Raw genomic sequence first — 109,874 nt, 5'->3', positions numbered from 1 at the left:
GACATGACCATATCTTTAACAAGTAAGAGAAACAGGTATTAAACAAATGGTAACAATTAATTTAGGTAGGCATAGATATAAGAAGTCTATAACAGGTATAATCAATGTCATGAGGAATGATAGGTATAATCAATGTCATGAGGAAAAATGATAGGTATGATCAACATCATGAGGAAAAATTATGGCCTCCTTCACCTAGGAATAGTAACAATTATATGATAGGTATAACCAAAGTTGTGAGGAAAAAAAAACAACAACCAGTATCCTTCACCTAATTTAGAATTATAAACATGGATTATAAGCCTACCCCAGTAAGACTGGTGCATCTAACCACATGAACCAGGTCTAATCACATGGTTCCTCTAACCACGTGGACCACACCCTTGTCTAACTTAATGAAACTATAGACCGTGCCAAGTAGGATCACCCAAGATGGACGAGTCATGGTGAAGAGGTCTGACAGAATGTGGTCCACTGGAGAAGAGAATGGCAAACCACTTCAGTATTCTTGTCTTGAGAACCCCATGAACAGAATGAAAAGGCAAAAAATATGGCGCTGAAAGACGAACTCCCCATTCGGTAGGTGTCCGATATGCTACTGGAGATCAGTGGAGAAATAACTCCAGAAAGAATGAAGAGACAGAGCCAAAGCAAAAACAATAGCCAGTTGTGGATGTGACTGGTGATGAAAGAAAGGTCTGGTGCTGTAAGAGCAATATTGCATAGGAACCTGGAATGTTAGGTCCATGAATCAAGAAAAATTGGAAGTGGCCAAGCAGGAGATGGCAAGAGTGAACGTCGACATTTGAGGAATCAGCAAATTAAAATGGACTGGAATGGGTGAATGTCACTCAGATGATCATTATAACTGCTACTGTGAGCAAGGATCCCTTAGAAGAAATGTAGTAGCCATCATAGTCAACAAAAGAGTCTGAAATGCAGTACTTGGATGCAATCTCAAAAACAACAGAATGACCTCTGTTGGTTTCCAAGGCAAACCATTCAATATCACGGTAATCCAAGTCTATGCCCCAAACCGTAATGCTGAAGAAACTGAACTTGAAGAGTTTCTTCAGCAGAAGAACAGAAGAAACTTGAACGCTTCTATGAAGACCTACAAGACCTTCCAGGACTAACACCCAGAAGGATGTCCTTTTCATTATAGGGGACTGGAATGCAAAAGCAGCAAGTCAAGAAACACCTGGAATAACAGACAAACTTGGCCTTGGAGTACAGAATGAAGCAGGGCAAAGGCTAATAGAGTTCTGCCAAGAGAATGCACTGGTCATAGAAAACACCCTCTTCCAAAAACATAAGAGAAGACTTTACAAATGGACATCACCAGGTGGTCAACATTGAAATCAGACTGATTATATTCTTTGCAGCCAAAGATAGAGAAGCTCTATACAGTCAGCAAGAACAAGACCGGGAGCTGACTGTGGCTCAGATGATGAACTCCTTATTGCCAAATTCAGGCTGAAATTGAATAAAGTACAGAAAACGACTAGACCATTCAAGTATGACCTAAATCAAATCCCTAATGATTATACAGTGGAAGTGAGAAATAGATTTAACGGACTAGATCTGATAGACGAGGGCCTGTGTTTCTCCACTTCCCCCTCCAGCCTGTGACCCTGGTGCTTCTTTTCATCACAGCCCCCACTGAATGCTCAGGGCACAGCTGGTAAGTGAATAGATCAGAGGCTCCATTCCTCCACTGAGAAGCTCGGATGCTAGTAGGAGGAGGTATAGGCCAGGTCAGGGGCAGGGGAATGTGTAGGAGTGCAAGGGCCACTCTCCTCGCCCCCGCACTGGACACATGACCCCTTTGATGGGAACCTCTCATACTGCACACCCAGCAGGGAAAGCACAGCACAGACCCTACCTCTGAGAGACTTCAGGACACCAGCATTCCGTGGGCCCCAGGAGGGAATGTGAGAGGATCCACAGGAAGCAGGGGCTTTGAGAGGGACCTTGAAGAGGACCCTCAGCCTCCTCTTGTCCACTTCAGCCGGGGGGTGTCTCATTCGCTTCTCAGGACTCCTCACCACAGCCAGTGCAGATGTCCTGACCTTGATTCCATACGAGGTCCAACAAGGTGGTCTTTGCCTCAGTCCAGGAGAAATGACGCATGTTTCTGTCACCGTTGCCACCCCAAGGTCCACCCCTCCCCTGACCCCACTGCCTATGCTCCCTTCCTCTGACGTATGTCAGTGTGTACTTGTGTGCACACGCAGAGAATCTGCTCCACATTGCCAAAATATCCTGGGGTCTCAGGACCTCTAGTTCCCACGGCAAACTACGTGGCAGGGAGACAGCGCTAGCCTAGGAGATCCTAACTCTCCCTTCATCTCAAGACTCTGCCCCTGCCGAGGCTGATTAGTAGTAACACACACACACACACACACACACACACACTAAATAAAACTTCACAGGCTAAAACGTATTGACTGAAAATTTATAGAAGCAATAGATAAGTTTGGTACCTATTATCTGACTCAGTTGACCAAGTAGAAATTATTATTCTTAAATCTTACAAAGACAGAATCTATAGTCATGAAATGATGATTAGGATAAGAAAACTTGACATTTATTTTTTTAAACAACTGATATCAAGTCCAACACTCTAAGGAAATGTAAAGTCAGGATTTTCCAGCCAGGAGTCCTGGGGCTGACAAACGCCCCTCCCCGCCCCCACTGGGCCTGGAGCGAGTGCGCAGGCGCGAGAGGCTGCAGGTGCGAGTGCGCAGGCGCGAGCGGCCACAGGCGAGTGGGCGGAGGCACAGGGACGCCAGAGCTCCCGGACCGCTCCTGAGGGGAGGGAAGGTGGAGACTGGGTCGGTCCCCACTGCGAAAGGCCCCGGACCGGGGAGCAGCGCAGACACGAGTAAGTGCAGCTCTATCCGCAGCCCCTCACCGCGCGCCCCCGCCTGCCCAACGGCCAGCGGCCCCCGACTCCTCCAGCCTCGGGGAGCGCGAGCCTCGCTGGGTCCTCGGGTCCGGGGTCGCCGCCACCGGCCGCAGGGTGAGGACCCCGGGCCGGGGCCCAAGACGGTCGTGGAACTGTGGGCGCCCCGCGCGCTCGCAGCCCTCCCTAACTCGGCGCCCCTCGACCGCGGGGGGCGGCCTCTGGGTCTGTGGGCGCCGCCTGGACCCGGTCGCCGCGGGCTCGCGGGTTCGGGAAGGGGAGGTGCCTCCGAGGAGCCCGAAGTCGGGGCCGCGGGGTGCGCGTCGGGCGCGTTGGGTCCGCGGGTGTGAAGAGGTCTCTGCTCCCGGATGCGCGCCGGTGATGGGGGCGCCCAGCTCGGGATCCTGTTCGCTGGCCGCCAACAGCGGGTGTTCAGGTGGGACTCCGTGCTCTTTGCTAAAGCCTTCTGGAGGATAGGCTACAAAAGGTTATTAACGTTCACTTTCAGCGTTTTCAGGCTTTATTGACGGTCACTGACTCTAAGAGCGCGTCTTGGAGGGCAGTTTGTGACATACTAACATCTAAGCAAAGTTTGAAATAAAACTATTCCCGCCTTTGTATGTTTTGGGGTATGGTGAAGAGTTTTTCTTGATTCCGTTAGGCTTTTCAAGCCTAACGACTTTTGGCGACTTTTGGCGGAGCTGCACTGCTCTTAAATGGTGACAGTATTGTCGCTAAGTCATGTCCCAACTCTTGGGACACCGTGGACTGACTGTAGCCCTTCAGGCTCCTCTGTCCGTGGAATTCTCCAGGCAGGAATACTTGAGTGCGTTGCCATTTGCTTCTCCAGGAGATCTTCCCAACCCAGGAATCGAAGCCGAGTCTCTGGCATTGTAGGCAGATTCTTTAGCAACTGAGCTACTAGGGAAGCTCCTAAGTTAAATGAGCATTTAAAAAATACTTCTTTGAGCAGTTACCATAGACGCTCAAATATTTGAGAATTTTAGTTATAGTAATGGGCGTGGTTTCTTTGGTTTTTTGTTTGGTTTTGGGTCTTTGGTTATTTTTTGTTGTTGGTTGGCTGGTTTTGGGATTTTTGGATTTCTTTGGGTCGGGGTAGAGTTTGCATCAGGAGGAGATGGTATCCAAATCAGGAGAAATGTTTATTTCATGGTGTTCTGGTATGCAGTGTTGCAGTTTAAAGTATCTAATCCTGGTTAAATCTCAGATTGGCTCCAGCAAATGGATATTTTTATTGAGAATAGTTTGGGTTTTGTTCTGTGGGTTTTTTATGTGCTTTTCTTTTTTAGTACAATCTGCTTATTTAGCATGCTTCAAATCATAATAGATTGTAGTTAACACTGGTGGTTGATGCAAGGAACAATGCTTTGTAACACAGAGATGGGTTGTCTTTTTCTACAGAAATTTGTTCTTGAGTCAGTAAATTTCCACGTAAAACTCTCAGGAGTGACTTTTGCTATAGCACTTTGGTCTCTGTAATGAGGAATAAAGCATATCATTTCACTGTTGAAGATAATGGCATATACTATAAAGATAGGCATCGGGTACATAAAAGGAATTCGAGCCTTGAGTTTGGTGAATTAGTGTCCTCAATGAAACGGCTTGTCTCTTCGAAGAGAAGGAGCGCGATAACCACATGGTGATGACCAGGGTTCTTTCCCTACCTTGAACACCAAGAGGAACGGGAGGAGACAGAGTGATTTTCAGAAGAACTGACGTTCATTTATCAACCACGTACCCTCGTTCCTTGCTGTTTCTTAATTCCCAGAGAAATTAAAAAACGTGGTTCCTAACCAGGATATTTGAATGGGAAAGGTCCTTTCAGTTCCCAGGCAGGTAACTGAATCCGTTGTATAAGCGTTCATCTGCCTGTACCTTGGAAGTAACACTGAGAAAATCGTCTTCTCTAATGGATGAAGTGGGCAGAATAGGAGGGTGGTGGAGCTTTTTGGGGCAAGTTTTCCAAAAGTTGGAGCAAAAGTAAATCAGTCTCTTCAAAGGAACAGACTCATTAGATACCAGCATTTGGGCCTTAAGGTCTTTTGCAACATCATGTAGCTTGTTAGTAAAAATACTCCAGACCAGAGAAAAATCCACGTGGTCAAATGCTTATTGGATGAAAAGTAATGAAAGAAAAAGAACATGCTGAAGATTTTTAATATCTGGTATTTGACCCAGATCAGTTGACTGAGTACAAATAAAGGTCAGTCAAGAAATCTTCCAGAGAGAGAATTTAGTCATTCAGCTGTGATGTGGACAAGAAACCTGCTATTTATTTGTTAAAAATTAATCCCAACTAAAATACTTTGTTAATTAGCAATAAATATGGATAAACTGCAAGTAGTTTACTATGCTGTGTTTTCAAAGCAGGATCAAGGAATTAAAAGTTACTGAAGTTTTCTCTGGAAAGTACTTTCTCAACATTATTTTTCAAATATTGTAATTCTGATTGCAGTGTGTATGAATCTCAGAGTAAAATCTGTTGAGGAATTGATATTCTCTGAGGTCAAATGACTGATTCAGAAGAGCAGGGTTAAATTGGAGGGTAAAAGTGTCAATAACACAAATTGATGTCTGTCATTTTAAATGTACTAGATTGAGGGCCATTTAAGTGGATCGTATAATTAGCATAATTGTGCGTATAATGGTTTATGCTAAATTACCACACAACTCCCCAAATTTCAGCAGCACAGCACTATGGTTCCCACATCACAGCCCTGGGTGGGTATTCACTTTGGGGAGACTGCACTCCTTCAGATGGTCATTCAGGAACCCAGACTCCTCCCATCCTATACCGTCTCCCTTCCCTTAGACCTCATCCCCATCTGCATCCATCAGCAGAAGGGGTCAAGAATATGGAGAAATGCATATGGAAGTTTCTGATGAGCCAGCTCTGGAAGGATCCAGGTCAGTTTCTCTGCTGCTGTTTTGGCCACAGTCCATTTCTGTGGCCACAAGAGAGACTGGGGATTCTTCCAACTGTTCTCCCCAGGAAGGGAGAACAATTAAAGTTGTCAGCAACCGTGAGTCATTCATTTCGATTTAATTCGTTTTCAAATCTTTATTGGCTGTTTGCCATACACCAAGCGCTGTGCAGAGTGTGACCTGAGAATTGGTTGAGCAGCATCTTGATCTTGGAGGAGTTGTGAATCCTCAGGAGAGAAGACAGAGTATGAAGTGCCTGCCATCCTAGGAGAAAGGGATTAAGAGAACCTGCTTTGAAAGTTCAGGGAATGATTCTAGATTTGAAAGCTGCCTGGAAATGATTGATTTGGATTCCACTTTCAGAGATGAACAAGATATGATTGTGAAAGAAGCTGGCATCAGGAGCCGTAGAAACAGGTCCTGCGATACAGGGTATCATAAAGAATATCATGTCGTCATTGTTCAGTTGCTAAGTTGTGTCGGTCTCTTTGCGACTCCATGGAACTAAGAAGAGATATATCATTTTACAGCTAAAGCAGCTGAAGCCTAGAGTAGGAAGGTGACCATCCAGGTCAGGTAAAGGGGTTGAAGATCAGGTTTCAAGCTGAGAAAGAGTCCACGGGGACTCAGTCTGAGCAGTTCAAACACTGAAAGGAGACCACTAATGTTCTGGGAAGGCTGGCATCTGGCCTCAGTGTGGGATTTGAGACAGAGAGTGGGCCCAGGGGGAACTGAGCCTCCGCAGTGGGCAGAGGAGGCCACCCCATCTCCGAAAAGTGCCACTGACCTCAGAGTGGGTGGAATGAGCAGTGAATTCTAGTCCACCTGAGAAAGCAGTCCAATCTGAATAACTCTGAGTTTAGGTTTATCTTACATACTTCTTAAGAAAGAACTTGGACAAGGCCAAGTCAAGTGCAGCCTCTTGAATTCCACACCCAGTATTCATTGGTGGAAGTGCTTAAACCCTCCAAGTGATTCCAGTATTTTAATTTTACTCAGTATTTAATTCCAAAGTTCTCTGTGCGATACAGTGGGTTCTTATTGTTTATTTTATATATAATATGCCTTGCGCGATTCACGCTGGTCAGACTACATGATTATGTTCACTTCTGATATAATCTTTTTAGGTACAGCCTTAAAGTCTTTGATAAGATATTTTAAAATAATTTTAGCATGTGTGTGTTCTATGATTACTTAATGAGCAAATAACTGGAATCAAAAAGAGTGTGAATGTATTTAATGTGAGGACAGGTGAAGTGAAGCAGTCTGGAAGAGGGAACCAATAAAAAGGGATCTTGGTAAATAAATAAAGACATCGTTTAGAAATGGAGAGGTATTTGGAAGGAAATTAGTGCCTGACACCATACTCTGCTCTTTGCATGTTTAGGAGCTAGTTTCTGATGTTATTTTCACCACAGATCTCCCTGTGGTGAATTGTATTTGACCTCCACACTGTTTATCTCCTGGACACATTGTGAAATTTTGAGAAGAAGCAGGTATTAGAATTTGTCTTGAGAGCAGCTATAAACATTTCCTGGAACCCCTCTAGGGTAGAAGAAAAAGGAAAGGAAAATGGAAACAAGGGATAAAGACAGCTAATAATGTTGGAGATACCACTGGGATTTGTGGTCTCTTTTTGAAATGGCTTCCCTGGTGGTTGAGACAGGAAAGAATCCACCTGCAATGCAGAAGTCCTGGGTTCGATCCCTGGGTTGGAAAGATCCCCTGGAGAAGGGAACGACTACCCACTCCAATATTCTGGCCTGGAGAATTCCATGGACAGAGGAGCCTGGTGGGCTACAGTCCATGGGGTCACAAAGAGTCGGACACAACGGAGCACTTTCAATTCACTTTTTGAAACTAAATAGAAGTCAGAACGTGACTGTTTCTTGATCATGGTTTGTTTTCATTTTTGTCTTTTTTTTCTTACTCCTTCATCAGTTATTCCAGTTGATAGAACATTATGTCATCTTCAGTTTCAGTGTGAGTGCTTGTCTTGCTTCCATTTGTATTATTCATGCAAACGTTGATTGAACTGATGACCCCAAGTCATCAAGGAAACATTAAATACACTGATGAATACATTTCTTAATTTTAGAAAAAATTAATGAGTGAAGGTTAAAATACTCTTCTTAAATTTGTCATTTAAAAAATTCTCATATGCATACCTCATTGCCTAATACTGCCAGAAAAATGAGGAATTCCTATGTGTTAATGAGCCTGTATATTTTTTACAGGTATGACTATTACCGAGTGTAACAGCCCAGTTTGCTGGCCATGTCCTGTCTCCAGGAAAGTTGTAGCTGCTGTTGTTTCAGGTAGTCCCTTGGGTACCAGAGGTGAGTTTATGAAGCTATACGACCTTTTACACTTATTTAAAAAAATTGAAGTGTCGTTGATTTACAGTGTTGTATGTCAGCTGTACAGGTAAGTAATTCAGTTGTGTGTGTGTGTGTGTGTGTGTGTGTGTGTGTGTGTGTGTATTCTTTTCCATTACCGTTTATTACAAGGTATTGAGTAAGTTCTCTGTGCGATACAGTGGGTTCTTATTGTTTATTTTATATATAATATGCCTTGCGTGATTCACGCTGGTCAGACAACGTGATTATGTTCACTTCTGATATAATCTTTTTAGGTACAGCCTTAAAGTCTTTGATAAGATATTTTAAAATAATTTTAGCATGTGTGTGTTCTAATTCCAGTGGTAGTTATTAGAGATATGATTTTGCATGAAGTATTTCTCTTTTTGTTCTTGACCAATTAAAAAAATTGTTTTTTTTTTTTTCTGATTGGTTTGCTAGATATTTGTGACTACATTAAAAATGTTAACTTTTGTCTCATCTTAAAATACGATCTGAATTAGCAATGAATATTGTGCTATACATAAGGGCTGTGACATAAATCTAGTTTCTAACTTCATAAACACATTATCTAGAAGGGAACACAGACACATATGTAACAACTGCATTTGTTTACTGAGTGAAATAGTGAGATGGATAAAGTTCTAGTAAGCCTTGAACAGCCAAATCAGCTTCAGAAATAGATGTGCAGTTATTTTAAAATATTTTAAACATTTTCCAGCTACATGCAGAAAATAGTGTGAAAGAGGTATGGTTCTTACTATAAGCAATTTAGCATTTTGACATTCTGAGCATCCTCATCATGAAATTAAGTCCAGAAGGAGTTTTCCCACATCTCTTGAAATGGTCCTTGTTCGTCCACAACATTTCCCATAATAACAGAGGTGCTTCCAAGGGCAGGAAACGTCAACGTTATTAAAGTTTCACAAAGCAAAGTCACTTTTAAGAATATGATGTCCCCAAACTGACAAAGGTCTTGAAAAATAATTTCAAGGGCGTCATAAATTATTTTCTGCTTGTCAAAGGGCAGAAATATTTAGGTTGAGCTAATGAATGGTAGAGTTTTAGAGTGGAGAATATCCTTAAAATATTACATAGATTTATACTGTCAGTAGATGCTACCTACATGAGGTTATTTGTATTTAAACAAATTTTAAAATTAAAACTGCAGTTTCTCAGTTGGATTTGCCATATTTTAAAGATGTTTATTAGCTACATGTGGCTAGTGAATACTGCATTGGCTAGTACAGATACAAAACATTTTCATTATCATAAAAAATTTTATTGAGCAATACTAAATATATACCCAGATATTCATAGAGGAGGCAACCAAGTCTCAAGGAAGTAATAAAACTTCCAGAGGTCACACAGCTGTGTTTTTTAAAGAAACGCAGAATGATGCAAAGCAAGTAATAACAGAGGCATTAAAGAAACCCAGGAGGTTTCTGGAACAGATAAAGTAGAGTTTAACAGTGCAGGCTTAGTTGTTAGCAGGGTTGAAGCTCATGATCATTAGGACGACCTACCTGATTGAATTTGGACAGTTAAAATTTTATGCAGTGAATTAAAAGCAGAAAAATATTTCAATTTCAATCAAAGGCTGCCAGCTCCATATTTTTAGCCTGTGCTGTGCTTCCAGATTATGTTTATCACTTTAGTATACAGGGCACCACTCAAACCAAACCCGAAGTTTGGTTTGCCTGGCCCCAAGAAATGAAACAATCTTGAGGGGTTATGGCTATATTTGAAAAGGTTGATTTTTCAATGCATCATGCAGACTGGCCCTGTTTTAAAAGGGACTCCTGCCACCACATAGTCGAAATGAAACAATCTTGAGGGGTTATGGCTATATTTGAAAAGGTTGATTTTTCAATGCATCATGCAGACTGGCCCTGTTTTAAAAGGGACTCCTGCCACCACATAGTCGAAATGTGAACTCTTTTCTCTCTTGGCAAAAGTCAAAGATAGGCCCTGCCTTTTTATTATTTCATTAAAATCCAAATATTATTTTTCCATTTTCTACCTTGTTTTCATCACAGTGTGATCAACTGTAGTCAAGAAAGGAAAGGTTAGATTTATCAATCGAAGTGTGGTAAAGGCCCTCTAAATAATTGAACCCTCAGGAGAAACAATCCTCATGTATTCTTTTTCTGTTGCTTCAATATCTTCATAAAAAGTCATTTCAGTATGTTTGGTCCTGTAGCAGAGATTCTGTGAAGTGCTTATCTTCCTCGGAGGTCCAGAAAGCCTGTGAGTGTGTGGATAAAGGTGGGTCTTAGAGAGAGAGAGGGAGGATGGAGAGAGACTTGATGCTGAGAGAGGACAATGTTCTAAAACCTCCTTGGGTTGAAGGTAGGGGAGCAGAAATACCCATGAGTAATCTAGAGTAAAAGTTAAATAATCAAGGAGATGAATACTCTGAAGGAATATGGTAACTTCCCTCCTAGAAATAAAAGTTACCCTTATTAATTCTCTTCCTTTTGCCCCAGAAAAGCATTAGTTAGGTCTAGAGAGGGGTATTATTGCCAGAAATGGAAAAGGCAGTTTGAAGAGACTAGCCTGGAGCAGAGAGAGCAAGAAAGCTGAGCCAGTAGATGGAAAGCAGACTTCATGGAAGTCTCCAGCTCAAGTTCTGGGAACACCAAGTTCAAGTCCAAAAGGGCCCACATGGGAACTGAGGAAGACTGGCAGAGAGGGCAAAGTTACACTGAAGGTACAGTATTTATTATGGGATTGAACTCCTGAAAGGCCTTCCAGTAGCTTCCGATCTGTTCAAGAATCCTTCATGTCCTGCTGCTTCCCAGTGAGTGGCTCACAGCTTCAAGACCTCTTCTCCAGGCTAAAGAACTATTTGTAATATACCCTGCCTGTATTTTTTACTTTGGCAACCCAGACAAGGAAAGTTGAACAATTTTCAGATTCTAGAGCTTTTGCCCCAGCCCTGGAAATGCTGCAGACAGCCAATCTCAGCTAAAGGGAGCCACTTAGCCCAGGGTCACATCACCCCTTCGTACAATGCCCTTCATCCAATGACAGGTGTAAGAATATAAAAGTTAAGACATCCTCCTGAATTGGGACATCCCCCTGAAGGGGTCATCTCATTTTAAGAACTCTCCCCCAAAGGGTCACCTGAGGTTTCCTGAGGCTGCAACACAACTTTACTTCTACCTTTGCCCAATCTGATGTCCTTTTCTTCCATACGTTGTTGATGCCAAGAGTTGTCCCTAATTAATCTCTTAGACACTAATCACTGTCTCAGGGTTAGCTCTGAACATGGTGGCATTTGTTTATGATTTGGAGTGCATACCTAGACTTTAAAGTGCAGCAGTGCCCAATTGCACAAATATGTCTTTGTATTTCTCTCTCTCATCTCTGTTTTCATTTTCTCGCTGCTAGATTAGTCAGGGGACTCCCAAGTTCTTCATTGTGTCATCCTGGTACCAAGATTCTCCTGGAAATTATAAAGTTATTCACCTTCTACATCAAGTACTTCTTATTTTTTCCCTAGAAACATAAATCATCCTTAAAAGGAATTAGAGTGTCAAATCTTAAATATATTTTAGTTTCTCCACCACTTTATACATTAAATGCTTTTTCCTGGAGACTGCTTCTGACATTGGCGTTCACTGTGCTCTCAAACTGCCTAATTTGGAAGCTACTCCTGTTTCCAAATGCTGCCTTCTGCTGGTCTCCTGAAGTTCTGAAGTCTGCCCTGCCTCCACTATTAGGTATAGTTCAGTAGTTGTCTACCTCAAGGTAATAGGGTATCTTTTGGAAGCTTTATTCTTTTTCCATTTACACAACACACACACACGTATATGATTACATATATTATATAATTCTAATACTTAAGCGTCTGTGTGACCACAGCTTTATCTGCAGCCCACAGGTTTTGCTACAGTATATTTTCATTCAGTTCAGTTCAGATGCTCAGTCATATCTGACTCTTTGCGACCCCATGAACTGCAGCATGCAAGGCCTCCCTGTCCATCACCAAGTCCCAGAGTCCACCCCAACCCATATCTGTTGTGTTGGTGATGCCATCCAACTGTCTCATCCTCCATCGTCCCCTTCTCCTCCTGCCCTCAATCTTTCCCAGCATCAGGGTCTTTTCAAATGAGTCAGTTCTTCACATCAGGTGGCCAAAGTATTGGAGTTTCAGCTTCAACATCAGTCCTTCCAATGAACACCCAGGACTGGTGTCGTTTAGGATGGACTGGTTGGAGCTCCTTGCAGTCCAAGGGACTCTCAAGAGTCCTCTCCAACACCACAGTTCAAAAGCATCAATTCTTTGGTGCTCAACTTTATAGTCCAACTCTCACTTCCATACATGACCACTGGAAAAACCATAACCTTGACTAGACGGACCTTTGTGGCCAAAGTAATGTCTCTACTTTTTAATACGCTGCCTGGGTTGGCCATAACTTTCCTTCCAAGGAGTAAGTGTCTTTTAATTTCATGGCTGCAGTCACCACCTGCAGTGATTTTGGAGCCCAGAAAAAGAAAGTCAGCCACTGTTTCCACTGTTTCCCCATCTATTTGCCATGAAGTGATGGGACCAGATGCCATGATCTTCGTTTTCTGAATGTTGAGCTTTAAGCCAACTTTTTCACTCTCCTCTTTCACTTTTATCCAGAGGCTCTTTAGTTCTTCTTCACTTTCTGCCATAAGGGTGGTGTCATCTGCATATCTGAGGTTATTGATATTTCTCCAGGCCGTCTTGATTCCAGCTTGTGCTTTCTCCAGCCCAGCGTTTCTCATGATGTACACTGCATGTAAGTTAAATGAGCAGGGTGACAATAGACAACCTTGACGTACTCCTTTTCCTAATTCTGGAACCAGTCTGTTGTTCCATGTTCAATTCTAACTGTTGCTTCCTGACCTGCATACAGGTTTCTCAAGAGGCAGGTCAGGTAGTCTGGTATTCCTATCTCCTTCAGAATTTTCCACAGTTTATTGTGATCCACACAGTCAAAGGCTTTGGCATAGTCAATAAAGCAGAAATAGATGCTTTTCTGGACCTCTCTTGCTTTTTCGATGATCCAGCGGATGTTGGCAATTTGATCTCTGGCTCCTCTGCCTTTTCTCAAACCAGCTTGAGCATCTGGAAGTTCACGGATCAGGTATTGCTGAAGCCTGGTTTGGAGAACTTTGAGCATTACTTTACTAGTGTGTGAGATGAGTGCAATTGTGCGGTAGTTTGAGCATTCTTTGGGATTGGAATGAAAACTGACCTTTTCCAGTCCTGTGGCCACTACTGAGTTTTCCAAATTTGCTGACATATTGAGTGCAGCACTTTTACAGCATCATCTTTCAGGATTTGAAATAGCTCAACTTGAATTCCATCACCTCCACTAGCCTTGTTCGTAGTGATGCTTACTAAGGCCCACCTGATTTCATATTCCAGGATGTCTGGCTCTAGGTCAGTGTTTCATTATCATTCAATTAATGAAATTCTAATTCCTATTATGACTTTATCTTTGACATCCATATTTATCAGAAGTATGTTTTGGTTTTTTTTTTTTTAATTTAATTTGTTTATTCAGCTGCACCTGGTCTTAGTTGTGGCTTTCAGGATCTTCAGTCTTCATTGTAGCATGCAAGGTCGTTTAGTTGTGGCATGAAAACTCTTTGTTTGTGGGAACCAGTTCCCTGACTCGAGATGGAATTCAGGCTCCCTGCATTGGGAGTATGGAGTCTTAGTCACTGGACCACCATGGAAATCCAGAAGTGTGTTTTTAATGTCCAAATATTTGATAAAATATTGGTTATACATTTTTAAATTTCTTGATTATTCTGAGTCTTGTTTTATACCCAGCATTCAGTCAACTTAAAAATGTGCCATGTACACCTCAAAATTTGTATGTAAATGTGCATTTCATTCTTGTTAATGCAGTGTTTTATGCAAATGTAGGCCAAAGAGTTTTTCAATTAATTTATTTTAATTGGATATAGTTACATTAAGGATATTGTGATGGTTTTTGCCATAGGTCAACATGAAATGGCCACAGGTATACATGTGTCCCCCCCAATTCTGAACCTCCTCTCCCATTTCCCACCCCACTGTATTCCTCTGGGTTTTCTCAGAGCACCGACTTTAGGTGCCCTGGTTCATGCATCAAATTTGCACAGGTCATCTATTTTACATATGGTAATGTACATGTTTCAATGCTCTTCTCTCAAATCATCCCACTCTCATCTTTTCCCCCTGAGTCCAAAAGTCTGTTCTTTACATCTGTGTCATCTTTGCTGCCATGCATGTAGGATTGTTGGTACCATCTTTCTAAGTTCTCTCTATATGCATTAATATAGAGTATTTGTCTTTCTATTTCTGGCTTACTTCACTCTGTATAATAGGCTCCAGGTTCATCCACCTCATTAGAACTGACTCAGATGCATTCCTTTTTATAGCTGAGTAATATTTCATTGTGTGCATATAGCACAACTTTCCTATCCATTCATCTGCTGGTGGACATCTAGGTTGCTTCCTTGTCTAGCTTTGTAAATAGTGCTGCAGTGAATGTTGGGGTACATATGTCTCTTTCAATTCTGGTTTCCTCGGGGTGTATAGGCCAAAGACTTTAACAATGGTATTCAGATCTTCTGTAGTTTACTGATTTGTTGTTGTTCTGAATTATTGATCTAGGTAATTTAGATTTTATTTCTAGTTAGTTTTCAGAATTTCCCTTCATATATTGCCTCGAAGTTTAGTTTTATGACATGTTCCTTGTAAAGTAATGGTTGGTTTTATTATCCTGTCTTATCTCCAGTGATACTTTTTGCTTTCAAATCTCCCATTATTTTTTTTTCAGTTTTGCTTATTGTTTTTATGACATAAGTTTTGCATCCTTTAACTTGCAGTCTGACTATGGTGTCTTGTAAGGGGCATAGAATTAAGATTTTTGTTTGTTTCAAAAAATCTCTGCCCTTTAATGTGACTATTTACAGTTAACGTATCTTATTATAGACCTTTTACTCCTTGTTTTCTGCTTGTCCTTCCTTTTTATGTTCCTCTGGCTCTTCCTTTTAAATTCATCAAACTCCATTTTCCCTTTATTAGCTCACAATGCTTATATAGGTAGCAGTTACACATGCACCGTGACTTATTAGCTCCTTTACTGCTTCTCAAGCAGTGCTGAGACCTTAAATTTATTTTATTACTTTTTCCTCTTCCTCTTGTTTTAATGCATTCTAATTTTTATATATTTCATTATTACTCTTATGTGCAGTTAGATTTTATTCAGATTTATTCACTTACGCTTCCTTTCTGTTCTATTTAATTCCTTTGTCAAGTCCTTATTTTCCTCTATGATAATTTTCCTTCTGCCTGCGGGTCTCCCTTTCAGTTGGTTCTGATGAGAACATATTCTCTAAATTTTGTTTGTTTGCAGATTTCCTTATTTCATCTTCCAAACAACATTTTCTCTGCCTCTAGAATTCTCAGTGAGCAGTTATTTTCTTTAGCACTTTCCATTATTTTCTAGTATTAATCATTTTTGTTGAGAAGTAAGCAGTAATCTTAATCTCATGCGTTGTTGAAAGGTCAACTGTTGTTTTTCCTCTGGTTACTTCTAAGGTGTTCTGTTTTTCTTTGCTATTTGTAAATTGTACTCTGGTGGTGTTAGATATGGTTTCTTTATATTTACTCTTGTTGCGTTTTTTAGTGCTTGTTGAATTTATGGCTTGATATATTCTTTTTAGTTTTTGAGAACTCTCAGCTATTATTTCTAAATATTGTTCTCGCCCGAATCTCTCTCTTCTTTTCCCTTTGGACTCCAATGTAAACATATGATGAAAATGTTTACTGTGGCCCATATGTTTCAAATGCTCTTTTCTGTACTTTTTTATCCTTTTTGTTTTCCACGTTTAGTCTTCCTATTTTTACTGCTACTCTGTCTTCCAGTTCATTTATCTTTCTTCACCTGTGTTCGGCCCACTACTGAGTTTAATTTTGAATTCTGTCAGTTCAACTTTAATCAGTTTCTAGTTGTCTAGTTAAATTCTCTACCTTGTCATCTATTTTCCTGAACTTGGTAATATTTATCAAAATATATTTGAACTTTAATATCTAGGTCATCCATGATTCTGATTCTGTTTTTTATTCTAATTCTCCTTTTCTTGGGAGTCTTGGTGGTTCTTTGATGAACACCAGACTTGGGATATGACAAGTTGTAGAGAATCATAATGACATTCCAGTTGACCTTTGAACAACCTGGATTTAGATTGCACAGATCCACTTATATATGGATTTTTTCCCAACAACTGCAGCACTGCATGATCCGTGGTTGGTTGAATCCTCAGATGCAGAACCATAGATAGGAAGGGCCGCCTATCAAGTGATATGTGAATTTTTGACTGCATAGGGAGTCGGTGTCTCTAAGTCTTGTATTGTTGAACGGTCAACTGTCCTTTTTTCAAGAGAGAATTTCCTATTCCCAGGTAAGGAGCAGAAGGAAAGATCAGCTTATTGATCTTCAGTCATTGCACAAGCTTCATACTCATTTTCCTTCTTTATAGATGTTTCCATCAAGGTAGCTGTTTCATCAACCTTCCTAACACACATTCACGTGGACACAGATACATATAGAAACCTCCAGTGTCCTAATTCATATCATTAGCTTTCCACCGGGCCACTATTCTTTGGTGGGTTCTGAACCTCAGTTTTATCTCCTCAGCATTACAAGACTCCTGAGTCTTTGTTTTGACTTCAGTTAGCTTTTGTTTGACTTCTTAACATCTTGCCTTGTCTACCTACGTGGAAAATGTGATAACGTCAAGGGACCACTGTTGCTGAATTGAGCTCGAGTCTCTGAATCTTTCCCATCTCTGGGATTTTGATCCTTAAAATTCTAGCTGCCTTGTTATTTCTAAAGTCCAACCCTGCTCTCTCCTCAGTCCTCCAATATTGTCCTAAGATCTACTGGCTTTTCTGCCTCTTAGGAGCCATATTTGGCTTCTCATGCTTTTGATTTTCATCAATAGTTTCTAAATGACTGGATTAGATAAAGCATGTGCAGAATACTGTTCTTACTTCTATGAGTTTCTTTTCTATTTTATTTTTCTATGTCATGGCTACCTCATTAGCTTTATAATGCTCACAGTCAAATGTTGCTTATGATTTATCTGACCTTTCTAGTATGGTTTCCTAAGGTAAACTGATATAGTTGGAAGCAGAAGTCCTTACCTACTATTGAAAAATTCTGTTTTAGCTTTCTATGAATTCTTTGATTTATTTTATTTTGTCCCATCTTCCATCACTTTTTCCTACCAGAAATTCCGATTCTCACAGTTAATTTTAAAATTAAAAATTATAATTAAGCTACTATGTTAATAGTCAAGGGATTAATTTTGCTTTGAAGAAGAACACAGATTGATGAATGGAATATGGAGAATTTCTTAAGACCTTTGTCATTTCTAAGCATGGGAATCAGCCATCTGCACCGTGATAAATTAGTCAGATATGTAAGGAAGCACTCATTATAAAATCAGCATTACTCAGTAACAATCTCAAAAGTTGCTTCACTTTTCTACTCATGTTACCAATTCCCACATGTTCAATAGGAGCTTAGAATCATGAGATAGGCCATTTTCCATGTCCTATCTTAGTAACTATAATTATTGGGAAAACAAAACTATAAATAAGGATTTGCTATGAATATATTCAAACCTTTTGTTCCTAAACATCTTCTAGAAGAAGACTGAAAAGTTTGACATAGAAACACCTCTTGATAAGTAAGAAACAGTAAAATTTCTCATAATAGTTCTTTTCTGATCCCATTATGTGATTCTCAGGTTCACACAAAATTATTTTTATATGAACTTCACAAATCTTATTTTTACTATTAAATCAGTGGCCCCACTCTTTTGAAACATGGGGCAAAATAGTTGAAATTGGAACAATTTTCCAAAACCCAGGGCATATGACATATGTACCTATAGAACGCAATATTTCTGTCTGGTTCTGCAGTAGAATTTTTCATACCTGCCAGTCTAAGTTGACTATTGTTTTTACAGTGCGTTAGTAGAAATCAAATGGTAAATTCAGTCAAACAGTCATTTCATACATCAAAAAGAAAAATCAGTCAACACAACTGTCTGACTGAAATAAAGGAAGAAAACAATTCAAGGCAAACAGTTGTCCTAGGAGACTTGTATAATTGCAGTAGCGGTGTCATGTGCAGAATTAACCTTTCCCCACCTTTAACTGGAGAACATTCTGCCAGCCAATTCAGTCAGCTCAGATAAGCCTGAATTTTAATATTCCAGTCTCATCACTCTCAGTTGATGGTGACTGCGCTTCCTTCTCCTTCCCCTGTCACTCAGTGGAGAACGTCAGAGCAGGAGGACAGTGATATCGGCATACTGTAATGGCCTGCCCTGGACTCTACAGCTTCAAAGTTCTTAAGCTGACTCAGTGATCTTACAGAGTCTGGTGCAGAAGGAATATGTGAATTAAATTACAGACCGTTGACTGCCTTCTAGCACTAACATCCCTTATTTCTGGTTCTAATATATCACTAAATACTCAAGAAGAAATTTTTGAGTGTTTAGCAGAAATATGGCTCCAAAGCAGACACATTGAAAAGAAACATTGTCATCTATGATTGGTTTTAAAGTTGACTTGTCTTTTACTCATAAACAGATTTAGTGTGAATTCAGTTTTGCTAAACGTTAGAGAATCTTTTGGAGGGACGTGCCAACTCTTTTGAGTTTTTTTGCACTCTGACTTTTAAAGCAAGGTTATTTTTCAAAAAGTTTAAGGGTTACTTGAATACTATAAAGATTATTTGTATTTTTGAGTTGCCAGTTCTCTAGAACAAATTTGTGTGCTTGAAGTTCTTAACTGTAGTACCTAGATGGCACGTGGAAAGCAAGCAAAAGAGATGACTTTTCTGCTTTGAGAGACCTCTGCCTATCTTTGTAAGTAACAGGACTCATTCCTCATGAAACAATGTTCAGAAAGGAAGGAAAGGTAGTTTTCTTAGTTGAAGCTTATGATACTGAAGAGGACTCTAAGAATAGCTTCATAAAGAGGATCTGCGTAAAACAGAAGTAACCCTAGGAAACATGTATTTTCTGATGGACTCTTATCTTTGTGATGGTGAAAAGAGGATATGGCAAGGAAGTGACACTAATACTGGCGTGTTACATCAAGCTGTCTCCTGGGATGCAGGGGTAAGCACGTGGGACAATAAAAGCACTTGAGAAAGAGTCAGCTCTCAGCCATCCATCACCTAGTTTGTGAGCATACTTGTGCCTCTCCTCCTCCTTTCCTTTTGACCATTTTACTTTTCTCAGCATATTTAAAAGAAGGCAAGGTGAAAAGAGTGGGTTAACTGTCAGATCAGTCTCATTTTCTGTTTTATAGTACCTCTCCCAGTTTGAGAACAGATAGAGAGCTTCGGAATAATGGGAAAAAAAGAGTCTCTTGGATCAGTAATAGACTCTCATGATAGTTGGCCAATCTTGTGCTCATTTAGGACGCTAAATAGCAGTAGAATGTACCAACTTCTAATTCAGTAACTAATTAAGTGCTCCTTTAGATAATATACCTGGGTAAGGGGAAAAAAACCCTATTTTTCTTTACCTTGTCATAGCATTAATGGATGTTGGGGGGAGTCTGTGTTTATCTGTCTATCCATCTAGATATAGATACATATTTTGGATTTGCTAGATTTATTATTCCTGTACCTGTTTCCCCTCAGATGTATTCCCTCTCCCTTTCTTGCTCTGCTGACCCCTAGAAGCCACATACTGTTCACATGATTAGATTTAATGAGAATCCTTGATATGTAGTTGAGGAGCAGGAGGAAGGGAGAAACCAGAGTCTTTTTCTCTATCTTGATCTTGCTGGCATCTCTGGCAGGAATGTCTTCAACTCTTTGACTCCAGGTCCTAAAAAGCCTGTCAGCCAGGTGACCATAGATGCTGTCTTGACTCTTGGTGATATCACCTGTTTCCTTTGACCTCCAGCCTAAGAGAATAGTAGTCTTCTGTTGGTGATAATCTGTGGATTGCACACATCCCTTATTTGGTCTCATGGCTCTTCCATGACTGGTATAACCAATTCTCTGTACTTAATTCCCTTTAATCTTGCTTGTAAAATGGTTTTCTTTCCTTGGCTAGCCCCTGGGATACAATGGATAGGGCAGTTTTTCTCATGACTAACTCACTAATCAGTGAGGATCAACCAATTCCCAGTAACATTAATATCCTAATTTTACTAACTCATTAGCTGCATTTGACTAACTGTAATATCTGAGCCATCCTTAGAGTATCTTTAAGGTAGCATGATTTGGGGGTTCTTGAGAAAGGTTGTAGGACCTTTCTACCAACTTCATCAATTCTCCTTCCAATGTCACATGTATAATCATTTCTTAGTCTCACAAAATCTGAGGGATAGAGGGGGAATTATAACTCTGCAACATAGTTTCTGGAATCAGATGCAAACATTTAAAACATTAATCACACCTGTTTTTTCTAAGACAATATGAATATTTCAAATATTTGGCCTATATGAAACTTAGTAATAAATGCAATTTATAATCAGTGTCCCTATGAGATATGCCTACTGCCACATTTAATTTTTACTAACAAGGCATTTCCCCATGCAATAACAAACATGAATCATTACACAATCGTAGGGGTACAAGTAATATCAGATTTTTCATATAAATACCATTTATTTTGGATCCAGACACAAACCACCTAGTTGGGCAAATGTACAGTGTCATCTAATAGTGGGAAACCCTTCCATTATTTTGTAGACGAGATCGGAGGCTTCTTCTATACCAGAAAAAGTGAAGAGAGACTTGGTCCTCATTTGCAAAGGTCATGCCTGCCAATACTTTTTGATCAGACCAGGAATGATCCCTTTGAAGGTGGAGGGGATTCCAGAATATCATGATTTAGAATCCACTCCATAGACACAGCACGTTTAGAAATCCTTCCATACATGGGTGCCATGTTCAATTTGTAACCACTGTCCTCTGCTTCATCCTCAGTGAGCTCACAATAGCTAGGGTCAGATCATCCTTGTTAGACCTTGGCACTCACTCTGTCAGCCAAGTGATATGCCAGCTTCGTAATGGACTCACTGTGAAACTGAAGCCACAGTGTAGTGTTTGCCAATTTCTGTAGTGGGACTGCTCCCATGGTGGTCAGTTTCATGTTACCAACATGATGTCAGTGAAGGCAGAGTTGGGAACAGATTTTTTTTATTATTTCCACCATACAAATTTAAGACATGTAAATAACCTCAAGAAAGAGCACAGATTATAATAAAATGCAGTATAATAATTAGGAAGTGATGAGTTTTGAATATCCGTTAGTATTGTTGTTAATAAAATTAGTTTCACAGTAAGTTTATATCATTTAAATTTTAATGATGACTGTATTTGACAACACAAAATTCCTGAAAAAGATAAGCAAGAGAATATGAGCTCTCTGTAGTACACTACCATTTGTCTTTCTCTCCTTAGATTCTCTTGGAGCCTGCCAGGCTCCTCCCGCCATGGAATTCTCCAGGCAGTAGCACTGGAGTGGGTTGCCGTTCCCTTCTCCAGGGGGTCTTCCGGACCCAGGGATGGAGCGCAGTCTCTTGCACTGCAGGCAGATGCTTTACCCTCTGAGCTACCAGGGAAGACCTGGAGTGTCCCCAGTCTCCACACAGAAAGAGCCGTTGTAAGAACTGACAGCATCGTGGTCCATGGTCCTGGGTCTGATTTCTTTAAAGAGGTGTGAAGAGGATCCTGTCTACTATGCACCTTGTCACATGGAGAGTTAAGAACTAGAACTGTGGGGCTGACTGTGCTTCTGGAGAGAAGGGAGTTAGGGTTGGAGACTGTAGGGAAGCTCATTTTTATATGTTTTTGTGAGTACAGAGCAGTAAAACACAAAATGAAAATGGATTTATCAGTAGACTATTTCACTACGTAAAATTTTGACTCAGTCACCCTACTAGGATGTCACAGAGGGCTCCCTTAGAGTGCTCCCTGACTAATGTAGATGCCAGGCACCGTAGGGGGCTCCCCAGCTGGCACTAGTGGTAAAGAACCCGCCTGTCAGAGCAGGAGACATAAGATGGACAGGTTTGATCCCTGGGTCAGGAAGCTCCCCTAAGGAGGAAATGGCAACCCACAAGAATGATAGTATCAAGAGTTAAGGGTGTAAGGAAGTGACTTAAGAGTCAAGAGGTGAACCCTTATGAATGAGATGAGTTTTCTTATAAAAGAGGCCCCACAGAGATCCCTTGTTTTTCCTGCTATGTGAGGATGCAATAAGAAGTCTACAATCCAGAAAAAGTCAGCAGCCAACCATGTTATCACTCCGATCTTTTGATGTACAACTTTCAGAACTCTGAGAAAGTTCTGTTATTTATAAGTTGTCCAATTTATAGTATTTTGTTACAGCAGCCCAAGTGGATTAAGACACCAAGTATTTGCTAAGAGTGTTTTTGGATGAGATTAAAATTTAAATCGGCATATCGAGTAAATCAGATTGCCCCCCCCCTAATGTGCGTGGGCCTCATTTAATCATCTGAATGGCTAAATAGAACAGAAAAGCTGACCTTCCCCTGTGAAGAGGGAATTCTGCCAACTTGTGTCCTTTGAACTGGGACACTGACTTTGCTCCTGCCTTTAGACTCGAACTAAAACATTAGCTCTTCCTGATCTCAAGCCTGCTAGTTTTTAGAATGGAACATCATCATTGGCTTTCCTGATTCTCAGAATTGTGGACTTAGGCTTGAGTCTTCAGCTCTGACTTACCACCCTGCAAATACTGAGACTTCTGCATCTCTCTAATCATGGGAGCTAATTCCCTGTAATGAATGTGTTTGTGTATAAATATATACATATATTGTTATAAACACACATATATACATATTTATGCCCTATTGGTCCCATTTCTCTCGAGAACTCTAATGCATTGCCTGATATTCTTAATTTTGACTCTGTTGACCTCAGCACTCTATTATGGAACATGGTATAATTTTTATTTAGCAGTAATTACCTTATTGAATACATTTTTGAAGTAGGAGGAAAGATATTTTCTTTTTTGCAGCAATACAGATTTTTCTTTTTTGCTATAGATGTAGATCCCAATGATTATTTCAATTAGCTGATTTAGTATTGATGAAAATGATGGAGAATATTTTTAAACCAAATTCCAATTACATAATCATAAACCTTCACACTTAATTAATCATAGTTTACATGTTTGGAAAATTAAATCACTCTTAAGGAGCCTAAGTAGTTATTTATGTATACTATAGAAAATTACAGAGGCAGGAAATTTGTTGATACTCCTTTTAAGGTTCTTTTGAATTTCCAAAATATTTTATAAGGTTTAGGTTACTTTGAAGTAGGATTCGCATTTATAAAGAAGTAATCAAAGTTGAAAGAAGGAGCACAAAACTAAAAGTCAAGTCTCTTAGAAACTAACCTTGACTCTGACAATGATTAGCTTTTAACTAGTTCACAGCAGTGGATCTCACTTTCATTATGTATGAGTACTGGTAATAATCAGATAATATGTATGCTCTTAGTATTATTTCATCTATAGGCAACAGTGTGAGATAAGTTTCTTTGTTCTGACTCATCTAAACTCATCTTACTGACTTGGGTTTTTCTCATCCTACTTCTATGACCACAGAATGACTCCCTCCTCTGGCCAGACTGCACTAGGGAAAAACAAATCTGATATTCATCTGTCATGAGTTTAAATAATTTAAAAGGGATTCAAGTGTGATTGACTCTGTGTTGCTGCATTTGTTTTGCATTTTAACAAGACCGACATTTTTAGCTAAATGAATGAAACTCAAAAGTGGAATTTCAGATGACAGTATAGTTTGGGACAGAAGTTTTCTTAGCCATTTGAAGAGCTTTCAGGGTGATTGTTTATTTGGCTTACCTATAATATTGAGAGAAGAATGTACAAGTCAGGATTGGCCAAGAGATAGAGGAACTGCTGCCAACCATACTTCATTAATTTTTAATCAAGTATTATGTACTAGGCATTGTGCCGGTTCATAGGTATGTAGGGTTAGCGAAGATGGTGCATAGAACTTATTAACTACTTGTGCTTACTTGTGACCATGAAATCTACAAACTTAGAGAAATATTGAAGACCCCAGGCCCACAATGCCCTACATCGCATAACAGTCATCTATTCTTACTTGATAGAGTTTGAAACACTGTTAAAAGCTGGAGGAAAGATTAGAACTATTCTTCATATCTTACTTCAGCCCTGAAATAACCTCCACATTTTCTCCTGTATCTATCTTTCTTTCTTTTTTTTTTTTTTTGTCCTGTTTTGCTTTAAGGAAGAAAGGGCACTTAAAACAGTAAACAGGGTGATTGAGATAGAGACAAGTAAAAAAATAGTATCAATGCATTTTGATAATTGATCCCTCAAATTGTACAAATAGTATGAGATAATTGTATAATTAAATTGTAAAATTGTATAAACGTGTATGAGATTAAGTTTAATTGAAAAGAGTGTTACTGAAAATGATTAAATACCAGTTAGCAATATTTATCTGCTACTATTCAAAGTCACAAGCTGGACACTAATAGTAATGCTCAAATTTATAATCAACAGTAAGTAATAAATAGACTAGCAAAAATTCTTTTATAGGACTTCTATAGCCTCTTAAATTAATTCACCAAAACTCAAATACTGTCCTTGATAGCATTGGAGATGAAAGCTTTACTTTTTAATGGGAAATCTGCATCTCATTGTAAAAATGGAACACTTCATTCCTGGTCTATACATATTTTCAGAAACAGTAGTTTTTGGATTGCCAAATACTTCACATAAAGACAGTCTTGAAAATTCATTTCAGGCATAAGACACCTATATATATAGAAAGAGGACTATTAAAATGAAATAACCACTTCCTGGGACCAAAAGGTTATAATGATGAAAACTCTTCAAAGTGATACCTTTTGCCTTATGTTTTGCAATCCTAAGCCTGCAAGTACAAAAAAAAGATTGAAGAGTGAGAAATAGATACAGTTTATGATGATTATTGATATAATTGCAGTTCCTGGTACTACTTGGGTCAACTATCAAGGAGCAGGGAGAATTTCGGCAGTAAAACAGTCTTATCAGATTTATCAAATTTTTTCTTAAACTTGATCATTAGTGTCTCCTACATGCAACCATTATTACATTTTTCCTTTTGACATTTTCCTGCTTTGCTAAGAAAGAAAATATATATTAGACTGGTAATATAGAGCCTCAAGTTTTGGTTCCAAGTTTGTGATTTGGAATAAGTCCTGTATCTTATATAAGCCTTCTATTGTAAAAGTAAAACTTCCATTTCCAAAGTTTTAGAGAACAATATTTACAGTGGGTTTAAGTTTATGAAGATTTTTTAAAAGTCCTATATAAGAATTCCCTCTAGATTTGATTATATTGACATTTGATTATAAATTTAGAAGGTGGATCATGACCCCAGTTACCAGTGCTGGGTACTTTCTACAACACCAAGATATCTCTCACCTTGAAGATCAAAAAAGTAAAGTGTGTTCAATTCAGATTGATCTGATCTGACACCTTGGTGTTGAGACTCAGGCTAACTAACATTTGTTAATGAATGTAAGCTGTCTCTCAGAAATGTGAGTAGATCCGTTGGTATTTAGATTGAGTTTAAAGTCAACCAGTTGGAATATATATTTCACAAAGTTACATGCGTTTGTAGATCAAATGATCCTGGGATTTCTGTGACTTTGTTGTGAAATGCCTAACTGATAGAGCCTCAGAAATTACCTGTAGTTTGTGTAGGAGAACATAAGGACAATGTGGCAGATGTGGCTAATGGACTGATAATGAAAAGTCATACTTTCCTGAGCTTGTTTGCAGAGAGATGGGGCCCTGTGGCTGCTTCCCCCTAAAATGAATGTAAATGAGAGCAACACACACATCTTCAGGGCCAAAGCAGTTAAGGACAGATGCACCTTTCCTAAGGTCTCTTTTCTCCAAATACACAGTGAGAGGATCCCAAAGACTGAGCCGAGGACAGGATTTCTGAAGGCCGTTAAATGAGGAAACCCCACCTGGCCATTCAAGTGTCAGAAATAACATCTGTTGTGTGAAGGCACTAAACTGTGGAGAGTTGCTGGCCGTACTGAATTATTACCAGACCTTCCTAATACAGAATTTGATTTTTTTTCTTTTCTTTTTTTTTTTTTTTTTTTGCTAGTGATAGCACTAACTCAAAGATATTTAAGGGCTGAGGAAGAATGATACCATCAGTTTGTTTGCAGTCTCTCAGTTTATATGGTTTACGTTTATGTTTTTGTCCTGTTTATGCTGTTTGTCCCTACTGGGGAGTTGAGGGGCACAAATCCATAAAAACTTTACTGGAGAAACCGAGGGTTTAGGGGACTTCCTTAGAACACATTGCCAGTGAGTGTCACAGTGCAGTGGAGATTTGTAACTCAGGCAAATGGATCCAAAGCCCACACTTTTCCAAAGTTCTTCAGCCTGAAAAAGCCTACAAGTTAGTTAATCCAAGAGATCCATGGTGGTACAGATGCAGTCTTAAGGTCCAACTATGTCCTTCCTTTGCAAGTTTTATTGAGGTGTATTCTATGTAGAGGAAAGTACAAATATCATGAATGTTTCATTTCAAAGACTGACAAATAAAGCACAACTGTGCACCCATCATGCAGATGAAGGCGGAGCCCTCCATACCCCCTGCACTAGTTCCTTTCAGCAGCTCCTCGCCTCCTTTAACCTAGAGACTAGTTTGACTGCATTGCATTTTATATAAATTTGGTAATATAGTGTGTATTCTTTGGTGTCTGGCTCTTGTTTTTTTGTTTTTTTTTTTTGGCTGATTAGCGTATTTAAGAAAGCCTCACTGTTGGGTGAAGTGAAGATGATTCTTTTTCATTGCTTGTGTTTTCTTCTTGTTTGTGTAAATCACAATCTGTTAATCCATCCTTCTACTCACGGGCACTTGGGTAGTCTTCACTTTGGGTTTATTGGAAATAATCATACTCAGTGAGTCCCACATTTTCCCAAGGGAGCACACAAGTGACAGGACCAGAGGGCGCAGTGTCTCCTGCTTGCCGCCTCCCCTGCGTCCCAGCCCTTCACGTTTCGCTGGTCGGACTCTTAAAGGAAAGGGAACCAGAGGACCCTTGGCATCCACCTTCTATCTGATTTTACACTGTGTGTTTTGGTATTTTTACTCCTTGGATACTCTGTATAGGTTTACCTTTTTGAGTATGCTGAATGTAGGAAGTCTAATTTTAATTTATTCTTTATATACAATATTAAAACAATTAATAAACATTTCAAAGTTGAAAATATCAATTTAGTATACAGAAAAGATCATTGGACTTTGAATTCTGGAAAAGTAGATTTAATTTCTATCTCAGGGACTTTGTTTCAAAAAAACCATCTTCAAGACTAAAATTTGCAATCTGCGTGATGGAGCTATATTCCTGCTGCAGAAACTTTTAATTGTGCAGATGTTACATTTGTGAATGCCTTTGGTAATCCTAAGGGCAGTACACAAATATTGGTCATTATTAGGGATAAACTTGCAAAGAAAGTGGGTGCTAAGTCTGAGTGTTCATAATAGCTGAAACAAATCTAAGGTCGAATTTGTTGAGATTTTCTTCATTTAATTTTCTTTTCTGTGTGTGTGTGTGTGTGTGTGTGTGTGTGTATGAATGTACTTTTAGGTCTACTTTTATTTAGTTAGACAAGAGAGTGAAAGAAAAAGAGAGAAGGGAACGCTATCCAGGAAAAATGAAGCTTAAAATTCTTGCCACAAACTAGACAGGCTCCCCACAGAGTGAGGTGTTACGGTTATGGACATCCGTTGCCCCCTCTCTTGGGACTCATAAACTGGCTAGATGTCCTCCAATTTCTACCCCAGACATAAAACAGCTCGGGTGCATTGTCAGCAGTGATTACACCCTCCCCAAGGGACCTGAAGTTTCAAGCACCCACTCCTAATCTCCCTGCTACAACAGAAGTCCCCTGCAATCAGACAAATTTGTAGGTCAATGAGTTGAAAATTGGTTGTCTTTAACTTTCTGATTTTTAAATACATTTTGTACAAATTGGTTCCAAGGAAAAATACGATGGGATGGTGAAAAATAAGAGCTGCCACCTTGCATTAATATTCACAATATTGTCGTCTACTTACTTTTGGTTTCTGGATTAATGTAGCTCTGACTTGGCTCCTGTCTCTGTCAGTAATAAAAAGATAATAAAATGGGTAAATGGAAACCAGAGAATTTGCAAGCTGTATGATAAGTGTGGTTTTTCATGTTTAAAAAAAAATGTTCATCTGGGAACAAACTAACTTAAAGATTTTAAAAGCCAATTTCAGCTTAGCGGCTGGGGTTTGTTTGAAATCTTAACCACTGACTGAGGTGTGACACTTACATTTGATACAGTAAATCTTGTCGACTGTTATTTTAAAGGACTGAAATGTGCTTTTATTGCAAAATCGTCTCAGATAAAAAATACATTTTTACAATCTCACTCTGTCATAAACTTTCATGTCAGGTTTTGGCTCCGCAATGCATGCGGGGGAAGCATTATACAGAAATAAGAAGGAGACATGTATAATATTTTATTTTCCATTTTAAGAGAGGAACAGAGATGGTCTTATACCATTCTTGTTATCAAAATACTAAATATTACATACTTGATCGGAAATGATCTGTAAGCATATCTCAAGTCATAAGACTATTGCTTATTGTTGCAGAATCGTTTTCTTAGTTTGATATACTATAATGTCATATATATAAGAAGTTCTGTGAAATGTGTTTATACTTTCTCTCACTTATCATATTTCCTGAAATAATTATTAAAAACTCCAGGCCAAAATTCTACAGGAGAGGGGAGCTTGATTTATATGATTCTCACACTAACATTTCAAAAAATTGAGTTTCTCAAAAAAAGTTTTCAATGAATTGTGTTGTAATTACTTAAACTGTAGATTTCTCACTATTATAAGTCCTATGATTTCAAGTTTAAAAGTACTTGAAAAGATTCCATTTATATGAATAAAACGTCTACTCAAGTCTGTGTTTGAGAATGGAAGGATACAAATTTGAAATGACATTGATTAGCACAACCATTGGCATATTTGTCAATAGATATCAATGATAGAAAACAAACTGGCAAGCAGTTTTTGTCTCAGGGCCATTTCTTTTTAGAATATATTATTTGTTTATTGACCTTAGAAATCTGGGCACACATTAAAGCTTTTAAACATAAAATAATGATGGTGGGAAAATTAATTACAAGGCATTGCTCACATGTTTCAAAACACCAAAATGCTATAATTCTCAAAGAGAAGTCCTCTGCCCTTAGCCTTAGGATTTTAGGGCTTCAGTGTATTTATATATAGGCATACCTCAGAGATTCTGTAGGTTCAGTTCCAGACCACTGCAGTAAAGCAAATATGATAAAGTGAGTCACATGAATTTTTTTGGTCTCTTGAGTGCACAAAAAAGTTATGCTTACACTATACTGTAGTCTAGTGTGCAACAGTATTATGTCTAAAAAAGTACATACCTCAGTTGAAAATACTTTATTGCTAAAAAATGCTAACCATCATTTGACAACGCAGTCTTGCCACAAACCTTCAATATGTGAAAACCACAATGTATGTGAAGCTTGATAAACTAAGCACAGTCAAATGAGGTATGCTTGTATCTGTATATTCACAAATAAAGAGGGTTGTTCATATTGTTCCTTCCCTTACACTGGCACTAGAAAATGCTCTTAGGGTAATTCAAACAGGATAAGGAATGTTAAAGTGCTTTGCAAGCTAAGAAAAAAAAAAAAAGCTTTGACTCCTGTGCCACCCCCGTGAGTTTGGTATACTCTTCACATCTGTTGACTTTTAGAATGACTTTTGTGATTATTTTTGCTTGACATGAGAGTCTCAAGTGAGCTGTGATTTCCACTTGATATGTGGGTGTTGAGCGCTTCCTTGGTGGCCCAGCAGTGAAGAACCCACTGATAATGCAGGAGACACGGCAGGAGCTGAAGGTTCAGTCCCTGGGTCGGGAAGATCTCCTGGAGAAGGAAATGACAGCACAATCCAGTGTACTTGCCTGAAAAATCCCATGGGCAGAGGAACCTGGTGGTATCTCTAAACAGTTCAACATGACTTAGCGACTAAATAGCAACAACAGCAGCAGAGGCCAACTCGTTCATAAGATTTCTGACACCAGATGTCTGGGATTTTTCCCACGCTGAATCTCCAACACCAGCTTGATATCCTTTATTCAGTTCTGACACTAACCAGCGGTAGCATAGAGGCTGCTGGTTAAGGGTTGTGAGACTGCCCCTCCCCCAACCCCTAACTTCAGATACTAATCACTAGTAGTAGATCCTCGGGTTGCCTAAAATTTCTGACCAACTTGGCTGCAAATTGGAGGTTCCCACAGTACCCTCCCTGGATTCAGTAATTTGATCGAGCAGCTCATAGAGCTCAGGAAAACAGTTCACTGATTTTATATTTTATAAAGGTTACAAATGAAAAGCTGGATGAAGACATACGTAGGATGAGGTCTGGAAAGGTCTTGAGTGCAAGAGTCTACCTTTTATAATTGAAATGCGCTGTCCTCCACGCACGTAGGTGTGTTCACTAACGGGGAAATACTCTGAACCCAGTACTTTTAGGGTTTTTATGGAGGATTCCTAATGTTAGCATGATCACAAACTGCACTTCCAACCTTTTCCCCTCCTGGAGAATAGGAGATGGGACCAAAAGTCCCAAAGTTCTGCTCCCAGCTTGCTCTTTCTGGTGACCATCCTCCATCCAAGAGAACAGAAAGATATTCCTATCACCTAGGAAATCACAGAGGACTTAGGAGCTCTGTGTCAGATGGTCCCATCACTCAGTAAATTAACGAAAGTCTCAAGAGCTTTGTGTCAGGAACTTGGGTCAAAGAGTAATGATAGTATCTCCCTCTACAAGTCCAAGAGATCTGTGTCAGACACTGGGGCCCTGACCAATATATATGCATATATATAATGTTTGTTTCTTATTTTACAGAGGGTCTACACTGCTGAAGAATGAGACAGCTAGGCTTTTAATCTAGGCTTCCATGATAAACTCAGGGCACTGAGTTTTCTATCACATTAAAAATTCTAAGGAGATACTAGCATCATTAAAATCTTATTTAATTATACTTTTTATTAAGAAGTGTTAATGTGGTTACCGAGTGCTGCTGGATTGTTAATAAATAATCTTTCCAACAAGAATTTTATGATCATGATATACTAAATAGAAAAGCTCTTTAGATTTATCCATGTTATGATTTTGAAAAGTAGTCAAGTTAGGTATTTCTGATGTCAGAAACCCAGTAAGAGTAAGCTGCTGAATTCAAGTTAGTAAAGATATTGAGCCATTTCTTATCTGTATGAACAGCAAGAATCTGAAAGCATAATTCCAGCAAATACACTCTTTGAGAATCAGCCCATATGTCACTAGAAGTCTTAATATTTAAGGTGAACTAGAAAATAAGACCAGAAAGATTTCATTTACTTCCAATCTAATTCAACAAACACTTATTGAACTCTTATTAAAGGAAGGTTCTGTTTCAGAGACTGTGCATATATAGATGAATAAAACGAAAACAAACAGAAAAATCCGACTCTTGCCGACCTCATCCGCAGCGTTTATGGTGGTTGAGCTTGCGCTACGTAAAGCCTGTTTCCTCTGGTCTGCCTTACTTAGACCAGGACAGAGACTCTGGGTACCTGCATGTTCCCAGTGAAGATTAAGACCTCTGCAGGAAGAGTCGACAATGATTTGCGGACCTGCTCAATCATTTCCTGCTGATTGCTATTGAAATTCCTTGGAGACTGACACTGGCTTACACATAGCTATCGCTATAGTCCCTACACACTTGTTGCTCAAAGTATGGCCTGTGGGCTAACAGTGTTTGAGTCTACTTGAAAAGTATAGATGACAACTTTTCTCTGTTTGGTAGAATTCACCTGTAAAAGCTATCTAGTCTTGGCATTTTGTTTTGGGTGCAGTTTTTAAATTATCTGTTCTGTTTCATTACTGGCAATTGGCCTGTTCCTATTTTGTATTTCTTCCTGACTCAGACTTGGGAAAATGTGCTTTTCTAAGAATTAGTTCAGCACAGAGGGCCTTGAGACAACTCAAACTCTTTATTTAGTACTGAATTATGATTGGGTAAGTGTGTATGTTTCATGCTTAAGTGATTTTTATCCCACTTGTGTGTTCTTTTGGAGTTTAGATACCTAAATGTATTAATGCAGACCAGGTTATGTCCTGTACATTCTAGGTAAGCATTGTGATGTGTGTTTACTGAAAATGCCCAGTGCAGTCAGTGAGTTAGAATGCTGTCTCCTGCAGTAGCTGGTCTCTGTTAGGGTTCCATAACCAGTCCCAGCTGCAGCTTCTCTCAGAGTCACTCTGTCTGACGCTTCTGGAGACGCCGTGTGGAAACAGAGCTTCGGGCGCTGAGCTGTGTCTCCTGTGCGTCGTGGGCTCAGTTTTGTCCAGCTCTCTGTGGCCCCGTGGAGCGCTGAGTTTCACATGGTCTCAGTCCTTCCTCCTCAGATCGAGTGTGTTGTTTTATTTAAGATCGATGAAACATATCTCATTCCTGTCATCTATTATTTCCATTATGTAAGATACTTGAAATTTCACTTTTGTATTTCCTCCCGCAAGTGGTTAATTCTATATTTATGTATGCATTAACTTCTGAAAGATTTGCCTTCTTACAACTAGAATACAAGTCCCATGTATTTAGAGAACATTCGCTTTGTTAACCATTATGCACCAGTTCCAAAAACTTGACTCAACCTATAGTAGTTATTAAAACATATTTATTAAAAAAAATTTTTTTTAAACATATTTATTGAATAAATAAGTACATTCCCATACTGTCAAATACCTTTAAACCTCTTTTAGGAGTAGATTACTTATCATATTATGAATGATTTAGTTCAAAGCCCTTCTACATGTTCCTCTGTTTTTCTCTTTAAAATGCTGTCTTTATAAAATGTGGCAAATTTTACTGCTTCTCTAGGCTGATATGATCCTCTGAGTTTCATTTTTCCATTTTAGATAATTTCTACACTAATTAGAAAGCAATGAAAAACATACTATTATTTTTAGTCTCTAAAGCATGAGACTGTAGTGCATTTGTTCTTCCACTATAGTTATTTTTAAAATAAAAGGCAGTGTTTCAGTTTCATAGGTTTCTCTTAACTGCCTGGTGAATGCAGTCATTCTTTTGGGAGGTACTTTCTGACATATACTTGGAGAGTAGAGTATAAGAGCCTGTCTTTAAAAACTCACTGTCCAATAGAATATAAAAATCTTAAGGGGTGTGCCAACAGCCCCTAAAGATCAACAGAAAATCCTGAATCCAGTAAAGCTAAATTTATTTGACATATTGCAATAAGGGAAAATACACTATAGCTGTCACACTCTTGGTAACATCTCTGAAGGGGAAAACCGGGGAGGTGGGGAATAGTTGCATGGTTTTAGAATTTTAGAGAGTAATTTTCAGGTGAATCTTGCAAGAGAGGGAACCAGCTGGGACCGGGCAGAGTTTATGCTGTAACTGCTTTGGGTTGGCACGTACAGGGAAGTGAGGGTTTTGAAGTGCGGTGTGACAAGTAAGTCTCGTCTCCACAAGTCAACTGCTCTTATTTGCTCAGCCTTCTCTTCTAGGAGGGAGTATTCCCTGGAGCAAAAACCTAATTTTACTTTGCTTATTCTCAGTATTGTTTAACATAGTCAGAGGAAGTTTGCTCAGTCTCTGTATTGTTTAACACAGGAAGAGAAAATTATTTTGGCATCAGGTTTCAGTCCTTCGTTTTTGTGATTTATCAGCTTTGGCTGAAGAAGACTATTATCATCTGATCACATGATAAATTATATATGTATCACTGTTTGAGCTATCCAGCTCTTTGGGAAAGACCCTGATGCTGAGAAGGACTGAGTACCGGAGGAGTAGGAGACCAGAGAGGATGAGACAGTTGAACGGCGTCACCAGTTCAAGGAGTCTGAGCAGACTCTGGGCGATAGTGAAGAGCAGGGAAGCATTCTGCGGTCCTTCAGGGCACAAAGAGTAGGACATGATTGAACGACTAAACACCAGCAGCACTGTTTGATGTTATGGCTGCATATAAAGTTTCTGATAATAATCACTGCAGCTGTTTAAGATTTTCTTCTCTATTGGGGGGCAGGTAATTTATTATATACATATTGTTTGATGGAATTGCAGCCATGAAACAATATTTAAGACTGAAGATTAAACAATTGAGCACTACAACACAGACACATACTAATATGAATTATTATCATCAGAACTGTGGTTCACTTCTAAGCCAGAAATAGTCCTCATTCTTGAGAATAGATCAAATCCCACACCCACATTATCTCAAATTATGTATGGGTATTTCTTGTGTTTGTCCAGTTTTGGCATCAGGGTAAATTGAAATAATAGAATGAGTTGAGAAGTATTCTGTCCTCTTCTGTTTTTTAGAAGACTGTGTAAGGAATTGGTCGTGTTTTCATTAACTGTTTGACCATAAAATTCTTTGGAATTCAGCCTCAAAGCAATCTGTACACTGCATTTTTAAAAAATTGTTCATCAACTCACAAATCTACAAGTTATCTGAAAAGTTTATCTGTAAAACTCTACCTTTCCGTAGCTTCATCACATACTATGGATATTACCTTAGCACTTTATGGAGCAGTGTCACATACAAAACAAATCCCCTCTTCTTTTTCCTGAACGTAAAGTATTGTTGATTTGTTACATTGAACTCATAGTGAGCAGCACTATAAGTCATGCTTGAATGAAGCTTATCTAACACACATTTTTTCCTAAGAAGCACATCACAGCCGTCTTGTGCTTGTAGACAGCACTTCACTACACTTGAGGCCATTTAAAATAGCAAAATCACAAAAAAAAGCACGAGAACATGAAAAACTTGACACTAAGTATACGTCAGAAAAGAAACTTGTTCCGTGTGAGAGCTGAAATGACAGGGCAGTGTGTTGCCTGATTTGACCTCAGTTAGAACATGTTTTGGGTGACTCAGATGATTCATTACTTTTTATATAAGTTTGTAAATGACTGTGAACTTGCGCTGAGTGTCCGTTTGGGGGGTTACAAACACATTTTGCAAGTCGTCAAATTTGCAAATGCAGAATCCATGAAGAATGGATCCGTACGTTAGTATGCTCAATAGTGTCCTACATTTCTCCAAGGCTCTCTTCATTGTTCCTCATTCTTATTTTTTTTCTGCTCTCAGATTCTGTGATCTCTATCAGCCTGTCTTCGTGTTTACTGGTTTATTCTTCTCCTAACTCCCATTTCCTGTTGACCCCTGAAGCAGAATTTTTGTTTGGTTATTGGGCTTTTTGAACTCCAGAATTTCCTTTTGGTTCAACTTATCATTTCTATTTTTCATTGATCTTTTCTAATAGATGAGACATTATCATCATATCTTCCTTTAATTCTGTAAGTGTGACTTTCTTTAGTTCTTTGAAGGTATTTGTAATAGCTACTTTAGAGTTTCTCTCCTCAAAGTACATTTGGGCTCTCTAAAATGCAGTTTCCTTTGCCTGTTCTTTTAAATCCTGAAACTATGCTTTCTTGTTTATTTGCCTTTCTCATAGTTGGTACTTTTTTAGTTCCAAACTGGATATTTGATAATACATTGTAGCAGTTCTGATACTAACTCCCTATTTCTAGGGCTATCATTGTTAACTAGTCTACTTGTTTGTTGGCATTTATTTTCTAGTTAGTTGCTTGTTTTAGCTGAGTGAAATTAGTTTTTCCCCAAATGTGCAACCCTTAATGTTGAGCTTAGAGAGTGCAGGCTTGAGTATGACTCCTCCTACCCCACTGGGTTAAAATGGTTTTATCTCTGTCCTCTTTGATTATCTCTTTCAGTGAACTCCCTTTGAGGATACTGCTTTAGTTGCAGATGGCATATCTGCATTGGTATCAGATGCCACAGTTAGCCTATGCTAATTTCTAGCTGATTGCTCTATTGTTTTGACAACACCCTGGTAAATAAATTACTCTGAAGTCTGATCTGATTCTGCTTGAACAGAAACAATCTGATTCCAGTGCTTCTACAACTTCTGTAGGAGTTGTCTTTGAGGTCACATTTTAAGGCTTCCGCCACCCCCAGGAGGACCCTGCTACTTCTTTCCTCAGTTATTTCTACTAACCTTCTAGCTGTTCTGCCTTTTCTCGTATTGCTGTTACAGAGCTATAAGCCCCAACTAATTTACTTATCACCAAAATCACCACTGGTGATTCCAGTGTCCTTAGGCTTGAACTTCTCCACACTCCATTCAATATAAGATGAGTCCTCTTAAGGAGAAGTATGGAGTGCTCTGTGCTTTTAGGCTTCCTCTTCTTCCCGGGCAGAATGTACCTGCTACTGCTTCAGAGTTTAAGGTGAGGACAGCACCCTGTTTCTCTTGCAGAGACACCCATGTTCTATGAGCAGAGTTCTAGGCAAAGATACTGTATGGTCGTCTTGGCTTTCTCCTCCTAACATGGAACCTCAGCTATACTCGTGTACTAAGACGAGGATGCTTAAGGTCTAGTATTCTCAGCCTGTCATGGCTGCTGTGGAACTTTTGTCCTACAACAAGGCCCAGGTAGAGGAAGAGAGCCTCTACCTTCTCAGTCATTTTTGCCTGAAATAGAGCTTTAGCCACATGAAGCTGGGAGAGGAAGGGATGAGAAATAGGTGGTCTGCTCCTCTTGGCAGATACCATAACCCTAGGCTTGGACTGTCATGAAAGACTTACTCCATCTTCTTAACTTCCCAAGCCTAGATTAGACCTCCTGTCACTATACCTGGGAAAGGAAGGGGGCAAGGCATGGTTCAGATGGCACTGACTCTGTTCTTCTAAAAGTTAGCAGATTTTCTTGAATAAGTATTTCTCCATTTGTTATATGACCTTAGGATGGCTTCCAGACATATTTAAATTGTTTTCCATACTTTGATCATTTGTTTTTTATTGGGAAGAGGATCCACAGAGTTCCTCACATCACTATTCTAGAAGTGCTTCTGACTTGACTTTTCTGGGATGTGTCACTGTTTATAACATCTTTGCATGAAAAGTTCCCTTGATATCTCTAATTTTCTTGAAGAGATCTCTAGTCTTTCCCATTCTATTGTTTTCCTCTATTTATTTGCATTGATCACTGAGGAAGGTTTTCTTATCTCTCCTTGCTATTCTTTGGAATTCTGTATTCAAATGGGGATATCTTTCCTTTTCTCCTTTGTCTTTCACTTCTTTTCATAGCTGTTTGTAAGGCCTTCCTAGACAGCCATTTTGCCTTTTGCGTTTTTTTCTTGTTGATGTTCTTGATCACTGCCTTCCCTGCAATGTCACAGACCTCTATCCATAGTTCTACAGCCACTATCAGATCGAATCCCTTGAATCTATTTGTCACTTCCACTATATAATTCTAAGGGATTTTATTTAGGTCACACCTGGATGGTCTAGTGGTTTTTCCTACTTTGTCCAATTTCAGTCTGAACTTGGCAATAAGGAGTTCATGATCTGTGCCAGAGTCAGCTGCTGGTCTTGTTTTTGCTGACTGTATAGAGCTTCTCCATCTTTGGCTGTGAAGAATATAATCAGTCTGATTTTGGTATTGACCATCTGGTGAAGTCCATGGGTAGAGGGTTCTCTTGTGTTGTTTGAAGAGGGTGTTTGCTCTGACCAGTGTGTTCTCTTGGCAAAGCTCTGTTAGCCTTTGCCCTGTTTCATTCTGTACTCCAAGGCCAAATTAGCCCAGAGACTTTGAAAGATGGGGCCTGACTGTTCTCTAATTGTGATATACATCTATCATCACCGTGGTGGTTTGTGAACTTGATAACAGCTGTGAAGTTTGGCACTTCCTCACAGTTAATACCTGCCGGTATCTGAAATTTGTTTGTTCTGTTGTGGGATAGGCATTATTTAATTAAATAACTGTAATGTATGGATGTGAGAGTTGGACTGTAAAGAAAGTTGAGTGCAGAAGAACTGATGCTTTTGAACTGTGGTGTTGGAGAAGACTCTTGAGAGTCCCTTGGACTGCAAGGAGATCCAACCAGTCCATCCTAAAGGAGATCAGTCCTGGGTGTCCTTTGGAAGGACTGATGTTGAAGCTGAAACGCCAATACTTTGGCCACCTCATGCGAAGAGCTGACTCATTTGAAAAGACCCTGATGCTGGGAAAGACTGAGGGCAGGAGGAGAAGGGGACGACAGAGGATGAGATGGTTGGATGGCATCACCAACTCGATGGACATGGGTTGGGGTGGACTCTGGGAGTTGGTGATGGACAGGGAGGCCTGGCGTGCTGCAGTCCATGGGATTGCAAAGAATCGGACATGACTGAGCGACTGAACTGAACTGAACTGAACTGAAATTCATGCATGAGCAAACTGTTCAGAGTGAGAACTGCCTGTATAGCATATGTTGAGTAATGTCCCATGGTAAGAAACAAATACCTAGAGGCCTGTAGGATGAGAATTTGTATCTTGTTATGAGGAAGTCTTTCTCTAAGCGGAGTGTGAAATTGAGATATAAAGAAAAAAGAGAGTTGCTTTGACTTCAGAAAAATGAAAGAATTCTGCATAGCAAAAGGCAACCCAAATAGAGTTAAAGATAACTGGCAAACTTGGAAACATAAACATTTGATGATGTCTTTGGCCAGCAATTCCCTTTTTTCACCGTAGAATGAGGGGGAAATCTCAGTGAGCCAAACCTCATGAATCAATAGATAAGAGGTTAGACTAAATTTCTCATATGGTGTGGATTTAATTTTATGGAATGCAAAGTATCTTCCTGTAGGAAACACGGAGTATTAGCAGTCTTATCCAAATCCTTAGCAGTGCACGCAGGTAAACCTTGCGTAACTGTGTGATGGGTGAGTCTCTTTTCTGTTCTATAAGAGAGAGAGAACAATGAGCAGAATGTGTGTTTCTCCAGGGCCGAATTCTAGTATTGTCTCTGGACCACTGAGCTTTTCAAAAAATCGAAACGCACAGTCTCTCGCCAATCACTCTGAAACAATCAAGAGGGAAAGAAATGGAAAGGTTGATGAACTTGCCAGTCACCGTTGTGGTCCTGACTCCTGAAAATAGTGATGATGGGGAGGATGAGATGTCACATATCTGAAACTTACAGGGCATGAAGATTCAGATGTCCAGGGTGTAGATTCACATGGAGTAGGGAAGAATGCCTCTCATAACCTACCTCAGCTGAATTACTTATTGGGAATTGTTGATTAAGAAATGAGAGGATACAGGCAGGAGCAACTCCTGAAATAGTGCCTAAATAACTCAAATATTCCTAAGGAATCCTGCGGACAACTGTGTCAGAGAGGAACTGACAAATGGAATATAATAAGCACAGAGATCATGCCCTTGTCAGCTAGCATACGGAGAGCATTACTGATCCTCAGCAAATTGCCGGGAGCCAACACACGAGACCCTACCCCTAAAGAGGCCATAGGGGAGAAAACCTGACGGGCAAGGCGAATCAGGTTTTCAGGGGTTTTGGAAAGCTGCCCCCGGCTCTCACCTTAAAGATGATATCTGTCTTTCTGATGCCTGCCTCAATGGACTACTCCCTAATTTCTCTGACACAGGCAGGAAGGCCTTCCCCGATCTCTTCCCAAATAAGAATCAATTTAGAATTTTAATCAATAAGTTTCCCAGGTGGTGGTATTTTATGAGATTATTTAGGGTGAAAGGAGTGTTTTAATTTAAACTCCTTTGCTGGTATTTTAGTTTGTTTGGCAAATGCGTTTAGGTCCTTGGTACTAATATGCATGATTGCTTATAATATCCTAATCATAAAACAGCATAAAGAACCTGATCACCTAAAGTCTTTAGTAGGCACAGAGCCCTTCGGGGGTGAGGAAGCCCTATGAGAGAACATAAAAATATTATTCTAAAAGTGGTTATAGTTAAAGATTTAGAAAAATAAGAGTTTAAATTTGTTAATTTTAACCAGGAATGCTAAACAGGGGCTGCCTCACTGGAGCTGCAGAGTCTTTGTGTGGTAAACCTTTTAGATAAATTTAACTGATAACTTCTGCAAAAGGATTGACCTTTGTGTTCATTAAAGAATAGATTACGGAAAACAGCTTTGCATTCACCTAGGTCATAAAATGTCAATAGGCCCCAAGGCCAGAAGATAATGTACAAGACCCTCATAAACAAAGAAGTATGCAGAAAACACCCTGGTTTCGTGAAGGACAAGCTGACGTAATGTTAAACTATCTTCCCCTTAGAAATGTACAAACTTAGGGTATAAAAGCTATGGTAAAAAATAAAGCATTGCCAGACTCTTCCAGACTCTCTGCACCCGCGTCTGGTCATTCTCTCTCTCTCTCTCTCTCTCTCTCTCTCTCTCTCTCTCTCTCTCTCTCTCTCTCTCGCAGACTTGGCCCTATCAATGCTAGTCTCTCGTCTCTCTCTCTCTCTCTCTCTCTCTCTCTCTCTCTCTCTCTCGCCGACGCCGTTCATCCTGAGGGTATCCCCTGGATCCTGCCGAGGCTGGACCCCGGCAGCAAATCATTACTGATCCTCAGAAAAATGTAATGTGACTGGGCCTAAAACCTGGTTGGAATTTTCCATAGATGTGTGATATTGGAGATGTGTTTGCAGCTGCACTTGCCAAATCTCCTTTTCAAAGCACAGTAGGTCATGGCCAGAGGAGCAAGGGCAGCTCTGCTCGCTCTCAGGCAGAAAAGGATTTTAGAAATGTCAGGTTCTCTCCCACAAAGGAAGGGGTTAGCAGATTATGAATTGGTGATTAGTACAAGTGTCTGTGATCCCTCAACTAATTTCCATCTTGAAGCTGGGATATAAAGACTCAGGTGCTGGGTGGTGAGTCACAATCTCTGAATAGGTGCTTAGTCAGGACGGATGGGCTGAATCCGGGTCTCGGCATCTGGTACCCAGCTCTTTTTCCAGCAGGATGCCTTTAGACATGACCCTGACACCTTTGCATCCATAGCTTTTTGTTGTTGTTTGGTTGTTTGAGTATATAAAATGGTGATAACACTACTTGGTGGCATATTCAATTAAAAAAAAATAGCAACCTTTCATTACTCAGTGCAGATCAAACAGGAAATGCTTTCTGTTAGTAACCCTGCTTAACAATTTTCTGGACTCTTCTGCGCTGGGCCAGATTCAGAAATACACAAGTGAAAGATGAGACAGTACATCATGTTTTATTCAATTGGGTCTTGATACCTGTGTGTGACTCTTAACCAAGTAGTCTGCAGTAGTTAAGGACACAGATTGAAATTGTTTAGAGTGTGTCCTAAACTCTGACTGCCAGGATTTAAACCTCAACTCTGGAGATTGTAAAACCTGGGAAAAATTGCTCTCCTAAACTTCATTTCCTGCAACCGAGAAACATAACTGTATCTTCCTTGTTGTGTACTGAATAATACCCTTGTCCCTAAATATCCATATTCTAATGCCCAGAACCTGTGAATGTCACATTAAATGACAGAAGGGATTTTGCCAATGGGATTAAATTAAGGTTATTGATAGGAAGATTCTCCTGGGTTACCTGGATGGGCACTCAGTCATCACTGGTGTCCTCACGAGAGAGAGGTAGAGGGAGATTTGACTCCAAAGAGAAAGTGATGATGAAGCTAGGTTTGGATTGATGCAGCCAGAAACCAAGGAATGCTGACAAGAAAACAGATTCTGTCTTAGAGCCTCTAGAGGGGGCATGAATGGTCCTACCAACTCCTGATTTCAGTCCAGTGAAACTGGTTTTGGACCTCTGTCTTCCAGAACCGTAAGAAAATGTGTTTCGTTTTAAGCCACCAAGTTTGTAGTAATATTACAGCAACCGTACCGAACAAATGTGCACCTCTTAGGAACTATTACCCCAGTTAAGATGTGTGCCTGGAAGCACACTTAGTGGAATAGCGGCATGCAGCAGGTTTGCCATCATAAGCCATTCTTAAAAACCTGAATCCTTGGCTTTGCGGGATCATCAGATCCAGTACAGTGGTTGCCGTTTTTCTCCTTGTTCATCCTGGTAACATGTCTGGACAGCTAGTAGAGAGAGCTCTGTCCTTCTCCACAGGTCCTCTCACCTCTATTAATTAGAAGGAAAGTAAAAGTTGCTCGGTCATGTCCAACTCTTTGGAGACCCCATAGCCCCCCAGGCTCCTCTGTTCATGGGGAGGCTCCAGGCAAGAATACTGGAGTGGGTTGCCATACCTTGCTCCAGGGGATCTTCCCAACCAAGGGATCGAACCCAGGTCTCCTGCATTGCAGGCGGATTATTTGCCAACTGAGCCACGAGGGAAGCCCAAGAGTACTGGAGTGGGCAGTTTCCCTTCTTCAGGGGATCTTCCTGACCCGGGAATCGAACTGGGGTCTCCTGCATTGCAGGCAGACTGTTTCCCAACTGAGCTACCCAGGAAGTCCTAACGAGAGGGAAGAGGTTACTTAAGTAAGACGTTACTTAAGCCACCATCTTCTTTTCCTCTCCTTTATGACTCTTCATCCAACTGGTCTTTATAAATTTTAAAGAAAACAAAGTCATTTCTCAATGGATTCAGATACTACCCCAAATTAATATTCCCCAAAAGTTCTTATTCTTATTTCTAGACCTCATCACCAGAAATTCCTGAGCCTAAACCCTGCCTAGCTTCTAGGATCAGTCATTTTCTCATTTCTCCCTTTTCCTTTTAGTTGAGTCTTGTCATTTTTGTCCCTTCCCTAAACATAACTTGTAATAAGGTGACATAGCAAAGTGATGAAAGTATAGATGGTTTGTTTTAATCCTGGGTTTTTGCCATCTACTTACTGTGCGACATTGGACAGGCTCTTTAACCTCTCTGGGCCTCAGTTTCAAAAAAATAAGTCAGTATTATAAATAATACCTACCTAAGATTGCAATTGTGAGGATTAAATGGGCTTAAGCACTTGCTAAGCACTTAAAATAGTACTTGTTGTAGTGTAAGCACTGTAATTGTGCTTGCTAATAATCATAAGTGCAATTCCCAGCACATAACTTACTCAACTTTCTGTCATCACTTTGAGGTATGTATTTGATGAAATCAGTAAAATCATTCTGTTTCAAGGGGAACAGAAAAGTATTTTTGAGCAATTGTCCATGTGGCTATTTCACCACATTTAGTGTTTTCAGATTTCTGTACAACAGCCTGGGCTAGTCCAGCAGCAAATTAAAAATGGACAGAGCTTATGTTTTGCACCCTTTATCTCACTGTCCCCCCGCCTCCCCCACACACATCCCCATCTCTTTGGGCATAAGCTTTCATTTTTCCTCCATGTTCTGAAAACCTACTTCTAAGAAAGTGTCTCGGTTCATCCATGTCGCCACAAAGTAGCATTGGCATATAGACACTATCACGTGTGAAATAGCTACTAGTGGGAAGCTGCCGGATAACCCGGAGAGCCCAGCCTGGTACTCTGTGATGGCCTGGAGGGGAGTGAGGGGAGGGCTGAGGTAGGCTCAAGAGGAAGGGGAGATACAGATATAGATAATTATATGTTTATATTATATATAACGTATATATTATATATGTATATATAATTATGACTGATTTGCTTTGTTGTATGGCATAAACCAACACAACATTGTAAAACAAGTATCTGCCAGTTTAAAAACCAAAGGTGTGTGATCTCCAACTTAGCGTGAATTTAAGACAATAGTGCCACTTGTCTCAGAGAGAGAACTTTTCAAGCCTGGTTCTGTTTCTCAAGGTTGTTTTGTTTTTCTGTCTCTCCTAGCCTTTCCACCTTGGGCAAATACGGGAGGTCCACATTGTGGCTCCAACACTTAGCACCCGCGGCGTTCTCCAGGCCCGAGAGGAGCGTCTGAGGGCGGCACCCCTGTCCCGGGGCTGCTGAGGGACCGCGCCCGGCTCCGTCTCACGTGAGGCGTCAGCTGCTGCTCAGGCAGCCCCTCGCCTCTCGTCACCCTGGGTGACGGCAGCGCCCGGTCCAGGGAGGGCCTGGGTGGGCTCAGCATAGGCAAGGGTGTTTCTGGATCTCTGAGAAGAAAATATCGGCGACAAGAAAGACATGCATTCATGAGTCTGGGATTCTCAAATCTTCCACAAGCCGCCTGCTAATTCTTGAGAGGTATATGTGGGGAAAATGCCCTGCTTGATAATAACGAGAGTTTTAGCCTGAAGTTCCACACAAAATTTCTAATCTTAAGAAATATAAGAGGCCCTAGGTGAGATCTCACTCGTGGCCTAGACCAGTATTGGGCACAGTATGGAATAAGGACTACCTGGCTCATAATGACCTGAAGTACTGTTTGAAATCCAGATTGTTAACTCTCCCACAAGGCAAGGAAATTAGGAGTGATGGGGCCAGAATTATGCCGTTTTCATGATCAGTAACTAGTGGTTATTTCCAGTGTAACCTGAAAGCAATTTGGTCTCTTTTCTTTCAGGGTCTTATGCTTCCTTTGGTCTTAGAGCTTCAAACTGAGGAGGGGGAGGGGCAAGGGTTCTGAAAGAGGAGGGGATCCAGGCAAGGAAACAGTGTTGCCTTTGAACATTTTAAAAATAGTTTATTCTGGGGAAATGGTTCAAGAGAACAAAAGAAGGTGGGTCAGATTTTAGGAGAAGTGATGACATTTTGTGAGAAAATAGCAGTTGAAGGAAAAAGCAAACTGAAATACAGCATGAGTTTAAACAGTTGATGATAGAGACAGAAGTAGGAGCATCATGCCTACAGAGAGGGAAATACAGTTCTACCATTCTGTTGTCCCCAGGACCGAGCAGAACTTAGTTAATTTAACTTACTGGTTTTCAACCCATAGCATCAACCTGTAAATAAAACACAGGACACTTTGTTGTGTTTGCATAACAAATTATAAATATTATCATCACAGGTAAAGCAAACATGCTATTGCCCAAAGGTGAGCTGTACAAGGGGAAAGACAGAACTGGGGGCACAAGCAGTCTCAGGCATAAAGAAAATGATGAGATTAGAGTGAAAGTGAGTACTGTAGCTATGTCCTATAGCTAGTATTTCTTGAGAGCTTCCGTGTGTTGGACATTGAAGGCTGCAGATGTGTTATTATTTGCATCATCACGAGCAACTCCACGCAGTGGTGGTTATCATCCAGTTCCTCATCATACAGGTGAGGAAACAGAGGCCCAGGAAGGTTGAGTAAATTGCTCAGGATTGCAGAGCTAATAATATACTGAAGAACAAAGCTTCCAAGCCAAGTGGTCCATCTCCAGAACCAAGGCTTTTAGCCACTAGACTACTACTTCTCCCTTCAATAAAAGCCAGCAAAAATTGCATGGCATTACAGAAGAGAGGCAGCAGAAGTGATGAAATGAATATGATGTATTGGAGGGAAGAGGGATGAGAAGTAGTGGGGGTAGGAGTTTATCTTCCTGCCTCATGCTAGGGTGCTAAAATGGATCTACAATGGATACAGCAGATAAACATAATGTCTAGAATTATGGGGGCAACATTCCTGTGGCCAAAAACTGTCTCTGGAGAGGGGAACTGGGGTTAGAAAAGTTGAATTTCTGTATTTGAGATGCTATCATGTCCACATAGTATTTTCATAACAATATTTCCATTTATTTAGATGAAGCTTCAACTGTGTAAATGCATTAAAACATGAAATTCAAAATCATCTTTATATCTCATACATTTGCTAAGTGCTTGCCTTATCAGAATTGTTGTTTTCAGCTTTGAAGGATTTTTGTTTTTTAATGAAAAGCATTATAAATTTTAAAAGTTAAAAATTGTCCCTGGTGATGTTGTCCTGCATGGCCGAGAGAAGGTGTGGAACTATTAGAAGCAAACTGTATTTCAACCCTGCTTCTGGTAGGGAAGGAGAGTGTCTGAAGTCAGGCAACAGGAGCTTTGATCCTCTGGAGTCGGAAGGAACAACTTGGAGTAAATGAATCAGGCGGCAGGGTGCCGGGAGGAGGCTGTCGGCCTCTCTGTGATGGTGTTCTTTGTTTTGCAGGACTAATCTCAGAAATGTTGCATTAGGCTCAGTGCTGTGCATTTTTAGGCTGCAGTATTTTTCCATCTGTATACTTCATGAAAGCAAGCACTTTTATGCTCCCTTTAAAATGGGAATCTCCTATTTGAATTGCCTGGTGAGGACATTTGAAGTAATTCATAAAGCATACATATGCATGCTCTATCTCCATCTATGTAGCTATCAGTTATCCTTTCCCTACTCACCTGCCTGTATTAGTCTGCTCAGGCTGCTATAACAGAATAGCATAGACTAAGTGGCTTAAACAAGAGACATTTCACACTTCTGGGAAGTCTTAAGAGCAAGGCAGAAACACTTCCAGGTGAGTCCTCCATTTTTGGCTTGTAGATGGCCATCTCCTTGCTGTGTCCTCCTCACATGGTGGAGAGAGAAAGCTTTCGTGTTTTTTCTGTTTCTTATAAGAGCTAATCCTATCATGACAGCTCTACCCTCATGGCCTCTTCTAAACCTAGTTACCTCCTAAAAACTCCATCTCCTAATTCCATCACACATAAGGGGATAGGGCTTCAATATATGAATCTGTGGAGGGGGACAAAAAAATTGTCTTAACTCTCTATATCTGTCTGTCTATCTGTCTTTATGTGTAGAATAATAACAGTGGCTTATAATTCATTTCCCTGTGTTATTTTATCCTTCCAAAACTCGTGTGAGGTAAATTGGCCATAGGAAAATCACTGATTTCACTGAAACGTTTGAAGGTTGGATTAACTTTGTGATCACACAATCAATAAATGATGATGCCACAATTCAATCCACATCTTCTCCACCCTCCTTTCCTCTTCTCTTCTCCCTTCCCACTTTCTGACTTTCTTCCAGCCGCATTATTTACTAGCTTTTCCCTTAGGACATTGGTGTCCTTCTTCTGGGCCTTGCAGAGGTTATTCCCATTATCTGGAATGCTTTTTCCTCAGATATCTGACTCAGTTCCCTCCCGCTACACTGTTCAAACTCCACCTTCCCAGTAAGACTTATCCTGTTCTACTGTTTAACTGGAACACCTTGTTTCTCTGCCCATACACTGCTCAATCTCTGTTGCGTTTGTTACTAGGCTTCCCTGGAGGCTCAGTCAGTAAAGAATCCACCTGTAATGCAGGAGACCTGGCCCGATCTCTGGGTCAGGAAGACCCCCTGGAGAAGGAAATGGCAACCCACTCCAGTATCCTTGCCTGGAAAATCCTGTGGACAGAGGAGCCAACAGGTGGGCTACAGTCCCTGGGGTTGCAAAGAGTCTGACACAACTTAGCAACTAAACCACACCACCAGCTTGTCAGATAATTTACACTGATTTCTGTTCTCCCCTCTGACTACAGGATAGGCTACAGAGAGTCAGGAGTTTTGCCTTTATTGAACCTCCTGGAGGCCCAGCAAAACTCTAGGGTCTGCTAGAACTGGACACAGTTATACCTCTTATGTTTGGTATTTTAGCAGCCTATCTCAGAGCCAAGCCAGTTATTGAAGAGAATCTTTTCTGATACTTTAAGCAGTATGATCAACTTGAAGTAAACTTAAATTTTCAACAATTACAGAGCAGGCATGGACTCTTCCTTTGTTTCTCCAGACACATGAACCTGGATACAAAGTCCATCCTCTCTGGGTGAAGTGGGAACATACAGAGATGACTGGCCTAAGTTTCAATTGGATCAAAAGATGCACAAAAGAGACATTTAAACGTTTTCAAAAACGAAAACCATCAAGTGTGTTTCCTCTTCACACATCAGGGATTGTCTGGCCTCTGGTGTGGTTCGAGTGGTGCAGGGGGAGAGAGAGAGACATAGAGAAGTAAGGATGAGCTGCCCTGTCTCTGCCTCCTCTGGACCTTAGTTCTTCCTGGACTGTCACTCCTTACACTCAAAGCAGATTTCAGAAGTCAGCACACATGGTCATAATGTATGCCTAGCTCCACAACCCAGCCACTGGGACCCAGAAAATTTTGCAACCTTAAGTCTGCCTCAACACATCATGACTCATATATATCAATGGGTAAAGACACACAAACAGTAGTAGATTAACAGGAATAAGTTTTTACTTATATATAAATTACCTATATACATATTTGTCCATAAAGCTGGGAAAGATAAGTGTCCATTGAGGCAAATGGGTAGGGGGAGAGGAAGCAGCTAAAGACAGCTGTAGAACTTGCCAGTTCCAAGTGTAGGGAAAATATCCAGAAGTTTGGGTCGGCCAAGTTTACAGTCAAACCAGGGATGGCATAGTGGATGATACATGCAGATTACTTTCCATCCTCCACATGGAACTTCTCAATTCTGGTATGTAGTTCTGAACTGGGCTCAGATACTTCTCAGCCTGCACGACACACACACCCACCTTCCTCACCCATGCACATACAACACACACCTACTCGTGCATATCGCTGAGCGTGTGGTCCTTTGGCTCATTGCTGCTAAAGGCAACATCGTGCTCCTCCAAAGTCAGAGGGGTGCCCTGAGTTGGGGTCCCAGGTGTTCTGAGTGCAGACATTCCTCTCTAAATATATATGGTGCTATCCCCCATCGTACTACGTGGGTTTGGGCTGGGGAGGCCTGGGTGCTTTGTGTGAATGGGACAGCAGAAGTGTACCCAGTCACAGCGGGTGAGGTGCTGGCCCCCGTCACCCGCTCTGTGCTTTGCATATATGAGTTCCGAGCCCAGTGGCAGGTGCTGACACTGGGGCCTCCCATCCGAGATGAGATGTGGCTCCTTCCATGTGTTCACCCATGGTGTATTGGCCAGGTGGGTCCCAGTTGTACTGATGGGAAGTGTGGCTACCAGGTCCTCCATTCCTGGGAATGATGACGTTCCCTCCTATACCACCACCACTTGGATCTTGGACAGGTGGACCCCTTGTGTTTGGAAGTCAGGTGGAACTTCTAGTGGGTTTCAAGCCAGGGGTGGGTCTCACAGTTGCAAATCCAATGGATGCAGTGTTGTTCTAGTGAAAAGTTGAAATTGACTTGTCCCTTGACACAAATTTCTTCTTCATGGTGATGGGATTTGTAACTGTAGATTGTCTACACTCATGTGGGTCCTGGGTGCAGTGATGGGAAGTGGTAACACCCCGACCTCTAACCATAAGGATGGTGGTTTCCCCTGCCGTGACTCTACCACCTGGACTTGGCTGAAGGAGACCCCAGGCGTTTGGATTCAAGTTGGAACCAGATACGTGCCCGGATGCTGGGATGGGGGCTTGCTGTTCCTACTGCAGCAGCCAGCTGCAATGAGATGAGCCCAAGGTGATCTGGCCACAGTAGGAACACAGGTGGTGCTGGGTGTCCCACACAGTTCTGTGCAAAAGTGAGGTGGGCCAGATGCTTCTGAATAAGTGAGGCCTAGGGCATTCACACCAACCCAAAACTCCCACCAGCCATAGAGGCTGCAGCCCCATCAACAGTGGGCCTCATGTGGTACTAGCAAGACAACAAGCTACTGTCTCCAGGACTGGGCACTGTGGTATCCATTCCAAAACCAGAAGTAGCAGATACATCCCTGGGGAAAATACCTGAGCTGTAGACAGAGGGCGGCTGCATGTTGATGGTGGTGGTGGAAGACAGGGGATCTGGTAAACCCGAATCCATTATCCTTCCTCTGGGTGGCTGGACTGCAGAAGAGGTTAGCTTTTCATCTTGTGCTAGGGCTAATGGGTTTCCCAGTGGAATAGACTTGTTAGGCTTCTTCCTGTTGTTGGCCCCAGATGTGGGTTCAATGGTGAGTTCTGGGTTTCAAGCTTCACTTGAAACATGGGTACCTCTGTTGACCACGTCCACAGGTAAATAAGTCGAGGCTCGGGTCCAGGCATCGCTGCCACTGGGTGCTGTGTTCTCAGAACCAGGAAGAGCCATGTGGTATGAGTAGTGGTTGTCCTTGGAGTCAGAGGTAGACTAGAAAGTAAAGTCTGAGGAGGAGGTGCATCCATAGCTTTGATGTCAAAGACTGGTTTGACATCTGTAGAGATGCTGACTGCTGAAGCATAGATAACTGCCGAAGCCATAGGTGGGGGGCTGGGGGAGGCAGGAGCCGAAGCCATAGATAGGGGTTTGGGGAAAACAGGAGCTGAAGCAATAGATGGGGGGCTGGGGGAGGCAGGACCTAAAGCCATAATTTGGGGACTGAGGGAAAGAGCCAAAGCCCTAGAGAGGGGGCCAGGGAAGACAGGACCAAAAGCTGTAGATGGGGGGCTAGGGGAGAGAGTGGGCAGAACCCTAGATGGAGGGATGGGGAAGACACTGGCTGGAGTCCTACACAGTGGGGCCGGGGAAGACAGGACCCAAGGCCGTAGATGGGGTTCCAAGGGAGACATTAACCAGAGTCCCAGGTGGGGGCCCGGGGAAGGCGCCAGCCGGAGCCCCAGATGAGGGCCCGGGAAAGGTAGCAGCCTGACCCCCAGGTGGGGGCCCGGGGAAGACGAGAGCCTGACCCCCAGGTGGGGGCCCGGGAAAGGCAGCAGCCTGATACCCAGGTGGGGGCCCGGGAAAGGCGGCAGCCTGACTCCGAGTGGGGGCCCGGGGAAGGCGGCAGCCGGAGCCCCAGATGAGGGCCCGGGAAAGGCGGCAGCCTGACTCCGAGTGGGGGCCCGGGGAAGGCGCCAGCCGGAGCCCCAGATGAGGGCCCGGGGAAGGCGCCAGCCGGAGCCCCAGATGAGGGCCCGGGAAAGGCAGCAGCCTGACCCCCAGGTGGGGGCCCGGGGAAGGCGGCAGCCGGAACTCCAGATGAGGGCCTGGGAAAGGCAGCAGCCTGATACCCAGGTGGGGGCCCGGGGAAGCGGCAGCCGGAGCCCCAGGTGGGGGCCCGGGAAAGGCGGCAGCCTGACTCCGAGTGGGGGCCCGGGGAAGACGACAGCCTGACCCCCAGGTGGGGGCCCGGGGAAGGCGCCAGCCGGAGCCCCAGATGAGGGCCTGGGAAAGGCAGCAGCCTGACCCCCAGGTGGGGGCCCGGGGAAGGCGGCAGCCGGAGCCCCAGGTGGGGGCCCGGGGAAGGCGGCAGCCGGAGCCCCAGATGGGGGCCCGGGAAAGGCGGCAGCCTGACCCCCAGGTGGGGGCCCGGGAAAGGTGGCAGCCTGACCTCCGGGTGTGGGCCCGCGGAAGACGACAGCCTGACCCCCAGGTGGGGGCCCGGGGAAGATGGCAGTCGGAGCCCCAGATGAGGGCCCGGGAAAGGCGGCAGCCTGATATCCAGGTGATGGCCCGGGGAAGACGGCAGCCGGAGCCCCAGATGAGGGCCCGGGAAAGGCGGCAGCCTGATAACCATGTGGGGGCCCAGGGAAGGCGGCAGCCGGAGCCCCAGATGAGGGCTCGGGAATGGCGGCAGCCTGACCTCCGGGTGGGGGCCCGCGGAAGACGACAGCCTGACCCCCAGGTGGGGGCCCGGGGAAGACAGCAGCCGGAGCCCCAGATGGGGGCTTGGGAAAAACAGAGGCTCTCTGCTGCCCATCAGTGGCTGCAGATGTAGGGTGAGGGTTGGTTTGGGAGTGAAAGGCATAGTTAAAGATTGAAGCAGGGCAGGAGACCGTCGGCACAAATGGCGCTGGTGGTGTCTGGTCTCCCTGCAGTGCGTGTCTGCTCCACCCCAATACCTGGGGGAGACTGAAAGGTTACAGCATGAGCCGGGGGAGTAGTGTCCATGTCAGTGACGTCCTGATCTGAAGGAGACAGGAAGGTTACACTTGGAGATGCTGTGACTGTGGTGGTAAAAGGGACTCCAGTAGAAGTTGTAGCAGGGGGAGCGATGGGGCGGTCTGGAAGAGGGGTGAGTAAGTATGAGGGAGGGGGAGAATCTACACACATGGGTGTTGGGGATTCATTTTTGTCGGAGGGTGGCTGGAAGGGGAGGGTTGGGGTGCTCAGGGGTGTGGAGAGGTCAGAAATAGAAGGTGGTGTTGCTCTGACTGCACACGCAGTGCCCGCATCCTCCTTGAGGGCAGTTCCCACAGTGGGATTGGAAACTGGAGGCAGAGCATCTGCAGGACTAGCAGAATGAGAGTCCACGGGGGCTGTGTGTCTTGCCACCCGATCCACATAAGGTGTCAGGCAAGGTGGAAGGCCAGCCAGATTGGGGAATCTGGAGGACAGGTCGGCCAAGTTGGTGGTGGTAGGAGGGACCTGCAACGTGTGACTGACCGGAGGCAGGGAGCCTGTGGTCCCTGGGGCAGGCGGGGCGGCGCTGCGGCGTCGCATGGCCTGCCTTGGATCCCTCAGGATTCTGTTCCTCTGACGGTCCCTGTTTTGTTTCAGGGTGCCCCGGGTTTTGGCGCGAGTCATGGCTGGAAGCTTCGGAGGCGGGGGAAGGTCACTGCGACCCCAGAGCAGCGGCAGCGGGGGCGGCAGTGGCGGCAGCGGGGGCGGCAGTGGCAGAAAAAGCGGCGGGGGCATCGTCCTCTTGCGGGGGCGCCCACTGCCGGCGGCTCCCAGGGGAGAAGAGCTTCTCCGCGGGGTGTCTGAAGGTGGCTCACGCTGCAGCGCCTTCCCGGACATCGGTGACTCTGGGCAGCCGGGTTGGTGGTCTTCACCCAGCACCACTTCTCCTGGCCTCTCGGGCAGCAGGCTGCAGCGCGGACTTGGGGCAGAGAGCACCGTGGCCAGGGGGCCAGGCTGCGAGGGAGGCCGGCCGTCTCCAGCAGTGCCGTCTGAGCAGATGGCGGGGCTTTGGGAGGAAGGCTTCGTCCGAGACACCTGGGCTTTCTCACTGAAGTTGCCTCCTGGGTGCCCCGGAAGGAGGTTTGGAGGCTCGGGAGGGCAGTGGAGGGGCGGGAGGAGCCCGCCGGTCTCCTGGGGCCTAGGTGTCATTGTCATAGCCCCGCTGCGGTCCGGACTCATCTTTCCGTTGTCCTCTCCTTCGGCCTCTGTGTGACCTTCCTCCTCTGTCACGCCTTCCCTTTGATCTTCCTGGACCATGGCCTTACTCTCCTTTGCGCGAGGAAGTGGGCGGTGACTGGTTGGTACCGGCTTCCCAGCCTTGGCTACCTGAACAGGTAGCTCAGGGAGTGAACGCAGGAGAGTAATTTTGCGCCCCGGTGGAGGAATTCTGACGGTTCTCGAAGGTCCGAACATCATGGAATTACGAGTGGACAGGACGGGCTGCTGCTTCGGCCGCTCCCTCAAGTTCGCCAGGGGTAGCCCGCCCACACGGGAGAGTACCCAGCCTGCTGGATTGGGTACCACCTTTTCGGCATGCTGTAAAACCCGGACGATGAGGGCACTGGATCCTGGTTGAGCAGCCTGCGACCAGGTTGTAAAGCAGGAGCTGGGGCGGCGGGGTGACCCCGGCCAGATGTGGTGGCACCCCGAGGGCGCAAAACCAGCGAGCGCCGGCCCAGCGGGCGCCGGCGGCGGAGCACAGAAAGAAGTTTACACAGTAAATTGCCCGTATTGTGCGCCAAATAACCCGAGAATAGAATGTGAAACTGGGAGAGCGTCTCCCTAGCTTCTTACTCCTCTCGCGGTCAAACACGCCCTGGAGAGAGGAGGACTCAGCCTGGCAATTGTGACGCGTCCATGGTATACGTGTCACAGAGAAACTGCAAATTCCGGGGCAAAGGGCGGGCCCAGTGCACGACCCCTCCCGGGCTCTCTAGCCGCTGAGACCTCCCACTGTGGGTGGCAGGTGTTTGGCACCAGATGGGCCACCGTGCAGAGACTCTTCAGGACCGTGGGGGCCTCCTTCTCCAGAGCTCATCCCATCTAGCTCCTCATCATGCAGCCCCCTTGGTGCCTGCGTGTGTATCTGCCGGCCCTTCCCTGCCTGGGTCTCAGAGACCTGTGCAAAGCTGACTGCAGGAGCCACCCACCCTCCCGGGGGTGGTCCAGCACCTGTGGGGACCTCTCCAGCTTCTCTGCGAGGCCAGGAGCCAGGAGCAGCTTCTCCGCCGCGGCTCCTCTGCCATCATCACCAGCCGGAATGCAGAGCCCTCACCTGGCCAGGTGCTGCACCCCACCACGTCCTTTTCTGGCGGGTAAGCCTCTTTCTTCACTTCTTTTTAGAAATTTGGTACAACAGTTAAATCTTAGACTGTTCTTCAGGGTGTGCAGATGGTAATGGCTTAGCCAGGTTGTGACCCAAACCTGCTCTGGGCTGTGGTGCCTCCCCGCCATACATGCTTCACGTGTTACTGCTCTTTTCTTGTCCTCCTTATGGCACTTAGCCCTAAGTGTCATACCTATAATGAGTCTATATCCTACCCTGTAGGTTTTCTTTTGCTCAATTCATGAATTGATCACCTGCTGCGTTGGGTTCTGATCTCAGAAGAGGCAGGTTAAGGACCACCAGTTGTCAGCATAGCACCAGCGGAGGTTTTCCCTTTGGTATAGTTTGAAGGATCCAGATATGTAAAGATGATAGTATAGATAAATCATGGGCTTTCCTGAAAGAAATTTACCAGTGCATTATTCTGTATGGATTAGAAGCCTGTTTCTGTGGCCTTCCTGGAGTGTGTTCAGTAAGGCAGCTCATTCATGTTGAGAAAGCAAACACATCACTTATTGCAGCTTCATAGTGGAGCCCTGTGTCAGCTTCAGTCAGTCAGTACAGTTTGGTCACTGTGAGCATGTCAGCTGGGTCCACTCTTTACTACCATATATAATTCTAAAGATTCTTATGCCCAGGAGAGAAGTCACACTCTTGGGTGTCTAGGACAAGGGAGACATGTTATTATTCACAAGGTAGAAGCTTCAAAAGAATAGGATAGGACTGAAAACTCCTAGTCTAACATGGCTTTATCGAGTTTGAATCTTGTTTCTTTGGCTTACTTCATTGGAGTGTTTTCTTTCTCCTGGGCTGACATTGTGTGTTACACAGCAGGCATGTGACATGTAGAGGTTTCAGAACCCAGAATTGTATTGATCAGTGAAACTTTATTTATATATTTTAGTTTAAAATCTATTTAAAATAACACTGGACATAATTCATATATTATAAATTAGTTTGCCCTCTGCTCTTGAGATTCTTTTTATAGTATGTCAGAGTAAATTTGGACTTCCATCCCCAAGAAGATTTGAGATTGGAGGACACAAAAGGTTTTTCTCAGACCTAAATTATGTCTGAAAAAAGCGAGAAATATCATAAGCCCTATCTGACCTCTCTAGGAGCAGAAATGATTTACAGCTGTGGCATTTAACCATAATTCCTTGATCTCATTTGAGAAGAGTTCAGTAAGGAACAATCTCTTCATTTTTGTTTCTTCCTTATTTTCTTGTCTTGCTTACCAACAATCCATTGTAATCCATGGATTGATATGGCAGCAGGCTGAGTGGTCTCTGGAGCTCATACAATTAACTTTTTTCCCTAAAATAACTTTAATTTCCTTGTTTTTCAGCTCCTCTTCTTTCCTTGCCCTTTGCTATAACCAGAACTCACTGAAAGCTAACTGGCTTTGTGCAGACCCTCCTTAGGACAGTCTTTCCTTAGTTATTTTATTCATCACTCGGTTTCATTTTTTGCCTTCTCGAAATATGTTGAAATCTTTCTGTAGTTGATGACTTCCACAACCTCTTGGCTTTTACGGCTTATTAATTTTGGTATTTCTACACTTTTATTTAAGTATGGTTTCAGAAGGAACAGAAAGTAAATGTGTCCTAGTCTGCCATCTTGAGCTGAAAATCCCTGTCAGTTTTAGCATCCAGCATTCCCATGGGGTGGGGCGGGGACCTTGGCATTAATAGGTGTAACACTCAAGATTTCAGCTTTTCTTGGGCAGTCACTAAGGACATAGTATGTGGTAATTTCTAATGGGAAAATAATAACTATTTCATGGAATTTATTTGAGGATTACATTAGATAATGAACATACAAATGCTTTCTAAAGTTTCAAAGTCCATAAAAATGTTTCTTGTTATTGATTTGGTGCTACTTCAGTTTTACTTGACAGTGATTCATGACCTTGCTTATGTGAGAAGATGCCTTCTGAAACAATTATGATCATTTAAAATATTTGTTTATTTTAAATGTTTACTTGTGTAAGGAGCTGTGCAGAATGAACTGGGCATCCCCTGCCCCCTAGTGGCTAAAAAGCTGCACACAAAACACTTTTAACATTTCCAGAGTGACTTGGAAAGGGCTGAGAGCTGGGAGACGCCGCTCTAGGGGACTTGCATTTGTGTACTGCAGTCTGTAATTGCCTGTGCCGAAAGTTTTAGCCCCTCTTTTTTTTCTGGCATGTTATCTAAAGCTGGCTAATTAGCATTCTTAAGAGTAGATCATTTGTTACTTTGAATTAGGTGTGTTTTGTTCAAGGACAAGTTAACATATGTCAAGTCATGCTGAATGTAGATTCTCATTTTCATACAAAATAATGAATATCTAAAACACTTGGAATTTATGTCTTAAAGCGTGTCCTGTGAATTGTTGAAAATCAGTAACTTTGTTTCGAGGTTTATTTAAGGGTAAAATTATTTTTTTCATTTTATCTCTCGATCTCAAGATTTATGTAAAATCCCATATGCTGAGTCTGTTCTTTCCAGAAAGTGAACTGAAACATTTATCTAGAAAGCATCTCAGTTCTGACCTCCTGGTCTTTTGTTTTGAAGCAGGAAGACAGCTGAAATTTTTGTAGTTTTACACAGCCATGATGTTGTTCTTACTATACAGATATTGAGAAAGTTTCTATTAGCTGATCCTTAGAAATTTTATAAACACATGTGAAAAATTTTTACAGAGAGAAATGGAAAGTTCAGTTAATATTTTCATTGCCCAAAATAAATTATGAATTGTAGATGCATTTTTAAAATTTCAATTGAAAGTTATTTGGAGGAAAACACAAAACATAACAAAGATAGAAAGAACAAAAATAACAGAAGAAGGTGTTACCTGGAAAAAAAAGGAAAGCAAATTGTTCCTCATGTGTCCTGAATTATAAGCATTATTGTATTAGAGCAACAGTTATCTCAGGTAGAGAAAAAAAAAGGTTAGGCTTGTACACGTGTTTCGTTTCCGGTTGTATATTTGTTTTATAGTTTAATTATGTTTTGGGAAAGTGTGACTAAGGCCTGTTTTAACACAAGTCAATAAATTAGACTGCATGCTTTTGTTATAATAGACATGTTAACATATGCGGTTCTTCATAAAATAAGTTTTTTTTCATATATTTTGAATCATTTTTTTCCTATTTTTCAGCCTCTAAATGTGACCTGTGCTTATAACTGACCTTACCTGTAAGTACAATGCTGTTGTCCTTCCTAGTTTTTTACTACTTTATTTTTAATTTTTACCCTCTTTTAAGAATCTGTTCCAAGTGGAGAAAATCAGAGTGTGACAGGAGGTGAGGAAGAGGCAGTGGATGAATGCCAAGAGTTAAATGCAAGAGAAGAGCGGGATATTGAGATAATGATGGAAGGCTGTGAATATGCAATTTCTAGCGCCGAGGCCTTTGCAGAAAGGTTGTCCAGAGAGCTGCAGGTGTTAGATGGGGTCAGCCTTTCTTGTAACGTGTGGCTAGTGATGTGTGGTAAGCTGAGGAGACTGGTGATGTTCATATTCTGCTGCCGCTGCCTTTGAGCCTAGACGGTGGGATCGTTGCTGTCTTTCCCTAGAAGCGCATCACCAGCTGCCTCCCTCTGTCTTTCACTGTTCTTGGTCCAGAGACAGAACCATTCCTATTAGGCCAGTGAAGGCAGTTGGCTGAGGTTCTGGATTTGGGGAGGTTCTTGATATGAAGTGATGGAAGTAGAAAGTAGCCAACCTGAAACCACCCTGGGGGTTGATTCCCCCAGCCTCTGGAACACTTCAGAATAGTTCAAGGCAAGAGAATAACATTTTTGTGGTTTGGGGGGAAAAAAATAGGTACAAGTTAGAAGGAGAGAGAGTGAGCTGAAAGAAGCGAATCCTTTACCCAAAGAGAGCAAAATAGTGTAGTGAAAACAGGAGAGCCAGGGCAAAAGGATGTTTGACGACTCCTCTGAACTGCTGTGGAATAGATGCTGTTTATTTGTATGCACATATCTGAGCTTGTACCTACATGTACATCTTTAGGAAGTAAAAAGCTACAAGTAGCACCTGTCTTATGAGAAAAATCTAAAATGAGAGTGTTTTGTGAGGGGGGTGTCGTTTTGTTAGGCAAAGTATGAATTTAAGAAAAACTCTGAGAATAAGGAATGTTTTTAAGACTTAAAAGAGTGTTGGCATTTTATACATGAAAGGTACAGAAGTTGTAAGGTTGAACTGAGGTCCAGAGATTACACCAATAGCCCAAGCTTACAAATTTGTAGAACTCTCTGGAAGTAAAGCCTAGAAGAGACTTCAAGATGTTGAAGTGAAAATTGTCCTGGATCAGTTCAAGTCACAGCTCTGCTGCTTAAGATTCAGTGGGTCAGAGCTCTGCTGCTTTACAGTTGGGCTGCACCTCCATGGGAGTTATTATGAATAGTATATAAAATAACATGTGAAATTTTAGCATCACCCATACAATGATATTATTTTAACTCTTTATCCAAATTTTTTCCTCATATCATGTTATCTGCCTTCTTAATGTGGCTTTGTGGTTTGTATTTTCTAGTTAATGTTGCCTCTGTGTTTCAAGTCATCATATTACTTTGCAGCTTAATTTTGGGTTTGAAAGCTTCCATATTTCAGGGAATTGAGAATCAATAGAGTCTTTAGAAAATATTAATAAGGGGTCGGTGGTTTGTTGCTACTTTGTCTGGAAAAAAAAAGTAGTTGCAAATGAAAGAGAAAAGAAAGAATATTGTAGAAGGAGCTATCTTATGGCAATAGACTCTTCCACATCCTATTAGTACCAATCATGCTACAGTTATAAATTAGTTCCATGTATCTGTTAAAGACTGGCATGCTACTGCTACCCTCTTAACTAAGGTATTAGCATAGGTGATTATTATGCTTTTGTTTAGGGTTTTACATAAATGTTGCAGATTATAGAAAATGTCTATAGTTGATAGAGCTGGAAGCAGCGTCAGAGATGGTATAACCTAACAGCACTAATGAGAGTCCACCATTGCTGATGATACATCATGGCGCATGCCCTAAATATGCGGTATTGAGATCTGGTCCCTAACCTCCACATAAGGGGACGTGTGCTTCCCTGAAATACTGTGTGAAAAAGTGGAGTGTAAACACAAAGCAGCCAATTAAAGTAGACGTGTAGATGTGTGTGTCAGCCTTTGTTGCCGCTGCTGCTGAGTCACGCTGCTGTCAAAGATTTATGGATATTTCATTTGAAGAATATGAAGTATTACTTCTCTTTTTAACTGTGTAGGCCAACATCCAGTCTATCATGGCCTCTGAAAAGCAAGTCAACATCCTAATGAAGTTACTGGATGAGCCTCTCAAGGAGGTGGATCAGATTGAATTGAAACTGAGCAGTTATGAGGAAATGCTCCAAAGTGTAAAAGAACAGATGGATCAGATCTCCGAAAGCAACCACCTCATTCATCTCAGTAACACTAATAACGTAAAACTCCTATCTGAGATAGAGTTTCTTGTGGTAAGCATGGTTATAAACTACTAGCAACAATTAAAAAAAAAAAACAAAACTAATGATCTCTAAAGCCCATTTGCAAGTATTTTCTAGTTTCCTTAGGAGAGCAAGATTTAAAAATACTGAAGTTTCAAACACCCAGTAATAGGATTGCGTAGCATCTTACCTGTAAACTTCCTAAGAGTACACAGACAAATGGTGTGTTTGTTTACTTTCCAGAGCCACATGGACCTGGCCAAAGGTCATATAAAGGCACTTCAGGAAGGAGATCTTTCTTCTTCCAGGGGCATTGAGGCCTGCACCAATGCTGCAGATGCCCTGCTGCAGTGCGTGAATGTAGCTCTTCGACCAGGTATGACCATAAAATCTGCCCAAGAACCTGGGACTAAGCTTCTGACTTAGTGTAAAGCTTTTGACAAGAAGTCCATGAGGCAGGTGGTTTAGGGTTAGATTATTAGCTATTGAAACAAGTTTCACTTACTCTCAAACATAATTTATATCGGCACGAAGAACTTGTTCATTTCAGTACCTTCTGATTGACCATCAGTGACTCTACGTTAACACCAGCATTTTTCTTCAGCGCTGTTCACAGGACCTAGCACAAAGTAGATGCCGTAAGGCTTTGCTAGACCAGCGGTTCCTAAACTTGAGCTTGCATCGGGATCACGGCTAGGGGCCAGCGCAGAAGCAGTAGGTCCGCTCTGAGGCCTTAGAATCCATGTTTCTGACCGTTCCCAGGTGAGGCTGAGGCAAGACCGCAGCGTGAGGATCGCTGAGTTACACTGTTTTTCCCCCTTACCTTTCTTTTATAAACACACGCATAAACCAGCAAAAGGTTGAGTTCTTCAGAACTGAAATACGGCTTCTGTTATAAATGCACTCCTTAGACATCCGGGAGCTCTTTAACCCGTTGAATAAGCTGTCACGATTTCAGGCCATGACGTGCTTCTGGCAGTTCAGCAGCAGCAGCAGCAGCAGCAGCAGCAGCAGCGTTTCAGTGATTTGCGAGAGAATTTTGCCCGGAGACTGGCCAGTCACCTCAACAATGTTTTTGTTCGACAGGTAATTTTATCTTATTATAGTACTGGCATGTTCCTGTAGCTTGAAATGAAATGGTCACAGAAAAAAAATTTTAATGTATTTAATTGGGAGCACAATATGTTCCTTTCTATATTTATTTGATTTTAATATTTTTAGATATGTATGTATTTGCTCATAGATGTTTTGGGGGCCTCAGTGGTCTCCTATGAAGACAGTTCCTTTTAGTCAAAATTCCCTAAGTTTTAAATAATTGTGCTTGCATGTTACATATACCCCATTTAGACAATCTTGTTTCTAAAAATAAGTCCAAACTTGTTACGTTTTTAATGTTTGGCCTGTTTTATTTTTCAGTATTTTCAAGTGAGAACAGGGACTTGATTCCATGTTTTCAGTATTTCATTGGCTCCATATACTTATAAATATGAGAAAAATGACTAACTCAATTGTAAATTCTAGTTGATTTAATCTTATAGAAAACCTTTATCTCTATTTCTATGTGGAAAGGGTGTTATAATTAAGGTTGTGGCAATGATATAAATGTTACTGTTAAGTATACCTTAGAGGGATTTGACTAGAAGGTGCTTTTTTTAATAAATAATAAATTAGACTTAATATTTCTTGAATAAATTAGGTGTCATAAATTAGATTTTGTGTATTTATGATCTCTTTAATAGGGATTTGGGGCCAAAAAAAAGTTGAGTGAAATTTTGTTCATCAAGAAATGCTGACTGATATTCCAGGTTCTTATTTTGTTTTCACTTTGTAGTATTCTGAAACAATTGTATTTACTCTATTTTATTTCTGATTAGTTTACTCAGGCCCTCCTTCAACTCTATAACAGGTCCTACTTTTCTTTCCGTGCCTGTGAGTACATCAACTTTGGCTCCAGCTTCTCCGATTCTTTTTTTTCCCCTGTAAGGTTTACTAAGCTTAATAGCAGCAGAATCTTTATAGTTATAATTTACTGATTTGAGCTACCTGTTAACCATATTTGTGGCAGTTTTTTTAATGTCCCATAACAGAAAGTTTATTTAGATCCAAAGGCATTTAATCTCATTCTGCTTGCCTTTCTTTCTGTCATTCTTTCATTCACTCACTCACTCCTTTATTTGGAAGTCATTTGCCAAGTGATTAAAGATGCATTCCAGACATTTCATTGGAATAGATGAGAGGCTGATTCTTTGCTCTAGTTGCTCACGATCTAGAGAAGGGCGACAAACAGACTGAGGGAGGGTGTATGTTATGGTGGTACCATGGGAGTAAAGGAAGATCAGCTAACTAACCGTGCAAGGGGGAACCAGGGGAAGACTCTCTTAACATTCCACTTGACTTGAAAAGCTTCAGGAAAAAAGTAAACCTAGGAATCACATAGGAAATACTAATGCACATTTTTCTTACACTATTATTTCAATAATATCTATTTTTACACAATTCCCTAGTTTTTTTAAATTATCCTGTTGACAGGCTATAGTCCACATTTGTAAATGGTATGGAAAATACCAGTCATTAAATGATAATCCTTTCTCCACCCTTAATTGTTTGTTATAACATGCTATTATTTGTGATTTTTGCTTCCTTGCCTTATAAACTAATGGCTTTGTTTAAAATGAATGCATCCCAGTTCTGAAAATCTAATATGCATTGTTACATGTGAGTAATGCATGTTAAAAACCAGAATGTTGCAACAACCTGGAATGTGCTGATGAAGATGAAAGACAGTGTCCCAAGTGCAGAAAAGAGATTTTCTGTGTGTTAAATTGAATACTTCGTGTCACCTAGCAAAGAGTTGGGAAACAAGGGGATTTCTGTTCCTGGTTGTGGGACACACTGGGAAGATTCGATTACTGCACTGGGTTACATGTCTTTGTTCACCATCAAATTTTGATTGTGTGTCTGATTTGTGTGTTACATTGTGTGACAGGACTCACTGTCCTCCATATGTAAGAGTAAGAAATGGCTGCTACCCTCAAGATGCTTGTGAGGATGTGGTAAAGGTAATGTACTTAAAACTCTACAGCAGTGTATAGGGGCTACCTTAGGGACACCACAATGAAGTGAATGTGTCAGTAAAGCAAGTCACACAAATTTTTTGGTTTCCCAGTGCGTAAAAAAGCTATGTTTACACAGTATTGTAGCCTATTGTGTGCAATAGCATTATGTCTAACAGAAGAATGTACACATTTATTTTAAAAATACTTCATTGCTAAAAATTGCTAAGCACCCTCTGAGCCTACCATCTGAGTCATCATCTTTTTGCTGGTGGAGGGTCTTTCCTCAATGTTGAAGGTGCTGGAGGACCAAGGCAGTGATTGCTGAAGATTGGGGTAGCTATGGCAATTTTTAAAAATAAGACAAGAGTGAAGTTTGCTGTAATGATCAACTTTTCCTTTCTCAGACAATTTCTCTGTGGCATGCAATGCTGTTTGATAGCATTTTACCCACAGTAGAACTTCTTCCAAAATTGGAGTCAGTCTTCTCAAATCCTGCTACTTGTTTTATCAACTTAGTTTATGTATTAATTATAGTCTAAATCCTTTGTTGTCATTTCAGTAGCCTTCACAGCATCTTCATCAGGAGTAGATTCTCTTTCAAGAGACCAGTTTCTTTGTTCATCCGTAAGAAGCAACTTCTCATCCATTAAATATCTGTTAAATGAGATTATAACAGTTCAGTCACATCTTTAGACTCCACTTCTAATTCTAGTTCTGCTTTCTACCACATCTATAGTTACTTCCTGTACTGAAGTCATACCCCTCAAAGTCATTCATGAGGGTTGGAATCCGCTTCTTCCAAAACTCCTGTTAATGTTGATATTTTGACCTCTTCTCATGAATCATGGTGTTCTTAAAGGCATCTAGAATGGCCAGTCCTTTTCAAAAGGTTTTCAGTCATCATTACTAATTTATTTATCTCTAATAAGAAACTTTAAACAATGTCTTAATTTTTAAAGTATATAAAGAGTAAAATTCTTAGCACGATTGAATTCTAGATATGATAGTTATCTATATTATTGATTGAATTAAGCAATTTAAGTATTTTTTCTCCTTCCTATATATTTTGAAACCAGTTTCTCTTAAAATCTTTCTGTTAACACTAACAATATTTAATATATCCTAATAGTCTGAAGGTAATAATGTTTTTATATCAGTGAATTTTCACATGATGATGATCTGGAAATGCTACTTACAGTAGAAAGTTTTGAATAGTAATATATGTAGAAGAGCTTTGTAAACCGTAAAATTCTCTATAAATGTTGGTTCTTCCATTTTGCAGGAGAGATGAAGGTTTTTAATTGAAGAGTTTTCCTGACATTAAATTAAATAGTACAACTTAACATGCAGTGACCTGAGTAAACAGCTATAGAAGAACATAAACCATGATTTTGAGTCTTGAATTATTGAAAAATTAATGAGGAAGGATAATGGAAATATATCTAATGTTATTGTTAATAAGGGTAAAATATTTGGAAAACATTTATCAGCAATAACAAGTTTGTCAAATACTCCTTCCTTTTAGTTAGTGTAACTTAATTAAGGCACAATTTGGAGACATTAGCAGACTTAAAACTAATCTCTCTCTGTGTACAGTATCTAATATCTGTGAGTCAGTGGAATCTCAGTCATCCTTCTGATGTGGTAAACATTTCTGAAATGTAATGTTTGTAATGACCTTCAGCAGTTTTTGAGTCTGGTTAGAATGGTTTTGTTTGGCATGTTTTTAAAAGAAAACAGAAGTGAGACTCACATGGCTGAGGTTCAGATTCTAGCCTTCCGCCTGTGTGGCCTGTGTGGATCACTTAGCCCTTTGAATTTCAGTTTGTTCCGTTGGGTCAGCTGATCTACTGGATCCATATACTCTAGAACAAAAGTCAGGATGCATCGTCTGCCTCAGGCTGATTGAAAACGTGCTCATTTATATAAGTCATGTCAAGGATTAAAAACAAAATTATATAGTTGCTTCTGTAGAAAATTAATGGAAAAATTAAAATTACATTATTATTAGGGGTTATCCTGGAAAGGGCTTCCCAGGTGGCTCAGTGGTAAAGAATCCGCCTGCAGTGCAGAAGACATAGGTTCAGTCCCTGGGTGGGGAAGATCCCCTGGAGGAGGAAATGGCAACCTACACCAGTACTCTTGCTGGGAACTCCCATGGACAGAGGAGCCCGGCAGGCTACAGACAATCTATTGGGTTGGCCAAGAATAGGATATGATCCAGCAACTGAGCACTGAGCGCTGCCCTGGAAAGCCCAGGAAGCAGTCATCTGCAGTCCTTCCTAGTTCTGACATTCTGTGTCCTGTGCATTTTCACCTGCTGTTTAAATATCGTAGACTCTAATGGAGATATCATAGATGGAGACAATTTGTTTTGAATGACTTCCCCTGTTCGGTGTGTGTTTCTTAGTAACAGTTTATATCATGATATTTATTTGCTTAGTCAATTGTAAAATGTTATGGGAGAGGTAAAGTTGATTAAACTATTCATTCTCAACTACTCTAAAAGATAAAATGAGTCGATTTATCAGAGAGTCATTCTTGTGTGTTTATGACTATTTTATGGTGGTGGTGTTCAGTTTGTATACACAGGATGATTAAAAAAAGACAAGTAAGTACTCAGTTCTTATATTTCTATGTTCTGTTGTTTTTGCTTGGCCATGCTTGATCATTATTAAGGATATTTAGTTACAACAGTGTTTCTTTATACTGTCAGTGATAGTTATGTCCTTATTTATTCACTCTAGGGTCGTGATCAGAGTTCAACTCTTGCTCAGCGCTCTATTGAACTGACTTTACCTAATCATCATGCATTTCATAGAGACTTACTCCGATATGCCAAGCTGATGGAGTGGCTAGAGAGTACGGATTATCGAAAATATGAGGGACTAACAAAGGTATGGATTTGACGTCAGTTACTCACTGAGTATAGAGCATTATCTTTTAGAATCGAGAGGTCGTGTGTTCAGTTCCGCAAGTGACATTTGAAGCACTGTTGTATGTTCTTAAAAAAGCAGCAAGTAGTTGAATTTCTTAGTGCTCATTAGCTATGGAGAACATTTTTTTTCTTTTTCATTTATTTTTATTCGTTGGAGGCTAATTACTTTACAATATTGTAGTGGCTTTTGCCATACACTGACATGAATCAGCCATGGATTTACATGTGTTCCCCATCCTGATCCCCCCCTCCCGTCTCCCTCTCCATCCCATCCCTCTGGGTCTTCCCAGTGCACCAGCCCTGAGCACCCGTCTCATGCATCCAGCCTGGGCTGGTGATCTCTTTCACCCTTGATAGTATACTTGTTTCAATGCTGTTCTCTCTGAACATCCCACCCTCGCCTTCTCCCACAGAGTCTAAAATTCTGGAGAACATTTATTTTATGTACTTAGATGGAGAACAGCTAAAATTTGAACTTCAGTATAGTATTAGGCCGTACTGTAGCTTGAAGCATCATTTAGTTTAGTTAGTTAAATAATTATTTCCTGAGTTGCTTTATGTGCAATATAAAAACTAGAGAGTATGAAGTTATATTTTCAATGAGGCATTTGCTTTATAAGAACCTGTAATCTGTTCTTTTAAGCACATGCAGTGTGCCTCTTTATTAAGCAGACATTCCACTGTTCCAGGCACAGAGGAACATGGGTATTTCTGTTCCTGATTGTGGGACACACTAGCTGGAAAAATTGGATTATCATATTATGGTACATTTCTTTGTCACTCACCAGATTTTCACTGTGTGCCTCTTTTGTACTCACTAATCCATATGTAAGAATAAGAAGTGGCTCCCACACATGCTCCTACTTCCAGAGAGCGTCAGGTCTGCCTGGGAAGAGCAACTATCCTTAGCAGCCGGCCAGAGTTAAGTGCTGAACTGGATATGAGTTTAAATGTATAGCATGTTAGAGAAAGGAAATTCATGACCTGTAGCCACAGGAGAAAACTTCATAGAAAACATTGGACTTGACTCTTTTCCCGGGACTTTAAGAAGACCAGCCTGACTGAAGCTGAAATTCCATATTCTAGAAGAGTGAGAAGTTAGGTTGAAAAATCTGAGTCGTGAGTCCTAGCAGCATTCTTCAGACATAGGAAGAGACTTGATAGGGGAAACTAAGAACCTAATACAATAATGAGCTGAAGTGAAATCTTGGACGAAGAAGATGATAGTAGGAATAGAGATTATAAGTCACAAGAGAGAATCCCAAAACAAGGGACAGGATGGTGCCAGACTTGTGAGACGCAGAGATTAAAACAGTGATAAATACCACTTGGGCTTCCCAGGTGGCGCAATGATAAAAAAAAAATCCACCTGTCAATGTAGAAAATGCAGGCTTGATCCCTGGGTTGGAAAGATCCCCTGGAGAAGGAAATGGCAACCGACTGCAGTACCATTGCCTGGAGAATCCCGTGGAGAGAGGAGCCTGGTGGCCACAGTCCGTGGGGTCGCAGAGTGGGACACGACTGAGTGGCTGAGCACACACACACACGGATGGCCACAGCTGGACAAGAAAGAGCTATTCACACGTTCCCTTAGCAAACGCGCTGAGCATCTGCTGTGTGCTGACACTGTTGTATGCACGAAAGAGAACGGCGCTGAAGGAGACAGGCGAACACTTGCCTGTTCAGAGTACATATTCCAGTGGAGAAGGACCAACATAAAAGTCAACTTCATAGTCTGCTGGAAGGTACTGCTGAGAGCTCTAGAGAAAATAAAGCAGGGAATGCTAGGACATCAGAAAGGTTGCGGTTTCAAAAAGGGTGGTCCGAGAAGGCAACATTTGAGCACAAATTTTAAAGATAAGCAGGGGTGCGCAGTGGGAATTTCCGAGGAAAGCTTTCCCAGCACAGCACAAGTGCCCCAAGGCAAGAGCAACCTGGAGCACTGGAGGAGCAACCAGGCCGTGGTGGTGGGAGCACGGCGAGTCAGGTTCAGGATGGGAGGGCGGGCGTGAGAGGTGCGGTGGGGGGCGGGGGGCGGGGCAGGGCAGATCTGGAAGGGACTGGGCACCGGTGTTGGAATTTGGTTTTTACTTGCAGAGAGATGAGGGAGGGGTGTTGATGGGCTTTGAGTAGCAGAATGACATGCTCTCATTTAGTAAACGGCCATTGTAGCAGGAACCCTTGGGCTCAGGACTCTACTGTTGTGTTGTATTCTGATTAGTTTTGAGTCAGCAGAATTCTGATTTGGAGATAGTTTACAGAAGAATATTTGCATGACTGGAATCTTTGCCTTCTGAAGTTTTAAGAGGATTAATACTGTATTTTGAATGATTAAATATCGTTACATCTTAAGAGTTTTGTGCCAACAAGTGCTTTGTCCCCTAGTGAATATTCAAATGAGTAAAATAATCAATAAGCTTTTTGCCTGATTGTGTTCTCAGTGAGTATTATTGCCGTATCTTTATATATATGTAGCGTCATGAATGTAATTTAAAGTGAAGAAGCAAGCCAGTAGCCAGTCTAGTGCTGAAGTATGGAATCATTCTCTGCTCATGGTATATTTTCAATTGACAGTATTGATGTGCTTTTTTAAATGAAATTATCTTATTTCCAAAGAATCTTGCTTTATCTTGTGTTTGAACTTGTGACAGACCATGCAGTTTTATGCCTGATAATCTAATTTGGTTGCTCAAGTGTTTTCAAAAATAGGAATCTTATTAATATGACCAAGAAAGGAATGAAAGGAAATGGAAGGAAAGGAATGAAAAAAGGAACCTGACAAATCAGTGTTTCTTTGGTAAGAAATAATAATTAAATCCAGATGCTATTTGTACTTGATCCTTTCCATGTAGTGTGTGCTAGTGGTAAAGAACCCGCCTGCCAATGCAGGAGACAGGAGATTCAGCTTCAGTGTCTGGCTCAGGAAGGTCCCCTGGAGAAGGAAATGGCAACCCACTCCAGTATTCTTGCCTGGAGAATTCCATGGACAGAGGAGCCTGGTGAGCTCTAGTCCATAGGGCTGCAAAGAGTTGAACCTGATTGAAGTGACGTAGCACTCACCTTTGTACTTGGTTATTTGTACCCAGCTCACACTTTTTGGCAGGACCAGGAAAAGCTTGTCTTCATTTCTTTAGGGAAAAGAATAACTAGGCCCTGCCCCAACTCTACTTACGGCTGAATCTAAGCAAACCCCTGATTTGGGGTGTATGTAATTTAGAGCCTAAGGAAAATAGAGGTGCGTTGGGCATGTAATAAGCTCGGCTGCCCAGAATCCCTTCTGCCTAGCTGGGGCAGTAGAGCATGTAGAGCAGTTGAGCAGGGAGATGGTTTATCCTTGTTTAGGTAGGAACAATCTTTCCTCTCCCAATAGCCCCTTGAGGCCGACAGTCTTTAAGACTGCTCACACATTGTCTCAGCCTCAGTCCTATATTTGTAAATATAGAAAATAAAACATGGTGTTATCTGTAAGACTCTAAAGTGAGCACAAGAAAAAGTTGGAAATACTGCCTGAGATAACAGTATTTAAGCTCAAGATAGTTGGATTTTAAGTTAGGTGCTGTATACAGGATGCTAAGAGAAATACTCCCAGTGAGAAGCTTCTCTCTGAATTCAGTAAGTGAATGAGCTGGGAGTCACGCCTGTCTGTGGGCTTCCCCACCTGTGGGTTCTGTTGAGCACCTGGGGGAAGGTGTTCAGTCATTTCAATTGTATTGAAAAAGAAGGTGATTTTCAGTAGTCTGCTCAAATCACTGTTTTAGAAATAGCGACTGTTTAAATTGCTTGGGTAGTAGTGTGCACTTAGTTTGGGTATTGGAATGCAGTCTGTTATATTGAGTGAGTTGAGTAGAAATCTAATGAAGATTTTATGAATTATAAATTGGTCAGCCATTTACATTGATTTCCAGTGATCAGTGTTTTTGTGATAATTTAAAATTCAACGAATGAGATGCTGAAAAGTGAAATAGCTGAACGAAATAGGAATAATTTTAGTGTCTGTTTAGCTTTAGATTTGCTTTTAAAGCTACACACAAAGATCACAGGAAAAAATTTCCTATTTAACTTTCCTTACGGAGAATCTGTGGGAAATGTATGTGGCATGCAAATTGGAAAAAAGAAGGCTCTATATTATGTTCATCCAAAAATTTTTTATAAGGACGTATCTATCAATAAAATATCTAAATATATATAAATATATCTAATATATTTTTATATACTTATAAAATAACTTAAACAAATCAATAATGAACTATGAGTCAGTATACAAATAATTTAAGTGATATACCTTTGAAAGTTACATCTGATGTTTAAAGCAAAGTAAACTGTTCTAAAACTGGATGTGTTTGAAATTGAAGTGTAGATTTCATGATAAATTTAAAAGAATAACTAGGCATAGGAGTTTTTCTGCTGCGGATTTATTTAAATTTAGTGAAACTCTACATAAGGCATTTAACATAGGATTTGGAAAAATACATGGCCTCCCACTGTTGACTCTTTCGTCAGGGTATAAAATATTTTTGTATGATAATAAGCATAGATGATGAGGGAATGAGTTTGCATGTTAAATAATAGATGTTTTCATTTGAACTAGAATAAATTTTGTTTTTTAAAAAGAAATCGTTTGATTATGAAAACTGTAAGATGTGGTAATTAAATTCTTATGAGAGTAACCTATTTGGGGCTAATTTACTACCCCATGCTGGCAAGGTATGGTAAAACTCAGTGTCCTGCTTCAGTGTCATTGATCCTGTCTGTTGGTATAATAATTTTTGAAACAGCATGGTATTATGGAAGAAGAGTTAAAAGATTCCCTTATTCTTTAGCACTGTAATTTTACCCTTAGGAAATTATTCCAAGAAAGCAGTTCATTAGAGATGAAAAGCTTGTTGTAACATTGTCTATCACAGGAAAACATCAAAACCAATTATGTAGTCTGTGTTAGGAGGTTGGTTTACTAAACTGAACATCAGCAGAGCATAATACTGTGCAGTCATTAGCATATGACCTGGAAAAGCGTGATTGTGCTGCCCCAAACACCCAGTATCGTATGAATGCAGCTATGTTTAAAATACATGAAAGGTAATGTGTAAATTACCATCGGATCATTGAAAAAGCAAGAGAGTTCCAGTAAAACATCTACTGCTGCTTTACTGACTACGCAAAAGCCTTTGACTGTGTGGATTACCAAACTGTGAAAAATTCTTCAAAAGATAGGAGTAGCAGACCACGTTATTTGCCTCTCAAGAAATCCGTATGCAGGTCAGGAAGCAACGGTTAGAACTGAACATGGAACAACAGACTGGTTCCAAATCAGGAAAGGAGTATATCAAGGTTGTATACTGTCACCCTGCTTATTTAACTTATATGCAGAGTACATCGTTTGAAATGCTGGGCTTCGTGAAGCACAAACTGGCATCAGGATTGCCAGGAGAAATATCAAAATCCTCAGATAAGCAGATGACACCAGCCTTATGGCAGAAAGTGAAGAACTAAAGAGCCTCTTGATGAAAGTGAAAGAGGAGAGTGAAAAAGTTGGCTTAAAACTCAACATTCAGAAAACTAAGATCATGGCATCTGGTCCCATCACTTCATGGCAAATAAATGGGGAGACAATGGAAGCAGTGAGAGACTTTATTTTGGGGGGCTCCAAAATCACTGCAGGTGGTGATTACAGCCATGAAATTAAAAGAGGCTTGCTCCTTGGGAGAAAAGCTATGACCAACCTAGACAGCATATTAAAAAACTGAGACATTACTTTGCCAACAAAGGTCCATTTAGTCAAGTCTATGACTTTTCCAGTAGTTATGTATGGGTGTGAGAGTTGGACTGTAAAGAAAGCTGAGCACCGAAGAATTGATGCCTTTGAACTGTGGTGTTGGAGAGGATTCTTGAGAGTCCCTCGTACAGCAAGGAGATACAACCAGTCAATCCTAAAGGAAATCAGTCCTGAATATTCATTGAAACAACTGATATTGAAGCTGAAACTCCAATACTTTGGCCACCTGATGCGTAGAAGTGACTCATTTGAAAAGACCCTGATGCTGGGAAAGATTGAAGACTGGAGGAGAAGGGGACAACAGAAGATGAGACGGCTGGATGGCATCACCGACTCAATGGACATGAGTTTGAGCAGGCTTCGGGAGTTGGTGATGGACAGGGAGGCCTGGCATGCTGCAGTCCATGGGGTTGCAAAGAGCCGTACTTGACTGAGCAACTGAACTGAACTGAAAGTATAAAAGTGAAAATGTGAGTGTGATTATTCAACTTCATATTTTTACAAACTGTTAATATTATGATGCCAGTTCAGTTTTTTTAAAAGATGGAAAATAGCCTTCTTGTGTCCTATGAAATGCATCAAATATTTTAAGACCACAAAATTGAAAACAAGCACAAAGGATATGGGGGGATTGAGAAATGGAAATTGTTATACTTGTTTTATTAATGAGTATGTGTTGTTTTCACTTTTAAGAATTGCATGGATTATTTATCATGACTCTGTGAGAGAGAAATTAAAGATGTCTTTGAAGTTGCAAAGATCAAGATGACTGGCACAACTAAAGAAAGCAAGAAGCTTGGTAAGCTTAGGCACCTCAGTCCCCTTGTTTTCTCTTCTACTAAAAATTATTTATCTGTGACACATAATTTTAAGACTTTTTAGGCAAGGTGGAAGGAGATACAATAGAATTAGTAAAAGAATAAATCTAATGCATTGGTTTGATTTATAGGTTTTTCATGGAACAAGTATGTCTCTAAAGCCTTATTTTTACTAATTAAAATTCTGCAGTATGTGAACTTGACAGCAATTGTATATACATGCCGTGTCTAATAAAAGTACAGCGCAGACGCGGAACCCGTAAATACGGAGGACCAACCATGGGACTTGAGCATCCATGGATTTTGGTGTCCACCACTGGTGCTGGAACCAACCCTGCACAGACACCAGGGACAGCTGTGTATAGTCACAGCAGCAGCAGTTGGCCAGAGAATGAAGTGCAGTCTGGAGAGAAAGTACTAGATTAAGAGACAGATGTTGGAAGTTCAGTTTCTGATTTCCTAAAAGACCTTTTGTACCAGTTGGAGGCAAGTCTGTGATCTCTTAAGTCATTGCACTCCACAGGGAAGTGAAGTGATGCCTGGCTTCTTACTTGTCACTGGCTATTTTGAATCAAAAAGAAAGTTGCTAAGTGTTTTCTCCCCTGTGAAGGGGCTGTAAAAATGTCACCAAAATTTCTCCTGTAATTATACTTTATTTTTCCAAAGAGTTATTTTTGAAACAAGAGGGGTTTTTGTTGCTTCTAAATATGTTAAATAAACAAAAAACTTGATTTAAAAGGATAACCAGTGAAAGTATCAAGTTGCAAGGAAATGATTTGCCGAGGCCACGTTCTGCTCTTGCATGTACCCATCTCTGGGCTTTTTGGATGGAGTTCTGTGCCTGTCGGAGTCAGAACCTGGCCTTAAATGGCTACAGTGTGTCCTCTGTGTCTGCATAGCTCCCCTTTAGAACCATGAGTGTAGCATTTGCTTGTTGAAAGGAGCCTGTGCCCTGATTGAAATTGATAGCTCGTCTTTCCATTCTTTTCTTTAGGACAAAGAAGACTATCTTTAGTAGTGGGTAATTATTTTGTGATTCACTGGTTTGTGGTTTGTTTTTGTTTTTAATACAACACTAATATATTGGTGATACTAGTTCCGATTTTTTAAATGGTTTGAATCTGTGTATTGCACTTTGGTAAAGATACTGATAAAAATATTGGGACAATAGGCTTTTGGAAACAGAAATGCTAACTCATCCTAAAGGTTACTTGTTCTTAAACGGTGTGTTTATATCCTTGTTAATGTTTCACCATGGATATGTTAAATTGAAGAAGGAATTCATAGGGCCTGGACTCCATCTCAGGCCTGTCCGTGCTGATCGTGCTCGGCTGCCTCTCCAGTGGACTCTGAACTCTCTGCTTAGTGCCTGTGGGAACGACAATGGAAGGATAAGACCCCCTCCAGACAGGGGAATCTTGAAGATCACATCCAGGTTGCTCATTGCCTAAGAGGAAGCATACCGTAATCACCCCTGTCTCCGGACAGGTCATAAACTTTTCCTGTATCTATCAGGATGTAATCACAGGCTTATCGATTATTAACTGGTTGGAATGTAACTCCGGGCTTATTGACTATTGACTGTTTGAACACACAACACTTGAATGATGGGGTTATTGTAGTTGTATTTACCCTACCTTTGTTTATGTAAGTCTCAACGGAATTGAGGTGGTGGGTTTGGACACGTACACATGGGGTAGGTGGTGGGGTTTGGACACGTACACATGGGGTAGGTGGTGGATTTGGACACGTACACATGGGGTATAAAAGATTTTCACAAATGCTGGACGGGGTCCTTGGCTAAGAGGAGACTCTGCCTTGGGCCCGCCGGTGTAATAAACTGCACTCCACTATCTGCATTGTCCTTCTGAGTGAGTCTGTTTCCCGGAAAGCGTGGCTATAACAAAATCAGTTTTTCTTTTTAGTAAACAACATATTAATACAGTTACATGTTTAATGTTTTCATTTAGTATATTTGTCATCACTTGCTACTGCAGTAAAAGGGAAATCTTTCTAAAACTACCTCCTTGGGAGGTTATTAATGCCCCTGTCATAATATTAATTTATCAAGCTTAAGATTCTCATTGAGATAAATGACATAATTGGAATATAATTTAAATCAAATACAATACTATCTTAATGGTATCATTGCATTAACCTAAAACCTTAATTTTTTTTCTTATTTTTTGAAGTTCTTAAATTATCTTGTTAAAAAATTTTTAATTAACCTAAGACAAGTTTAGAAGATACTTTTAGAACAGGGTTAAAATTACATCTCTCGTATGTATCCATTAAGTAGTAAGAAATAGGAGAGTAACCAAAAAATTATAGTTTCTATTACTTTGATGTTATCAGTTACAAGAAAGGAAAAACTAAATAATAAACAGAATTCAGAGGATAAAAACTATTTTGTTCATCTTTGAAAATGTAGCTTGTTGGTCAACATTTAAAAATAAATTTCAAGTTAAATACAAATGACTTCAGAAGTTCTAAATAGATAGAATGTAAACTTTTTAAAGATACCTTTTCAAGGATTCGAATTATGTTTAAATCAGTTCTTAATAGTAATTACAGTTAAAAGAGAAACCTAAAATTTGGGGAAGGTAAATTTTCAATGGATCAAAATTAAGGAATTATGAATAAAATTTTAAATTTGTTTTGTTTTTTCCTTGCTCTGAAAATGCTGCATCCGAGATACTAATAAAAATAGAAAGTCAGCGGCGGGCGGTTAAAAAAAAAAAGAATAGAAAGTCAGATTGAATGTATTTTACAAAAGGAAATTGTGTATAGTCATAGAGATTCAGGGGAATTCTCTCTTTTTGAACCATTCTTTACTCAAGTCTTTAACATCTACTTAGTTTAGATAATTTAAAACAATGTTAAAATGCCAGTAAAGCACTTTTTCTTTGTGGTAAGGTTTTTATAAAACCTTTGCCTTTCTAAGGTCAGAAGGTTACCCTGATACTCTCAGAGGTGTGGGATTGTCCTCCCGAGATTGATACTTTGGTGTTTTGTTTTTCTTCTGTATTCCTCAGATGTACTGAATGAAAAGACAGGCAAAGGATATCTAGTAATAATTTTTTAAATTGCCCATTTTTTTTCTTTTTACTACTAAGATAAGACACACAAGTATTAGTTGAGTCCATTTACATAATAACTTCCTTATCTTTAGTAATCCAAAACTTAAAAAATGATATGCCAAGCACATTTTTTCCAGTGTTTCTCCACTGAAATTAAGAAATCTTGTTGACTCCAAAGGGAGTCTTGAACACAAGACTACATTCAGTCCTGAGTGGATGATTCATTCAGTAAATGTTTATTAATTACCTATTACATGATAATCGCTGCTCGATACTGAGAATGCAGCAATGAGCAAAGACCCTACCCTCTTGGTGCTTGTACTCTAGCAGAAATTGTTTAAGGATATTTAAAATTTACCAGAATATTGTTACTTCTTGCTGATAAATAATATAGACTTTTTTATGAGCCCAAATAGGGCACTAGTAGTATTTATTAACTACTTTAAAAAAAGAAAACTATATGCAGAATCAGGCTTTGCTCTGAAACTGGTGAACTTAGTAGAGTGACACCTTAAGATCGCCAGCAGGTACTGTTCAGATTGACAAGCTAGTGGCTCCAGTGCATCCCCCGCTCCTGGTTGCTGTGTGTCCAGCCTTATCATTTCATATTCCTTTAAACTTCAGGCAGACAAGGCTAGGGAGATTGACATGTTTTTGGTGTGGCAAATTAGTAGTTTATACTCGAGCTTTTGCCTAGCAATAGCAACTATCACTATCCCTGTTTGGCAGGAGTTGACACCTTGTTTTCCGTTTCTTAAATATTTCTAGAGTTATATTCATTAATTTTCTGTTTTATTCTATAATTTCTTTCTTTGCCATTCAAGTTAGATTCTCATTTGGGTTTAGAATGTTTCACAAAACGATCTCTACAATTGATCGAACAAATACTAAAGAGAGGTTTTAGATAAAGGAAATGCCAAATGACCCTGAAAGAACTCCAATTCCCACATTAGACCTGTCTCTCAGCTTTACCCTTCTACCTACCCATCTCCCAATAATTAGTGTTTTGATACATGTGTTTTATTCTCAGTGTTCACAGAGCCAGCTAAGTTACTAAACAGTTTAGCTTATTATTTCTAAAATGGTTTTAAAACTCCACTCATAATTTTTTTTATCAGAGGGAGTATAAAATTATTTAGTACAGTGGAGATTCCTTCCAAGAGCTTTCAGTGAATACAGGATTGTTAATGCATTTAATGTATAAATGTGCAAGTTCATTCTATTAAATTTTCACTGTATTAAATTATTTACTTGAACTCTGTTTTCTTCAGAAATCAGAACTTGGAAGTGTAGTCTTTAAATTTAAGTACATCAGCTTAGGAGACTTAAAAGTGTGGGGGAGGTTTACACATGTAGATATTTTTACCTGAATATTTGCATCAAATAGTACATTAAAAGACTAGTAAAGGTTTTTCTGTCATGTAATTTCTCAAGCAGTAGCTGACCAACTAAACATATGTTGCCTCTCTCGTTGCTTGGTGCTCCTGGTTCTTTGCATGTGTCTTTTCAACTAGAGCTTTAACTTCCTCTTGTGCGCGGTTTGTGCAGATTGCAGCTTGCTAACTTGTCTTTGTCTGTGACGCTTGCAGCCTAACCCGTGGCAGCCACACTGCCTGGAAAGGCAGTGCTGTCAGACGGGAAGCCGAGAGTGGGCGTGCTCGGCGTGTCAGCAGGTGCTCTCAGTGCGTGTGTGTGTCTAGGAGCCAGTCGTTCATCCTGGAGAAGCTGCGCCAGAAACACTGCTTGCTCTGGGTTGCCAGGGCTTGGCCAGAAAGAAAACCAACAGAAAGGAAGTGGGATGGCTGCATCCAAGAAATGTGTGGCATGGTTAAACATGTATGGTGGGTAGTCAGAAACTTATAAAAAGTCTTAACCGTTATACTTTTGTTTTCAGGCTGTGTTTAGAAACTATAAAATTTCTTGTACGTATGGTCAGATTTTGCATAATGAAACCAAAGTTTGTCTCTAACTAACTGTATATCATATTTGTTGTTGTTATTTTTTACTTTACATATACAAATATGATTTGTATATCATATTTTTTATCACTTATTTTATTATTTGTCCCTTCTGACCATCAGTGAATAATACAGGTTTAGCTGAGAAATAGTCAAGAAGAATAAAAATGTTTTACTGTTTAAATTTAATTCTGAATAGAAACATCACATTTTCTTGTAAAAATAGAATCCTTTAATAGTTTGGTGTATGTAGGATATTGTGCAGACATATTGTTCTCATTTTTCCTCATAGCTATGATAGATACCTATGTTTATACCTAAACTCAGATGTCCCATATTAATATAGTTAACTATGTATGTGTTATGTTAGTTGTATTTTAAATACAACAAATATTCAGGGTTTTGTTTTTGTTGTTAGTTTTTCTCTTTTCGTTTTGTTTAGTTTTTAAAAGAACTTTAATCAATTCACTTGCTGAAAAAACAGGAATGTCTGAGTTCAGGAATGTATTAAGTTGAGTCATGTGTAATTGACGTTTTTAGTAGGACAAGATTAATTGAGTGTTGGTAGTTTCATGTGGTTCAGCCTAATATGTTGATTCAATGTAGAGGCAAATAATATTGGAATATGGCAGTTTTTTTCTAGAAATACAATCATTATGTTAGCTAGTATTCTAGGGGGTCAGTGACTTTCATCCATAGTCATGTCTTCTGAGTGGAAAAGAACTCCTCATCTACTTTTGAAAAATCATCAGACAACTGTGATGAGACTGGGCAGGGCACAGTGTGATCTCTAAGATCCCTTTCAGTCTTATTCTGTGATTCTGTATGATTTCACCTGTCTTTACATAGGCTCAGAAGTAGAACACAAATCTTAATGAAAGAGGAAGACACTCTACATCCTCTTCATGTGGCAGAGTTGTGCCCTAACCCATATGAGCCCCAGAAGAGCAGGACAGCAGAAGGGAGCCCTGATGGATGCCATGAACCTTTCATTCGTGAAGGTCACAGCTTTTAAAGGTTTATCATTTCCCAGGTCTTCACGGGAGTTCCGGGAAATTAACCGGGTCTACTTCCAGTCTAAATAAGCTCAGTGTTCAGAGCTCCGGGAACCGCCGGTCTCAGTCATCTTCCTTGCTGGACATGGGAAACATGTCGGCCTCTGATCTCGATGTCGCCGACAGAGCCAGGTTTGATAAGGTAAGATAAAATGACGCATGTTTCTTAAACATTACTGTCAGTTTTCTAGCACCAGTTTGTTACTGCTTTAATTGTGTTCAAAGATTTGGGCTCTATTGACTCTTTTAATTAACCGTGTCTTACTTTCCTTTTCTGAATCTAAAAAAAAAAAAATAATAACTGGTCAAATGGCAACTGAAATGTGATTCATCAATTAAATGACATAACAGCTTTATTAAAATTTGTTATAAATCATAAAGAGCTTGCATTGTCAATCCAGTTATTTGAGTGACTACAAAGAGGAAACAACTTTTATGAAGCTAAATTGTTTAAATAAAGTTTTATCACTCTGTTCCTCTTTCCAGATTCCAAGTGAGTAATTGTTGTCAGTTTTGTTTTAGGTATGTTCTGACCCTGTTATGCCTCATCAATACTGCATTGTCTTGTCAATCTTGGAAGTATTTGTTTGGGGGATTCTATTAAGATTATAGATAAAGCTTCCCTGGTTGCTGCAGAAAAGTGATTAAATGTGGAATGTTATTTTAAGCGTTTTGTTCAGTTCTTTGTAGAATCATTTTGGTTTTCTTCAGATCTTTGAACAGGTACTGAGTGAACTGGAGCCCCTGTGTCTGGCAGAACAAGACTTCATAAGTAAATTTTTCAAACTACAGCGACATCAGAGTATGCCTGGAACTGTGGTATGGGTGACATTTATTTACTAGCTCATATTTGTGATCTATATCATAATTAGCCTAATCATTATGTTGTCATAATTTCAATATCAGAACAGAAAGAATTTACATTGTAAGGATTTTTTAAGTAATTTTTATCATATAAGATAATAAAAAAAAGGATAGTGTTTGGGCATCTAATCTAATATTCTAGACTATCTTAGGCCTAAACATTCTCCAAATTGATGAGTGGGGGAAATGTCTGAGTTTACTTGGCAAAAAATATTTTTAAAAAGCAAATTTATTGTTTTAGTGATCAAGAAAAAGTAAATAGAATTAAAAAATTACAATGATGTTTTAATGTATATTTGTTGTTATTTAGTCACTAAGTCGTGTCTGACTCTTTGCAACCCCGTGGACTGTAGCCCACCAGGTTTCTCTCTCCATGGGATTCCCCAGGCAAGAATACTGGAGTGGATTGCCAGTTCCTTCACCAGGGGATCTTCCCAACCCAGGGATTGAACCCGTGGCTCCTGCATTGGCAGGCAGATTTCTTTCCTGCTGAGCCACCAGGGAAGCCCCCATGGTCTTAAAAAATAAATGAAAGCAAGCCAGAGAAAAATGGAGAGCCTCAAATCAGAATCTTTCTTATGGCTTTCTTACTATGAGACTGAGAGAGTAACAGGCGGGAAGGCCAGGGGTCTCCAAATGGAGGAATGAGGCTGTAAGTGCCAGACATTTTTATCTCTCCTAACCGGCAGAAAAGAACAAACCAGCGATCTGTTTTTCCTTCTCTATACAAAATTAAAAGGAGGTTTCTCCTAACATTCTGTGTGGCCATGACACCTGGTCTCACCTAAAGCTAACTACTCCCAAACCTTGAGTTAACCAATACATTTCTTTTTCGTATGGAAATGTTGTCTTAAGCTATGTTAATGAACCCCAGACTCCATCTTCAAGTTGGTTCCGCCAAAGGGCCTAACTTACTTGTTCAGGTATTGTTCCCCTAATCTATGTAAACGAAACTATTTGTTGGTACAAGGTGCAAGTCAATAGTTTTATGGCCTGGGATGAATTATCTGGTGCCATTCTAGATTTTATGACATTCCTTTCTTTTCATTAACAGACTGTGAGTGACTATATACCATACAGCTAAAGACTAGGAGGGGGGTACTCTTTTGCCCCCTTCTGATGCCTATGTCAGAAGCTTTCTCTATCTCCTTTATACTTTAATAAAACTTTATTACACAAAAGCTCTGAGCGATCCAGCCTCGTCTCTGGCCCCGGATTGAATTCGTCTCCTCCGGAGGCCAAGAATCCCGCGTGTTATCGTTCAGCAACAACCTTTCATCTTGAGGGCTCGTCCGGGATCCTTCAAGACAAGGTAAGGATGCTTGGAGCTCTACTTCTTTGTTCTCCTAGCGAACACGTTTTCCGCTGTTCTTTACTAACTCTACGGTGTGCTTGTGTGAATGAATGAAAGGCCCTGCTCTGCGCTTCCTCGGCGACCTCATAAGGCTTATGGCAGAAACTTGTCGGGGGTTTATACCGACCTGCCAATGCCAAGAGGCAACCAGTGTCCCCTTTGGGAGCCGACCAGAAACGGGCAAAGCATGTGGACCGAACTCTTTTTTCTCGGTCAAACTTTTCGGTCTCTGACCATTTCATAACTCCTTGGGAATTAAAAGTACTAACCTTATCTCTCGGATCTTAGGCTTTCAAGAGACTTGTAACCTATGTTGCTACTCTACTGTGGTCTAGGTCTCAAACTTGGATTGGTAGTTAGGAAGCGCCTAGCCTCGCTAGGCATGGAAAGTTTGGAAGCTAGATGGAGCTCTAACTCCCAGAGCATCTCTGATGTTAAAGGTTACTTGGATTGGAACTGCAATGGTTTTTTTCTTTTGGTAACACTGGCTCTTACTGGAGCAGAGGAGGCTCTTATACCGGTGTGGTGACTCTTGGAAGGAACATCTCAGTTTCATGTTTGTATCAGTCTTATTGTGGTCAGGAATATACTCCGGGTCGTGCACAGGCACTCAGGTGACGAATGTGTCCCCCAGAGGTCTTGGCTTGGGAGGCATTCCGGAAGGTTACTCTGATTGCACCCTGGGTGGCATCAGAGGCAAGTGAGGTGAAGAGCTGGACGTCAGTCAGGGATGCCATCAGGTCTACCCTGGGTGCATCCCCACCCCGTCTCGGTGGTAGAACCGGGAGGGACGAGTGTGACGCCTGCGTCGGTAAGGGACAGACTAAGTCCGACCAGGAAGGAAAAGCTTTTGGTGTAATGTCTGTCTACACCCCCATCTAGAGCAGGGAGGGACGCCTCCGGTAGAAAAATGGCGCTGGTCGCTTTTTTTCTCTCTTACAGATGGGAGCTAACAATTCCAGCCTCACTCCTTTGAACTGTATCCTGCAAAACTGGGATAGATGTGATCCCCAGGGCTTAAAGAAGACACACCTGGTCTTCCTATGTGATACTGCATGGCCGCGGTACCCACTGGAGGATGGCGAACGGTGGCCAGTTGGAGGGTCTCTTAAGTATAATACTGTTTTACAATTAAAACAGTTCTGTAAAAAGCAAGGGAATTGGGTAGAAGTAGTGTATATTAGAGTGTATTAGAGCTTTTAAAGGTGTTACTCTGCATTATGACCTTACTTGGAAGGATGTGATGTATATCTTGGGACAAACGTTGACTGCCGACTCAAAGCCTCGAGTTTTGGGTAAAGCGGTTGCTTATGGAGATGAATGGCTTGGTAATGAATCAGTGGGAAAGAGGGAGGACGAGATGACTGCCCTCCCCACTGGGAGTCAGGCGGTCCCAGCTACAGAACCAGACTGGGACTCTAACACTGCTAAAGGAAGATGGGATCAGAGTCATTTTGTCAGATGTATTCTTGAAGGACTCAGGCAGGCGCGTTCTAAGCCTTTAAACTATGGCAAACTGGCAGACATAGAACAAGAAGAGAAGGAAGCTCCTGGTAAATTCCTAGACAGACTGAGAGAAGCCCTTCGCAGATTCACTGAGATTGATCCCGAAAGTGAAGAGGGGAAAGTGATCTTAAAGGATAGATTTCTCACTCAGTCGGCTCCAGATATTCGCCGTAAGTTATCAAAACGGGCGTATGGACCAAATCAGTCTGTAGATAATCTGTTACAACTGGCTCAGACAGTCTATTATGGTAGGGAATATGAGGAAAAGAAAGAAAGGCAGAGAAAGACGAAGGAAAAGGCGGAAGCCCTCGCAATGGCTATGAAAACCGTTCTTAAACAGCCTGAGAAAAATGCCCAGAGGGACCCAGGTGAAAAGGGATGGGCTTGCTATGGCTGTGGAAAGGAGGGGCATCTCAAGCGGGATTGCCCTCAGGCGTCTGAGCCGCCCCCGGCTCCATGTCCGGTCTGCAAGGGACCACACTGGAGGAGAGACTGCCCCCAGAGGTGTAGGTCTCAGGGGTCTGACTCTCAAGACAATCAGGACTGAAGGTGCCCGGGGGTCCCCACACAAGCTCCCGTCCTAATTACACCTGAGGAACCCCGGGTATTGATAACGGTGGGAGGCCAATCCGTCAATTTCCTTTTAGATACTGGGGCAACTTACTCCGTGCTTACTGAAGCCCCTGGCCCACTTTCTTCCCGATCCGCTTCCGTAATGGGACTGTCTGGACGAGCCAAAAGGTATTACTTCAGTTATTCTCTATCGTGCAACTGGGATTCTGTGCTATTTTCACACGAGTTTCTTATCGTGCCAGAATCACCCTCACCCCTTTTGGGGAGAGATATACTGAGCAAGGTCCATGCCTCTGTTTTCATGAATATGGAGCCCTCCCTTTCTCTCCCTTTAGTTGAAGAAAATGTGAATCCTAGAGTATGGGCTGATGGAAAATCTGTGGGTCGAGCACAAAATGCTATTCCTGTAGTTGTCAAGCTCCAAAGACCCACACTTATTCCCACATAAGAAGCAGTATCCACTGAAACCTGAAGTTAAGGAAGGGTTAAAACCCATCATTGAAAATTTAAAGGAGCAGGGACTATTAGTTCCCTGTAACAGTCCATGCAACACTCCTATTTTGGGTGTAAAAAAATCAAATGATAAGTGGAGATTAGTTCAAGATTTACGAATAATAAATGAGGCTGTGGTTCCTTTACACCCCGTGGTGCCTAATCCTTATACGCTACTGTCTGAAATTCCTGAACGAGCCAAATATTTTTCAGTAATTGATTTAAAAGATGCCTTCTCTTCAGTGCCTTTGGCAGAGGAAAGTCAATTTCTATTTGCCTTTGAAGACCCTACTCAGCCAGCTTCTCAGTTAACCTGGACAGTTTTGCCCCAGGGATTTCGTGACAGTCCCCACTTATTTGGACAAAGTTTGTCACGGGATCTACAAAACTTTAATAGCTCTAAAGCAGTAGTGTTACAATATGTAGATGATATTTTGCTCTGTGCTGAGACAGAGGAAGCTTGTTCACGAGCCTCAGAAGATTTCTTAAACTTTCTGGCAGGCTGCGGTTACAAGGCATCAAGAGAAAAGGCTCAGCTTTGTCAACAATCTGTTAGATATCTGGGCCTAATCATATCAGAAGGGACTAGGGCCATAGGCCCCGAGAGAATTAAACCTATACTAAACCATCCCCTACCTATGACTTTAAGGCAATTGAGAGGATTTTTGGGAATCACAGGCTACTGTCGTATTTGGATTCCGGGTTATGGAGAACTTGCCCGGCCTTTATATAAACTTATAGCTGAAACTCAGCAGGCCCAAACTGACAAACTGGTTTGGTCTCCAGATACTCAAAAGGCTTTTAAGGTTCTTCAGACTGCTCTCCTGCAAGCTCCAGCTTTGAGTTTGCCCACAGGGTCAGAATTTAACTTGTTTGTCACTGAAAGGAAAGGTATGGCCTTGGGAGTTTTGACACAACCCCGGGGGCCTCACCAGCTACCTATTGCTTATCTAAGCAAAGAATTAGATGTAATTGCACGTGGGTGGCCCCACTGCCTAAGAGTAATTGGGGCAGCTGCTTTATTAGCACCTGAAGCTTTAAAAATAATTACTGGACGAAACCTTACTGTACTGACTTCTCATGATGTGAGTGGAATCTTAAATTCTAAGGTTAACATTTGGATGACAGACAGTAGGCTTCTTAAATATCAGTCACTGTTGTTAGAAGGACCAGTAACTAAGCTTTAAGTTTGTAGAAATTTAAATCCTGCTACTTTCCTTCCTGAGAAGGAAGATGAAACACCTGATCACGATTGTTCCCAATTTCTAACTTTAAACTATGCAGCTCGGGAAGATCTAATGGATACCCCATTAGACAATCCTGACATGGAAATATTTACAGATGGCAGTTCTTTTGTTCGGGATGGAAAGCGTAAAGCAGGTTATGCTGTGGTGACGGCTGAACAGGTTTTAGAAGCAAAATCTCTCCCCCAGGAAACCAGCGCCCAGTTAGCGGAGCTTGTGGCTCTGACCCGAGCTCTAGAGTTAAGCAAAGGGCAGCGAGTAAATGTCTACACTGATTCTAAGTATGCTTATTTGACTTTGCATGCTCATGCTGCAGTATGGAAAGAAAGACAGTTTCAAACAGCAACAGGGGAACCTATTAAGCATTTCAGAGAGATCCAGAGACTTTTAACTGCTATCTATTGTCCTAAAGAAGTAGCGGTTATGCATTGCAAAGGGCACAGCAGGGATGGGAGTAAAGTAGCCACCGGTAACCTGTTAGCAGACTCTCAAGCCAAAAAAGCGGCACTTTATGAAACCCCCTCCCTACAGACGCCTTTGATATGGACAGGTCCTGTAGAACAAGAAAAACCACAATATACTGAGGAAGAATTAAAAAGATATGAGAAAAGAGGAGCAAAGATTACTGATAAAGGATGGTTACAGTCCGAGGATGGACGATTAATAATTCCTGAAAATGCTCAGTGGAAAATTCTTAAGGGTTTACATCAGAGTTTTCATTTGGGTGTAGAAAGTACTTGCCAGATGACTTCTCGTTTGTTTGAAGGTAAAAATATAATGAAAACTTTAAAAAACATTATCAAACGGTGTGAGGTTTGTCAGAAAAATAACCCAAAGACGGAAAGGCTAGCAAAATCTGGATTACAACGAAAGGGAAAGTATCCTGGAGAGGACTGGGAAATTGATTTTACTCATATGCCAAAACCTAATGGATATTCTTGCTTACAAGTTTGGGTGGATACTTTTACTGGATGGATTGAGGCGTTCCCCTGTCGTAGTGAACAAGCTAAGGAAGTTATAAAGATTTTAATCCATGAAATCATCCCCAGGTTTGGGCTGCCACGGAGCCTTCAGAGTGACAATGGCTCCGCCTTTAAAGCTGCTGTAACTCAGGGGGTGTCTAAAGCTCTAGGAATAGAGTATCACTCACACTGTTCCTGGAGACCCCAATCCTCAGGAAAGGTTGAAAAAGCTAATGACATTATCAAAAGACATCTGCGCAAATTAACTCAAGAAACCCATAGCTTTAATGAGGGCTGGAACTGCCCCCAAAAAGGAGGGACTGTCCCCCTTTGAATGTATTTATGGAAGGCCTTTCTTACGCACAGACATTGTTATAGATCCTGAAGCCTTAGAGCTAACTAATTATGTAACTCAGCTCTCAGCTTTTCAACAGGCATTAACAGAACTCCGGGAGACGACTCCTGACCCAGCCTCTGAATCCAGCAAGCCTCTATTTGAGCCAGGAACCGAGGTCCTCACAAAAACATTGGGATCTGGGGGCTCATCCCTCGAGCCCCTCTGGGAAGGCCCTTACCAGGTTATTCTTTCTTCTCCCACAGCTGTCAAAGTGCCAGGAATTGATTCTTGGGTACATCACACTCGAGTCAAGAGGTGGCACCCTGACCAGAACTAAGTAATGTCATTTTTTGTTTTTACTTTCTATGCTCTGACTTTGTATGTTTCAGATGGGCCTGATAATCTATGTGAGCCTACTTCTGCTGACTCCAGAAATCCTGAGTCTGCCCTTTGATCCTCAAGACAGTGCCTTCCTGTCCTGGGCTCACTCCTATGCTGCATTCCACAATCGGTCTAACTGTTGGGTCTGCGGAGCACTCCCCTCTTCATCAGTGGAAGGCTTCCCATGGTGGACATCTCCACTTCAAGGAAAAGACTTTCTCCAAGTCTGCGAATACCTTCGACAACAATCACATGTGATGCCTCTTCTTCATCTGATGACATCTAACAACCCTAGAATGAACTGGTGTAATACTCTGTACCTTAACTATGGACATAATGTGACTTTTAATTTTGATTATACACTGTCTCAGTTTAATCACTATTTTGCTGCACAAGGAGGAACTTGTGCCATCATTCATACTCAATGCTGTACATATATACCTGATATGAGCACTAATGTTACTCATTTTACTAAACACATGAACAAGATGATTGGGGCCATGGATACTCCTGAAGCCTCAATCGCCTCACTTTGGGAGACATTAACTAGTTCCCCATGGTGGAAAACTATCTTAATTACAATAATTCTGATTGTTTTGTTTTTGCTCTTTGCTCCCTGCATCTGTAACTGTGTAACTGGATTTGTTTCTAGTCGCATGAAAGCTTTTAAGTTACAAATGGTTGCTCAAACTCCTGCTATCACTGCAGCTTCTTCCGATTACTATTTGGGGCCCCTGGATCAGACATCCTCACTATGAGGATTTAGGAGAATATGTTGCCTCACCAATTTAGGGACAACGCCCCTTGTCAGCTCAGAAGCAGTTATGGAATGAAAACGACGCCCCTTTTCCCTAGGCAACATAATTCTCCTAAAAGAAAAGGGGGGAATGAGAGAGTAACAGGCAGGAAGGCCAGGGGTCTCCAAATGGAGGTATGAGACTGTAAGTGCCAGACATTTTTATCTCTCTTAACCGGCAGAAAAGAACAAACCAGCGATCTGTTTTTCCTTCTCTATACAAAATTAAAAGGAGGTTTCTCCTAACATTCTGTGTGGCCATGACACCTGGTCTCACCTAAAGCTAACTACTCCCAAACCTTGAGTTAACCAATACATTTCTTTTTCGTATGGAAATGTTGTCTTAAGCTATGTTAATGAACCCCAGACTCCATCTTCAAGTTGGTTCCGCCAAAGGGCCTAACTTACTTGTTCAGGTATTGTTCCCCTAATCTATGTAAACGAAACTATTTGTTGGTACAAGGTGCAAGTCAATAGTTTTATGGCCTGGGATGAATTATCTGGTGCCATTCTAGATTTTATGACATTCCTTTCTTTTCATTAACGGACTGTGAGTGACTATATACCATACAGCTAAAGACTAGGAGGGGGGTACTCTTTTGCCCCCTTCTGATGCCTATGTCAGAAGCTTTCTCTATCTCCTTTATACTTTAATAAAAGTTTATTACACAAAAGCTCTGAGCGATCCAGCCTCGTCTCTGGCCCCGAATTGAATTCGTCTCCTCCGGAGGCCAAGAATCCCGCGTCTTATCGTTCAGCAACAACCTTTCAAGACCATAAACTAATTATTTAATCCCTACTTTTCCTCATCTATGTAATGGGTATAATAATGCCTATTGAACATGGCTCTCTGGTGGCATAAATGTAAGAAAATAAAATGAGCCATTTGCTAGAGTATTTTAAAGAACTTAAAAACACAATGCAAATCGAGTGATTTTTTTAAAATTAAGATGATCTTTAAAAGAACTAGCATATAAAAACAGTGCTCAAAATTAAGTCTTTCAGATGGTTAGGGGGTTTGTTCTTGTAGATGGTAATTGCTAGTAAATTTGTTGGTTTCTGTAAGAACTTCTGACAGCATTTTTTATGCTCAAGTTTTATTAGGATGATTAGTTTTATTAGAATGATTTTAATTTTCAAAATTCTCCCTTGAACATGTCCCTAGATATTTTCAGCTTTTTATTAAATTGTCCCCTCGTTCCTGCACTCCCTCTGAGTCTCCTCTACCTTTCTCTCCCGCCCCACCCCCCCTAAATGTGCTCAGAAGCAAACACAGCTTCTCATTCTCAGATAAAATCTGAAAACAAAGCTTCTCCTGAACATTCTGAAGCAACATGTTAAATTATATAATTTCATTGATAATACTACCTTTAAAAATCATTATTTCTCATCATACATTCTCTCCTAAGAATTTGGAGACTGAGCAGGCTATTGCTATATAAACTAAACTCTTCAATTTGTTAGCCTTTTATTATGTGAAGTATCTGAATAATTTTTGCAGACTGAAGCAGAGGACACAGATGGAGGAACTTTGTCACAGCAACATAATGCTGGCCCACCGCTGCCTGTTTCATCTGAGTATGTGTTTGTTACTATCTGTTGTTTATTGTGAAAAAAAAGTAAACTTTCAATTGAGCAGGAAGGAATGCTGCCCAGTGAGGAGTCCAGATTACTGTCCATAGCTGACAACACTCAGAGCACCGATCTGTGTGCCCAGTGTGTTACAGAGCTTCTCAATGAAGTAAACTTGGTCCCCTTTATGGCTCTTTGGCTTTTCTTTGCTCTTGTAATCACACAAAGGCAGTCAATTTTGATGTTTGCTGGTAGGAAGTTGCATTTGAATTGTAGTGTATTTCTCAGAAATCACAAAGCACATTTCAGGACCCAGTTCTACAAAGGACGTTATTTTGAGTGATAAAAATGCAACCTCAAAAAAATATGTTTATGTTGGAAACCACTCTAGAATAATTAACTATTTGGACAGTGTTAGTTGATATATCAAATTTTAGTCATTTGTGTATACCGAGTGGATTAAAGTTAAAGGTAAATGCACCTGAAGCTTGTACTAACTATTCTGTTTTGTATTTCTGAACAGGAAAGATATGATCCGCCAGATGATGATTAAAATATTTCGCTGCATTGAGCCAGAACTGAACAACTTGATTGCATTAGGAGACAAAATCGATAGCTTTAACTCCCTTGACATGCTAGTCAAAATGAGTCGCCATGTGTGGACTGCACAGAACGTGGACCCCGCTTCTTTTCTGAGCACTACACTGGGAAATGTTTTGGTGACTGTCAAAAGGAACTTTGACAAATGTATTGTAAGTTGGGTATTTTTTTTTTCAGTAACTTAGAACTCTTAACCATTGCAGAGTATCTGTGTGTGTGTGTGTGTGTGTGTGTGTGTTTCAAAGACTTCTGGCTTCCCACCAGGGGACCTACTGTTCCTGTCCCCACGCCTTGCAGCAGGGTATTGGCTGAAGTGTCCAGGAGCAGGCTAGTGCCAAGTTGTGTCCCGTCTACACTGTGAACCATGGCCAGTTCCTGGAGTGACTGACACAGAGGCAGCAGCGATTACACCCGAGATCCACTAAGTAACTGAAATCCCAGGTGACCAATTAGTGACCATAGATTTAATGAAGCAACTGAAACTTGAATTTATTGTTTTTCTTCTTTTAATATATCACAATAGGGTAATTAATATTTGGGTTATTTTAATTGATTAAAGTATTTTTTTCAGTTCAATAGCTTTAATCATATTGCTTTAAGAATAAATTGTTCTTATGACAACTTTTGGTACTTATCATTTTTCTCCTAATAGGGAAAAAAATCATTAACTTTATTTTTTCTGTTAGGTTTTGGTAAGCTTATAGATATGAAGAGGATTGGGCCAGGTTCTAAAAAGAGTTTCATTTTATGAATATATTTAGTATTAATATGTAAAAATAGGTATTTATCATCTGAATTATTCTACTATGTAACCTCTAAGTTAAATCCAGTGCTTGAATAGCCATAGAATAATGAGTGAGTGAAAGTCACTCAGTCATGTTTGAGTCTTTGTGACCCCATGGTCTGTAGTTTGCCAGACTCCTCTGTCCATGGAATTATCCAGACAAGAATACTGGAGTGGGTAGCCATTCCCTCCAGGGGATCTTCCCAACCCAGGGATCGAACCCAGGTCTCTCGCTTTGCAGGCAGATTCTTTACCGGCTGAGCCACCAGGGAAGCCCATAGAATAATGAGAGAATAATAAAAATATTAAGGGTGATTAAAATCCACTTCATCTTTTATACTTTTTAAAAATAATGCTTACTGATTTCTGAAAGTTTAAAAGCCATCCGTAGAAACGTAAATGTCACCTCAACAGACTTGTTAACCCTCCTTCCCCACCAAATGATTGCACTGGCATTTGAAATATTATGAAATTTGGCCACTTATCCTCTTCCCTGCCCAGCTTTCTTCAGAAGTGATGATAAACCTGTAAGGTCTGATTGTAAGCTGATTGCCAAAAAGAAAATAAAGAATTACTAAAGTCTAAGATAATGAGTCCTATGTGACATAGAATAAGAATAGCTAGAACATTAACCATGAGAACACTGTACATTTTTAGAATATGAAGATTTTCTTGCTCTTATCAGTGAATAAAGCTAGTATATAAAACTTTAATATAATACCTCTCAATCCAGTTGAATGTAATTGTTAGAAGTGTAAGATATAATAGTGTCAGGGAGATGTAGACATGGGTTCAAATGAAGTGCTTAGCACATTGCCTGGTACAGAATAAGAGCTTGTAACTAATTGCTTGTAATGGTGATGATGATGATGATGATGATGACAGTAATGAAAGTGAAAGTAAAGTCGCTTAGTCGTGACCGACTCTCTGCGACCCCATGGACTGTAGCCTACCATGCTCCTCCGTCCATGGGATTTTCCAGGCCAGAGTACTGGAGTGGGTTGCCATTTCCTTCTCCAGGGGATCATCCCGACCCAGGGATCGAACCCAGGTTTCCCACATTGTAGGCAGATGCTTTACCATCTGAGTCACCAGGGAACAATAGTGGTAATTAGTAATAGTTTGCTGAAGAATGTTCGTGTTCCTCTCAAAACTGGGAAGTGAAGAAATTTAGTTAAATTAACCTAGACAAAGGTATAAAGTCGTGTTTTTTCCCTAAATTGCATGTATTTCTAAAAGATGGACCTTGTCACTAAAGGGAAGAGGATGGTTCCTTCTGTTGGTTATCATCAATCTGTTTCTTAATTTAAATCAAGTCTTTTCACAGTGTCGTCAGTTGTGTGTGCTCAGTAAGTGTTACATGTTTTTGGTACTTGGGACAAGATCTGGACCTAAAGCATACCTTGAAAGAGTAGTGAATGGTTCTCTGTGTATTGAGCCAAAGAATGAATGTCAGACAACTGCAGAAAGTGGAATAGATGGTATCTGAGTTTAGTACTTTCATCTGGTGGCCAAGCCCAAAGTGTTCTTCAAGGAACGGGGCTAAAAAGATTAGCCTGCCAAGAACTAGGGATAAAATTAGAAACATATCAAGTACTACCAAGCTGGACACTGCACTCCAGTACATTTCTTACCTGCATTTACTTTGCTTTTCAGGATTCCTCACACTACAGTGATGTGGTTTTGTACCCTTTAACCTTTGAAAATGGTATGATCTGGGTGTCTCTGCCTCATTGTATATTCTTGCCTTCTTTGTCATAGATTAATTAACCGTATAAGGATGGGTTTATTCCTGGGCGCTCTGTTCTGTTAATGTACATGTCTGTTTTTGTACCAGTACCATATTGTTTGATGACTGTAACTTTGTAGTATAGTTTGAAATCAGGGAGCATAATACCTCTGATTTTGTTCTTCTTTCTTGAGCTTGCTTTGGCATTACGATCTTTTGTGTTTCCATACAGGTTTTAGAATGATTTGTCCAATTTGGATTCCTTTTATTTATTTTTCCTGTCTGATTGCTATGTCTAGGACTTCCATTACCATATTGAACAAAAGAACGGTTACTTTTCTAATCTCTACATGTCATATGGTTTTCAGGTTATACCCCCAGAATCTCAGCACAATGAAATTTTAGGTAGGAGTTGAAAATGATTCAACACTTGGGCAGTGTACTTCTTACTGGGAATAGAACTAGATCCCCTGGAAGTACACAGAATCATAATTGATTATTTTGAACCAAAGTGTCTATATTCTGTCTATTTGTCTATTTGTTACTTTGTATCCATCTTACACAAGTACTTTGCTATACTGATTTAGAGTGAATGACTAATAGGTACATGGAAAACTATATAATGCAAATCCACAGTAGAAGTACCTGTTCTCCTCTGTGCTCATACCCCCAAAACATAGAACTTCTCTATCCAAACAAATTTTAGGCTGATGAGATTTGGAAATGGTTGTGGTTCTCAACTTGACTATATAGACACCAACCAGAAATAATCTTGAGAGATCCTGTGTGTGCTCTGGTATCTGCTCTGCCCCAAAGTGGGCAATCATTATATACTTACCTTTTATAAATGATAGAAGTGTTCATTGGTTGTTTTTACTTGAAACAAAGACCTGAGGTTCACAAGCTTTGAGTGCATTTTGTTTTGAATAATTTGGATTTTTTCCCTTGATTTTAGTTCCTTCAATGATATCTATGTACTTTTTAATCTCTAGAAATAGTTTTTCATAGTTATCCATATTGTGTTAATCTTTGATTAGTAAATGTCCGAAATGTTCTAGGTATTAAATTACATCATGCCTTTGTGGTATATATATTTACTTTTAATTGTACGTTGTTTCTAAGTTGCTTAGCTATTTTTCTCCCTTGCTTTCTGCCTAACTTTAGAGTAACCAAATAAGGCAAATGGAAGAAGTAAAGATCTCAAAGAAGAGTAAAGTAGGAATTCTCCCGTTTGTTGCTGAATTTGAAGAATTTGCTGGACTCGCAGAATCAATCTTTAAAAATGCTGAGTGTCGTGGAGATCTAGATAAAGCATATACTAAACTTATCAGAGGAGTATTTGTTAATGGTAAACTTTTGTTACATTATGAAGAAGTTTTTGGTGGTGGTTTTCCTTATTTCTGGTGTTTTTGGTCAGTTGTTTTCATTATTTCTGATTAAGTTAGAAGTTGGGAGACAGATGTGTTCATTATTTTCCATAGTCTCTAGTCTTTTTTAAGTTTTCTGAAATTAAAGATTTCTTAAATTTGGGACTTCTCTGGTGGTCCAGTGGCTAAGACTCCACACTCCCAATGTGGAGAACCTGGGTTCAATCCCTGGTCAGGGAACCAGATCCCACATGCAGCGATGAAGTCCTGGCACAAGTAAATAAAAAAATATATATATATTAAAAATTATAATAATAATAAAGATTTCTTAAATTTGAAAAACAGTGTGTAAAACCCTTTTGTATTTACCAGGAACTACTTATATTTTAGGGTTCATATGGGCTATCAGTATGCAAAGTTGAAATTCATTTTTTAAACACAAAAATGACCTTGTGGATTACATTCGCATTTTAGCAGGAGTCTTCTTGAGCTGATCAATAGTGATGTCTGTATGTGTGTGTGCTTAGTCAGTCAGTCATGTCCGACTCTTTGCAACACCATGGACTGTAGCCCACCAGGCTCCTCTGTCCATGGGATTCTCCAGGCAAGAATACTGGCACGGGTTGCCGTGCAATCAGCCAGGGGATCTTCCCAACCCCGGGATCAAACCCAGGCCTCCCACATTGCAGGTGGTTTCTTTACCATCTGAGCCACCGGGGAAGGTCAAGAATACTGCAGTGGGTAGCCTATCCCTTCTCCAGGGGATCTTCCCGAGCCAGTTACTGAATCTGGGTCTCCTGCATTGCAGGCCGATTCTTTACCAGCTGAGCTACCAGGGAAGCCCAAATTAATGCTAAAATAGTGTAATTCATCATCTAGCTATGTCAGATCACACAGTTAAGTTACAGAAACAGTGTGGATGTGTTTAATTTGAAATAAATGATCTGACTGCATCAATTCAGGAATTTTTAAAACTAAAAAAAATGACCAAAGTAGAATTATCTCAACAGTTAGAGATAATACATTTTTGGTGGAAACAGGTTTAGGGGAAAGATGATAAATTACATGATTGAATGTTTATATGGTTGATATTTCTTTTAAAATTCAAAGTAGCTTTGCTTTGTCTGATTGTAAAGTAGTATATGCTCATTACATACCCCCCAAAATCAGCACACTGACTTTAAAAATCAAGAAGAAACTAAAGGTAATTTGTAATCTCATCATACAAAGGTTAACATTTAATTTTTACCTGTGTGAACTTTTCAGTATATCTCTCTCCCTGACAGACATGCACATATTGTGTGTTCTGTAATTTGAAATGTTTCTCACACCTTACACCCTGTTTGGAACCTGCTAGACTCTGTGATTCTAGTGTCTGTCCTTGTCTCCTGATACAGATAACCGTAGTCACTTCTGATGATTACATAGAGTTCCATCTGTCATTGTTTACTTAGCAGATCTTCTGTTAACAGGCATTTGGTTTGTTTCCAGTTTTCTGTATATTTCTGTATATTGTCCAATGATTTCCCTAGGATCAGTTATTAGAAATAATTCCTGGGTCAGAAGTTTTGTGTCTGTTGAGTTTCTGCCAAATAACCACATAGAAAGATTATACCAGTTTGGTCCTTTGAGTGTTTGGTGAAAGTTTCTGTCACATCTGCCTCAAGACCCAGTATTTCTCGGTATTATCAGTCTTGTTATCCTTTGTTAACCTAGAAGGATATAATTCAGTTTTGCTTATGGTATGTTTTACTGTGTAAGAGCTTCCAAATTATATGTTAAGTTTATTCATCTTTCTCTTTATGACTTCTCAGTTTTGGGCCATTCTTAGAAAGTTCGTACTACCACAGAATTATTTCTTTAATTAGGTTTATTTTTCTTAGTACTTACAATTGCATTCATTTATTTGCCTTTGACATTTTAAGCACTTGAACAATTTAGAATTTGGTTGGCTAAAAGATGTGAAATAGGAATCCAAATTTAGCCATATATATATATATATATATATATATATATATATATATAACTGTTTTAGAATGATTTTTTATTTAGGTTTAGGTCGATCCTTCAATACAGTATGTTTTATTTGATTAAGTCCAGAAATGTGCTTCCTTCTTAAAGTTATAAATGAAAAAAATCATGTAATTTTTCCATAGCTAAATGTGGTCATATTCATACCAGGTCATCGTTACATTTTTTCCATTTTTGTTTTAGTGGAGAAAGTAGCGAACGAAAGCCAGAAGACCCCCAGGGATGTCCTCATGATGGAAAACTTCCACCATATTTTTGCAACACTTTCTCGTTTGAAAATCTCATGTCTAGAAGCTGAAAAAAAAAGAAGCCAAACAAAAAAACACAGATCACCTTCAGTCTTATGTCATATACACTTTAGGACAACCTCTTGAAAAGCTAAATGTCAGCATATTTTCATTCAGTATTTTTTTCTTGGTTTTGAACCTGTGTTTAGATGTGAGTAACACAACAGACATTTAAATTTGCTCATTCATTGGTGGGTGCAGGAGGATAAGGAAGGATGGACTGAGATATTGAAGCTGCTCAGACACTGCTAGATGTTTTATATACATTATTTCTTTTAATTCTTGTAAACGATGATGTGGGGTAAGATAGCATTATCCTTGTTTTACAAATGAAGAAATTGGAAGTAAATAAAAAGTTATAGTAATTGACAGGTAGCAAAGCAGGGGGATTAACCATAGATTTAGCCTTTTCCATTATACCAGTCTTCCATTTCTTACCTCGTAAATGGCTAACCTTTATCCCTAGCTCAGATGAAGATTTTGAAAATTCTATCAAGATAAAAAGAAAATAAAAAATTGTTTTATTCATTGCCTTTTCTTTATCCTTCCTTTCTTGACTTGTCATTCCCCAGAGCAAATCTGATCTTTAAACATGAGAAATGGTAGTTTTAGAGAACTTTGCAACATAGTAGAAGCTTAAATGGACCCTTCTAACAAATTAGGTCCACAGTGTGATTCGTCATCTTTGTTTTGAAGTTAGAGTCAAATAAAAATTGTCTGTCTGTTGTCAGCAATTCAAATGCAGAACCAGTGCCTTGTAAACTGAAGAACAGGCAGATATTCCTTTAGGGTAAAGGGTCTGTCTCAGACCTAAAGCCTGCATGATGCGTAACTGCAACATAAAGGAACTTCCTTTGAAATCAAATTTAGAGCAGACACATTGATAAATCCTTTATTATGTAACATTGTTAGAGAAGCTCTAGCCAATGCAGTAAGACCGAAACATAAAGACATATGGAAAGAGAATCATACTGGAATGGACTGCCATTTCCTTCTCCACGGAATCCTACCACCCAGGGGTCAGATCCGGGCCTCTTGTGTCTCCTGCTGGCAGGCGGAGTCTGTGACTGCGCCACCTGGGAGGCCCTCGGGCTTACAATCACCTGTGTGTGACCTGTGGGAGTTATTTCATCTTGTAAAGTAAAGTAGGTTTTTTAACCTAGTCAAGGTATATATATATATCAAAAAACAGTTTGTTTCCTATATGTTATAATAACCAATTAAAAATCTGTGTAGAAAAATAAATACATTAATTAAAATCTGTGTAGAAAAAAAATTTAAATATCTGGAACAGATTTGTCTAGAAAATTATTATTAAAAATGTAGTAATTTAATGAAGAATAAATAAATAATTGCTAAGAAAATTTTAGAGAATAGTAGAGAGGGGATTTGACTTGTCAGTATTAAATCATGTTGTGCTCAAGTAAAGACTTGCCAATATACATGTTAAAAAACCACTTACACTTAAAAGGCAGCCTGAGAAGAATATTTATAACAGTACAAGAGTCAGTATGCTAAATATAAAAGATCTTTTTAAAATCAGTCAGGAAAGCACTAGGATCCCAATATATAAATGGGTATGGGTTCTGAATGTACTTACTGAGCATATGAAAAGCAGATAAACTTCATTGCTAGCTGAAGAATATTGAAATAAAATGACAAATAAACCTTTCTTACCTTTTTTTTTTGGCTACACCACTTGGCATGTGGGATCTTAGTTCCCCATCCCCGTCCATCCACCGGGGATCCAATCCATGCCGTCTGCATTGGAAGGGCAGAGTCTTAACCACTGGACTGCCAGGAAAGTCCCCCTTTTTCACTTTTCAAAATGACAAAGATTTTTCTTTAATTATGATAATGCTTATGATAGTATGATAAGATAAAATAGTGTCATATACTGCTGACAGAAATATAAAGTAACTGAACTTTTCTGGGAAGCAATTTGTGTATATGAAGAGTCTTCAGAATGCTTAACAATTACACTCCTCAACTGAAGAATTATAGTCCTAGAAATTTATGCTGGACAGTCATCAAAAATGTGGGTAAATACCTATGTATGAAAGTTATTTATAGCTGTATTTATAATAGATTTTGTTTTTGATGAGTAGATTTTGCCAACTTCAAGAGAAAAAGTAAAAAATATTAAATACTTAATACTGAAGGAATGAATAAACATAGTATAGTCATTGGACGGAACATGACGCAGCCATTAAAATTTATACTTTGGGAAAAACATATCAAATATTAAATGGAAAATATAGCATACAAAATTAATCTCATTTTCATACTCACACATCAAAAGACTAGAGGGAATTCTAGTCTTTTGACAGTACTTATCTCTGAGTAGTGTGATAATAGCTGATTATTATTTTATCCTTTATATTTTCACACACTGTCTGATTTTTACACAGTGGATATATACTAGTTTATAATCAGATTTTTTTTTTTTTTTTTAATTTAAGTGGTAGTGAGAGCCGTTCTTAGCCGTTGTTTCTTTTCATTTCCTTGAAGCATTTGTTTGAAGGTGTGGAAGCTCGGGTGGCACAGGGTATAAGAGAGGAGGAAGTGAGCTATCAACTTGCGTTTAACAAGCAAGAACTCCGAAAAGTTATTAAAGAGTCTCCTGGAAAAGAAGTGAAAAAAGGTCTCGATAACCTCTACAAGAAGGTTGATAAACATTTATGTGAAGAGGAGAACTTACTTCAGGTATGCTTTAGTTCTCTTAACCTACCTAGATTGCACATCCTTTTATATATCTATTTTCCCCTAAATATTCCTCTAGAAATGCTATACATTTTCTAATTTTAGTGCAGGAGGAAAGCGCCATATAAAATGCAGACAAGATTAGTAAATTGTGAGGAAAAAAGGAATATTTATACAAGTTTATATGGCTATCTCTGTGTATTTTATATTTCTGTGGTATCATTTTGAGACATTAAGTTGTTTTGCTTTTGTTTGGGGACGGGTTTTTCATGACTTTCTGTGTTTTGTTTTAGTTTGGAAGGTAGTAAGGGAATGGAATGTGGAGTGATTGTGAGCATGGGAGCCTGGATATGGGTTCATAATCTGCCTCCAGGTAAAACTGCCTGGTTTGGAGCAAGTTAGTTCACCTCTCTGAGCCTCAGTTTCCTTATTTGAAAAGCAGAAATAATACCTGTACTCTCTAGGTGGGCACTAATATTATTGCCATTGCCATTTTATACATGTGAAAATCAGAGCTTGGAGAGGTAGAGTAATGTGACCACGATCCCATAGCTAATGTATGATAGAGTCAGGTTTAAACCTCAGTTAGAGATGAGTAAGAATCACTCTTGATTTTAGCATCATGGAAGGCTTCATGAAGGAAAGCATTTATGTTAGTCTCTGGAAGTCAGATACTAACTTAACAGAAAAAATAGAAGTGGCATTCCCAGTGGAAGAAATACTGTGAGCTAAAAGATGAGAAGCAAAAAGTGTAAGTAAAGCTGTTTAGTAAAATAGTCTTAAGCTGACTGTTAGGAATTTAAGATTTGTGACATTTAGGATTTACAAGGAAAAATCCTCGAAGAAGGCACTCTTTGAACTGGCAGATAGAAGTGGTGTTCGTTCATAGTACCCGCCCTCACCAGGTTGTCATGAGACTTAAATAGAATAATACGTACATAAAGCCCTTTGCACTGTGCTGATGTGAAACAAGTCGAGTAAGTGTAGCCTATTGACAGCGCTGCCGTGTCAGTGTGTGTGTGTCAGGTTCTGCCTTGATAGTTGTCTAAGGTTTATTTTCTGATGGGACTGTTCATTTGTTTACTTTTTCTTGACTGAAGTACAGTTGATTTACAGTGTCGTATTGATTTCTGCTTATATCTGTCAGCAATTTAGTTTCCACTTCTAGACTATAGATCCCTTTGACTGCTCATGATTAGTCTGACTCATCTTGGTGTTCTCCATGTCATCAAGAAGTGTTTTGCATCCTTAATTTTAGATAAATTAAACTTTCATCTGCTGTGAAGTTTCATTTAATCCTTAGTCTTATTTCATACATAGTAGTGCATAGCCACATCTGTGTTGGCTATTGGAACAGATACAATAACAGCTGAAATGTAATAAACATTACTGTGTCAAACACTGTTCTGAGCACTTTACATACATTCACTCATTTAATCTCATTTGAACCTGTGGGGAAGGTATTATTATCACGACCCAGTTTACAGATAAGGAGGGCCTTGAGGCACAGAAGAGTGGTGTAACATACTCAAGGTCACTCGAGGAGTTACGAATCTTCCTTCAGGATGTACATTCTTAACTGTTGTTGTTCAGTCGTTCAGACGTGACTCTGTGACCCTGTGGACTGCAGCACGCCAGGCTTCCCTGTCCTTCACTCTCTCCCAGTTCAGCTCCGTCGCTCAGTCGTGTCTGACTCTTTGCGACCCCATGGACTGCCCAGAGTTTGCTCACATTCATGTCCATTGAGTCGATGATGTTACCTAACCATCTCATCCTCTGCCACCTTCTCCTCTTCCCACCTTCAATCTTTCCCAGCATCAGGGTCTTTTCCAGTGAGTCGGCTCTTCACATCAGGTGTCCAAAATATTGGAGCTTTAACTTCAGCATCAATCCTTCCAATGAATATTCAGGGTTGATTTCCTTTAGGACTGACTGGTTGGATCTCCTTGCAGTCCAAGGGACTCAAGAATCTTCCCCAGCACAGTTCGAAAGCATCAGTTTTTTGGCACTCAGCCCTCTTTATGGTCCAAGTCTCACATCTCTACATGACTACTGGAAAAACCATAGTTTTGACTCTACAGACCTTTGTCAGCAAAGTGAAGTTTTTGCTGTTTAATATGTTGTCTAGGTTTGTCATAGCTTTTCTTCCAAGGAGCAAGCATCTTTTAATTTCATGGCTGCAGTCACCATCCACAGTGATTAACTATTATGCTATCCTGCTGCTAAGTCACTTCAGTCCTGTCCGACCCTGTGCGACCCCATAGACGGCGGCCCACCAGGCTCCCCCGTCCCTGGGATCTCAAGGCAAGAACACTGGAGTGGGTTGCCATTGCCTTCTCCAATGTGTGAAAGTGAATTATGCTATCCTAAATGCTTAGAATATGTCTTGACAGTATTTCTACATTCTTGTTATGTATTGTTTCCTCTTGCAGTTTAGCGACTCTCATTTTCATTTTGTAGGTGGTGTGGCACTCCATGCAGGATGAATTCATTCGCCAGTACAAGCATTTTGAAGGTTTGATAGCTCGCTGTTATCCTGGATCTGGTGTTACAATGGAATTCACTATTCAGGACATTCTGGACTATTGCTCCAGCATTGCACAGTCCCACTAAACCTTATAAAAGAAGAAAAGATAAATGAAAAGAAACACTCTGAGTACACCAGACACTATTCAAAAATACCAAGCAACCGTTTTGAGAACTCCGACTTGAAATTTTACGTATTACTTAATGTCAGATAATTGGGTAATGTGTGCATGCTCAGTTGTGTCTGACTCTTTGCAACCCCATGGACTGTAGCCCACCAGGTTCCTCTGTCCATGGAATTTTCCACGCAAGAATACTGGAGTGGGTTGCCGTTTTCTTCTCCAAAATGGATGATGCCATACCACATATATTCAAGAGGAAAACTACCAACCAGTGTGGCAGTTTTATTCACCCAGTAGGTTGTGTACTAACTTAAAGCATTTATCTCATCATAAATGCCTTTATCATTTTTCTACGACTGAACAGAAAATTTTCCTTTATTGTCTCGCTTCTTGTATTTGAGAATGGTTATCCTATATGTAATTCATTGAGAGTTCTTCGGCTTTCAGTAATTCAGTATTGGTTGCAAATCATGTAACTACTAAAATACTGTATCGAATTTTTCCTTCTGAATAACTATTGTGTATATGGATAAGGGTCTTGTGAAGATCAGTTGTAAACTTGAATTTTGAGGATCATGTGATTCTGTGTAACAGTCTGAAATACATTTTCCAAAAAGTTGAAATGTGGTAATATTATTCTTAAATTTATCATGTGCTGTCATTTGTATGAAAGCAAGTCCTTATAGAATCAATACGGAAGAATTATTACATGTCATTTATCGTAAAACATAGTCAGTCAGTGGTACTCAGTGAGGACTGAATCACTGCCATAAAGAGACTCGTGTCCTTAATGCATAAACACAAAGACCCTGTCAGTGCAGCGGCTTCACTTTTCTGACATTTATTTTACTTTTGGTTACGTCAGGATCCTCACTGCAGCCTGTGGGCTTCTCTCTAGTTGTGGCGCTCAGGCTCAGGTCCCATGGCCTATGGGATCCCAGTTCCTGGGCTAGGGATCAACCCGCATTCCCTGCATTGGAAGGCGGATTCTTAGCCACTAGGCTGCTGGGAAAGTCCCTCAGTACAGTTGTAATAGCAAAAAATTGCAAATAATCCAACTTTCCATTAGTAGTAGATGGATAAATTAAGGTGTATTCAGTATTTGCCAATAGAGTAGTGAGAATAAGTGAATTTTATCTACAAAAATTACTGCAGATGAATACCAGGAAAATAATGTCAGGTTTAAAAAAAAAAAGTCACAGAATATATATCATATGATTCTATTAATATAAAAGTTCAAAATAAACAGTATTTAGAGTTACAAGTGTTGTATAACTGAGAAAAAGCAAGGAAATGATCATAAAATTCTAGAGTGATTAGGGAGCAGGAAGGGAAGATTATGGTATCTAGCAGGGGCAGGATTTTAAAGGTATGTTATGTTACTTAAACTGGGCAGTGGCTACATGGATTTCATTGTACTATGATACTTGATACCTTACACATACCTTATAAATCTTATTTTATATTAGCTCCACGTTTAATTTAAAAACAAAATCAAACTCATATGTGTGTGTATATTCTTTATTGACATAGGAAAAAACCTTAACATTTGTAGATGATCTGGAGACAAAGAAGATCCAAGGTTGGTTGGATTGCTCGAGGTTCAAGCCAAGTATTTTCAGAGCTGATATTCCACACAACAGTGACCTCCCTCTCCAGAATGTTACAGATATAAATATATTTAAACATCTAAAGACCAAACACTGTCTAATGTTTGTGTTAACAGACCAAGGTTAATTTTACCTGAGGTGCTATGGCTCTTATTTAAAGAAAAGGCAGATAGCAAAATACTTCTTAGAAAAGAATCTAGAAAAGTAAGCACGTCACATAACAAAATTATCTAAATAACTGGATAGAAATTTTGAGAAAGTAAGATGTACATGATTCCTATTAAAGATAAACATTGGTTAATTAATATGTCTCAGTTTATATTTGTGTTAGTATCTGTTTATTCTAAGGAATTAGAAACTAAGTTTAATACAGCTTTTCAAAATTAAATAAGATATTTTGAATGAAGACAGAAAAGGCAGTGGATGACTGATCAGCTACAATTTTCTAGATCTTAGAGATATGTAATATTTTGTGCTACAGATGGAATGAGAAGAGCAACATATGATAACTTAGAGAATATAAAGAAATGAAAAAGTGCTGAGAAAGTAAAAATGGCTATGCCAGGAAGGTTAAATATACAATGGTGTCTAGGAAGTAAGATTATTAATTCTCTTAACTCTATGTTCTAGGATCCTCTGCATCTGCAAGTCCCCAGTTTTAATGTACGTATGAAACAACCAGGAATCTTGTTGAAATGCAGGTTTTGTATGATCTAAGACTCTGCATTTCTAGCAAGATCCCAGGTAATATCAGTGCTACAGGCCTATAACCCACAGCTGAAATTGCAAAGTTTTACAGTGGTATCAGTTCAATTCAGTCGCTCAGTCATGTCTGACTCTGCGACCCCATGGACTGCAGCACACCAGGCCTCCCTGTCCATCTCTTTTGTTTCTTTAGGTAGATATACTCCTAAGTATTTTATTCTTTTTGTTGCAATGGTGAATGGTATTGTTTCCTTAATTTCTCTTTGTATTTTTTCGTTGTTAGTATATAGGAATGCAAGAGATTTCTGTTGTTAATTGTATATCCTGCAACTTTACTATATTCATTGATTAGCTCTAGTACTTTTCTGGAAGAGTCTTCAGGGTTTTCTGTGTAGAGGATCATGTCATCTGCAAACAGTGAGAGTTTCACTTCTTCTTTTCCTATCTGGATTCCTTTTACTTCCTTTTCTGCTCTGATTGCTGTGACCAAAACTTCCAACACTATGTTGAATAGTAGTGGTGAGAGTGGGCACCCTTGTCTTGTTCCTGATTTTAGGGGAAATGCTTTCAATTTTTCACCATTGAGGGTGATGCTTGCTATGGGTTTGTCATATATAGCTTTTATTATGTTGAGGTATGTTCCTTCTATTCCTGCTTTCTGGAGAGTTTTAATCATAAATGAGTGTTGAATTTTGTCAAAGGCTTTCTCTGCATCTATTGAGATAATCATATGGTTTTTATCTTTCAATTTGTTAATGTGGTGTATTACATTGATTGATTTGTGGATATTAAAGAATCCTTGCATTCCTGGGATAAAACCCACTTGGTCATGGTGTATGATTTTTTTAATATGTTGTTGGATTCTGTTTGCTAGAATTTTGTTAAGGATTTTGCATCTATGTTCATCAGTGATATTGGCCTGTAGTTTTCTTTTTTTGTGGCATCTTTGTCTGGTTTTGGAATTAGGGTAATGGTGGCCTCATAGAATGAGTTTGGAAGTTTACCTTCTTCTGCAATTTTCTGGAAGAGTTTGAGTAAGATGGGTGTTAGCTCTTCTCTACATTTTTGGTAGAATTCAGCTGTGAAGCCATCTGGTCCTGGGCTTTTCTTTGCTGGAAGATTTCTGATTACAGTTTCGATTTCCGTGCTTGTGATTGGTCTGTTAAGATCTTCTCTTTCTTCCTGGTTCAGTTTTGGAAAGTTATACTTTTCTAAGAATTTGTCCATTTCTTCCAAGTTGTCCATTTTATTGGCATAGAGCTGCTGGTACTAGTCTCTTATGATCCTTTGTATTTCAGTGTTGTCTGTTGTGATCTCTCCATTTTCTTTCTTTTTTTTTTTATCTCTCCATTTTCATTTCTAATTTTGTTGATTTGATTCTTCTCCCTTTGTTTCTTGATGAGTCTGGCTAACGGTTTGTCAATTTTGTTTACCTTTTCAAAAAACCAGCTTTTAGCTTTGTTGATTTTTTCTATGGTCTCTTTTGTTTCTTTTGCATTTATTTCTGCCCTAAGTTTTAAGATTTCTTTCCTTCTACTAACCCTGGGGTTCTTCATTTCTTCCTTCTCTAGTTGCTTTAGGTGTAGAGTTAGGTTAGTTATTTGACTTTTTTCTTGTTTCTTGAGGTAAGCTTGTAATGCTATGAACCTTCCCCATAGCACTGCTTTTACAGTGTCCCATAAGTTTTGGGTTGTTGTGTTTTCATTTTCATTCGTTTCTATATCAAGAGGCCTTTTAGTTCCTCCCTGCTTTCTGCCATAAGGGTGGTGTCATCTGCATATCTGAGGTTATTGATATTTCTCCCAGCAATCTTGATTCCAGCTTGTGCTTCATCCACCCCAGCAATTCTCATGATGTACTCTGCATATAAGTTAATAAGCACAGTGACAAAATACAGCCTTGACGTAGTCCTTTCCCTATTTGGAACCAGTCTGTTGTTCCATGTGCAGTTCTAACTGTCGCTTCCTGATCTGCATACAGATTTTTCAAGAGGCAGGTCAGGTGGTCTGGTATTCCCATCTCTTTCAGAATTTTCCACAGTTTATTGTTATCCACACAGTCAAAGGCTTTGGCATAGTCAATTACAATGGTGTAGGCTACATCATTCATACCTCTGAACAAATTAACATAATTTGGGGTTTCTTGTTGTTGTTGTTTTGTCTTTTGGAAGACAGCTCACATGTGTGCTTGTGGCTTTAAGAGTTCTCAGCTTTTAATATTTGGCAGCACCATGATATGGTATGCTGGTATGCATAGGTCCTGAGTTGTGTCCATCTCTTTGCAACCCCATGGGCTGTAGCCTACCAGGCTTCTCTGTCCAAGGGATTTTCCAGGCAAGAATACTGGAGTGGGTTGCCATTTCCTTCTCCAGTGCGTGAAAGTGAAAAGTGAAAGTGAAGTTGCTCAGTCGTGTCCGGCTCAGCGACCCCATGGACTGCAGCCTACCAGGCTCCTCTGTCCATGGGATTTTCCAGGCAAGAGTACTGGAGTGGGGTGCCATTGCCTTCTCCGAGTACTAAGTGCATTTAGGAGCAATTCATATTTTGAAAAGAGGAAGAAAAAAGACAGTGGGGCGGATGAAAGGGGGGAGAGGAATATATGAAAAAAAGGGAAATCAGGTGATAAGAAACAATGGAGAATATAGCAAGCAAGACAAACATGAGTCTATGAGCACATGTCTTGCCCAAAAAATCTTGAGAAAGCAGCTTCTCTGAGATAACATCTCGATCAATTTCACTGGCAAGATGGTGAGTCTTTCAAGAAGTTCCAGGTAGTCAGCTAGAAGAGAAGGTAGTAAAACAGAAATTAAGAAATGGAAGGAATGTGCTTTAATCTGAATTTAAATTTGTCTCCATCTCACTTTAAACAGTTAGCCTTTCTGGATCTCCTTTCATTTCAATTATGTTGCCCTGTAACTCTCTCATAAGAGCCTATTCTTTTCCTTCATGGCACTTAACTATAATATACTACTTCTTTAGTATATCTCCCCTATATCTAAGCCTGCAGTCTTTATGACTAGGATTATTTTGTGTAACAGTATCTGTCTAGAACATGTACGTACTTAAATATTGAGTTTAAACAGTAGAAAGTGAACAGGCAGCCTTGAATTGTTAACTCATGGAAGGAGGAAACCATTGCATGAATTTCTTTACAATTCTCTTCAATGTTTAGAGCACAACTGTATTCTTGAAAGTAAGTTGCATTAGGGCAGAATCTCTGTTCTCTGCTTGAACCTAGCACCTAATGTAACTAGAATGTGGATCTCATTCTAGGTGCTGAGTGAAGGTTGTTACAAGGAAATTGGACTTACAAGATAAAGTATACTCTACTCCCAGTTTTTACCTTATACATATACAGGGTCTCCACAGTGGTATACATTCTATAAAGACTGACGAATTAAATTCATGAAGGGCCTAAATGAACAATGTCTTCTGTAGATTTCAGATATGCTCTCTTAGGGAGGCCGTGTACCTGATCTACTGTCAGCTCCTCTGGTAGACACTGAGCTGTGGGGTCTGCCTGCTCCTCCTGCTAACAGAGCTCTGCTTTTTACAGAGTAGGAACAGGCCAGACAAAAGTGAAACACCAAAGCTGGCATAGACTCTTGGATCCCGACCTGCTGCATATTAGAGTTGTGGAAATGTTTAAAACTCCTGATATCTGCACCCTACTCTAGCCAAATAAATATGAATCTCTGAAGATGAGGCCCAGGTTCTTACAAGCCTCCCAAACCATAATGGGCAGCATGCTTGGCCTGTTCTCAGCAGGCCATGACAGTCCAGCTCTCCTTTGCCTAGGTTTGATTGAGGAGTACATATTTGTGTAAACCCAGCTCTAGTCAGTGAGATCTAGGAGGAAGTCTGCTAAGAGATCTCGAGAGAGATTGTCCATCCTGAAAAAAAAAGAAAGTTCATAAGACATACAGGGTCTTTAGCCTCTATATCTTCTTCCTTCTTGGTATGTTGTGATAGGAGATGAGAGCCATGGCTGCTGTGATCATGAAGTAGGATTACCAGAGCCATCAAAGAAAAAGGTAAAGCATGCAATGATATATGTGTATTAAAACATGCAAGCATGTCAAAAAAGTATGTATATAAACAGAGTAGGTGCAATTGTTTGAAAATTTAGGGTATTGAATGTAATTTCTTTAATGATTATCCATATGTTACTATTAATCTTTAGAGGTTTCTATTGAATTTTCATCACACAACCATGATCCTTATGGTTTTGCAGATGATTTTAAAATACGTGTAGAGAGATCTGAGAGTTGTTTGGAAGAAATTTTGTATTGTTTTGTTAGAATATATGCATTTGCTATAGTTTAAAAGAACGCTTTATCATGGGTTGTTTTTCTGGACCAACAGCTCTTATCTTACCTCCCAGTCTTTGCCAAGCTGTAGCTAAGCCAACATTGATCCTCTGCAACTACTTTGAGGTCAGGTTGACCAGTCAATACTGTAGCACTTAGGGAAAATAGAACTTTCTAAAAGGATTTCTACGTAGTGGAATAATACAAAATTTAATCCAAAACACCACCTGCTTTCCTAAGGCAGTTTGTAGGCCCAACCAAAATTTAAATTTGAAAAAAAAAAAAATATCTTGAAGTGGTTTGTATTAAAATTCACTCATTATAATTTTACTTAGCTTTTTTAAAGCCAAGTTTATTTAGCTACAGCTATAAATGAAATGAACTACATCTAACTTGTGTTCATAAAAATTCATTTCCATATTTGTTTATTCAGGAGGAATAATCTCCTGTAAGATTGCTCAAACCATAAAATTTATCACAGGGAACAGTTCTGAAAGTAGAAGAGAGCAGAGGAACAGCTAAGAGTATAATAGATGAATACTTTAACTTTTACTGATGGAGGCTGAAATTATGTGCCTCTTCCTAGGGCATCATCATTCTAAGAATTGTGATTTCTCTGCTTATTCTCTGGGTCCTTTGTCTTAATAATTTCCTGCCTCTTAGCCTTGTCTTTGTACCATAGATTGTCTTTTCTGCCTGAAAAATTATAGTATTGCATCAGGGGATATAAAATTAATCACAATAATCTAGACATGGATTGTGTCTCTTCCCATGTCACAGTAGGATCATTTGGATCCTGAAAGATTATCCATCACAGTCCCCATGCTCTGCAAAGATTAGGCAGATGATTGGTCTAACTGGGCCAATCAGGCTCTCCATCTCTGCCGGGAGTGTGAATCTTGGGCAGGCGACACTGCTTGAATGAAGGTACTTAGAGTTAAATCCTCCCCGTTTCACACCAAAAGAGAACACCCATAAATGTCTTCTATAAAGATCTCCAAAGTTGCCCTTGTTTGTGATCTTCCCAAGATGAAGTGGTTCTTTTTTCTTCTGATTTTGTGAATCACCCGATGTTCTTCCCATATTGCAGTCGGGGAGTAGTAGGGAGCCCTTAAGTTAGTTGAAGTTAGTTTCTGTAGCTTGCAACCGAAGATCCCCAATTAATGCAAACTAAAATATGTTTATACACAGAATCAAATAAACTGTATAAGACAATAAATGGTATTTGCCAAATGAATGATACAGACAGTGTTGTAATAGCTCAGAGGAGTTAGATGTATCTGTAGTCTGATAAAGTCAAGGAATTGAGACATGCATCATTGAGTTGCTGCCACCCACCCATTGGGCAGCACCCGTGAAGATCAGTTAACAGTGTAACCTGAGCTGAGAGTTCAGACTCTGAAGTTAGCACAGGCCTCACACCCTGCCTCTCTCGGGCTGTCTGATCTTGTGCAGGTAAGTTAGTTCTGGGCCTCAGGATCCTAATTTGTAAAAGGGAAAGAGTAGTGCTTCTCTCATAGGTTCATTGTAAGGATTAAATCAGATGGTGTTTGTAAAATGTTTAGCACGGTGCTAATAAGCATTCAATTTTAAGAAGAAATGGATCAACGAGGCATTTCGGAGCAACAGTTGAGCAATCAGACTCTGCTCTCCAGGGTGAGTGGATGAAATGGAGCAACATCCTTGGGCCGAAAGATGACAACACCTCACTGGGGTCCGTTCCTCACCCTGACCCAGTCACCCACCGGGCAGGCGCACCTGCGTCTTCCCAGGACAGAGGAAGTCTCTCCAGGCCTTTGTGTGCGAAGCCATTACCCACAAAGTCCTTAGAAACTTGCTAATGTTGTTTCATCAGCCTTTCCAAATCCTGTGAGGCAAAGCAGAGAAGAAGGCTTCAAGCCTCAACCAGCCTTCTGAGAAATGTTAATAAGGTTAATATCTTAGACATCTTCAACAAATTCTGCTAAATGACCTGGGAAAGAACCTCATTCACTGAACCTGAAAACTAGATATGAACTGGGTCCTGTTTCTTACTCATAACACCAGTAATCTATTCACTAGGTTGGTTTGTCTCATCCTTCATTTTAATCAGACTGCCAACGTTATGTCTTTTTTAATTTAGAATTATGTTACTAATTTTTAAAACATTGACAAATCCAAATGACCAATCAGCGCAGTTCATTTCACTTGAGCACATTAGATAGCAGAGTATGTATTGACTATGCTTTATAACATATCGAAAGTAAAGTAAGCCGTGAAAATTCTGGGCGTTACTGCTATGAGATCAGATAGTCACGTAAAAACACAAAAGCCTTGATGAATTGCCTTATCATCCAAACTTCTCATTCCGTGCTCCCCGGCGCGAGCTCGGGAGCTGCGGCCCCCAGGATCCCAGGCGCGGGCTCGTGAGCTGCGACCCCCGGGCTCCCGGGCGCAGGCTCGGGAGTGGCGGTTCCCAGGCTCCCGGGCGCGGGCTCGGGAGCTGGGGCCCCAGACTCCCAGGCTCCCAGGCGAAGACACGAGAGCTGCTGTAAACCAGTCTCCGGGCTCCCGGGCGTTTGCTCGGGAGCTGAGGGCCCCAGGCTCCCAGGCTCCCAGGCTCCCAGGCTCCCAGGTGCGGGCTCGTGAGCGGCATCTCCCAGGCTCCGAGGGGCAGGCTCGGGAGCTGCCTTCC

General features: G+C 40.5%; 1 protein-coding gene, 1 long non-coding RNA gene and 1 other non-coding gene across 3 annotated transcripts; all 3 read left to right on the top strand.

Moving 5' to 3' along the window:
* The first annotated feature begins 2,772 nt into the window (after positions 1-2,772).
* On the top strand, positions 2,773-102,490 carry LOC136155171 (exocyst complex component 1-like). The gene is given in 19 exon segments (XM_065917050.1): positions 2,773-2,887; positions 8,092-8,193; positions 44,022-44,375; positions 52,503-54,220; positions 57,376-57,413; positions 59,471-59,698; positions 59,912-60,044; positions 60,627-60,754; positions 65,472-65,621; positions 72,129-72,234; positions 78,325-78,488; positions 79,058-79,165; positions 88,357-88,433; positions 88,951-89,179; positions 92,705-92,888; positions 95,122-95,237; positions 95,239-95,322; positions 97,750-97,931; positions 100,389-102,490. Coding segments are annotated over 13 exon segments (1,719 nt in total). The 5' UTR covers positions 2,773-2,887; positions 8,092-8,193; positions 44,022-44,375; positions 52,503-54,220; positions 57,376-57,413; positions 59,471-59,488; the 3' UTR covers positions 97,780-97,931; positions 100,389-102,490.
* On the top strand, positions 80,630-87,529 carry LOC136155172 (uncharacterized). Its single transcript, XR_010660704.1, has 2 exons — positions 80,630-81,676; positions 86,068-87,529. It is a non-coding gene; the product is annotated as an uncharacterized lncRNA (long non-coding RNA).
* Positions 93,075-93,147, top strand: TRNAG-CCC (transfer RNA glycine (anticodon CCC)). The gene has a single exon. It is a non-coding gene; the product is annotated as a tRNA-Gly (tRNA).
* Positions 102,491-109,874: the final 7,384 nt, after the last annotated feature.

This window comes from Muntiacus reevesi, unplaced genomic scaffold (genome assembly GCF_963930625.1).
Source record: "Muntiacus reevesi unplaced genomic scaffold, mMunRee1.1 SCAFFOLD_152, whole genome shotgun sequence".
NCBI classification, from domain to species: Eukaryota; Metazoa; Chordata; class Mammalia; order Artiodactyla; family Cervidae; genus Muntiacus; species Muntiacus reevesi.
Note: the sequence above shows the minus strand (reverse complement) of the source record. Positions and strands in the feature narration are given on the sequence as shown.